Below are 142,696 nucleotides of genomic sequence, written 5' to 3' on the forward strand. Positions count from 1 at the left end.
CTTCATGGACCAGGTAGTTTGCATTGTACTCAAAGGCAGGGAGGAATTTTATGAAGCAGAGGTGAAGGGAGAGTGCTCCAGGTATTAAGGGTGCCCAGCATGAAGACGCTGAGGCAGGAGATGAAGATGGAGGGTCCGTTGGGAAGGAGAGAATTTTGGAAGTGTGATGTTCAGTGAGGCTGGAAAGATGGTGGAGGGGCACATTGTGAAGACAGTTTGGAGCCAAGCTCTAAGGAAGTTTCAAAGCCGAACAGAACTGGTCATATTTCATCCAAAGAGAAACAGAGGAACCACTTCAGCCACTCGATCGAGTTGGGGGAGAAAGGTGGTTGGACATGTGCTCAAGGAAAATTGCTTTGGTGGCAGTGTGGACTGGAGGGGAGAGAGACCTGAGAAGTCTGGGAGATGGATCGGCTGTTGGAGTGATTGAGAAGATGAACGCGACAGCGAAGGCAAGGAAAGGAGAGATGGCAAGATTTGGTAACTGGTTGGAAACATAAGGTGAAGCATGAGGAGCCCAGGGCGATGCCCCAGGACCCAGCTGGAAGCTATGAAGGACAGTGGGGTCTTCAGTAGAAGTGGTCAGTTGTGCTAGAGGGGAAGGAGCACTGGCCTTGGAGCCTGGATCTGAATACAGGCCCTGACACTGACCAGCTTGGTGATCTTACAGGAATCTCTTCATCTTTCTGAACTTACTTCTTCATCTATATAGTGCGTATGCCTACAGTAATACCCACATTCCTCGCCTCACAAGGTTGTGGTGAAGAAAGTATTTTCTAACCCTTAAAGTTCCATATAAATGTAGTTTTCCCTTTTCTTTGATGGTTAAATGTACCTTGCTTTGGGGGGTTTTATTTTGTATACACTGTCTCACCCAAGAGAATGCACTCTCTTTGAAGGTAGATTTTGCTTTTGTCCGTGTTCCCAGCACTTGGCATAAAGATGATGCTTAATAAATGCTTGTTGACGAATTGATCACAAGATCTTAGTCGACCACTTCTTCCCAAGGGGCAGTCCCACGTCACACCTTTATGCTGGGCTGGTGACATTTTGCCAACTCATCTCTTCCCTCTCTTTGGCTGATTGGCTTCTTGGCCACTGGCACAACCGTATCACTTCTTTTTAACCTTCCTTTATCTTCACCCCAAATCTAAAGCATTTTCTTGTTCTTGGGATCATGTTCTCTTCAAATACAATGCTACACTACTGCTTTCCCCTCTTTATCTAGTCTGTTTCTTTTGAACAAAGCAGACCTATCTATAGTAACATTTTAGTCACGGGTTCCACCCTCCCAAACCTCAGTGAGGACAGATTTACTTCTTGGCTTTAAGATCTCTTTAAGATCACCTGTTTTGGGGGGCAGCTAGGTGTCACAGTGGATAGAGCACTGGCCCTGGATTCAGGAGGACCTGAGTTCAAATCCGGCCTCAGAACCTTGACATTTACTAGCTGTGTGACCCTGGGCAAGTCACTTAACCCCAACTGCCTCACAAAAACAAAACACAAAAACAAAGATCACCTGTTTTGGTTATTCAGAATTCATGCATCTGTATATTGACATCTGAAACCAGGGATTTTATTGCTTTCTCCTTGGACACCATTAACCTACAAATTATGGGTTCTTTCTTTTTTTTTTTTTCTGCAGGGCAATGAGGGTTAAGTGACTTGCCTAGGGTCACACAGCTAGTAAGTATCAAGTGTCTGAGGCCGGATTTGAACTCAGGTAGTCCTGAATCCAGGGCCGGTGTTTTATCCACTGCACCACCTAGCTGCCCCTCGGGTTCTTTCTATGAGCATTTTTTATATTTTAACTGTTATTCTCTGTAGTATCTAGCTGGGCAGATATAGGTTAGTTGGGTTCTCCTTCCATCTCCACTGTCAATTTAGAAGCCCTCATTAGATGTACCCCATCCTTAGTCAAGACCCCATTGGCCAACCCTATTATCGATATCATCATTTCCTGGTTTAACCTTGGGGAAAAGGCAGACCATCCTTACCCCCCTGGGAAAAAGATGAAGATGCTTTTCTCCTGGGTTGAAATATTTATTTTAAAAATTGAAAACACACGTACAACATATTATACAAAGAAAGATCTTAATGCTATAATAATCAAAAGTCTTGTTGGAAAGAAACCAAATGCCAGTGGCCACCTGCCCTGGGAAGGTAGGCACTCAGAGTGATAAATCAACTTAATTTACAGGAATACTTCTAATGGACATCCGGGTAAAGGTTAAAAAATAAAAGGAAAAAAAATTCCCATCTCCCCAAAACCAAAATAGATGAGAAAAAGTTATAGGATTGAGACAAAAATTGAGTTATCACCAAGATTTATCTGAACCCCCTCGGTTTGTCCCTGTGAGTAGTAACCAGCTTAATTTAGGGCCTTCAAACCTGAGGTAGTTAAGGGTCACCTGAAAGACATTGGATCTGGACATGTGGATACACTGCTCTCAGCACTGGGCCCAGCGGTAACCAATAGATCTTCTGTATTGCTTTGGCTCCTGGGGTGAAAGGCAGTGTACCACATCAGTGGGTTGGTGGTATTACAGTTGGTTTGGACCTGGGAAATAACGGAAGTCCTCAGCAAATAGCTGGAAAGATTTGCTGGGTTTGTGTGTGAGAGAAAGAATCTGGCAGACCCATAGTGTCATATCATTCTCTGCTACAGGCAGTGCGGGCTTTTGAAGGGTTGGAGATAATAAGGCCAGATAGGCCTCTGCCAATGTGGGGGCCAAAGGTTTAATCAGCAGCAAGGTTTTTCTGTTTGATTTGGAAAGGTCATGGCAACAAAGCATGGTTAAGATCAGGGCAGGGCTTTAGGTGCTGGCCAGGAGGCAAGCGTTTCTCTGGGCTGGGAGCTGGAAAGGCCAGTGGTGACAGGCATGGCCAATGGGGTAGTTCTCCCTCTGAAGCCAAGTGCTCAGTTTGGCAGCTGAAACAATCCCAAGAAGAGAAGCTCAGGTCAATATGTGGCCACTCCCGCTTTGGGCCTAAAGCCACAAGCCTAACTACATGTTTCAGGTTGTACACCTGGGCACAACCATCAGCATATGATCTAATTGAGAAAGTTCATCTTTGCTCAAGAGTTATTGCAGTGCAGAAAAACCGCACATTGCCCCAGAAGAACATACTCTTCCACGTTCTCCTCTTCCCGGGTGCAGACAAACTCTGCAGGTGCTAATGTACAAGCCACCTTCCTCTGCCACTGCCTCACCAGACCAAGGAGTTCCCATGCTAAGAGCACCTCCACACTTACCCATGGCTCATATAGCCTTGTTCAGCTAACCATGTTCAGCAATTTGTTAACAGTCAATGAAGTTCACTCTGCCACAAAAGCTTAGTTATTCCAGTCAAAGGCATCTCTTGTGTGTTCACACTCCATTTTCAGAATGAGCAGCATGCTTGACACTCTGCTCTGGCTGACACCCTTTTGCTTGGGGCTTTTAGAAAATTGTTTTACATTAGCAGGTACTTCCCCCGGTTGGTTGTCATTGCTCGTTCTTGAAGAGGACCACAATGATGTTGGGGTCAAGCATGATACAGTGTGTCCACCTGTGGCCAATCAGACCAATATGAACTTGGAAGGCTCGGCTACAGTTCGGGCCCAAAGAGTCCTCATGAAAATTTGGAGTGATGTTTCTAAATCTGCATATCTCACGTGGTGCTTCCCTAGTATAAATCCAGATGTGCCTGACCCTATAAACTAGCCCCTCCATGTAATCACCACTATTACTCAACATTCATAAGAGCTTTTAAAACAATGTTAGGGAATTTTCAGAGGGATGGCATTCCATCTTTAGGGTGAGCTTTATCCAAAGCTATTCCCTCTGTTGCTTCTGTTAAAAAAGAGCATGAGAGTTGGGACCTGCTACTTTTGAGGAGCACTGACATGAGGACAAGCCCCTTGGTAAACGCCTGACCTGCACACTTGGCCCAGCAACAAAGCGCATGACCTCCTCAAGTCTTTGGAGCGGGAAGATGCCAAGCACAAAAGTAATAATTGTTTGCTTAATTTTCACGGCTGACTCCTCGAACAGAAAATGGCCATTCTGGGTGCAGTGACTGAGTTCCTCATTTTTAAGACATCCCTGCTTTTGAAATGCACAGGGGAACCCCAGAGGGGTCCCTCTGGCTTCTCTCTTCCATTGATTCACAGTGATTGAATAGGATCTCCAAGCTCTACTATGATGGGGCTTAGTATGTTCCTCTGGGCTGGGTCCTAGTGGGAACTTCTTGGCTGCTACTACCAGGATCCAAGAGTCACTTGCATTTTGGGTGAAGGACTCTGCTGGGGTAAAAGTGTTTGCCATTGGCCAGCTCTCTCTGGGTTTGCTAATGTTTGCCACCTCAGCCCATCTCGAGGAGAGAGAAAGCATGGTCAGTGCATGGCTTCTGTTGAAGGAAAGGACAAGGGAATTGGCACGCCGCCATCTCCTTTCCGCTCCACTTTTGGACAGTTACCCAGAGGCTCTGAGGAGCCTCTTTGGTGAGGGGTCCAAAGAGGGTAACCTTGCTGTTTTCTTTCCTGTTCATGAAGATCGTTGGGGGGGAACAGCAGTCAGATGTGGTCACTTCCGACACTGACTGCTCCAAGCATTCTTTAGAGGGTGTTTGCTGCTTGTGGGTGGTTTGTTATACATAGCACGGGTCGATGGAAGATCGACTGGAAGCTACGGACACCAAATATGAGCCTCCCCCTTTTGGGGGGATGGCTTGATTGATTCTCTCTGTCCAAGGCTTCTGGGCTTCTGAATTAGTTGGAAGAGGCCATTATCCATCTTCAGCTCAGGAAGATGGTAAGGCTGATCATTTGGAGAAAGCAGGTGAGGTTCCCTTCATCTCTTCCTCCTCCTCGGTAGCTTGATCAGGTATGGAGGTGGCCAGGGAAGGACCTGCTGCACAGAGCAGTGTTGCTATTCTCCGCATCCCCATTCGAGGAGGGCCACACGGGGTGTATGGAGCCTGATCATGAGGTGTTGCCACGGACCGTGGTTCTCCGAGGACCTGGGCTGGACCCTTCCCTCCCCCTCCTTCTGTGGTCCCCACGTGTGTGGAGGTCAATCCTGGGGCTTGGCTGGGGTCCAGCTGCAGTCACACAAGGCACTCTACCTGCCCCCCCTTTGGAGGAAGCCATCACCACTCGGCAGCTGTCTTCCCTTCCAGGAAGTGCACATGACTGTCCCACGCTCCAGCAGAGGTCAGTGGTGTGGTGGATTGTAGAGCACCAAGGGCAGAGCCTGAGCAGCACCATTAACTGTGTAACCACTGTGGTATTGGGGTCCGTTTGTGTCCTAAGAGCTCCAGAGGGGCTCCCTTGAGCAAAGTTGGCTAGAGCAATTGGATTTCCAAAAACAAAACGAAAAAACCAGCCACCCAAAGAAGCAGCGGGGAATCCGTGAGACTGCCAAGGAGGGGGAAGAACTGCCCTGGCCTTCCCAGTCAGGACTCTCCGGCCATCCTTTTCTCTGTGGACAGATCCAGGAGAGTGTCTCGGCTTGGGATCCACCTCGGATGCTCCCCAGTTTGTGCAAATGATGAAACGGAAAAAACTGAGAAGAAAAGGGAAAGGATACGGATGAAGTCTCTTGCTTGGCCTCTCCCTGCAGTCCCAGCCCCCCCCAACCCTGGGAAAACAAACAAGCTCTAAGAAATGAGTGCGGAGATGAAGTGAGTCGTGTGGCTGAGATGCGTCCAGTGCAGACTCCCTTCCCAGCAGCTCTCCGCTCCCTGGGGGCCCAGATGGCCAGCAAAGGCCTTCCGGCATCTTAAGCGTCGATCAGAAATGAGGGCAGACTCGGCGTGCTTCCCATCAAAGTGCGGGCCTGGGAGTGGGGTAGGGCGGTGACATGACAAGCACATGGATGAGTTACAAGCATTTACAGTCTGATGTCTGGTGGTGGGCTGGCCTCTAGTCCTTCTCTGATGTGGCTTCAGGTAGAGACACCACAGGTTCTAATAAACAAGGAAAAAACCAATCATGAACAACACAGCAGCTGGCATTACTGCAGTGCTTCAAGACTTTCAAAGTGCTTTATTTACAGCGTCCCGTTCAACCCTGTGAGGGAGGGACTGTGGCTCTTATTAACTCTCTTTATAGAAGAGGATGCTAGAGGCCATGCGCTGAACACATATCAGGTGGAATTGGAAGGCAGGTTTGTCCTGACTCCCAGCCCAGAATTCTTTTCTGCTCTATTGTGCTTCTGAAGCTTTCTTAAGCAAATCACATCTGCAGTCATGGAGCCAGGACTGGCATCCAGGCAGAAGAACTGCCTAAGGTCAAGAGGCAGCTCTGGCTCAGTGTGTTTGCAGGCCCCAAACCTAGGCTATTCCAACAGGAACTAACAGTGCCGGGTGTCTTGGCAGCAGCGGCCACACTCACTCCAGGAGGCCCCGAGATTTAAGTGGCAACCACAAGAGTGGCTACCTTAGCTGGCCACGTGCTGGATCCATGACTGCTCTTAATGTGCTCTGACTCCCAGACTGCCACCAACCTGAGCTCTGTAAGCAGATAGCCTGGCTCGGTGGACGTTCCACCCTGGCCCTGCCAAGGCTGTGGCCTGGCTCTGAGAGCTCACGCTCCCCCTGCTTACCGTCCTCCCAGCCCTCGGCCACGCCAGCGAGCTCGTAGTGCTTCTTGCGCAGGTAGCCCAGCTTCTGCCGCTCCTTCTCCAGCTGATTCTCCAGTTCCAGCACTTTCACCTGTGGGGGGGGGGGGAATAAATGGGGCTTTTCTTCATCCCTGACTCAGGAATGGTCTCACTCGGGCTTGGGCTCAGCTTTGCATCCATGCTGTTTGCGGCCCGCTCCCCTCACTTTCCACTTCCAAAATGCCCACTTTCAGCTGCCAACCTCATTCCTCTTCCTCGCCGTAATCCAGCCATTAAAAACACAAACACACACTGAGGCACTGGCCATTTTCACAGGTCTGCAAGAAACTACAAGGCCATCTGGATGATGTCTCATGGCTTACAGATGGGGAAACCGAGGCCCAGGAGGTAAAGGGACTTGCTCGGGGTCACAAAAGCAACCAGGCAGGTCCTCTGGCCCCAAAGCCAACATTCTTCCCACGATGTTTGTCTGTCTCCTTTCTTCATGGCTTCTTCTGGTGTGAGGGCGATGGAGTGGGGATCAGAAGTCCTTCATTACCTGACTGCCCCTCCCTGGGCCTCAGTTTCCTTATTTGTAAAATGAGGTGGCCTGCGAGGCCCTTTCAACTCTAAGTCTCCGATCCTATGATCCCTCACGTTACCATCATCTGTGTCCCAACCAGTGTGAATCTCCCCTAGACACGGTTGCTTGGTGAACCTAAGGAAACCGGAAGTACCTAGTTTTTATTTCTCTGGAAACAACCCTTTGGCCTGCAGGTCAGAGAATGGATCATCCTGAGCCACTTTTTCCTACCCTCTTCCTGTACTTGCTGGGAGCCTAAGCAGCAGCAAAGCTGGTGGTGGCCCTGGCGGCTGCTCCTGTACAGCTGGTCGATCTCTGGCCACGGAATTTGGTGCCAGGCCACTGCCAGCAACGAGCACTTCCAGCATTTGCCTCTGGCTGCTTTGTTGTCATTCAGTCGGTTCAGTCATGTCTGCCTCTTCTTCATATCCCCATTGGGGGTTTTCTTGGCCATTTCCTTCTCTACCTCACTTTACAAATGAAGAAACTGAGGCAAACAGGGTTAGGTGACTTGCCCAGGGTCACCCAGCTAGCAAGTGGCTGAGGCCAGATTTGAACTCAGAAAGATGACTCCTGATTTCAGCACTGGCGCTCTATGCACTATGGTGCCACCTAGCTGCCTCTTGTTGCCTAGTGCTTCTCTAAAATGGTAGAATTGCCCTGGAGAGACACAGAAAGACATGAGAGCAGGACTCTATGGAGATACTTGTATGCACCAACCACAACACAAACTCCCTGGACAAAGCAGGAATGATGGAACTGAGGAACTGAGACTCCAAAGCGACTGATGCCCATTTTTCATTCGCTTCCTTAAACAGATAATTAATTCCTGCCAGGAGTAACAATGTGAAGCCTATTGCTCAACCCTACAGAGAACGGCTCCTGGAGCCCCAGGTTTCCCCAGGTCTCCCCAGGTCACACCTGTCTAGACTCACTGTCTGCCCCTCACTGGGCATCGGTGCCTCCCTCCTCCTAAGCCTGACCACCATCTCTCAGCCCTACTAACATCTGGAAATCAGGTGCCTCCTCTGCCCTTCTCACTGAGAGCCCCTCTCAGCGGCGTCTCCCTGTATAGGAGTGACTTTGGGGAGGGCATCACAGAACAACATGGACGGACGAGACTTGCGATTTGGGCTCCGTACCTGGGAGTCCATCTCTTGACGTTTGATCTGGGTCAGTGTCAGACTGGTGAAGTCCATGTTTTCTGGAATGATGGAAACGAGAAAACCTTGTCACAAAACGTCCCTGGCCGAATCTCTCCACAAGGATGGCCAGTGCCGACACCCTGCTGGGAAGCAACCCAGGGATGATGGAGGCATAGAATGACTGGGAGCAGCCCACGCCAGGACCAACTGGGAACCTGCCCAGGGGCTTCTGTGGGCAACATGGCTTAAGTGATAAGGACTTGGCCTCTGGGTTCAAGTCATGCCTGGTACAGACTGGCTGTGTGACCCTGGGCAAGTCACTTAATCTCCAAGTACCCCAGGCAACTCTCTAAGGGGTATACTCTTGTGAAGCAGGTCTCAATCTGCTTTGGTACAGGAAAGTCTTCCCCTAAACCAATGAAATCACTGGCCCATTTTAAAATAAGGACCAGCAGTGACCGACAATCTATGAAAACTCTGCTTAGTGGCTTGCCACCATGGTGATGAAGCCGCCTGCCTAGCTTGGTGGTCCAACCTGTGGGTGAGACAAATGCAGGCAGGAGAAGATGAACTATTAGAGAAATAAGAGATGATAAGAGAAAGCACAGTTAGGTAAGAACAGGGTCAAGGAGTTTGTTTGTGGAAGAGGAAAGATGAGGAGAGTTGAAAGGCCATGCAGGTAGGGCGGCTCCTTCTGGGAGACTTGGGGAGGCTACCTGTCTCCTCAATCTGCGACTTCCCTGCCATGGTCGATGCCACCACCTGTGCTGTCGCCTGGTTCACCCCCCGAGAGGCCTGCTTCAGCTGGGCCAGGTTGGTGCTGTCCTTGTCAGCTTTCACCTAAGTGGGGCCAAAGCAGGTTCAGATTCACATAGCAGCCAGCCCCAGAGAGGCCGGTCTGGGCAATCTTGCCTTCTGAGGGGACGGGAAAGTCACCAGCCGCTCATCAGAAGCTGCCTTCCACAAGGCTGCTCTTGGCTCGCTTCTTGTTTCTGAAAACCCTTCCTGACCTTGTTTGGGGCCATAGCCTCTCCCAACATCATGACTTGAAACAGCTGACACTACTCCCCAAACTTCTAGCTGTAGAAATCAGCTGCGGGGACAGCAGGTGAGTTATGCAGTAAAATCTCCTGGGGTATCTGGAGCCTGCCGGGCTGTGAGTCTGCAGCAACCAATGAAAAGCAGAACAGAAACACCAGGCGACCAAGCCCAGAGCTGAGCAAAGGATCAGCTCTAAGTAAAGGTGCTGTGGCAAAGCTTGAGCGACGGCGAGCAGCAGCTGGGGTGCCCATGGTGCCTGTGCTGTGGTCAGACAGGGCAGGAAGCTTGCTCTCTGATCCCTGTGCCAAGTGTCCCCCAGTCTAAGTGGGCACATCTAGAACATCCAGGGAGAGACTTCTTCATGCTAGGAGGCAAGAGGCGAGGGCATGGGAGAACCAAGTGGGACTTAGGCTGTGAGCTGGGCAGAGATCGAGACTTCTGGAGAGATGGTGGACATGCCATTAGGCTGTCCTGGGAGCTCTGACTTCTGAGCAACAGGGTGGCTTTGACTTTAGAGACCTGGAAACCTGAATGAATCCCTGCTGGAGCCTGAAGAAAACACTGGTTCTGGAAACCTGGGGAGAAGGTAGTTGTGGCCCACCTGGCCCACCCAAGCATTCCAGTGCCCTGGGGCAGCCTACCTTGGAAGCAGCCACCAGCTGGGCTGTGCTGGCAGCAATTTCATGGGAACACACCATCAGCTCCTCAAACTTCCCTTTCCCTTGGAACACCAGGTCAGCGGCGTCCCTGAGGAGCAGGAAAGACAAATGGGGTCTGTCTCTTACAACTCAGACCCTCCCCCCCAGGCTTGTGGGGTACTGCCTTCATAGCCATAAAGACCGGGTGCAAAAGAAGTGAAAACCCCCCTGACCAACATAACCTCCTATTAGACCACCTGCTCCCTCTCTCATTCGGAGGCTTACCAAGCTCCCTGGCCAAGGGTCTGTTCCCCTAGGCAGGCCAAGCAAAATGCTGAAATGTTCTGGGGTGGCTTCCTGGGGTCTTGGGGCCCTTGAGGACTCTGGGGCTGGCGGCTACTTACACCATGACCGTGGCTCCCCAGCCGACAGCTTTGGAGGCCGAGATCAGGCCTTCTGTCCATCGTGAATTCTTGGCATAGAACTCTTTGGGAGAAGCTGCACCCTGGAGGAGGAGGGTGGGGATGATAACAATAACTATAGTAACAATAATAATGATGATGTTACATAGCTCTGCCATGTGCCAGGCACGGGGCTAAGTGCTTTACAATTATTATCTCACTTGATCCTCACAGCCACCCTGGGAGGGAGATGCTATTATTATCCCTATTTTTCAGTTGAGGAACCTGAGGCAAATGGAGGTGAAGTGACTTGCCCAGGGTCACACAGCTAGTAAGTGTTTGAATTAGATTTGAACTCAGGACTTCTTGAGTCCAGGCCTGGTGCTCTGCCCTAAGGTGCCCCCTAGCTGTCTGCTGAGTGGTGAGAAGAAGCAAACCATTACTTGTTCCCTTAGCAGAGGCAGCAATAAGGTTGGCCAACCTGACCCTGGATGACTTAAAATACAGACAAGCCCTGACTGATATTCATGCCAATCATGCCTAGCAGTGCATAGATCATTTGTTTTGTTTTATTTTTGGGGGGGGGCAGGGCAATGAGGGTTAAGTGACTTGCCCAGGGTCACACGGCAAGTAAGTGTCAAGCATCTGAGGCCAGATTTGAACTCATGTACTCCTGACTCTAGGGCTGGTGCTCTATCCACTGTGCCACCTAGCTGCCCCCGTATGGATCATTTCTAAAAAATTTAGGTTTAAGGGTTTAAGACATATTTTTAGAAGCTGGATTTTAATTTGGGAATGTCCGATATTCTGGGAATTTGGGATGCATCTGCCAAACCATTAAGGAGCAGCTCCAGAGCCTTCTCCCCCCTACTCTGGGACAGCATCGACTCTCAGCTGATGGTAGAGAGACTATTTCAGGCAGAGATGGGGGAGGGGGAGAGGGGAAGTGACAACAGGTAAGCAGAGAAGTCTAGATAGGATGTCCCAAAAGTCTTAGTGCGGGGGCAGCTAGGTGGCACAGTGGATAGAACACTGGCCCTGGATTCAGAAGGACCTGAGTTCAAATCCAGCCTCAGACACTTAACAATTACTAGCTGTGTGACCCTGGGCAAGTCACTTAACCCCAATTGCCTCACCACTCCCCCCCCCCCCCAAAAAAAAAGTCTTAGTGCGCTCACAGGCTTCAATAGCACCGAGATCCTTTGATCCTTTGAAGGGGAAGCATGTGCACTAACAATTTAAGGGGGTCTCTCAGTCAAGTCAGCCAACAGGAGACAGCCCCCAAGTGATGAGCTTTAAAGGGAGCTAGTAATGCCAAGGCATGGGAGACAGCTTGTGCTGAGCCAAGAAGGCAGGCATGCGTGGGGTTTGGAGAGCAGCAGGAAGGGCCCTGGCGTGCAGTCAAGCCGGAGGGGCTGGCCACAGCGGACTGTAAAGGGCTGGGCAGTGTGCGGGTCCTTCTAGATGCAGAGGCTGTAGGGAGCCGCAAAAAGTGCTTCAGAAGAGGACGTGCGCAGTCCGGCTTCTGCTTTTGCCTGTGGTGGAACATGCATTGGAAGGGGCAAAGATGGAGGCAGGGAGGTCACCTCAGAGCTTATTGCAGCAGAGAAGTGAGTAACTGGGAGCAGAGCCAGGGAGCGGAATCGAGGTTTGGCAGGTGACTGAGGGAGGGGCGACAGGCAGCTGAGAAGGACACTGAGGCTCCAACAGAAACAGGGAAATCTGGAGGTGCAATATGGGTGCAGCTGGGGCGTGGGTATGAACCTAATGAGTTCTGCTCTGGACAAGCGGAGGCTGAGATGCCCAAAGGACGTTTAATGCTCAATAGATGAGGTGATGTGGGCTTCATGTTCAGGAGGGAGACTAGGGCTTGACACGGATCTGGGAGTTATCTGTAGAGAGGGGATAGCGGGACTTGTCAGAACTGATGAGATCACTGAGAGAGAGTGAAGGAGGAGAAGAGGACCCAGGACTTAGAGCTTTGGGGGCAGGGCAGGGCAGGGCTGATGATCCTGCCAAGGAGAATGAGAAGGGCAGCGGTCAGTCAGTCAGGGAAGAGAAAGTATCCAGCTAGGGGACAGAGCATCAACAGTGTCTTTGATGGTCTTGCGTTTGGCTGAAGTCTTGGTCCTGTCAAACAGTGACTTGAGGGGCCGGCCTAGCCCCTCACTCACCCGGCCGCTCTCCACGATCTCCCTCTGAAGGTCTTTGGAGGCTACGATGAGAATCTGGATAGCCTGCATTAGGCTGGTACAGGAACCGAGAATCCTGCAAGGCAAAGTCCCACCAATAATTATCCCCTCTGTGGTGACAACCGCTCGTAGACAAAGCCAAGCCCTGAGTGTTTGGGGAGATGGAGAGCAAAGTAAGAACTGGATTCTCCTGGGAGGATTTTGGAGAAAGGCCTCTGAGGAAAAGCTGGGGCATCGAGGCAGCCTGATCATGGGACGTCTCCTAAGATAAAGGTGGGCACTCTGGGTCTGGTCAGCCAGAGGCCACGTTCCCTGTCAGTGGGATATTATTTCTATTTGTTCTCCACTGTAATGCCAACGTCCTAGGGAATCCTCTGTTAACTGCACAGGGAAACGACACAGGCCCAACCCTTACCCGGAAGAGCCTAAAGCGATGCTTCTATGCTTCAGGGCCCTGGAGTCTCTCACTCTTGTTGGCATGGCTGCCGCTGAAACCCCACCAAACTATCTTAATGATCTTCACCAGTCTGTGGCTGAACCCCTCTAAGCGTAGCTAGGCTACTCCTCGGACATGAGACAGCCCATCGTTGGGACCGTGTGTGGATCCTTCCCATCTGCACCTTGCCTGCCCAAGCTGACAGTGGGTGGGACATATTTGGAGAACCCAGGTTCACCTCCACTCCATGATGGAGGAAGCCGGAGAGGACAACAGGAGGGCGTGAACTGAAATCTGCCAACGAGTGTGCAAGGGGTCAGAGCACTAGTCACACTGACCTTTCATTCACCTCCAGTTTGGCCCCCGTGTCTCCAGCTCGGGACTTGTTGAGCATCTCCTGTTAACAAAATGGAAGGGGGTGGGGGTGAGCCTGCGCACGCTCTTCCTGAGCCTCTGTGTCTATCTCTCATAGAGTGGCCAAGGAGAGGCCCTTCCCCAGAGGTGCCGCACCAAGCCTTTGGGAGTGTCAGGAGGAGGATCCCACCCAGCTGTTTGCATAGCTGCTCCCCACAGACAGGAGGCTTCACCCCCTCTGGCATATGAACCGCCACATGCCACTGCCTGTGCCGACAGGGGCAGGCACTGCTGGGGACCAGGCCAAGTGGGCAACCTGAACTTTTCACCAAAGAACTCCTTCATGACCCACATTCAGGCTGCCCCTGGGTGTGCTTTCCCCGGGTCCCATCTGTATACTTGGTGGCCTTGGTCTGGCTGGGGCGCTGGCCCTGTGGCCTCTAGGAATAGCTGAGGTACTTTACTCTAATGGCCAAGGCCCCATGTCTGGATATAGGTTGTAGGGAAATGAGGGCAAGAACTGCCCCTCTGCATCCTGGGCCCAGCCAATAAATGACTCTCACCTCTATCCTGGCTGTGGCCGTTTCAATGGCAGCTGAGGTGGCGGCCATCTCCTTGTCCACCAGATCCCCCAGCTCCTCCTGCCTGATGTCCAGCCCTCTGGGCCTGAGCGCCTAGAACCAAAACACAGAGGCTGAGAAAAGGTCCGGACCCTCCTCGACAGCCCCTGGACTTCTGATACTACTTCTTTTTGTTGTTGTTTTTTTTTTTGGTGAGGCAATTGGGGTTAAGTGACTTGCCCAGGGTCACACAGCTAGTAAGTGTTAAGTGTCTGAAGCCAGATTTGAACTCAGGTCTTCCTGAATCCAGGGCCAGTGCTCTATCTACTGCGCCACCTAGCTGCCCCTCTGATACTTCTTTTTTTTTTTTTTTTGCAGGGCAATGAGGGTTAAGTGACTTGTCCAGGGTCACACAGCTGGTAAGTGTCAAGTATCTGAGGCGGGATTTGAACTCAGGTCCTCCTGAATCCGGGGCCGGTGCTTAATCCACTGTGCCACCTAGTTGCCCTCTCTGATACTTCTTGATGAGGGCCCTGGGACAAGCAAGCTCATATATCCTTGCTCTTATCAGTCACTGACTGGAATGCTGTTCCTGTCCCTGTAACTCCTATGCAGCTTGGCTTATTCCTGCCTTTGGGCCCTTGCATGTGCTACACAGCACTGCCCCCCACAAAGGGAATTGACCCTGTCATCTCATCTGCCTCTGATCCACCCATTAATGTTCACCCCCTTCAAAGGCAGGCTGTCACTTTTTTTTAGGATGAGAGAGACCCAAGCATGCTTGTAGGCAGAGTAAGGAAGGAGTGATGTAAAGAACTGTGAAAAGGTTAGCTATTAGAACAATGATTATTGATATCACTTAAGCGATTCCCCAGCGATCCCATTGCCCAGTAAGGCTGGTGTCACGGAGCGGGAAAGGACCTTTTGTGGGTGCAAAAGGAAGCCCAGGACGTCAAGTTACTTGGCCATGATCACAAAGGCGCTGGGTGTCAGTCTCCCTCCCATCCCACTCTGTCCAGTGAGTTGCCCGCTGTCGTCCCTCCTCTTTCACTTTACTTTCTCCCTGCCTACAGACGTGCCGACCGCCGCCCCATCCTTATCCATCCCTGCTCGCCATGGTCCTGTAACCGTCTTCCTCTTCTTGACCCACTGCTCGAGAAGGCCACGTACAGTCCTGCTTTGGCTGCTTTCCCTCCCACTCTCTCTGTAGCGACTGTAGTCTGGCTTCTGACCTCATCACTCAACCCAAGTGGCTCTTTCCAAAGTTACTAATGATCTCGATCGCCAAATCAGCTGGCCTTTTCTCAGTTCCCATTCTTCTCGACCTCTTGGCCTTTGGCCTTGGCCACTGCCAATAGCCCTCCAGGTTTTTGTGGTACTGCGCTCTCTGCTCTGGCCACTCCTCAGTGTCCTTGATGGATCTTGGTCCAGGCTGAGCCTGCTCCCTGGGGGGTCCTCCGAGGCTCTGTCCTGGGCTCTCTTCTCTCCCTCTATCCCATTTCTCTTGGTGATCCCATCAGCTCTCAGGAGTTCAGTGATCATTTCTATGCTGATTATCCTTAGCCTTAATCTACTTATCCAGCCCCAACCTTTCTCCTGACTTTCAGGAATTGAACTGATGAGCTTTCTGAGTCCAAACCCAATTATCTTCCTAACCCCCTATGATTGTTCAGGCCCCAGTCACCCAGACCCACCACCTGGGCGTCATCTGTGACTCCTCTCTCCTCCCATATCCAATCAGTTGTTGAGTTCTGATGATTCTACCTGTGTAACATCTCTCCTGAATACCCTGCTCTCTCCTCTTACATGGCCACCATCCTGGTGCAGGTCTCTATCACTTCACACCAGGACTATTTTGCAGTTGCTTTCTGGTTAGTCTTTCCCCACTCCAGCACATCTTCCTTTTCTTGTTTTTTTTTTGGTGAGACAATTGGGGTTAACTGACTTGCCCAGGGTCACACTGCTAGTAAGTGTCAAGTGTTTGAGGCCGGATTTGAACTTAGGTACTCCTGATTCCAGGGCCGGTGCTCTATCCACTCTGCCCCCTAGCTGCCCCTATTGCTCCTTTTCTTGACTGCCGAACTTGAAAAGGTTGCCTGACCTCAACAGCCCCTTCTCCCTATCACCTCTTCCATCCCCTGCAATATGAATTTTGTACCATCTGTTCAACTCAAACTCCTGCGCTCTAGAAGGTCATGGGTAACCCCCAGATGGCCTCCAGTGTGGCGGCCTTTCCACTCTGAGAGCAGGCTCTGGCCTTTACACGGGTAGACGGCTGCTCTGTCCCAAGGACACCCTCTCTGGTCACTCCTCCTGTCTCCTCTCCTCCTGACCCTTCCCAGGGGGAGTTCTCCCAATGTCTGTCCCCGGATCCCATCTCTGCATCTTTTCCAGTCTTTCCCTCCATTTTCTCTATCATTCCCATGGTTTCAACCATTGCCTCTTCCCCCGTAACAAACTCCTGACTCTAAATCTCCACTTCTGGTCCCTGTTCTGGGGTCCAGACTCACATCCACCTTGACGTTCTACCAGCGCCCAGTGAGCTCCTTCTCCTGACCTCACTGTTTCTGGCCTTGATGCCACCGTCACCTGAGCTTGGAAGTTCCAACATCTGACTCTTGTCTCTCCCTCCTCTCTCAAGCAGTCCCAGGTCTTGTTGGCTCTGTCTTTGCAGTATCTACTCTGCACACCCCGGCTGGGCTTCACTGCCATCTTGCCCAAGCTAGTATAACAGCTTCCTACAAGTTCTTTCTGACTCTCGTCTTCTTCCCGATCTGCCCTTCAAACTGTGAATCTCTTCTCATAGATTTCCTCCTGCATTCCTCTGATCACTCATCTTCACCGGCTCTTTCCTGCCTCCCTAAATATTTGTTAAATTGAAGTTCACGGGGGCAGCTAGATGGCGCAGTGGATAGAGCACCAGCTCTGGATTCAGGAGTACCCGAGTTCAAATCCGGCCTCAGACACTTAACACTTACTAGCTGTGTGACCCTGGGCAAGTCACTTAACTCCAATTGCCTCACACACACACAAAAAAAAAATTGAAGTTCATGGACCCCTGGACTGGAAGAAGGAATCGTCGCCTCCCTCCCAATGCAGGGGCTGTTCTGTTTTTGTCTCTGCAGCCCTAAAGTCTAGTGCCATGCTCACCACAGGAGCTTAATAAATGCTCCCGAGTGAATGCATGAATGAGCTAATGCAAACCGAGGATGGTCTCAGAGGGGAAATGGCTTTGGAAGGTTGCACAGCCAGACAGTGCCAGAGCCGGGCTTGGGCCCCGGGGGGTTCTGAGTGCCACCACCACTCTGATATGTGGCCTGCTTGTCTCTGATGTCTCCTACCCCAGAGAGTGGAGGAGTCCCTTGAAGACAGCAGTTGTGTCTGACATTTCTTTGGCATTTCCACACTTTCAGCATGTGGGAGATGCTGAATAGATGGAAGCTGGGGTTTGCCCAGAACATCTTCTGGGCATTGGGAGGAGCCCGCCTCAAATACCCCTAAGTCTTGGGCCTGGGCCCTGCTCATTGTAATGGTACCTCGCCAATGGCTGTGATCTTGCTGAGGCAGCTCCTCATCGCCGTGCTGTCTGCATTCTCAAGACAGTCCTCTTCCTTCAGCGTGGACAGATAGAGCAGGGCTTCCCTGCCGTATTCTTTACAGGCATCTGTTAGTGCTATGGATTCAAGGAAACACCATCTTTAGGAAGGGGGGCAAATTACCCTGAATGTGACCAGGCCCAAAGCTGAGTGGGCACCACCTGCCCTTCCCGGCCCAGCCAGTGGTACTTACTCTCTGCAGGCTCCAAGGATGTTGTGAGACAGGTGGCACTGCCCTGGAGGATGGTGTCACTAACCAAGTGAGCCAAGAGGGTCATGGATCTAGCCAGGCCACTGACATCTGGAACGCAAGTTCAGGGTGATCCACTGAACCCTTTCACCCCCTTGAACACCCTCTGAGGCTTCTGCCCACGTCTCACCATTGGAGGAGTTCAGATACTGGTTTTGGGCCTCCTCCACTTGGTCGATGCATTTGGAAACAGAACTCGTCTTGAAAAGGAGGTGATCTGGAAGACAGAAGCCGGGGTAAGGGCATGGCCATGCCCTTATCCCAGGGCAGTCTCCCCTGAGAGTAAAGCCAAGTGACCTTTACCTCCCTTCACTCCCCAAACACCTAGAGCAGGGTGAGTGTCCCTCTGATGCCTTCAGATCCTGGGACCTTGAAGAGATTTCGAGCTATTAGTTCAACTCCCTTCATTTTACAGATAAGGGAACTGAGGCCCACAGAGGTGAAGTGACCTCCCCAAGGTCACACAGATAGGAAGCAGAGGTGGAATTTGAACCCAGGTCTTTCCACTGTAGCACACTACCTCTCTGGTAGTAGCAGTGAAGAGACAAATTGAAGAAAGGTTTTCTGATCCGAGTGGGGCTGGTGGGATTTAGGTGTATTGTCTTGTGCGGCTTCATTAGGCTCACCCCAAACACAGATTTTTGCCTCTTTCCCTACTGCCCACTGGATAAAAGCCAGACTCTTTTACGTAGCATCCCATGCTTGGCTGTATTCCAGCCACCCCAGGTCGTGATGAAATCCTTCCCCTCACAATACAGACTTGGAGAGCTGGAAGGGGCCTCGGTCAGGGCCATCCTGTCCTCTCCACTTTAAACTACCTCACCAGTGCTCCTGCAGCCTCCCCCTGGGCCTCCAAGGAGGGGGGCCCTCTGGACTCTTGAAGCCCTCTGGTCAAGCCCCGCACACAGCTTTTTCATCCCCAGCTGGTATCTTTCTTGCCTTTGCCCAGGCCCTTCACTTCCACTCAGAACACTTCTTCCTCTCCCATAATAATAATATCACCAATAACTAGCACTTACAGAATGCTTTGAGGTTTGCAAAGCGCTATGCATACATGTGACCTCATTGGGCCTCTCTTTGAGGTAGGGATCCTTATTATCCCCTTGTCACAGATAAGAGACCTAAGGCTAGGAGGCAGGTGTCTTATCCAGGGTCATATAGCTAGTAAGCACTTCAGGCCAGAGGGAAACAGGTTTTCCTGACTCCAAGACACACAGTGCCCTAGCCACCATGACACCTGGCTGCCTTCACTCTCATTCAAATCCCACTGAAGGGGGCAGCTAGATGGCACAGTGGTAAAGCACTGGCCCTGGATTCAGGAGTACCTGAGTTCAAATCCAGCCTCAGGCACTTGACACTTACTAGCTGTGTGACCCTGGGCGAGTCACTTAACCCTCATTGCCCTGCAAAAAACAAAACAAAAAACAAAACAAATCCCACTGAAAATTCATTTGGGGGGACAGCCACTCCCAATTGATCTCACCAGTTTACTTCTGTGTTTTGCTTTTTTTTTTTTGGCAAGGCAATTGGGGTTAAGTGACTTGCCTGGGGTCATACAGCTAGTAAGTGTTAAGTGTCTGAGGCTGGATTTGAACTCAGGTCCTCCTGACTCCAGGGCCAGTGCTCTATCTACTGTGCCACCTAGCTGCCCCTGTGTTTTGCATTTTGAAAAGCAAAACTCCCCAGCAAGACTCCTTGTACCAAGAGACTGCTGATATCCCCCTCTCTGTCCCCCAGTACAAAGAATCTCGCTCATCCTCTCCTCCAGGAAGCCTCTCTGGCCCAGCCACACCTGCCTTGGGGTCATGCTACCACTTGGCACTCCCTTGGCATGGACACGTCCACTCTGTGTGAATTCTGAGATGCTCATCATGAAGAAACAGGAAAAGGGACCAGCCCTCTCAACCTGAACCCCAGCTTCCTTCCTCTTCCTTTGGGGTTCCTAGGTAATCGGATTCCTCTGTCTGGGTGGCTACCCTGGGGGGTTTCTGTCCTAGCCTGAGAAGGCCCAGTTTTGTGCACAGGCTTCCAGCAGTAGTGACTGAATCTCTTTCATTGGGATGGGAGCTCCCTGAGAACTGGACCCGCCTTGTGTACCTAAACAATGACCAGAACAGGTGTGCTGTCACCAGGCTGAGGGACGTCCTCAAGCTTGGGGAGAGCCTGTAACCGGGGCAGTGAAGCACCTGCAGAGCCGGCACAGCCGATGAGGACGGGCTCCTCCAGCTGGCTCAGTGCGTCCCTCACCATCTTCTCAGCCTCTTGCCCGCTCTCCAGGAGAAATAACTTCCGCTGGTCCTTCGCAATCTGACGCACCGATTCCTGCCAGTCAATCAGAGACAGGATGTTGTGGACCCCGAGTGAGGGCCTGTGTCCCAAAGGGAGAGGACCATTGGAGCACAGCACCATAGCCCTGGAAATGGGAAGCACCTCAGAAGCCATTGAATTGAGCCCCTTTATTTTACACATAAGGGAAACTGAGGCCCAGAGCAGTGGTGGCAAGATTTGGCTCCAGAGTCAATGTTTCTTCCCCCAGAGCACCAGTGCCTCCCTTTCCTCTGCTCTGCTTTGGTGCTATGCTGTTGGCTGGGCTAGAAAGTTCAGTGCCACCGAGGCTGAGGTCATGGAGCTGGTCCCTATGCACCTGGTGACTTCCACACAGAGAGAAAAACAAATCTCTGCTCTGCAAAAGGTCCCACTGAACGAGCTTCAGATCTCTGGACCACCAATCTCTAGCCACTGCACACGTGCCTCACTGATCATAAGAAAGGCTGGGAGGGTGTCTGGGCTAGGTGACTACAACCCGTCCCCTCCTGCCAAGGATGGAACTCGAAGCACAACCGTGCCCTGTATGAGACGTGGCCTGGGATGGATGGGAGGTAGGTCAGGTCATTCACATGTGTCAGGCTGGCGGAGAGTCGGGGACGGGCCCACAGGAAAGGGCCTGGGGCTATGCCAGAGCCTTGGCCCTGTCCCCCTGCTCCCCTCATGCAGATCCCCCAATTCTGAGCTATGAGGTGGGCCCCACAGTGCTGCTTTCCCCACTTGCCTGCGCACTGGTTAACTCCGACTGTGTTCGCTCCAGTCGGTTCCGGAGGGATGAGATCTCTTCAAACCTCTCGGATGCGATCTTCGCCAGGCTGGCGCGCTCCCTCTCTAGCCCTTCAACCTGCGTGTTCCACTTTGCCTCTGACTACAGAAGAAGCCACGTGGGCAGAGGGAAAACCTCAGCTGCCATTTACACAATGCTTTAAAACAATGTCTGTGATTTCATAGGTAAAGGGAAGCCCCACTGAGTGACCCTCCCTGCAGTTGGAGACCAGCACTGAAGAGTCTTAGGGGAGCATGACCTGGGGCAACTAGAGGGGACATCAGAGCCGGGACTGAGGCCTGACTTCTTTTTCTTTTTTGGTGAAACAATTGGGGTTAAATGACTTGCCCAGGGTCACACAGCTAGTAAGTGTCAAGTGTCTGAGGTTGGATTTGAACTCAGGTTCTCCTGAATCCAGGGCCGGTGCCTTATCCACTGCGCCACCTAGCTGCCCGATGAGGCCTGACTTCTTCACTCAGAGCCTGGCTCTCCACCCACTCCACCCCTCCACCTCTGCACAGAGCAAAGACCATTATCTCCATTTCACAGATCAGGAAACGGAGTCGCAGTGGTCTGAGGTGGGGAGGTTAAGCTGCTCCCTCTTGTAGGACCCCAAATCTGCCCTCCTGGTCCAGGGCACAATAGGTTCTACTTCCTATAACCTGCTATTCCTGTTTCCTGAGGGCACCCAGAAGGGTAAGGTAGCCCAGGTGTGTGTGGGGGGGTGTGGCGGGCAGAAAGCCAACCCGAGGGGGGAATCCACCCAGTGGACAGAGAACCCCTGACTAGAGGACCTTCCTTTTGGGGCACAGCGCCACGGGATTTTAGCCTTCAGTAAGAAGGGGGTAGTGTGGCTGATGGTTTAAATGTCTGACCCAGCTCCCTCAGAAAGGGGTCCTTATCACGGCCAGCAGGCTACAGCGCTTTTGGTTCCGCAAAGCACTTTACACAGACATCTTGTGGGTTCCTAACGTCAGCTCTGGAAGGAGGGCACCACCGTTATCATGTTACATTTGAAAGACAGAGGCTGGGAGGGGAAGGGATCTGTCCGGGGTCACCCTGACTTCTCCCCTCTACCCCCTGGTGCCCAAGGACACAAGGGAAGACTGATGCCCAGAGAGGAGCGTTCCTAATTTCCTCAGGGTAGGGAGCTTGTGGCAAGGACCTTCCTCTCCCAGTGTGGGTCAGTAAGTTCTTGGCCACTTCAGAGTCTTTGAAGGTGCCCTGGGGGGCACTGAGTGAGAGGGTCTTCCTGGCCTGGAGGCGGGCTCAGTTGACTGTGCTACACCACCCAAGAGAGGGGGGAGTCACAAACATCTTATTGTTCTCTTTTGTTTTTACATCATCTCCCCTTCCCAGAGCATCCCTCTGCCCCCCATTGCCAGAGAGCCATCACTTGGAACAAATAATTAAAACCAGAAAAAAACGTTTTGGCAGAGTTAACTGACATGACAAAATGCCTGATGTATGTAGTACTACATTCCCATAGGTTCCCCCAACCTCCCCCTGCCCCATGCTCACATCCCTAAATTGGGAGGTGATCTTTCTTGGGCTTGCCCTAAATCCCCCCCCCGGGGGGGGGAGGGAGGTGCACATGGGACGTGCTCTTTCCTTAATGCCCAACCCTTGGGTCAAGTGACCTCAGCTGTGGCTATGACAAACTAGGCCCCCCCCCCTCCCCCGTGAAGATGGTGCTTCTCCCATCACAGCAGCAGCTGCAGCCCCACCCCCACAATCAGCAGGGAAAGGCTCTGGGAGAGGAGGAAGGTGGAGGGAGGTCATGGTTACCTGGGCAGAGGTTTCCAGGGTGCCTTGGAGGGCTTGGAATTCATGTTTGCTGATGGACAGCTCTTGTTTCAAGGTCTCCAGGACCTCTGTCTGTTCTTGAGTCTGTAGGGCACAGCAAGAGGGTCCCAGAGTGAGTCATGGCAAAGCCCACCCTCTGCAGGGGGAGCTTGGGGGAAGATGGAATCCCCCCAGGTGTCCCATGTCCCTAGGGTGAGCCGGACACAACTGGGGGGGGGAATAGAGGGTGAGCCGGACACAGCTGGGGGGGGGAATAGAGGGTGAGCCGGACACAGCTGGGGGTGGGGGGCTTGGAATCAGGAGTGGCCTTATGCCCCATGCAGGGAGAACCTCCCATTTCCTCATGCCACACACCCAAGACCCCAGTGACCTTTCCACCAACACCCCTGGGACACTGAGCATGAGCATTCGGCCACCTTCCACTATCACTCCTATGGCCAACTGCCTCCTACCCCTGGGTTCTCTCCCTTCTCCCGGCTCTCTTCCCTCCTCATCCTTCCCAACGCCCCCCATTGCCACTGGGCCTTCTGGACTCCTGTTCCAACGAGCTGACTTCCCTGACCCTCGCCCCTTCTGCTCCCTCACTTCCTCCACCCCCTGCCCTTGCTGCAATCTGGCTTCCCTTCGGCAAAACCACTGGCTGTATCTTCACTCACACCAGACAACACAGTGGTGGGGGGGGGGGAGGGGCCGGCCATTCCAGGCTCCCCGTGCTTGGATGGCTCAGTAGCCAAACCTCAAAGTGCTGAATAATTACTGTCATTACTAGGGGACTTGCGGGGCCACATCGGGGCTCCTTCCAACTCTCTAACCATCCAGCTGCCCAGCCCCTTAACCCCCTGACCTTCCCTCCAATCTGGGTGCACACAGGAGAGTCATCCTCTGGAGCACACTGTGAGTGCTCCATCAGTCACACACTTCCTGCCTTTCTTTTTTTCTTTTTTCTTTTGCAGGGCAATGGGGGTTAAGTGACTTGCCCAGCATCACACAGCTAGTAAGGGTCAAGGGTCTGAAGCCAGATTTGAACTCAGGTCCTCCTGAATCCAGGGCCGGTGCTCTATCCACTGTGCCACCCAGCTGCCCCCAATCAGTCCCATACTTCTGCCCTCCTAGTCCCTGTATCCCCAGCGCTCTCTCAGATCACCTCCTCTATTCTGGCTGAACTTCCCTCCCTTCCCAATCTTGACCACTCAGCGAAATGACTCCACTGCCCGCTGTCACCAGCTCTGGACCCTGCCCCCCATTTCCTGTGCCTCTCATCCTTTGCCAAACCCTTGTCCTGCATCACGTTCCCCCCGCCTTCTCCCACTCTACACTAGAGGGCGCTCTGTCAAACCAAGTTGTCCAACATGAATTGGCTTTCACTGCCCCATCTGTCCTTTCTTTCTTCCCAATGGGTTCTTTCTCTTGATCCCCACAAAAGCCGCTTCAAACCTTCGCTTGTCTCCTCAGCCTCCCCGCCACCATCACCTCACCCCCTCTCTCAGCTTTGCTGAGAAAACAGAAGCCATCCGCCACCTCTTCTTTCTTGTCTTCATCCCAACAGTCTGTCCCATTATTTCCCTTCCTGGTCTCCCATAATGTGGCAGCCCTTCCCCGTGCCAAGCCAGCCCCTCTACAGATGCCCTTGGTGTCCTCCCTTCTTCTCCCCCAGAATGTCCCTTCAGTCAGCCCCCCCCCCCACGCTCCCCTCCCCAGCTCTTCCTGGACTGTCTTCAAACATGCCCAAGTCTCCTCATCCTTATACAACCTTCGACAGATGACTTGGGTCCATCCCCGTGTAAGAAAATCACGGGCTTTGCCAACACCCAAAGGCCCCAGCTGGGACTGATTTGGACTGATTGGGTGGGTGAGACCGACTGACTTCGCTGATTAATGTGCTTGAAGCTGACTTGATTGAGACCACACCTGCCTGACTGAAGAGGGCGTGTGCTCAGAGACTGTAGACTTTGACCTCAGCACGGGACCACCCTCAAGTCCAGTGAGTCAATGGACTTGAAGGCTACCAGCCAATTAGCTTGGAGCAGTGTGTAGGCACCACCAGTAGCTTCCGCTCTGGCAGGCACAGGGACTTCCTCTTTTTGGCCTGAGGTAGGCAAAGGCAGCTTTTTCTCCCCTCTCTCCCATACATCCTAGCTAGGCTTTGCTATCTTTCAGAGGCACGTGTTCTCTCTTTACTAATATCTAATATACTTTAATAAATGCTTCATGAAGGGGCAGCTAAGTGGCGCAGTGGATAGAGCACCGGCCCTGGATTCAGGAGGACCTGAGTTCAAATTCAACCTCAGACACTTGACACTTACTAGCTGTGTAACCCTGGGCAAGTCACTTAACCCACACTGCCCCGCAAAAAAAACCCAACAAAATCAAAACAAAACAAAAAAAAAACCAAAATAAATGCTTCATGACCCAAACTGGTACAGTAGCCTCTAATTTCTAAGTAACAAATATATTAGAAACCCCAGCTAATTTTCCCTACACTTGGGACAGTAATATAGGCAACCACCACATTAAATGTTAAACATCACACCGGCCTCAGGCTCTCCCCTGAACTTTGGTGATGTATCACCCACTACCTGTCAGACATCTCAAACTCAACGCGCCCAAATAGAACTTAGTCTCTTTTGCCCAAACCTGCCCCTTTCCTGAAGTTCCCTATTTCAGTCGAGGCCCCACCAGTTTCTTAGGTTCATGATCTCCGTGTCACCCTCCACTCCTCATCCTCATGCCTCTACTGCCAAAGCTCACTCACCACCGTGTCTCTCGTACCCAACTCTTCCCTGCTCCCATGTCCCCACCTTGGTCCAGGCCCTCAGCATCCCTTGCCTAGACTACTGCGGCAGCCTCCTCCTTGGTGTCGGTGCCTCGGCTCTCTACTATACTCCAAGTTATTATCTCCATGGCTGCCAAAATGATGTTCCTCCGCCCAGACCTGACCAAGCCATGCCTCTACTCCTGTCCTGCCTCTGGGGTAAGATGGGAACCCTCTGTGCAGCCTCTAAAACCCTCTGCCCCCTGGCTGCAGCCAGTCTCTCCAGGATGCTGCCGTCTGACCACACTGGCCTTCTGGGCGGGCCTCATGCACAGCACACCTTCTGCAGGATACCCTTTCTCATCCTCCCAACTGCCTGAGCCCTCCCTTCCAACTGCCTGGGATTGATTACACTTATTCATTGATCTCCCCTGCTAGAGTGGGAGCCCCTGGGAAGAGGGAGTTTTCATCCTCTGTCATGTCTCTAGCACCTAGGACGCTGCCTGGCTCACTGGTGGCATGTAATAAATGCTTGCTGCGTGAATCATAGAGAAGTACACCTCAGACAAGGGGCAGCCTGCTCCAAAGCAAAGAGGTGGGAGATGGGAGAAGAGCCCCCAAGCTGGTGCGGCTGGAGCAGAGACGCAAGCACAGGGATGGGAGATAGGAAAAGCAGACGGGAGCCAGGCCGCAGGGCCTTTCAATGCCGGGCTAAGGACTCTGGATCTTATCCTTCATTTCATGGTCTGGTGGATGGACAGAGGCTGGTGTAGGGGGGGGAAATGGAATGAGCTCTGTTTTGTACACATTGGGCTTAAGTCTTCCAGATGATGTTCAGGCAGAACTGGCCCACGGGCAGCTGACTCCGACCCTTGGAGACCCCCCTTCCTCGGATCCCGTCCTCAGAACTCACCTTGCGCTGGGCCTGCTCATTCGAACGATGGAAAGTTTCCTCCAGCTCTTTCTTCTCTCGCTGCAAGTCGGCCTGAGCCTGTCTCATCACGGTCACCTGTTTGGCCACTTCGGCATTCTGTGGAGGACAAGGACCCCCACAGCTCGCTGATGGATCCTTTAGGACCTTTTCCATGCCCTTCCTCCTCAAGTTCCTTCCCCTTGGGAACAGAGGAAGAGTCTGGCCGTGGAGCCTGGGGCAGGAAATCAGGCACAGGTTCACCCTAGAACCTTGGGGAGGAGGACTCCCCAGAAAACGCCATCTTCCTAAAAGACTCAGCTAACCATTATCAGAGGTAACTCATTCACACAGGGCTTGCTTGGTGTCTAAGACAGTAATTAAGGGAGCTGGAAAGTTAGACTTCTGAGGGGCCTCAGCACAGAGGGAGGGAGTTCAGGCCCCCAGTCTATTCCTGCTCTTAGTGGGCAGCAACAATCAGGAGAAGCCTGGCAGCAGGACACAGTCTGGGCCATTCATGTGCCAAGCAGTTCAGAGGACCAGAGAGCGAGAGCTGGAAGGGACCAAGAAGCCAGGCTTCTAGCTCACCCTCCTTGCTTTACAGATCTGGAAACTGAGGCCCAGGGAAGGTCAGTGATGTGACCAAGATCACATACTCAGTAAGGAGCGGGAGAAGGAATTTGAACCCAGATCCTCTGACTCCTGAGTCAGTGTGCACTTTCCACTGCCCCACACTGCCCCGGACTGAAAATGTCCCAGCACTGCTGTTTTGGGCCAGACTGGCCAGAATCCCAGAGGGAAGGGTCGATGTCCTGCCGGAAGCCCCAGGAGCTTTTCTCTACTTTGGTTTTATGAGACAAGCCCTCTCAGAGAGCCAGGCCTGAGGGTCCATCTCAGCCGTGGCAGAGCAGGGCTGGATGACATACCTTCCGCAGCAGGTCAGCATGGTTCTGAACCAGCTCGGAGTACTTCTCCTTCAGCTTGCTGTAACGCTGTTCATTTGTCTGCGCTTTCTCTGTAAGGTGAAAGGCCATGGTGAGGACCTGGGCTAGCTCAGGACCCCTCGCTCTCCTGAAGGAGGGAGGCGCCGGGACCCCTGGCATACAGACCGTCTTCTCACTCCATGTCCTGTCTGCCTCCCCCCAAGAGGCCTGCCTGTGACCCTCGTCCCCCCAGGCTGGTCACTGCCAGCCCAGGACCCCCTGCACTTGGCCAGGGTGTACAAGGCAAACTGGCAGACCACCAGAAGGACCAGGGTTGTCCATCAATTCATTAACTGGGGATGAAAAATCAACGGAGTTTTCTTTAAAAAAATCTACCATCAGGGGCAGCTAGGTGGCGCAGTGGATAAAGCACCAGTCCTGGATTCAGGAGGACCTGAGTTCAAATTTGGCCTCAGATACTTTGACACTTACTAGTTGTGTGACCATAGGCAAGTCACTTAATCCTCATTGCCCCACAAAAAAATAAAATAAAATAAAATAAAAATAAAAATCTACCATCATTTCTCCTGTGAAAATATACTTTGAATAGAAAGAATTATAAGTGGGTATGGTGATTTTGCTTTGAAATGAGAGTTTTCATCTTCCTCTCTTTTCTCTGCCTCGTGCATATGCCCTTGCCTTCCAGGGAGCCCTTCTTTAATGTGGACTTACTGTGTGTGTATCTAGGGTGGGGGATGGGGTTTGCACCTGCTCTGTGGTCTCCTTTGTGTAGGGAACCTATGAGGATGCTCCTTCCCCCAAGGCAGTTACATTTCTGGTCTCAGATCGCCACCTGGGCTCCTGAGAGGGTCAGTGACTTGCCCACAATCACACCGCCAGAAGGGATCAGAGGCTTGGACCCAGATCCTCCTGACTGAAGCTGGCTTACTATGTTCCAGGCCTTGGGTGCCTCTCTGTTTGTTTCTATGACATTTTTTTTTGCAGGGCAATGAAGGTTAAGTGACTTACCCAGGGTCACATAGCTAGTGTCAAGTGTCTGAGGCCAAATTTGAACTCAGGTCCTCCTGAATCCAGGGCCGGTACTTTATCCACTGTGCCACCTCGCTGCCCCTTGTTTCTATGACATTTTAAAAACCATTCTTTTGGTGTCTGCCTTATTGCCCACAATGTTGAGATGCCACCTCCCTGATGGTGGGGCTCTGGGCTTCCATTCTTCTTTTCTCTCCCTCCTCGGCCTTACCCCACGCTCAGACTGAATCTGAGCCCCCAAGTGTTCCCTGGGAATGGGCCCCATCCAGAGCCTCCCTGCCTGACTCTCCTCCTCCCTCCCGGGCCCGGCCCCTTGGTCTCTCGGTCTCTCACTCTCGATCTCCGTGAGACTCCGCTGGGCTTTCTCTGTGTCTTCCCTCCTTTTATTGAGCTCCTCCAGCTCAGCTCGGAGAAATTCACTTTCATCGACCGCCTGCTGCCGCAGGTGCTGCTGCTCAGCCAGCTCTGCCTCGAGCTCGCTGATCCGACCCTTCAGCTGCAGGAACGCCAGGTGTTTCTGGGAGAAGACCTCAGGCTGTGAGAATGGTAACCTTTACTTCTCTACTGTGTCGAACACAGCATGTGAGGAGGGATGGCAGGCCCTTCAGGGGCCAGGGGATGTTCTCCACACTCATCAAATCTACAGTCCCAATGTCTCCCTAAGGAGCCATCTCATGGCAGCCAAGCCTGCCAACACATCTGACAAATAGGGAGCTAGTGCTGATGCCGGTCATTGGACAGTGGGCCAGTGACCAGGACCAGGACTGGGCAAAGAAAGGCTACCTCGGAGCCTCTGGGGTAAGGCCCCCAGAAGCCTTGGGTTTTATAAAAACAGCCACTGTGGCCAGATGTCAAAGATGCTCCCAGTGGTGGAAGGCTGCAGGCCCCTCCCCCCTCCCGATCTTTTCAGTCATGGCGCATTGTGGTTGGGCCATCTGGGCCACGGGCGGTACTGGTCACCAAAAAGCAAGCGCAGTGAGACACTGGGTGAAACATGCAGTCAGGGGACCATCTTATCAGTGGAGCGACAGGATGGTGAGATCCGTCTGGGGCTTTCAAATAACACGTTATCTGATGGGTTAGATAACAACGAAGCTCAAAGGTTCCCAGCATAAAAATCAGAGACCACAGAGCCCAGGTGTAGGAGTCCCAAGTGAGCACCCTCGTACCTCGGCCTTGAGGTTCTCCAGCTCCTTCTTCAGTCCATTGATCTCCCGGTACAGATGATCAATCAAGGTATCCCTGAAAACCGCAGGGCAATTAAGGCTGTGTTTGCATTACCGACTTCCCGATTTCTTTAACTGGGTGTGTACGGGGACTCGTGGGAGGTGGCGCCTGTGGGGCTCGGAAGCCCTTCGGTACCAATCCTTAGGCACAGAATGTGGCCCGAGGTGGGGGCAGCTAGGTGGCGCAGTGGATAAAGCACCGGCCCTGGAGTCAGGAGGACCTGAGTTCAAATCTGGCCTCAGACACTTGACACTTACTAGCTGTATGACCCTGGGCAAGTCACTTAACCCCGTTGCCCGCCCCCCCCCCAAAAAAAAAGAATGTGGCCTGGGGTCTTTTAACATCATGTGATGCTCTGCTGGGGTTGGAAGAGCAAACACTGGAGATGCTGATTTCGAGCTGGAACCCTGGTTCAGACCCTGGCTAGGGCACTTACTGTATGTCTGAGCTTCCCCTGGCACGGAGGCCTCAACCCACATGCTCTGTATTTGGGTTCCAGCTCTGCGACTCGGCCCAAGTCACTTCACCCTTCTGGGCCTCAGTTCTCCAAGCAGTAAAAGGAATAGACTGGACTAATGTCCAAAGTCCTTTCCAACTTTAGTCAAGGAGGCTGCCAGGGCAAACAGTTTGGAGGTCAGGACAGTCTGTCGTTCCTAGCTCCTTCTAAAGAGATGGGGGAGATGCCTGACTGCAGGGTTCAGAAGGCCATAGGTAACCCCTCATGCCTGCCTTCTTTTTTCTTTTTCTTTTTGGTGAGGCAATTGGGGTTAAGTGACTTGCCCAGGGTCACACAGCTAGTAAGTGTCAAGTGTCTGAGGTTGGATTTGAACTCAGGTCCTCCTGCATCCAGGGCTGGTGCTTTATCCACAGTGCCACCTCGCAGCCCCCTCATGCCTACCTTTGACAGGGTCATCCTCCCATTCTGACCCAGGCAGGGGTTTTTCTGTGACTTACTTCTTTTCTCTGCTCCTCATGCCATTTTGATTGTTGAAATTGAAAGGGTCGCTGCTGAATGAGCTGCCGAAGATATCGTCAAACTTGTTGTCAGAGAAGTTCTGTGGTGCCCGGGAGAGGAGAGAAGTGTGGGGTTAGGGACGGGGCCCTGGCTGGGACAAGTGAAGGAAATCACATAGGCCCAGGCAGAAGTCACTCCTCTTGTAAGAGAACGTCACCACAGAAGGCTGGGCAAATCCCCTGGGCTGGCAGAGGCCGGACTTCACTTCAGCCAGTGGACCGCTGAGTAATTCTTTGGGAACCCAGACAGCATAGTAGAATCTACGTAAGACGTGCCCGTCACTGGCGCCGGCTCAGTGAGAAAGCACTTCGGCGGTCTCTCCCTCGGTGCCCTCCTCTTCCCTCCCTTTCCTCTGTCTCCCATCCTAGTCTCTTGGCTCTGAAGCATGAGCACGTCCTATTTTCCCTTTGGGAGCTCCTCACCTGCTGAGAAGTGGCGTCCATTTCCATGAGGTCGTCTTTCTCTAGGACGGGCTCACTGTCTGGGGATGAAGCCTCTGCTGGGATGACCACCACGGGGCTGATGTGTTCCGACAAGGCTGAGGCCCGTAAGAAGTTGGGTGGGTTCTGAAGAGGGGAGACTTGAACTGAAGCACTGTCATGTTCTGGTGCCCTCCCATCCCATCTCACTATGCCCTCAGTGGGGAGAGTCCCCAGACTTCACAGGTCCAAGGGCCAGGGGCAGCCTCACCTCTGGAAGCTGAGGGATCTGGATAAGCCGCTTGAAGTACTGCAAGTTGCTGGAACGGTAGAAGAGATCTTTCAACCTAGCGGGGGAAAGGTACCCAGTGAGCAGGCTGCTTCCTTGCCAGCCCTCCCCATGCTGAAGGGCTGTGCTGTTGATGGGACTCTCTATGTCATTTGTCTTCAATTATGATGCCAATGGGGGCAAGGGTTATTACAATTGGTTCCCTAGCAAAGTAAGTTTCCAGCAGCTCAGAGAATTCCCAAACAGGTGGAGAATCTGACACTTACCTCTGTCTGACTCTGGAATATGCATGGTTTTTCTTTTATAGTTGATTTACCTTTTAAATTATGTCTGGGCTACAGTAGTTTTCAAAAAATGTACTTCCTGAGCACACACCATCTTATAATAGGGGAGGGACATGGAAGCATCTCTGGTGCCAGTGGCAATAATCTGGTTTAAAGAAACACTTGCAGTGTATAGACCATGAGTAGGTGATGGAGAATTGGTTGTATGCTGCTACTTAGGTGAAGAAATACTTAGGATACTATGCTAAGTGCCCTCCACCAGCAGGTGTTACAGATAATCTGAGTGGGAACACCCATACTCCTCATTTATATTCCAATCCTGGGAGGATACTGAGATGAGGGAGACAAATCTCTCCTCTCTATGCCCCTCTCCTACCTTCTATCTTGAACCCAAACTCTTATGACCCAGAAAGGCGAGAGTCCTAGGACCCACAGGCCCTGGGATTTTTAAATGGTAAACCCAGGTCTCAGAGTTCCCATTCTCCTGCTCATCTGGAGCCCAGAATCCTCTCTGGTTCAGCCCCTTTGGACTCTCCAAACTTTTACAATCAATTCTTTTTTGTCTCCAAAAGCATCAAGCCTGATTCCATGTTACCTTCCCTCTTCTCCTTTAACCTCTTTTTTTTTTTTTTGCCGGGCAATAAGGGTTAAGTGACTTGCCCAGGGTCACATAGCTAGTAAGTGCCAAGTGTCGGAGACTGGATTTCAACTCAGGTCCTCCTGAATCCAGGGCTGGTGCTTTATCCACTGGGCCACCTAGCTGCCCACACCTTCCCTCTTCTCAAGGGCAGGGGGAACAAGCCGAACAGCCAAATACTGGGGCAGAGGAAGAGGTCTGTGGGGACACTAGTTTGGAAAGGCTCAGATGCTGGGGGGGGGGGAGGGGCGGGGTTTGATAGAATCAAGTGTCCCCTCCCCTCAGAAATGGAGCCAAGAGCAACGGGCTCTTCCAGTCCCATAAGCTACTAGTAATTAACATTCAAGGAACAGAGCCTCAGGGCTAGGCTCTTCGGACTTAATAAGTCAGTGATGTCTGACTGTTAAATAGGCCATTTGTAGGGTTGTTCAAAGGGGACTGGCAAACCAGGAGGCCGACTTCACCCTGAGCTTGTCCTCCGTTCACTCCCTGAGAAATCCCGTCCTGGGTCTCCAAGCTCTCTGTCGGCTCCATGCTTGGGGCTGGGGCTGATGGGGCTGAGAAGTGCCCGAGTGTGAGGTTAGGACTCTTGGCCAGTCTCCCTGTTGGGCTTCCAGAAAGCTGGCCCTGACTGCCAGGCCTCTGGTTACCCCAGAGGGTAATGAGAGAAGGCCTGGGTCTAAGCAATGGAAGGCTTGCTCTGCTCGTTGGGGAAATTGTGACTCGCTGTCTGATGCTGTTTTGCCTTTCTCTCAATGCTCTGGAGGAACTCGTTGAACCTCAGGGGTTCGACACTGATGCATCTAGCAGTTCCATGAAGGACCCTAAAGATTCTTTAAGCTTCCAAATATCTATCTGTGGCTGGTCCTTGGAATATGTTTCCTGGAGATCATAAAAACTGCCCCTTTGCTCCCCTTATTGAGAGATTGTAGCCCCCCCAAACTTGGAGTGTGTGGAAGGTCCCTCCCACAAGAGAGGCATGTAATCACCAAAGGAGATATGCCTTGTCGTGCAGTTTGCAGAGTGCTGGATTATTCTGATCCCCTTTGTCTCCTTTGATTTTACTGTTGTTGTTCAGTTGTGTATGGCTCTCCCTGATCCCGAGTGGGGTTTTCTTGGCAAAGATACTGGAGTGCTTTGCCATTTCTTTCTACAGTTCATAGGACAGATGAAGAAACTGAGGAAAACAGGGTTAGATCACTTGCCCAGGGTCACACAGCTAGTGTCTGAGGCTGGATTTGAGCTTGGGTCTTCCTGGCACTCTATTCACTGTGCCCCCTAGCTGCCCCGTCTCCCTTGATATATATCTCAGTCTAATTCGCTCTCGTTTGGAGTTCCCTGTTAGTATCCTCTGGTGACAGTTCTTCTTCCAGGCACTTAACCTTCCTCTAAGCGCCCTTGCCCCTAGCTTGCCCATTCCCTGGGAGGCTCTCTTACCCCCATGCCAACCAACCCTTTTTTCCTCTCATCAGTCAAACAGCTTCTGGGTAGACACGTCACTTAATAAATGAGCAACATCCAACCTCCTGGTGAACCCTTCTAGGTTGGATCAGAGGGGGGTGACGGCTTTCTTGGCCTGTGTGGGGGACATGACACTTTTCTGGCCGCTTTCCCCAACTTTTAAAAGAAGAGATTTATTGAAAACTTAATATTAAGCAACAATTTAACTTATTAAACTTGCTTTGGTAACGATTTCGACTTAAATGGGTTTATTTATTTATTTTGGGGGGGCGGGGCAACGAGGGTTAAGTGACTTGCCCAGAGTAGTTAGTGTCAAGTGTCTGAGGCCATAAATGGCCTCAATTTTCAATGTGCAAACTATGGTGAACTTTCCCGTCCCTTCCTCCAAGTCTTCATCCGGCTTCTTTCTCCCCTCATTCTCCATCCCTTTTCCTCTTCCATGGTCATACTTGGTGTGCCCTCGGTTCTCCTGCTTCTGTTTGTCTTTCCCATAATCTCATCAAGGTTTCCTCAGATTTCTTTATATACCTTATACTTGTGGGTCTTGATTGCTGCCCAGCCTTTGATCGTATCACAGAATGTAAGTTCCCTGAGGGCAATGGCTGGTTCATTTTTGTCTTTGTGTCTCTGATGCTTGGCACTGAACAGGTGCCTAATAAAATGCTTGTTAACAGATTGACTGATTATATCAATGCCCCACAATTTATAGAACTATTGCTCTATAGGTTGCTTCTATTTATAAATTCTAATGATATATTTATAAAACTATCTATTTATAAATTCTAATTATAAATAATTCTATGAAAACCTTTGAAGCGATCGTATAGTCATAGCTCTAAAGATGGAAAGGACCCCCGAGACCATCTAGTGCAATTCCTTTATTTATTTGGATGAGAAAACTGAGTCTCAGGAAAATTAGAGTGACTTGACCAGGTAGTCAGCCTCAGAGGCAGGATTAGAACCCAGCTCCTCTGACTGGGGAGCAAGTGCTCTCTGTCCTGAGCCACACTGCCTCCCTCAGAGCATCCATCTCCGGGCTGCGGGCCCTCTCCCTCATCACCCCTTCCTACCCATAGGTGAAAAAGAAAGAGCATTTCAAAACAAAACACCTTCCCAGCATGTTTCTGCTACCGAAAGGTCTGACTGTTTTTGTGACTTTGCTCACTGCCAGGGGGTTCTGCACAAAGATCTCACAAGTTTCTTTTCCTGATGTCTCCCTGTAAAATGTCCCCTTCCCCTCTCCCAGCTCAGAACACAGGCCCTGTCCACGCCTGGCGGCGCAGCCTCAGCCGGCCAAAAGCACCAGGGCACCTACTTTTTTTTTTTTGCCAAGGCAATGGGGGTTAAGTGACTTTCCCAGGGTCACATGGCACCTACTTCTTGAACTGTTCCAGGAAACGATCCCGGTGGCCCTGGAGGGTGTCGGCAGGAAGACCTGGGGGAGAGCAGAAAGAACAAGGCTGAGAGAAGGGAAGGAAGCAGGGGATAATTCTTGTTTTCCACAGCATGGCGGCAGGGCCATTGCTTTCACTAGGGAATCCGGTGCCACGGGGCAGCCCTGGCTCCCCTCCCCTCCCCTCCAGTCCAGCTTCAGTCATCGAGGAGCCCCAGGCCGAGCAGGAGGCCCTGTACGAGTGTACCTCAGGGGTCAGAGGGAGCAGGAAGCCCGAAGGACATCAGAGCTTGGGGGGGCCCGACTGTCCTCGGGAAGCCTCCCATGCCCAGCTCTCTGGGGCGGATTGTGGCATTCAGGCCAGAAGGGCCTTTCCCAGTCACCCAGCCCAACCTCCTCCCTCTCCAGAAGAGGAGCCTGGCCCGGGGCGGTGCACAAAGCCATCCTCAGGGCCTGGAATTCTAAATCCAGGGCTCTTCCCCTTTCCCACTCTGCCCTTCATCCTGAGCTGGGCACGCTAGAGCCCAAACTGTGCGGCAAGAATCGGGGGCGTGGCATCTGACACAGGCTTCATGTGCCCTTTGAAATGCCCCCGTGGCGAGGCTTTTCCAGCAAAGCCTCACTGGAACCTGAGAGGACTCGGACATCTTGCTGAACTGTGATCCTCCAGTGAGGAGGATGGAGAAGCCTGGGGCTAGCAGGCCTGGGTTCGAGTCCCTCCCGCCTCTGCCCCATCTGCATTCTACATTTCTTGGCTTCAGCGCCCTCCTCTACAAAACAACAGGGTTGAGCTAATGATCTCTGGGGTCACTCTGAAGGCTTACAACTCTATGGATTTAAGTATTTCAGATGTGGCCAGCAGCCCAGCAGGCCCTTTGAACAAATACAATTCATTACCCCCATCATCCCACAAACAGAGATAGATGAATCCCGGGCTAAGCCGGGCCTATTGAGTGGCTCAGGCACGGTCCAGAAGCTGCTGAATGACGGGTGAAGCTGGGGACCGACTCTGAGCCCCTGTCCCTCCTCACTTCCTCCTATGGCCCAGGACCAATTCTCTTGAGCATTCCCATAGAGAGGTGCCTTTGCAAACTCCCCTTCTTTTCCAGGCCACAGCCTCGTGCCCAGAATGCTCAACTTCACCCAATGCCGAATTCCTAGCACTAGCAGGCCTTGAAAGACCCCCTTCTCTGGGAGGCTTCCGGAGCTGACAGAGAAGAGCTGCTCCCCCTTCCCTCGTCCTCACTTGGAATCACTTTGACCCTCCCTGACCTCAACCAGAATTTTGTGCTGATGCTTTCTTTTTGCTCCTAAAATATACCCTGGTTGTGTCTGTGGCTTAACGCTTCCTGCCCGTTTAGATCCCAGCTTGCTGTTTCCATTCTGTTCTCCCTTGGCAGGAGAGATGTTTATGAAAGGGGTTGTCTGAAGTCATGCCTGGCTATGATCTGTGTCCCTAGTAAGAGTGAACCAAAGCACAGAGTAAGTGCTCCCTGGTCCTGCCAATGACGTGAGGCTGGAGGGTAAGAAGGAAGAGAGTGTCCCTGGGGGGAGTCATGCCCCACCCCAAAGGGCTGCTGGACACATGATGTCACTGCCTTGGGGCTCCAGAACCCCCAGGGCCTCCTTGGGCTTGGCCTCCCTACCAGGTCTCACCCTTGAGGTATCAGGTATTCCAGAGGTGACTGCGGAGACACTAATGGGGTGACTTGGACTGACCCCTAGAGATGCTCTTTGGGGAAGAGGGAACAAGGGGCAAGCCTGCTGTGGAGGCAGTGGGAGGCACTGGGCACAGCCTCCCCTCTAGAGATAGCCCCGGGCCTCCCTCTGGACGATGCTGATGGGGAGAGAGAGAACCAGGCCCAGTGGGGGCTGGGCCTGGGCTGGTGGGACTCACAGGAGTGCAGTTTGAAGAGCAGCTTGACGGTGTAATCGTACAGGTGACTGCAGTCCAGAATCACCTGGATCAGCGGGGCCAGGCGGCACTGTCCTGCTGCCGTCACCGACACGGAGCGAGACATGTCCAAGGAACTGAACACTGGGAAGGAAGGAGAGGCATGAGGGGCAGGGAGACCGAGGGGCCCAGGCTTCCTGATGGGGAGTCTGCTCCCACAGACGGGAGGTATCCGTGGGGGCGTCACCAGTGGCCCCTGTGGGCAGATACGCAGGGAGAGGAGAGACCCGTGGACCTTCCCCTTGGGAGGAAGAAGTCTCCTGCCCTCAGAGAAGCCCCCATCCGACGGGGAGACACAGCAACAGAGAAAACCATTGACCCCCGGCCACCTTAGATTCCAACACCGTGGGCTGGAGCCAGAACCTGCTCAGTCTCCCTGGCCTGGCGTGTCCCACCATCAGTCAGTCAGTCAGCAAGCATCGGTTAGGTACCTACTGTGGCCAGGCACATGTTGGGTGTTGGAGATCCAGAGACAAAAACACAACAGTCGCTGCCCTCCAGGAACTTACATTTTCTAATGTAACAAAATGCTCAAGTGCAATTAAGACCAACAAGTGTAAAAAACATCCGCAGTTACCATGCAGAGGTCGCAGGCTCGTTAAGATCTGAGGTCTGTCCTCTTTTCTAATTCCCCGTCTTCCTCCCAAGGACCCTCAAGATTTTGGAGTTGTTTTCAACTCTCAAATTTCGTTTCTTTTTTTTTTTTTTTTTAGTGAGGCAATTGGGGTTAAGTGACTTGCCCAGGGTCACACAGCTAGTAAGTGTTAAGTGTCTGAGGCCGGATTTGAACTCAGGTCCTCCTGACTCCAGGGCCGGTACTCTATCCACTGCGCCACCTAGCTGCCCCTTTCGTTTCTTTTTTACGTGGCAAAGACTTTTTTTTTTTGGCTAGTTAAGTTGGTCTCTAGGTTCTTTTGGATTTTCCATCATGGACTTCTTATTCTCATTTGGACTTCTCACTTCCATGGTTAAATTATCCTAAGAAGTAAGTAGTGGTATTCTGTGTCAATGTCTATTTTTTTTTTTCTTTTTCCTATTTGGGGGCATAAATAGCTTACTGAATGAGTTAGTTCTTTTAATTACATGTTATATGATCTCATTTTATTTATTTATTAATTTTTTTGGGCAGGGCAATGAGAGTTAAGTGACTTGCCCAAGGTCACACAACTAGTAAGTGTCAAGTGTCTGAGGCCAGACTTGAACTCAGGGCCGATGCTTTATCCACTGCTCCACCCAGCTGCCCCCAATCTCATTTTGATTTTGATTTTTACCTTTGCTTGTTGTTAGCAAAGATCTGCCCAAAGAGTTAATTGGGTACAACATCAAAAGACTTAGAAGAGGTGTTCTTAATGTTTGGTGTGTGTCCTGGATCAGCAGAACCCTTTAATGAATCCTATGGACCCATTCTCAGAATCATGATTTTTTTAAAAATTCAGAATTGAAGAATTAGTAAATTTCAGTAAGAGGTTAGTGAAAATGAAGATACAATTTTTTCCTATTCAAATTCACAAACCTCTTAACACCTTACACACGCACCCTTGGGAGTTGGTCCGTGGAGCCCAGGTTAAGACTCCCTTTTGTATAAAGAAGGCTTCTGGCAGGTTGGGCAGAGGATTTATGGGAGGATGGGGGGAAAAATCTCACAGGACCAGCAAGCATGGATGGCTTGCAAGCTGTACTGTTGCAAGGAATACCCATGTTAATTAGACAGCGGAGATGAGATGAGCCTCTCTTTGCATAGCTAGGCTGGTCTCAAAGGCACGTTCCACCACTGGCCCCAGACCCAAAGCCTTGAGTGTGGCAGAGGGCCTAGCACAGCCCTGAAGAAGCCAAGGCCACTGCCCTGCCTGGATGAAGCATCAGACAAGGATGCATATTGATTTTTTTCATGTTCATTTCTCATGTCCCCAAACAGGTTGGAAGTTCTTTGAGAGAAAAGACTTCAGTAGTGCCTTGTACTATCTGCCACATAGCACTGTCGTACCCCCATGGGCATTCACTGAGCATTTGTGGATTCACTGATTCAAAGACACACGGGACAGAAACCTGGATGGACAAGGCACTTTACAGAATGGCCCAGTGGGGTGAAAATGGCCATGGCCCAGATTTCTTGGGAGGTTAGGCGTGACTGGCTTAACCGTGATGAGAGGACAGCCCAGGAAAGAAATTCTCCATCCTCAAGAATCTTTTGGCTCGACCTTGGGCTTCCTGTTCCAAAATCAGCTACATAGGCTCGAAAATTGAGATGCTTCAACCTAGAAAGCTAGAAGGGAGCCCTCTGGGGTCCTTGGTAGGGGCATTCACAAAATAGGAGGGGGGCAGCTAGGTGGCGCAGTGGATAGAGCACCAGCCCTGGATTCAGGAGTACCTGAGTTCAAATCCGGCCTTAGACACTTAACACTTACTAGCTGTGTGACCCTGAGCAAGTCACTTAACCCCAATTGCCTCACTAAAAAAAAAAAAAAGAAAAAAGTATATTCCCAGTGCTTCACACAGCCTGGCATATAGTAAGTGCTTAATAAATGCGTACACACTCTCTCATTGGGCAGCAGGCGTCTAGTCGCTTTTCCTGAGCGGTTCAAATTCATTATTTGATCAGAACTAAATTCCCAGAACATCAAACACATCCACATGGGAAGTAAGTACAAAAACAAGCTCCAAAGCAAAATGTAAATGGATTTTGAATTTTAAGTGTAAATGGATTTTAAGCGATCTATTAGGGGACATGAGAGACAACTGCACTGAATGGGAGTGTTTGTGGATTTCTTTCTCGAGGGCCTGCCGAGTCTTTTTCACGTGGGGATCCTCTGATCTATTATGTGGGGAGCCCCAAGCTTTGACCCACTTCTGAAACAAATCCAGAAGGGCTGGAAATAGTACTTCTGTTCCAAGTGAACTTCTTTGACATTTTCGCAGGATTCTGCTAAATAAAGGGTAGCTAACTGAGTTCCTCCAGGCATCTGATGTCTGGTGTTTTTCTCTCACATCCTGCACTGAAGTGACAGGCCAAGGTTTGAGGAAGATTTTGCCACTTTCTAGGTCAGAGGAAGGTATGAGGTCAGGGTGGGTCACTGGCCTCATAATGCATTTCATGTCTGGAACACGCTCCCTCCCTCCAGCTGCCTCTGAGAACCCCTCATTTCCAGAACCATCTTCTCTCCGGAGCCTCTCCTGATCTCTCCAGCTGTCGGGGCCCCCAAATCACCTTGTACTTATTTTTTCTACCCATACACACACATACACTCCTGATGTGAAGTCCTTGTTGAGGGTGGGGGCTACTTCATTTTCCTATTTGTGTCTCTGGGGCCCCCACGGTGCCTGACGCACAGCAGGCATTTGATAGATTCCTGCTGATAGACTGAGCAGACCACAAGGGACCCGAGAGGTCACTGGGTCTCTCATCCATTGTGAGAATGCCCTCTGCTTGAGAACCGGCCCCTCCCAAGTGCCTCCAGGGGCTGGGATCTCTACTTCACAGAAGTGGCTGGCTCCAGCTCCATCGGGAGAGGTGTCTGGTTGTTGGAAAGTTCTTCCTTATGTTGCCACTCCTTGAGGGGAGAAGAGGAAATGTAAAGGAAGCTGAGGCTTCCTTCCTAGAGCAAGATGGGGAAGTGCCGAGAGGCCCCAAGAAATGAGGCCTCGGTGGCTTTGGTGAGTCACTGACCCCGGCGTCAGAAGAGCCACGGCATTGTTCCCCCACTTCTCCAGTGACTGGAAATGCCGTGAGGATGGGGACTGCTTCCTTTGGGTCTGTGTCTGCCCCATACGGTGCTGGCCCTTAATAAACGGCAGCGGGCTGATGCGATTGTATCTCCTCTGCACCTATTTTGTACGCGCCCATTCGTGTACACACTGTTTCCCAAGTTAGGCCGTTAACTTCTTAAGGGCAGGAGAGCTTCCCTTTTGCTTTAGCGTTTAGGGCGGCACCTGGTGCAAAGGGACTAACAAGTGCTTGTCGTCTGACCTGTGATTGATGACCTGGGTGCCAACGCTTGATAGAGCTTTTATGAAAGACTGTGCTGGGCACTGGCCAAGCACCAGGGATTCAAATACAACAAGACGGGGCGGCTGGGTGGTGCAGTGGATAGAGCACCGGCCCTGGAGTCAGGAGGACCTGAGTTCAAATCCGGCCTCAGACACTTAACACTTACTGGCTGTGTGACCCTGGGCAAGTCACTCAACCCCAATTGCCTCACTAAAAAATCAAAATCAAAACCAAAAAAACCCTCCAAAACCAAATACAACAAGATGGTGCCTCAAGGAGTTTACATTCCAGTGGAAGCTATAACACATAAAGGGGAGCTGGGAGGGGTGACATACTTGCTGTGCCCAGAGTGACACAAAGGACTATGCCATAGGAACTGCTGAGACTGGTCATGGCCTCCCAGGAACAAATGTGATTAGAGCCATCGTGACACCGGGAACGGGGGGCAGAGAAAACCAGGATGAGCTTGGTCTTTCTGCTCAGCCGTGACCATCAGGGTACCCTGGGACCCAGTCCTCATTCTGTGGGCTTTGAGCACTGGCCAAGCCTACTTTTTCTTCAGGGTTTCAGGGAGAAGAGACGATGGGATGGATACTCTTTCTTTGGAGTCCTGTTGGACAGTGGAGCTGGTGTGGGCACAGGCCTGGGAGCTGGCTGTTGCCCCTGTGGCTTGGACAGAATGGACGCAAAGGAGACTCACCGGTTTGAAAAAGGTTCAGCTCACACTCCAAATAGTCGAACATCTCTACTGTCAGCTGGAAACTGGACCAGAGAGAAAACAGGGGGCGGGTTGTACCCCTGGTTGTAGCCACAAGGGCCAGTCTCTTTCTTGCCTTCCCCCGCCCTGCTCCCTGTGTCTGCCTGTTCCCTTGGAACAGAAGCTGCTGCCCTCCTTACGCCCTGCAGTGAGATCTGAATAGAAGGGGTAAGGGTGAGCAGGGAAGAAAGCGTGGCAGAGGGAGATTTTCTGAGGGAAGTCCCTGCAGCGAGTGTGATCCCACGGGCAACGTTTCAGCCATAAGGGCTGGTCCTACTGCCACTTCCCTTGCCACCCTCTCTCGCTCTCTCAGGGTCCCAGGCAGAGCGGGCACTCACAAGCACATAGCCAGCCCGTATCAGGAGGAGACAGGAGCTCAGGGAGGGAGGGAGAGCCACTTACAAGTTGTTGACATCACTTTCTCCTGCATCATCCAGCTGTCGGTCACTCATCTGAAGGTTGCCTGGGAATCGGGGGTTCTGGAAGGGAGAAAGCCGGAGCAGAGGATCAGCTAAGCTTCCTTCCTGAGCGGGGGCTCAGCTTCGTCAACGTGGGGCTGGGCAGTAGAGTGGTTATGTCTGCCGGGCACTATCACGATGCCCCCTGCCCTTTCTCAGGGTCTGTGAAGGGTGGGGCTTGGTCCTCAGGTGGGTGCCCACATTTCTTTGGGTACATTCACCAAGAAGAATGTCCAATTGCTATTATTAGAGGTAAACGTTCTTTTCCATTGCCCGGCCCCAGAAGAGAGCTGGACCCTTAATGACCTGCTCCACATTCATCTGGCTCTTTCCAAGGTCACGAAACCATGTGAGAAAATGAAACCATGATATAAAGCTAGTGAGTATGTTCAACTCCCCCATGTCTGTCCTGAGGGAGGAGAGCAGAGGATTGTGGGTACCCAAGGCAGCTGATTAAGGCAGCTTGGTGGTAAAGTGGACTTGTAATTAAGAAGACATGAATTCTAATTCTGTCTCAGAAACTTCCTAGCTGCGTGACCCAGGGCAAGTCACTTCACCCGCTCTGCCTCAGTCTCTTCATCTTCAAAATGGGGATAACAGTCGCATGTCCTTCCCAGCTTTGTTGTGAGGATCAAATGAGATATTCGCAGACCTTAAAGCACTCTATAAATGTTAGTGATTGTTGGTTACTGCCTTTTTTTTTTTTTTTGGTGAGGCAATTGGGGTTAAGTGACTTGCTCAGTGTCACACAGCTAGTAAGTGTCTGAAGTTGGATTTGAACTCATATCCTCCTGAATCCAGGGCCTGTGCTTTTTGCACTGCACCACCTAGCTGCCCCTTGTTGGTTACTGTCTAATCGAGGACTGGCTTTCCCCACTGCCCTCCTGATGGTGGGATCTGGGCTTAGGCAATGGAAAAATAATTTTCAAGTTAACCTCCCAGAACATAATTAGGAAAGGCATGGTGTTGTGGGAAGGGTCATATGCTGCACTTCCTAAAAGAAATAATTTTGGGATGACTCATTGTCTAGTGCTACCTGTAGCAGGGCTCTCTCGATAACTTTCATGAACAAAATGAATTAATTTTTAAGTAATTGAACTAATTTTCATGAATGTGGCTAGGTGATTTCGGAGGGGAGAAAGGCGGATAGAGGGACAGCCTCAGAGTCAGGAAGACCTGCCCCTGACCTGTCCTAACTGTCTGACCCCTGGCGGGCCAGGAGGTTTACACTCCTGGTGCCTCAGGCAGCTGGAAGCCTGTTACACGTCCAGCAGTTGCTGATCTGTGCAGGGCACAGGGAGTTCCCCAACAGGGAGCTCTCTCTGTCCATGGAGTCAGAGGTCCATTTCCCTACTGCTTTCCAAAGAATGGAGGGAGCAGGGATTCTTGGGAAAATAATTTTCAAAATGATCTTAACAAGCCCAACAGAAACAAAGGAAAAGCTTCCTTTCCTTGATAGCTATGTGGTCGAAACCATTCCCAACGGGTACTTGAACAAACTAGCACTCATGCCTCACCTCCGTTTCCTGCTGACCTTTGTTCCCTTTGACTGTGCCTGAAGAATTGGGGCAGGGGGCGCTACTGAGCCTCTGGCTGCTTCTGGGACCTGTGTTCTGTCTTCTCCCCTTGCTTTGGTACATCCTATCTTGGGTGAATGTTCCCTCACCATGAAGTAGGTCCTTTCTTGATTTGTTTTTGTGGTATAACAAAACCACTATGAATATTTTGGTACAAATGAGTCTTTTTTACCCTTTTAACTCTATCTCTGGGGCCCATCTACCTGAGTGGTGGGATCAGTGGGTCAGGGGATATGATTAGTGTTGCATTACTGTATATTGCCAGACTGCTCTCTCTAAAAGATCAAGCCAATTTACAATTCCAGCAACAATGTAATAGTGTATGTGGGAACAGGGATGCCTAACTCCATTCCAGGGCCAACAACAGAAGGTAAGGTGGGCACAAAGGTAGCCTCGGCTGACATTCTCTAACAGAACATGAGCAGCCAATGGTCAGACAGTGCGGTCATGACCAGCTTCCCACGGCCCTAAGAGGTAAAAGCTGCCTCTCCCTGCTGAGCCTCTTCCATCCCAGTTCTTCCTGTACATTGCCCAGTTTGTGCTATTGGGGGGGGGGGGGTCTTCTTTCTAAGTCACAAAGCGATTGCAGAGACTCCCCCTGGGAGGGAAGCCTAGAGAGCCGCCCCCCCCCCCAAAAGCCCGGTCTGGATGGCAGGCGATACTGAAGAACAGAAGTTGATAGGGAGGGTCGCTGGATGCCTACGGGAAAGAGCAAGAAAGGGTGAGGCTCACCTTGATGTGGTACTCCATCTTGGTTCTCAGCAATCGGAGGTAGATGCTGCAGAGCTGTCCGTAACCCTCACTCAGGTGACCCTGCGGGAGAATGGAGAGAAAGGTTTGGCCCAAGAGGAAACACCTCCTAGCCAGAGGGATACAAGGGTGAGTGTGTCTGAGAAAGGAAGACCGTGGAAGCCATTGATCCAGCCCCTTCATTTACAGATGGGGAAGCTGAGGCCCGGGGAGGGGAAGGGCCCTGCTCAGGGCCACCCAGCTGGTTAGCACCAGAGGTAAGACTGGAACCCAGCTCCTCTGGCTCCAATCGGAGCTCTATCTTCTGTACCTAGGTGCCAACTTCAGGGCCTTCCTCAGGGTGGCCATAACCTGGACATATACATCAGAGAGAGAAAGGGGTCTTGGTTTCTGGATGCATGAAGTCATTCTGAAAAGAATGTCAGGAGAATGTGAATTATCTTCTAAAGCAGAGTGTCCGGGCCTAGGCCGCGAAGGTCAGAGGTCAGTCTTGGCCTAGAGAAGGCGCTTCACCAAGTCCCCTGTTGAGCTCAAGTGGCTCCCCTCCTAGAAGAGCCAGGTTTGATTTCCTCTGGACCCTGCTTGGCCCTGAGCACTGACCCTGAAATGGGCCAGGGTTGGGAGAGAGTCCAGGAAAGTAAGCCAGAAGAACAAGCCAAGGGCCAAGGTGGCCTGAGCTGCGGACTGATGCCCGGGGAGTCCTGAGTGACAAGGGGGTGAACAGGGGAAGAAAGAGGCACTCCGGCCCTCGTGCGGCCGACTTGTCCAAGGCTCTCCCCGTGCCTGGCACTGTGATGGAGCATAAGGGACACTGACAAATGGGAAGCAGGCCCTGTCCTCAAGGAGCTCCCACCCTCTCAGCACATAAGTAAGTGTGTGCCTCATGAAGAGGAGGAGGTAAGCTGGCAGAGGAGAGAGGCCAGGTCAGGACAGACTCCATGGAATCCTCACTACGACAACCCTAAGAGCTCGTCCGGTCTCTGCTTGGAGACCTCCCGTGGCAGGCCCCTCCACTTTGAGGAAGAGTATCCTCATATGGAGCCACAGTGGGCCACTGGGCAAACTCTATGACTCTTCCCAGGCCCGCCTCCGGGAGGACACAGCAGAGCCCTTCCAATTTTAGGCCAGCCATCACATCCTTCCTGGGCTGAACTCATCCAATTCTTTCCCTGCTACCCACACGGCACGGTCTCTAAGTACCAGGGCTAGGATTCAACCCCAGGTATCCCTGTTCCCAAGATGCAGAAGGCAAGTTGTAGTATGTGGCCAATATAGGAATGTGCTTTGCTTCACAATGTCTAGTGGTTACAAGGCTTTTAGTTCCCCCATTCCCCCCCATTCCCAGTCCTTTTTTCTAGTAGGGAAGAGATGGGAAGGAAAGAAAAGAAATACTTGTTAACTGAAGATACATGTACCTGTGTGTATATATGTGCACACACATATATACATATACACATACATACATACATACATACATACAAGGAGAGAGAAATAAAAAGAAGACACCCAGCCCAAAGATCATCTCCAAACTCACCCACATCCTGCTCATGTCGCTTAATTCATTTTTGTATCTCAGGGAGTCTTTCAAGACCTGGGAAGAAGAAGGGAAGTGACTCTGTGCAGTTAAGAAGGCAGGCAGTGTTTTGGGAGGGAGAGGAAGGGATGTGGATACCCAGAGCTGGACCGGACACCCGGGGAAGAGGACACCCAGCAGCCCTCGCTGGGGACAAAAAGGGCAGTCGGTCCCCAGTGAAGACGGCGCAGGCACCAGGGATGGGGGGGGGCAGGGTAAGGTCTGACAGCCAGGGGAGCTACCACCCCCTCCTGCCCCCGGGCCCTGTACCCAGCGACTTACGTTGGGGTGCCCATCACGGAGAAGTTTATGGAACACGTGGCAAAACTTCCAGCAGAGCACGGCATTGCTGGAGAGGGGCAGACGGTTTACGACGGACCAGAAGGTCTGCGCTCCTTTCTCATGGTGGGTTCCCAGGATGCACGGTGAGGGGGATGTTAAGGAAAATATGAGCCCACATCCTTGGCACAGGCAGGGAGGGTCTTGGGGTCTTCTGTCTACTTTGTGGGTGTGAAGGGGCCTGGTTACACCACAGCCCTCCATCAGGACACCAGGCTCCCCGTTACTTACATTCCAAATGACTCCTTTGGGCCCCATCCACGGGAGGCCTTTTATTCGCTCCCTTTGATTCCTGCTTTCTGGCCACGTCCAGGGCAGCCACGGTTACCTAGAACGTCTTGCTTTCCTATCAATCCAATGGGCCCTTGATGCCTCAGTTCTTGCACAGAACCTTCCTACATTGAGGTCAGCAGAACTTACAACGTCTGTCACCTATCTGCACAGGGGACACCTGTGGCTTCTCCCTATGCTCCCTTTCAACAAGTATTTCCAAGGCTGGCTATGTCCTGCTGCCCTGATCCTGCAAATGGATACAATGATGTCACTATGACTGCTCCTTCTTACCCGGTACCCATTTGGTGTGTCTGCTCTAGGCTAGAACCCCTTAGAAAGCAAGGGTCAGGTCTAGCCAATGGTCTTTGAAGCACAGAATTAGGTAATTGATAAAGGCCTTTGGATGCTGTGGCTGCTGCTGCTGATCCCAGCTGAAAGTATTCAAATCTTTGCATGGGGAGGGACAGCAGAATCACTAATTTAGAAATAACATAATCCAGGCCTTTCATTTTAGAGACAAGGCCCAGAAAAGCTAGATTAAGCCTCTTGCTCAAGGTTATTTAGGGAGAAATTAGCACAGCTGGTAGGCAGAGTCACGCCTCTGAGTCCAGACCCAACGTCCTTGCTGCTATGTGGCCCAGGAGGGCTCACCCAAGCATGCGGGCTGTTCCCTGTGGTCTCCTGTCACAGAAGGTCTCTCCCTCACTCAGGTCACCTCCCCTGAATCCTGTTTCCAGGTGTCCAGTGCATGCCAGAAAACACAGGCCCCCAAGGAGAATGCTTCTTTAGGAGCAGACAAGGGCGGGACCTGGCTGGGATGTTCTCTGACAAACACAGAGCAGTTAACCAAGTCCTTGACTTCATTTCATGATCAACAGCAGAGGAGACAGTGAGGGAGATGGCTCTTCTGGGTCTGACCTCTGACCAGTAAGGAGGAAAAGGCTGCAGAATGTCCCCTTCCATGAGGATCTACCAATGGTATGGAGGGACTCCCATAGACTGCCACCATCCTCAGCCTCCCCAGGAGCAGGTATTACAGGGGAGCGCCACTTCAAGCAGCTTATGAACTTGTTTTAGAAGATATTCTGGTGGGGCAGCTAGGTGGCACAGTGGATAAAGCACTGGCCCTGGATTCAGGAGTACCTGAGTTCAAATCTGGCCTCAGAAACTTGACACTTACTAGCTGTGTGACCCTGGGCAAGTCACCTAACCCTCACTGCTCCGCCAAAAAAAAAAAAAAGTGGTGTTAGATGGCTGTGAGCCATAGGAAACTCAAAGGGCTGAAGGACTGAAGATGACCATTACCCAGGGGTCAATGGGGAGAGGCGTGGGTGGGAGGGGATAGAATGTAGAGTATCACCCCCTCCCCAATTATGAGGATCCAATGAGATCATATTTGTAAAGCACTTTGCAAACCTGAAAGCGCTTTATAAATGCTAGTTTTTATTATGATGCAGTATACAGGACACCATCAAAGAAATGTTGGAATGAAACAGAAGATGGGCTATTCCTGTGGGCCTGAGAACAGGGATCCTCATGGCTTGGTCTGGGTGAGAAAGAGCCCTTCTGCGGTAGGAAACCGCAGGGGAAGAGGACTGGTCTGGCACATGGTGCATCAGTAAGGGATAACTGACGGGCAGCCCTTGTGACAGACCGGTATAGAATGTGAGGAAACTTTCCACCATGTTGGGTGGCCTCCCCACCACCATGAGGACACAGCGGGAAGACGTGGTCAAGTTGCATGGGCTGGATGGGCATGGATGGGTTGAGATCTGCTTCTTGGAGAGAATGCCCACATCAGTGAGAGCCCAGGTCCACTTGTGTATCTGAAAGTCACGTGGATGATGAATTAAATTTGTGCTGGTTGGCCTGAGAGGACACAAGTGCTACCCATGGGTGACAGAGCCAGCTTTAGGCTCATTGTAAGGAAACCATTTCTAAGAATCCAAGTTGTCCCACAGTGGAACGGGCCAGCTCGGGTGGCTGAAAAAGCTGGAGGGCACCTGGGTAGGGGGTTGGGGGGCATCCTAGTCCAGTACAGGCTGCACCAGACAGCCTAGGCTGTTCCTTCCAGCTCATTTTTTCCTGACTTAGCCAGGTCTGATCCCAGGGCTGGGGCCTATTGGACTCCTTCCCGCCTGGTGGGGCCTGGGTGAGCTCAGAACAGCAACAGGGACATCATAAACTGCCAGAATTGTCCCAGCCCCAGTCTTACTCTTGCCTGTCCCCACCCTTCTGTTCTGTTCTCCCCTGGAGGCCCCTTCTGTCTCCTGAACCTGGCCCCAACAAAGAGTTTTAGCCTCTTTGGCAACTTCCTTTTGTTTACTCAGGGCTACTGGTGTCAGCTTCTCTCCTGAGTTGTACCCTGCGGACATGCACCCAAGGCTTCAGCCTGCCAGGGATGCTGGCTACTGGGCCACATGGACGCTGACGGGCATTCCCTGGACCTGTCAACCTGATAGGAGCCTCTGCCTGCTCCCACTCCAGCCTGGCTCGTGGGCTCCTATCTGGGGGTCTTCTCCCCCTTTCTGGGGCTGCTGTACTACCTCCTGGATCCCCCAACAAGCTCCCACCAGCCATTCTGAGTGACTGGAGACCAGCCTTTCTGAACCTGAAGCACCCACTGGGCTGTCCCTCCTAGGCCTACAAGGCAGAGCCTTCAAGGGAGCCATGAGCTATTGGCTGTGCCAAGTGTGAAGCCTGGTCCAACCTCAGGACAAAGGCAGGGGGGAGACCTCACCCATGGCCAGGGGCTGGGCACGTCTTCCCGGCCCTCGATGGAACTCAGTGGGAAGTTCCTGGATAGTCAGGGATAGAGTGGGAAGGTAAATGGCAGGAGCACCCCCAGGGTCATCTGTAAGCTGTGGCAGGGAGTCAGCCTAGAACCTCTAAGGTTCCTTTCTAGATCTAACCTCCTCCATGAGCCTAGAATCTACTCATACCCCACACGCATGCGCTTTAATCATGACAAGTGCTCGCTCCCCCTCATAGCCCCCAGGCTGGGGATCTCCAGGCAGAAGTGACACCCCCCACCTCATAGCCTTCTAAACCTGGCATGGGATTGGCAGGCAGAAAACCCCTCTCCTGCCTCACCTACCCCCCACACACAGATAGGGGAATATCCAGGCTGAAGACCCCTCCCCCCCTCACAGCCCCCCACACGGACAGGGGAATATCCAGGCTGAAGACCCCTCCCCCCCTCACAACCCCCCACACAGACAGGGGAATATCCAGGCTGAAGACCCCTCCCCCACCTCATAGCCTCCCAAACTGGGCAGGGGATCTCCAGGCTGAAGGCTCCTCCCCCACCGCACAGCCCCCCAAACTGTGCAGGGGCTACCTCCAGGCAGGAGGCCCCCCCCCAAGTGGACCCCTGCAGAGTCCCATCCATCCGGGCACTGTCCAAAAGGATATTCCTGGCATGTTTTTCCTTCACGGCCACTTCCTGGGTATTAATAGCTTTATTGATGCTGACCGTCTGAAACCAAAGGGAAGAAGGGGGATGCGATGAGGCAGGCAGAGTGGTCTCGGGTTCCCAGACCCCCCATCGCCTGGCCCCCTCCCAACCCCCCCCCCCGCCCCCGGGAGCTGTGGGAGGAGGGGAGGGACGAGGGGGCTGGGCTCCCGGGCCAGCTGGCTTCCCCGCCTGCTGGCCTTTACTGCCGGCCCCTTGTTATCCTCAGCTGCTGCCCCGGGGCTGCCACTCATTCACTGGGCGCAACAACACGGCAATTAAAAAAGGCCACAGAGAGAAGCTTTTCATTCTCCAGGGAAACATTATTTCTCTGGGGGCAGAAGGAAGAGGCAGGAAGGGCGGGAGGCCGGGCTGCTCCCCCCTTCCCCGGGTCCCCGCCTCCGCCGCTCATCTGGGGCAAGCAAACACGAGCCAGTCCGGCCGGCGGGCCAGCCCCTCCCTCGGAGCAAGCCGCCGCTTCCAGGAAGCCTCCCCTGATCACCCATCACCTTCGGCTGCGCCCCCTCCATCCCATCGCTTTGTAAAAACCGAGTCCGAACAGAACACATTTAATACCCCTATCCCTTACATTCTGTCCCCTCCTGACTGACCACATCATATGGAATCATGCGGAGGCCATCCAGCCCAACACTCCCATTTTACAGATGAGCAAACTGTGGCCCGCAGCGGCTGGCCCAGCTCACAATATCCTTGATGGGCTCGGCCTCGCCTTGGTTTCTCGGCCCTCTTTCCTATCCCTGGCCCCTCCCTGTCAGCCCCTCTTGGTGGCTCAGAAGCATCCATTCCATAGCTCAGCCCCAGGCGTTCCCCAGCCATGGCTGACCCAGAGACTCTTCAGTTGGCGCCTGTGACTTTGTAGTAGTGCTTACTTGGGGACACACAGGTTGTTTTTTTTTTTTTTAGTACAGCCTTACACAGTGAACGCCCAGAAATGAAATCTATGCCTCAATGGGATATGGTCAGTATTATGACTATTAAGTGTATTGAAAGCTGGCTTCAGAATCAGGGAGACCTGGGTTCAAATCCTACCTCTGACATATACTGGTTGTGTGACCGTGGGCAAGTCACTTAACTGTTTGCCTCAGTTTCCTCCTCTGTAAAATGATTTGGAAAAGTAGATGATAAACCACTCCAGGATCTTTGCCAAGAAAACCCCAAACTGGGTCAGGGAGAGTCAGACTGACTGAACAACAACAAACCGGTGATGTAACAGTGGGCCTGGAGCCTTGCCAATAAGACACCGTGTTGCTTTGGATTTTTTTGTGCCACTTTGATTGACATAAATTGGGACCTCAGACTTGTTTTGCTTTAAATTGCTTTGATTTCTTGGGTGGCCAAACAGTTTTGGAGGTGATAATTTACAATTTGTTTTCCCCTTTTGTAAATTGATCTCTAGCCAGGTGATGCAGTAGATAAAGTGCCTCACCAGGGGTCAGGAAGATATGAGTTCAAATTTGACCTCAGACACTTACTAGCTGTGTGACCCTGGGCAAGTTACTTAAGCCAAGTCAGGTCAGTAAGCATTTATGAAACACTTACTATATGCCAGTGCCCAGCACCATGCCTAGTACATAGTGGTGCTTAATAAATGCTCTTCAGGGGGCAGCTAGATAGCCCAGTGGATAAAGCACCGGCCCTGGATGCAGGAGATCCTGAGTTCAAATCCATCCTCAAACACTTGACACTTACTAGCTGTGTGAACCTGGGCAAGTCACTTAACCCTCATTGACCCACTAAAAAAAAAATGCTCATCAATTTCCAAAGCATTGTATATAACCTCTTTGTGCCTCAGTTTCCTCATCTGTAAAATGGGGATAATGAAAGCATTGACCTCACAGGGTTGTTGTGAGGATCAAATGAGATAATATTTGTAAAGTGCTTTATGAATCTCAAAGAGCCATTTAAATTCGAGCTCTTTCTTGTTAATAGACAACGATTTATTCTGCCATTCCCCAGTCACTGGACATGAAAGCTGCTTGGAGTAGTCTTTTTGGACAGCTTTGGATGCTTTTGCTCATGTGAGCCCATTTCCCCTTTAGGAATGTGCTTAGGACACATTGACAGCCTGGCTTGCTGGATCAAAGGACATGACCAGTCTGTGTCTCTTCTTCTGTCCCGCCAGACTGTTCCTGCACCAACCTGGAGTGGCCCAGTGTCGGTGGATGGAAGGGCCTGTCTCCTGCAGTCCTGCCATTATTGGATTTCATCCCTTTTTTCAAAGGGGCCCCTTTGGTGCTTTCCTGACTCTCCCTGCCCACAAAGGTCTCTCATTTCTTCGGAGTCTGTTCCAAACACTTGAACACTTGGCATCTCAGTCCCTTCTCCCCAAAGAGATTCATTACGGTCCTCCAGGGCAGAAGGGGTGAATCCCCATGGTGTGCTGATTGGCTGGTCCATGCTCCACCTTCAGGCCCCGCTGCTGCCCCCCAAACCAAGGCAAAGACTAAGTTCTAAGGGTGTTCTGGACCAGCCTGTGAGGGGACGACTCTGGTGGTCCCCCAGCTGATTCTCTTGCCTCAGATCAATTGGGGCTAGAGAAGCCCCCCCCCCCCGCCAGGACTTGCTGTTCCCAGGGTTTTATTGGAGTTGTGGAGGCACTGAGACCATACACACTGTTTTCCCTAAAAGAGCAGTATTGTGCACCACTTCCTGATCCAGCCCTTCTGTACCAGGCTGGTTCCGGAGGGCCAATTATCAGCAGCCACACACAGGAAGGACGTCTTTCTCTCAGGCACCCCTCCTACTCCCATCCTCTTCCCCCTTGAGGCAGCCTAGACGGGGCTGCAGCCAGAGGGGGAAAAATCACCCCACTGTTTTCCTATGGGAAGCAGGGCATGGGCCCTGCCCACTCAGTGCCAGCTGGGCTCTACCCAGTCACGAACACAGCTCCTGGCCAGGGCCCAACGCTGGGGCTGCCTCATGCATGCCCAGGGCCAGGCTGGCTCATTAAGACTTCAGGGCATGGGGTGAGCAGAGGGGAAACAGCCGGGGATAGAGGCTATAATAGGGCCTTATGCAGGGGTCACGTCAGTCCTGAGGACCCACAAGTAGTTTAGCAAAGATTACTGGCAGGTCTACACAAGAAAGGGAGAAGACAGAGATAAAGAAGGAAGTGGAGGGGGAAGCAAGGAGAGAGTGAGACAGGGACAGAGATAGATAGGGGGCAGAGAAAGAGACACACACAGATGGAGAGGGAGAGAGGGAGTCAGAGAGAAAGAGAGAAAAGAGAAAGGGGAGACAGAGGAGAGGTGAGGAGAGAGAGGAGAGAAAAAGAGAGGACTTTGAATTTGGAGTCAGAACACACTGCGGGAGAGCTATCTACTGTTCCTAGGCCTCGGTTTCCCTTCTGGTAAAATGAATGGGTTTTATGACTTCCCTGTCCTTTCCTAACACTGTATGACTCCATGCCCTTCCAAGTTCCACCCCAACATGACTCTGCCTTATTAGAATTAGTGGTTCACAGAGTCTGCAAATGATCTCTTTCCTTTGAGAGAGTCTCAGCTTCATTCACTCATCCATCCATCCATCCATCCATCCATCCATCCATCCATCCATCCATCCATCCATCCATCCATCCATCCATCCATCTCCCAATCATTTAACAAGCATTTATTAAGCTCCTACTGTATGGCAGGTACTATGGATACAAATAAAATGTGTACAGACAATGAATAAGCCTAAATTTTGAGGCACTTCCATCCTACCTGGGGATGTACTGACAGGTACCTCCACCCACCCACCCCATACCTTTACTGAAGGTCTATTATGAACAAGACATGAAATTGAGTTGACGCAGTCCTTGTCCCCACGGAGCTTAGAGTCGAGAAGGGGGGATGGCAGGTGCATGGTTAATGCTAAAATAAAGTAGGGTGTCAAGATCCTGCGCCCTCTCACTCTCCCACCTCCCTGCAGCACCAGCTCTGTCCCCCTGCCTCTGAGGGGCTGGGGGCACCTCTGCGCCAACAGCAGAGTTGGGAGCCCTCAGGATCTTCACGGTGAGACGCCAAATTTGGGAGAAGAGCCGATTCTGGACCTCTTGGCCCTTCCAACCCCCACGCAGGTTGCTGCCCCCTTTGGTGCCTTCCTCCAGAACCAGCCTCCTCAGAGCCACAGAGGAAGTGACAGTTCCATCAGACAACTCCCCTTCCCCAGGGACTTGGCCTTCCTGGGCTGCTATGCAGTGTGCCGGAGGGAAATGCTCCAGGGGCACTTGGCTGGGTATCTCAGAGGAGATGCTGTCTAGACAGTCCCCCCCCCCCAGCCCTTCCAGCCAGCCCCTAATGGGTACTTGTTGAGTGGTGGGGGGCGTGGCACGGCGCCATCTGTGCAAGGCATCTGGGCTGGTGAGTCTGAACATGCTGCAAGTGAGCATCGAATTTCCCTTCCTAACCCATCAATCTTTCTCAACTTCCTCCTGACCACCCTCTTGCTTCAGCAGGTCTTCAAAGGCATGACTGCCTTCCATGATGCCCAGGGACCAACACCGGCTTTGCGTTACATCCAGTCTTTTCTAGGAAGAGCAGGAAGCAGGATAGGGATGCCAGGCTACAGGCACTGAACCGCTCTGCACTGCAGCTTCCTGACCTGGCAGGTGCCTTCCAGGTCTCTCTATGATCCTATAATCTCCTCTACGATGTCTTCGGACAAGGACCACGTTCTGTGTCTTCGTAGGCCTACCCAGCGAGGTGCCCTATGCAGGACAGAATCTGAGAAACATTTGTGCCACGGCCTGCTCTGCCCAAGCACACGCCCCTGGCATCCTCAGGCTCTGCCCTTCCCACTCTTAGCCTGACCGCTTGTCACTTCGTGCTCAAGTGACTGTCCTCCCTGCTTGAGCCTCTCTCTGTGGGAGTCCACTCTGGGTAATGGCAAAGACTGCCTTTTCCAAACACGGCTCTGATTATCCCTGATTGGGGAACCCTCAGTTCCTCCTTGGGGCCTCCCGCTCTGGGGTAGAGGATCAGTGATTTCCCTGGTGTGGGGTTCTGCTGATGAGGACACCCTCCCAAGCAGCTGCAACTTCCTGCCTCGGGGCACTGAGAGATTACATGAGCTGCCTAGGCTCACACAGTGCGTAAGTGCCAGAGCCAGACCTGGGATCCCCACCTCCCTGATGCCCTATGGACTCTGCCTCTCACTGCCTACCGTGTGAAACCTGACTCCCCAGCGCTGTCTTTTCTCTCTCAGGCCAGACATAGTGTGCCGTGGGAAAAGAAAGCCTGCATTTGGGGTCCTTAGGGCCGATCCTTGACTCTGTGATTCACTGACATGGTAGAGTGGATACAGAGCCAAAGGCTCTGGGTTCAATTTCTACCACTGATTCTCATATGTGTTACTGTGACCCTATTCCCCAGCCTTAAAAAATGGTGGACTTGGCCTGGGCAACATCTAAGGTTCTGTCCACTTCACGGTCTATGGTCCTACTTGTGTGACCGTGGGCCGGTCCCTTCCAGGACCTTAGCCTCCTGATCTGTGAAGGGAGGGGGTGGACCAGAGATTCTAGTCCTACTTCACCATTCCCTACCTGCCACTAGCTGCCATTGGCTCCCTACATGTCAGCACCACATCCACCACTGGATTCTGACTCTGAAAACCTGTGTTCAAACCAGGCCTTTGAGTCTGACTGACTTTTAGAACCCGGACAATCTATTTTACCTCTCCAGACCTCAGGCACCTCATATGTAAAAGGAGGCTGCTGGACTAGCCTAGGCGGCCTCTGACATCCCTTTCTATTCTAAATCTAGTACAGCTAGGTGGTGCCATGGATAGAGCATCTGGCCTAGTCTCAGGAGGATCTGAGTTCAAATTCTGCCTCAGATACTCACAAGTTGGATGACCCATGGCAAGTCACTTAACTTCTCTTTGCCTCAGTTTCTTCATCTGTGAAATGGGGATAATAATAAAAGCCTCTACCTCTCAGGGTTGCTGTAAGGATTAAATGAGATGGTAATTGTAAAGTGATTAGCATAGTGCCTGGCACAGAGTAGGTCCTATGTAAATGTGAGCTGTCAGCCATTATTGTTAAATCTACGATCCTCACGGGATGTTTCAAGGATCTGGAGGTCAGTCAATAACACATGCTAAAATTCATTCACTTTGACATGACTACTCATTTTAATAAATTAATGTTAAGTAATATTGAATAAAAAAGGCACAGGGAACTCTGTGTGTGTGTGTGTGTGTGTGTATGTGTGTGCAGCTTAGAGGAGACACAGAGGGAGGGAAGGAGACAGAGAACCAGCAGCTAAAATGTTCCCAGATGAAAAGGAATCAAGTCTCCCTAAGTACCTTCTGAAATCAAAATGGGAAGTGGGACTTGATTTACAGGCAACTTTATTATTTTTTTAAAAAATCTTTTTAATTATTTATTTATTTTTGTGGGGGCAATGGGGGTTAAGTGACTTGCCCAGGGTCACACAGCTAGTAAGTGTCAAGTGTCTGAGGCTGGATTTGAACTTAGGTACTCCTGAATCCAGGGCCGGTGCTTTATCCACTGTGCTACCTAGCTGCCCCCAGACAACTTTTTGGAAAGTGATTTCTGCCCACTGAAACAGATCCTGAGGACATCCTGGATCCTGGAACACTTGGGGATCCTTGGTAGGCAGCCTTGAGCATGAAGAGATGGCATGACCAACTAATGATGCCAGGGCATCTTCCAGGCAGGCCCATGGAAGAACAACTGGAGGCCCTTAGATGATACCATTCTTTAGCTTGGTTAAGACTAGAAATCCAGAAAGGACAGACCCAGAGTTGGATCAGCTCAGCCAGGCCAGGATGGTCCCTGTGTAGCTAAGGCTGCCTCCCCAAACCACCGGATCTCTGAGTTGGGGTACCTCAGATGGCACATGGATGGAAACCTTCATACAACATTCCCCTCCGGTCAGCCCCTAGTCTTTGCTTGGAGATATCTAGTGAGATGACACCCACTGCCCGCCAGGACAAGCCACTGCCCTGCTGGACAGTGTTAATCATTAGGAAAATCTTTACATGGAGCCTAAATCTGTGTATCTATAATTTCTACCCACTGCTCCTGGTTCTGCCCTCCAGGGCCAAGCAGAACAGGGGGAGACCTCTTTCACATGAAATACTCTGAAGACATTTCCCGCCCTGGACACACTCCTTCCAATCCCAAGCTGTCCTAGGGATAGAGCTCACTCCATCTACTCAGTCTGGGTAGCAAACTGAGCTAAACCCTGCCAGGCAGAGGGCTCATGACACCTCTTTTTCTAAGGCATCAGCAGAAGGGGCAACATCCTGGGCTAGGGCAGTGTCCAGAGATTCTTGAACCTGGGCAAAGCCCATTTGTCCAGATCCCAGTCCAGCCCCTCTGCAGGGCCCAGGGACAGAATCACAGACTGTGGTTCAGAGGCAGAAGGAATCAGGAATGAATTTGGTGCAATTAATAAATGTAATGGAATGTTCTTATGCCATAAAAAATGATGAGTGTGAGGAATTCAGGGAAGTGTCGGAAGATTTCTATGAACTGATACTAAGTGATGTAAGCAGAAGGAGAAAATAATCTGACTCAATGACTACAGAACGCAAACAAAGAGCATGAACAGGAAGCCCAACTGGGAGTAATTAAAAAAACCAGAGAAGCTCCTGGGGGAGCCGATTATACAAATATCTCCTGCCCCAGAGCAGAGAGAAGGGGGACAAGCAGGACACATAGGATCTTAGCTCTGGAGATGGAAGGAACCTCGGGGGCCAATAGTCCACCCCACCTTCATTTTATGGATGAGGGAGATTAAATGACTCCTCAGATGGGATTGCTTGTATTACATGTTTTGTGCTGAATTTTTTCCCCTTTGTTACAAGAAGGGTTCAATTTGGAAGGGGCTATCGATTTGTTTCTTTCAAAAATAACCTTGATGTAAAACAAAACCAAAAAAATCAATATTTTTTTTAAAGAAAGAAGAAAACCCCAAAAATGTTACTGGAAAACCAATAATGAAACACACACCCTCCTCACAGCATCCAGGTAGTAAGTGGGTACTAGGAAGGTACATTGTGCATACACTCTCGGACGCAGTCACTGGGCTGGATATCTTTTGTTTAACTGCTTTTCTTGATCAAAAGGGAGGGTTTGATTCTCAAGGGGAAGGACAAATATTTCCAGAAGTAACTGTGATGTCAAAACACCCCCCCCCACAATAATACACACAAAAAGAAAGAGAAATTATCTGGTTAAGTCTCTCTTTGAATAGAGGACATGGAAGCCCCCCAAGATGCCTCTAGCTCAAGGCCACATGCCAAGGCAGTGACAGGGCCCAGCTCAGGCCCTCCCTTCTATCCTGACCCCTGGTAAGCTTCTGAGCTCTGCTTTACCCCACTCTCCGTTCCAATGGGAAGGGCAGAGAAGTCAGAGGCTGAAGGCTCAGCTTCACATCTTAGCTCTGGCCTTGGGCAAGTCACATGATTGGCTTTCTTAGTCTTGGTTTCCTCTTTATAAAATGAGATCATAGTTACATTACCTACTTCTTAGGAGTGATGCCCCTTTAACTGACCATCGTGTGCAGGGGCTGGCAAAATGTAGAGAAGGCACAGTCTATCAAGTGAATGGGGTGGCCTGGGGGCACAGTGGAGAGAGCGCCGGCCCTGGAGTCTGGAAGGCAGCTCTTCTCGCAGTTAAATCTGGCCCTTAGACACTTACCAGCTGTGTGACCCTGGGCAAGTCGCTGAACCCTGTTTGACTCAGTTTCCTCATCTGTCAAATGAGCTGGAGAAGGAAATGGCCAACCACGCCAGCGTCTTTGCCAAGAAAACCCCAAACAGGGTCATAAAGAGTTGGAAACAAATAAAAAACAGCTAAACAACAAAATCAAGTAAATGTTGCTAACTGCCTGGGCATTTTCTTGAGCTCTTGGGAGGCAGGAGCTCTGCGGGGTATTGCCTCATGGGGTCATAGCTTTTGGCCCTCAGAGACCTGGAAGGCCAGTTTTTTATTTTACAGATAAGTAAACTGAGGCCCCCAGATGGATGCTGATGCCAAAGGTCACACAACAGCAAGGTTAGGATTAGAATCCAAGCCTCAGGGTCAGAGTTAAATGAAGATGCTGAGGCCAGAGAGGGAAAGTGATTTGCTCCATGGGGGGGGAGGGGGGCAGTAGTAAGTGACTAGTGTGGGATTTGAACCCACATCCTGTGGATCTACATCCAACACTCTTCCTATTGGAGCCAAAGGTTCCCAGGGTCGTGGCCCTGAGTGGTCACTCAGTGGACAGGAATGGCTGAACTAGTTTTCTGAAGAGTGGCCGCTCCTGGGGCTCCTCAGCAGCATCTACCACCTGTGACCACAGCCCTAGGCCGGATGTGATGACACTTTCAGAAATGACTAAGGTCAACACTCGCACTTCTGCTTCCTGAGCAGACTCTTTCCCCTGGGGGAGGGAAAGAAAAGGGCCCCAGGAGGGTTGGAAGGCAAAGAAGCTGAGGAAGGAAGAGTGTGTGTGATTGTGGGAGTGTGTATGTGTGAGTGTGAAACTCCCCGTAGCTTTGGTGTGTAGGGTGGAAAGGTAGGTCATGGGAAGTGACTGATGGGCATCCCGGCCATTCCACAAGATTTCCCACCATGATCACTCACTTTTCCTTCCTCTTACCATAGAGGAAGAACTATCCATACCCCCTCATTTCACAGACGGTAGTTAACTGATTGGCCAAAGGACACACAAGTTGGTAGGATTTGAACGTGGTTCCTCTGACTCAATTCCATTTACCTTTCCACTGCAACATGCCATCTCTCCTCCATAAACCTAAACCCTACCTGGCCCAGGTCCCATGCTCTCCTGCCTCATGGCAGTCCCTTCTTCTAATCAAGCAGCCCTCCTAAGGGTCACACACTACATCAGATGCTATGCAGACAAATCTAAAGAAGGACATTAACCCTCTCTCCCAATGAGCTTCCCTTCTAACGGGGAGTCAACAAGGGCATAGATGTATGCAGCATCAACGTAGGGAGATGAAGGACACAGATATCGCCACACACCAAGTTGTTCAGTATTGGGTAGTTTGGGAGGGAGGGATGGAGGGCACCAGCAGCTGAGACTTGTCCTTTTCCAGGGAATGACTGACTTCCATAGTGCCGGTCTCTGAGCTATCCTAGTGCAAGGCACCTGTGAGCGGCGGGGACACACACACACACACACACACACACACACACACACACACACACACACACACACACTCTCTCTCTCTCTCTCACACATATGCACAGACAGCGATCTGCTGCTTAAGTCACAGAATGGCTTTTGGGGTGGGGGCAAGGGGGTCAGCAGTCCTGCTGATCACCTCTCCTGATTACTAGGGTTAGCGTGACCAAGGACCTCTCCCAAGGAGTCCCTTCCATTCTCCCAGCAAGAGGCCAGGCTGCACGTCCTGTTCCCTGGGAGGTGCTCAGTCCAGCCAGCAGGGCTGCCCTCAATTGCTGTTGAGTGCCCACGCATGTACACGACAGAATTATTTTACTTTCTCTCTGGGTAAGGGTAGGACTGGCCCCCCTGGGGTGCCACGCCCATTGACATAGTCAGGACAAGGAGGACAGGCTTCAGTGAGCATTGGGCTCCATCCCCTCCAAAGGCCTTCCCAACATGAGGCTTCTCTGAGATCCCCCACTGGAAGCAGTTTGGAGTCTGAGACTTCCTGCCAACATCCTTCTGAGCCTGTGCCAACGACTGACCCTTGGAAGGCCGGTCCCCAAGGGCATCTTTATGGGGATCCAATGAGATAATGGTCGTGAAAGTGCTTTGTAAGCTTTCGAGCACCAGGCATTAGTGTTACCTTGCCCTTCATCGGATGCTCCTGTGGTCAATGAAGCTGAACGTTATGGACGGAAACTGACCAACTTAGGGCCACTTCTCCCCTGCACTTTTCCTGGTACCACCTTCCGGTACTCCCAGATTCAACACCACAGACGGTACATGGAGAGGGAGTTAGTTGGGGCCAGGGAGAAAGCTGTGTGCTGCCTATCCTTTCCAAAGAGATCATGCCAGAGTACTACAGCAGAGACAGATCTTAATATTACCCCATCAATAAGGTCCATAGCTATTGGCCCCAAGCAAAGAGGCCCAACTGACCCAATCAGAGATATCCTGCCTCTAAATAAGTGAATTCTCAGCTCATTTCCCCCCTAAGCCATGATTAGGTTATAGGATCACACTTAGAAAAAACCTTAGAAGCCACTTAGTCTAACCCCTTCATTTTATTTTTTAAATTTTTTTGCAGGGCAATGAGGGTTAAGTGACTTACCCAGGGTCACACAGCTAGTAAGTGTTAAGTGTCTGAGGCCAGATTTGAACTCAGGTTCTCCTGAATCCAGGGCCAGTGCTTTATCTACTGTACCACCTAGCTGCCCCTCCCATCATTTCATAGATGAAGAAATGAAAGGCTAGAGAGGAAGTGACGTGCTCAATTAGGCACTAAATGTCAATGGTGGGATTTGAACTCAGGTCCTCTAAAGTCATGGCTTCCTTCCATTATATGAGGCTATTTCCCTCTACCTAGTTGTACCTGTATGTAAGAAAGAGGAACTTCCTGGTGACTGTGGCCATTGAAAATAAGGTGGGTGTGCTTTCTAGAGCTGGATTTTAGACCAGCTAAGTATATCAAAGGCTTGCACAGCTTAGTTAAAGAAGCAGATTGCTGGGCTCCTGTCCTGGTTCTACTGAAAGTGCTTCAATGAGTCTTTCTCTTCCCCAATTACCCCTTCCCCACCTTCCCACCTCCACTTCACCTGCATTCCACTATCAGCTAAGCAAATCTACCTGCTTACCCATTCATCTATCCACCTATCCCTCCATGCATCCATGAGTCCATCCACCCACCCACCTATCCCTCCATGCATCCATGAGTCCATCCACCCACCCACCTATCCCTCCATCCATCCATTCATCCATCCATCCATCCACCCATCCATCCATCTACTCATTCATCCATCCATCCATCCATCCACCCACACACCCATCCATCCATTCATCCATCCGTCTGTCCGTCTGTCCGTCCGTCCGTCCATCCATCCATCCATCCGTCCACCCACCCATCCACCCATCCATCCACCCATCCATCCACCCACACACCCATCCATCCATCCATCCATCCGTCCACCCACCCATCCACCCATCCATCCACCCATCCGTCCACCCATCCATCCATCCGTCCACCCACCCATCCATCCATGTGATCTGCCCTTACTCTTGCCTGTGGGCCACATAAAATGCTTCTCCCTCAGACCAGAAGGCCCTTCAATCCTGTTAACAGGATTCTGAAATGAGTCTAATTCTCCCCCAGCTACCCACTGAGGTCCCTCCCACCCCCTGCTCTTGGGGAAGCCCGTGAATCTGGCTGTGGGTCAAAATCCCCTACAAATCCAGATTCTCATTGGAGCAGCAGAGAAAGAGAATAAAAGGACATGCAGTTGGAGAGCACCCGCCTCACAGGCCATCGGGGACAATTTCCTCCCATCCTTCATTTGACAGATGAGGCAGTTGGGTCCTAGAGAAAGTGTCTTAGCCTCAGAGAATCATAGATGGAGAAGTGGGACCTCAAAGGCCTGAGGAGACTGAGCTCCAGACTTGCCCAAAGTCACACAAGTAGTGTCTGTCAATGGCAGGATTTGAACCCAGGTCCTCTGATTCCAAAGTCTGGGCCTTTCCCCAGAGATTGCTATCTATCTTGGGCTACTTCTGCACAGGAGATGGAGTTCTCTTGTCCGGGCTGGGGCCAGCCTCCAGGAGAGCAGGTGCTCTGGTCCTGTCATCTACCATCTAGGACTGGGATTATTCCATTTCTGGGGAGAAGGACACAGGTGGGGAGGAAATAATTGCTAGCTGGCTCTCACCCTAAGGCAAGTTTCCCTGAGATAAAATCCAATTTTGCTTATTTGTGACTCCCGTCACTCACTGCTCCTGGTTCTGCCATCTGGGGTCATTTAAAGACCCCATACACATTGGAGGGCATTGACCACTGTGGGCCCCTCCTAAGCCTTGTTTGATTTCTGGCTTGTTCCTGATCTCTAGACACACTTCATCTCATCCACATGGTGCTCAGAACTGTGAACACATGGTCCCAATGCAGTCCGACTGGGGATAATCCCTTGCCTGGTTCTGGACACTCTGGATGACAGAAGCATCAACATGACCCAAGATCATACCAACATTTTTGTCTGCCGAGAGCCCATGGGTCTTTCCCACAAACTACTGTCTAGCAACACCATAGCTCTCAGATGCTACCTGATCCAACCCTTTCCTGGCTCAGAGAGGGAAACAAAGGCTGAGGAAGGAGGAATGACTTTCCCAAGGTCACCTAGGTGGCAAGTGAAAGTGTGGGCAAAGATCTGAGTTCAGGTTTGGTGACTAAGTTCAGTCACTACACAGAAACAGTCCAACTTCTCTGGAATATAGTAAGAAATTACTCACAAAACTCATTAAATTGTATATAACCTTTGACTCAGTGATATTGCTACTAAGCATATCACTTTACCCCCAAGAAGGTCAAAGACAATGGATAGGGCTCACTTGGCACATCATCTCCCTATTAGACTGGGAGCTCCTTGAGGGCAGGAACTGTCTTTGGTCTCTCTTTGTATACCCAAAGCGTAGCCCAGTACCCAATACATAATAGGCGCTTAATAAATGTTGATTAATGCTTATAAAAACACTCAAATCATTGCTATTTGTGGTAGCAAAGAATGAATGGCTAAACAAATTGTGGTATGTAAATGAAATGAAACGGAGTACTATTAGTCATAAGAAATGACGAACATGAAAAAAATCAGAGAAACTGAGGAAAACTTAAATGAACTGATCTATGCAGAGCCAGAAGAATCAGACCACAATAATAGAAAAAAAAAGCAATACTGGGGCAGCTAGATGGCGCAGTGGATAGAGCACCGGCCCTGGAGTCAGGAGTACCTGAGTTCAAATCCGGCCTCAGACACTTAACACGTACTAGCTGTGTGACCCTGGGCAAGTCACTTAACCCCAATTGCCTCACCAAAAAAAAAAAAAAAAAAGCAATACTGAATGACAGCAGAACACCGATCGCTGCAGAGACCAGTTGTGACTTCAGAAAACTGATGGTGAAATGTCTACTGCCTCTTGGCAGGAAGGTGGTAAACAGAACCCGGCAAATGTCAGACATGGCCAGTGTGGCCATTTGTTTTCTTAATAGGATTTCTTTGTTACAAGAGAGAGGGTTTTTGGTTTTTAAAGGGGTGTGTGGAATCAATGGGAAATGCCAATGATGTAAAAAAGGAGTCAATCTCTCTCACACACACACACACACACACACACACCCCAAAGTGTAACGAGTGAATGATCACATCTCAAAGTTGGAAGGAACCTTTTTTTTTGGGGGGGGGGCAGGGCAATGAGGGTTAAGTGACTTGCCCAGGGTCACACAGTTAGTTAAGTGTCAAGTGCCTGAGGCTGGATTTGAACTCAGGTCCTCCTGAATCCAAGGCCAGTACTTTATCCACTGTGCCACCTAGCTGCCCCCTGGAAGGAACCTTATTAGATATCCAACCCAACTTCTCTCCCAATGAAGGAGCCCCCCATCTCTATAGCATCCTTAGAGATCTAAATCCACCTGATGCTTTCATACTTCCAGTGTCAAGGAGCTCACTACTTTACAATGCAGCCCATTTCATTTTTAGGTAGCTTGAGTTATTGCAAAGCTCTTTCTATTGGGTCAAGGTCAGCCTCCCAGTTGTTGTAACCCTACAACCTTGCTCTCTGGAGCAACAATGAATATTGCTAATTATCCATCCATCCATCCCCAAGAGTTGTCAACTTGGAAGAGGAGGAGAGGGCATGCTCTCCTCTGGGCTCCAAGCTAAGAGATTATCAGCTGTGCCTTGGGCTGCCAGCTCATCTTCCGCCAGCTTCCTGAGAACATCCTTAGGACAGTTCTAGTAGTAGGCAGTAAGGTGAGGATTTCAGCCTGTTCCCACATGACTCACATTTTTTTTCCCCCTGGGAGGCTGCCATAGCTCGGAGATTACGAGTACTTGGCATCCATTAAAAATATTGTTCTTAAGTTTTTAGAGATATCTGAGTCACTGTGGACAACGAGGGGATGTGTAATGGGGGCTGGATTCAGGGAAACTGATTGGCTGAGTTAAGTGATTTGCCCAAAGTTATACAATTACAGGTGGTCAGACCAGGGCTTAAACTCGGGTCTTTTGATGCTGGGGTTGGCACTCTTTCCAATACACTGGTGTATTTTCTTTAATGTCATCATTCAATGGGAGGTAGACATGTTCTAAGTGGCTCTGGAGTTAAAGGACTTGGGTTCAAATCCCACCTTGGAACCTCACCAACTCTGTAACCTTGGGCAAATAACTTGATCTCTCTGGGTCTGTTCTGTTATCTGTAAAGTGAGGAGGGGGAGAAGATGGCTCCCCTTTTAGCTCAAATGCCATCATCTTATGAGCTGAAATGTCTTCTCCTCACTCCTGTAACCTCCCAGTCACTTGAGGTTTAGGGAATCAAAGAGGTTCCCTTGAGACCACCCTTTAAATCACAATTCACAACCACCACTGCCACAATGGTTCCCGATGACTCTCTACCGTCCTTGAACCTGGATGCACAACCTGGGAGCCAACCTTTCTCCTTAATGAAATTCGGGTTGGCTTACATCTCTATCTTGTCTCCCTTTTTAGAACATGAGGTCTTTGTGGGCAGAAACCACGTCTGTTTTAATCCTGTGGCCCACATAAAAAAGACCAGTGATGCCAGGGCATGGTGATATCACAGGCTAATCAATAATTCAGCAGGCCTACCAGATGGTGAGACTATTGTCCCCGGCCATTTGTACCCTGATGCAAGAAGAGGACCAGCCTTGGGAAAACTGGTCCACGCTTTGGATGGAACCGGCCAATCAGAAGGCAGCTTTTCATGGTTCCCTGGGGCTTTTCTAGAGCAGAGGGGCTGGTGGGAGAGGAATTTGGCTGCCTTCGCTTCCTATCACATTCATCAGGAGTTGGGTTGAGCTCCACCAAGGATGCTGTCCAAAATGCTGGCACTTGGGGGAGGATTTTTTTGGGGGGGTTCCTCCTCTGCTTGAGGGAACACACTCAGCTATGGCTGCAGTAGTAGACTAAGGCTGCTGGACAGGGATGAGGATAGTGGGGTCTGCGTCTAAAGAAGGATGATGGGGGGGACACTCCTCGAATTGGGGAGGGTTTCAGGAAGAGGCTGACAGCACCCCAGTGAGCATGCCTGGATGGGGAAGGTTTTCTTGCTTCAGGCTTTATGTGCTCTTTACAAACAGCTTGGGATGACAGATTCCAGGCTGGGCTCCTGACAGCTGAATAATTGATGAGCATATGATATCACCTTTGTCTGGGCCCCAAACTATAGGGCTGCTCCACAAGGGGTGGGAGACCCTACGAATGAAATCCTTGGAGAATGCACCTGCCTCTCTCCCCAAGATAAAGCAGGGAAAGAGGAAATAAAGATGAGAGGAATCCAGCCCCGCCTCTGCCGCCCCACCCAGTAAGGGTCAAGTCACTTAGACCTTCAGTGGAGCTGGGGCTGAGGCGGAGCTAAGTGGTACTTTCAGGAGCCCTGGTGTGGTTCTGTTTAGGGCCTCAGTTTCCTAGACTGTAAAGTGAGCGAGGTGCACTGGAGGTCCCCTGAGAACCTCTCCCGGTCCAGATCTCTTATCCCAAGATGCTGCCGCTGTCCCGGCCTGTTGCCCCCTCTGTAAAAGGAGGGGGTTGGGCTAGGTCCTCTCCAACTCTAAATCCAGAATCCTAAGGTCTCCACGGGGAGGCCGGCGTTGCTTCTTGAGGCTCACCCCTTACCCGGGCCCTCCGTGGCCTCTGGGACTTGATCCTTCTGCTAGACTAAGTTTGCTGCATCAGGGCCGACCCGAGCCTGGTCCCGGGAACCTTGTCCCCTGTGTCTGTCCCACATTCCCAGGACCTGAAGTGTCTGCCAAAAAGCCGGGCCAGCCTCCCTGGGCGGTGTTGGAGGCGTCCCTGTCTCTGCGCCTCTGCCTTCCCTGTCACCCCAGTCTACGAGGCCCCCTCTCCATCTCTCCTCACTCTCCAGGAAGGCCTCCAGGATTGCTCCTGCTTGCCCTTGGGCTGCCATCCCACACACGGTGTCCCTGCTTGTGTTTTTCTTTAGACTTTAGATTTGGGGGCTGTGACCAGGGCAGAGACTCTTCTCTGCTTCCTCATCTTCCCCTTATGGCAGGTATTAACTGAATAATGGCAATTAATAAAGGGACAATGAATAAAGCCACAGAGTGGCTCCCGTGCCACCCCCATCTGTTGGCTGGACACTTGCCAGTCATTTGTCTGGGGGATGGGATCCAGAGGCCATGAAAGCAGCAGGTGCCCGACGTATGCCCCTCATGCCCAGGGAAAGGGGAACCTGATGCCTGGCAGTTTCTCAGGGGCCTCTTTTCTGAGGCTGAGAGCATTCTAACTATCCTCAAAGGCCTGGGGGGGTCCTTCTTCATGCTGTTTTTCCCCATAGGCCCCTGGGGAACGAAGGTAAGAACAGTCACCCCTATCTGCCAGCTCATGCCTGGCCAGGGCATCTCACCTGCCACTGTGCCAGGCAGATGACAGCCAGCTAAGGGTCCACAGAGACTTAGGTCTGGCCCTTCCCCCCTGAATAGCTCGTTATTGGCCACTCTGTCCTCACCCCCTCCCCTTTCTAGCACCACCCCCCTTCCTATTCCCGCAGGTGTGTGTGTGTGGGGGGGGGGATAGGGATCATCTGCCCCTTAGGACAATGGGCAGGGGCCCGCCCCCTACTCTGCAGTTTTCTAAGGCAGGGAGGGGGAGGGCAAAGGAAGCCAAAGAGCAAGTGGGCTAAGCCCCCGTAACCTGATCCGACAGAAATTTGCCTGGACTGTTCCCTGGTGATCACTGCCCAGCCCTGCCCTGGAATACTGACCTTCCTAGGAAGCCGGATTTAATCCTGGCCAAAAATATCTGAGACAGCAATACCTCCCTGAAAGCACACCCCAACCCCCACTACTGGGTGCCAGGGGGTATAAACAATCCTACTGTGTCTCTGGGGGCCAACGAAAAGGCCAAGCACTGTGGCCAGCCGAGTCCTCACCGGTCCCCATCCAGGCTGGTCCGTGGACTGCAGAGGCGCCCAGTCCAGGACTCCACCCCACCTGGAGGGGATTGATCAGTCAATCAACAGGCATCCCTAAAGTGTCTGCAATGTGGCATGGGCTAGGGGGACAAAAGCAGCTTCCCTCTCACCCAGGGCATCTGAAATGGGAGCAAGGCAGGACCCCTGGCTGAATGTCGCACCCACACTGAGATAGCCCAGGAGCACATATGGCAAATTAGCTTTCTGCTGCGGCGGGTGGGAGGGAGGGGTGCCTGAGCACTTCCGAAGGGCCCGGAATCAATTAACAACCGTACTGAACACCTGCTCTGCACTCAAAGGTGTTCTGAGGAGGGCAGAGCGGCGAATACTTGGGTACCTGGACCTGAGGGGAAGTGTATCTCTCCGGAGGTGATCTGAATTCCTGCAGGGGCTGGAAGTGGAAGAAGATGAGGGACCCAGCAGGTCCTCAGGCTGCTCTAGGCAGGGCTTGGACGAGCGTGCCCATACTTAGTTCTCTCAGCGATGTCTGCCCTCCCTCCCTCTCCATGCCCTCGGTCTGCCCCCCCGGCCCCTCCCTCTAGCCTTGGTCTTTCCAAGTTTAGAGCTTCTAGCCTTCCCTGTTCTATGGCTACGCTAACGGGGTGCCTCCACCTTGTGCTCTCTGCCCATGCACCTGAAGCAGGTGTGTTGGGCCCAGGGAGAGCTGAGTTTCGCCCCAACCTTCCAAACCTGTTAGGCTTTACTCATAGCTACAGGACAGTCAGACGGCTTGGTTGGGAATCTCCATTTCCCTGGGCAGCCCTGGAGCGATCCCCCCTATGGCGGAGGAGAGGATCCTACCTGGGCTGTACCCTGGGGCATCCCTTTCCTTAAGATCCAGAGATTTTCTTCAGTAGACTAGGAAGCAGCCGGGAGACCCCGCTTCCTTCCCACCTCCCCTCTGCCTCCCCAGTTCCACTTTCTCTTCCCTCCCACATGCTGGGAGCTGGGGCCCCAGAGAGGCAGGGATCAACAATAAAGAAACTTTCATTGATCACAGGAGGGAGCTCCAGAATGGGGGGGCTGGGAAGTGAGGGGAAGGGGGGGTCAGTGGCTGGAGCACCTCGGCTCACTTACCATCTTGCTCACATCCATGACCGAGTCTGGAGCCGGGAGGCGGACCAGATTCCTGCTTCCCCCAAAGCTGCTACTCCTGGTTAATTGGGTGCTGGCAGTGCCATGTTAGCGGGCAGAGGGGCAGGGAGAGCCTGCCGTGGAGTTCGGCGCTCCCATGGAGCTGGGCAAAGCAGCAGGACCCAGGCCGGACTGGCAGAACGGCAGGGGAGGGCAACGGGGGTGGAGGGAGGGGGGAGATTAAAAAGCCGCGAGCTGCAGCAGCACACAGAAAGGGGGGGGGGCGGCAGGATGGGGAAGGGAAGGATGGAGTGGGGAGGAGGGGGCCCTTGGCAGCTCCGGAAAGCAGTCCCCCCCACGCCTGCCCCCCACCTGAGAGAGGAAATCCAGAAATCAGCTGAATGGAGAGGCCAAGAGCCACCCTGGGAGGGCCGGGGAGGAGAGGGAGAGGGAAGAAGAAATCTTCAGATCCCAATGGCTGCAGCGGGCTGGTGCACCCAAGCCGCCAGCAGCAGCAGCAGCAGCAGCAGCAGCGGCAGAGCCAGAAGTGTGTGATTTGAATAACAAAAGGTCTCTTCTCCCCAAGGATGGGGCAGCTATAGAGAGAGGAGCCAGTGGTGGGAGAGCCCAGCCCAGGCAGCCAGAGCCTGTGTGTGTGTGTGTGTGTGTGTGTGTGTGTGTGTGTGTGTGAGAGAGAGAGAGAGAGAGAGAGAGAGAGAGAGAGAGAGAGAGAGAGAGTGTGTGTGTGTGTATGTGTGTGTGTGTGTGTGAGAGAGTGAGAGAGAGAGTGTGTGGCAGGCAGGGGGGGAGAGGGGGGAAGGGAAAGGGGAAGGGGAAGGGGGAAAGGGAGGGGAGCAGGCTGACAATCAGTCTGACTCAGGAAGTGGAGGCAGGGCTAGCTGAAATAGGGGAAGGGGATGGCTCTGAGATGTCCCCCCAACACCATCACCAGGGCCCCCAGATCGCTGCAGGGGGGGAGGGCGGGACGGTCCCCTGGGCCCTTCCTGACCTGGGCTGGGCTGGACAATGAATGAATTCACAACTAGGCTTTTTCTGGGAGGTGAAGTCAGTGCTGCCTGAGAGGAAGTGAGACAAGTGTTGCCCTCCCCCCTCCCCCCATAGCGTGCTAGGGAAAACCACTGAGGCCATCAGGCGGTCAGTGTGAGGCTGCCCATGACTGGAAACGAGCGGCCAAGAGCACTGGCCGGGGAGCCGGAGCACCTGGGGCCGGCTGCTCTCTCTGTCACTTCCTGTGACCCTGGCAAAGTCACTGCACCTCTCAGCCTCAGTTTCCCAATCTGTAAAATGAGAGGGTAGGGCTACATGGTCTCTGAGGTCCCTTCTAGTCCTGAAGCGATAACACCACCATCATTTAATCAATGAGCACACATTAAGTGATTACTGTGTGCAAACACTGGAGTTCCCAAGACAAAAGCAAGAGTCTGTCCTCAGAGAACTTCTAATCTACTGGGGAGAGAAAAAGTGTGTGTATACACGTGTACACGCACTCACACATACATATGCCCTTGAAGATGCCTCTCAAAGCCTCCAACACAGCAGTCGAGGCTTGGCCTGCTCTTGCAGTAGGGAGGGCATGTGGCAGAGAGGGGCCCCGGAGGCCACACTGCCTCGGGGCCGGGGGCTGGGATGGAGGTCCAGGCAACTGGAGGGGAGGACTCTTCCCCTGTCCCATCCAGGCTGGGTCCCAGCAGCACAGGGACACACCTGCTTTCTATCTGGGTGCCCCAGCTTTTACCAATGCTTCCAAATCAAGTGGGTCGGTAGAACTTAAATCTGAGGTTACACTGGCACGGCCGCCCAGTCTGCCTCAAGGGGAGAAGACCCTATGCCTCTAATAGCAAATCCCTTGCCTTGTAGCCCTAGGCAGGACTGGGAAAATCAATCAGATGGTGTAAATTGTATGGCTGAAATGCCTGGGTGGCATCGGGGAGTCCTGGGAACCATACCCAAGGGTTCAGGAGAGCCCTTGAAGTCAGGACTTCGGCCTCCAGAGGGGGCTTACTACATCCCCAGGCCACTGCTGTGCCCATATCCCAGCATCCTCTCTTAACTCCCTGCCCCTTGCCTTAGGATCACAGGGTCAGAGAGTGACAATGGAAAGAGGTCTCTAAGTCTATCTCACCAACCTGCTCAATTTACCAAAGAAGAAACTGAGGCCTACAGAGCTGAAATGACTTGGCCAGTGTCACAGGGGATAAATGATAGGATTCAAACCCAGATCTCCCGATGACACACTCAGAGCTGTTTCCCACCATACCACATTCCCTCTCAATTTGGAGCCCCTTTTTGTTCTCCCCATTCATCCCAGCCTACCCTTGAAAAGGTCCTAAAGACCAGGTAGATGAATGAAGACTTTTCATTTCACTTTTGCCTTGGCATCCCCATTGATATACACACAGGAAGAGTTTAATAAATGCTTAATTGAGGGATCAAACTTCAGCACTCTCCTTTGTGCCCTACCCAGGCCTAAGGTGCACACAGCAGGTGTTTAATGCATGCTTGGTGAATTGAATTGAACAGCACCAAGTGGCAAAGGCCTGGGACCCAGGAGTCTAAGTTCTCTCTCCCTGTCCACCCCCAACAGAAATGCAAACAAACGGCTGAAGTCAACCCAAAGAGGGAAAGTTTTAGACTGGACTCAGGAGCCGGGGCCTCTATTCTTGGCTCTGACCTCAGCAGGTCCTTCCCCTTGGCTCCGGGTTCCCATCAAATGGGGGAAATAATACACAGAAAGCCCCTCCCCCCTGCCTGGGGAGAGATTTTCCTTCCACCCTCCATGGGCCGAGGAGCTTTGAGGGAGTCACTCCTCAGGATATTTTCACTTGGCTCCCCCCATGGCTAGCCTTCACTCCCTCCTTGCTTGAGGCCCAAGTCTGCTTGAGCAGCAGGGGACAGCAGACCATGAAGGACCGGAGAGTTTGCTGCAAATCCAAGCATCCCCCAACCTAACATCTGGAAACAGAGCCTGCGTTCAATCGACCCACAAGCATTTGTAAACATCTCCCAAACATGACAGATCAGAGAGCCTTATGGGGCAGCAGCTGCCTGTTCACAGGATCGCCGAATTTCAGGGCTGAGATGGAGCTCCGAGCCCCCTGCCCCAACACACCTGCTAAAGGAACCACCAGCTAGGACGTGGACGAGCGAATGCTGAGGCTCGCCTGGCAGCCCTCCAAGGGAGGGGTGCCCACGCCACTTCTGGACACTTTGAATGGTCCAGTTTACCTGACATGGAGCCACAGGGGCCTCTTCATAATGCTGACCTGCTTCTGGAACCCTGCAGAACAAGACCAACCGCCCACCCGATGCTGGAAGACCACTCTCTGTCCCAATGGAGGCTTCTTTCCTCTAGACTGACCCTGCCCAGTTCCCTCCAACAAGAAGGTATCAAAAGATTAAAAGCTCGGGGCAGCTAGGTGGCGCAGTGGATAAAGCACCGGCCCTGGAGTCAGGAGTACCTGGGTTCAAATCTGGCCTCAGACACTTAACACTTACTAGCTGTGTGACCCTGGGCAAGTCACTTAACCCCAATTGCCTCATTAAAAAACAACAACAACAAAAAACAAAACAAAACAAAAGATTAAAAGCTCACTCAGGATCACAGACCTAGAGCTGAAAGAGACCCCAGAGGCCAAATAGACATACATACATATATTGGGGTAGTGGTGGTAAAGCTTCATGGTCTGAAGAAAATGGCATAGGGTGAGTCCAACCCACACCCCCCAAAGAACCCCTAGTACAACTCCTATTATAGCTAAGGTTTTCAAGATAGCCTCAAGAGAGGCAGTATGGAACAGTGGTTAGGGAGCTGGTCTCAAGAACAAGCCAGGAACAAGTTTACTGCCCCCCCACCCCCACCCCCACGCTGGGGTTATTATTCCCCAGCTGGGGAAGCCCCCTGTCTGGTTCCCCTCTGAGTCTCAGTCTAGCTACCAGTGGCCCCAGGGACTCTCCTGATCACAGGGAAGGCACAACTTTGGACCAAGATGGTGGAACCCGTTATGGAGGGAGGTGGGAAGGCAGTTAAGCTCTCCATGTAGAAATGTGTGTGGCTGGGCAGCTGGGTGGTGCAGTGGATAGAGCACCGGCCCTGGAGTCAGGAGTACCTGAGTTCAAATCCAGCCTTAGACACTTGACACTTACTAGCTGTGTGACTCTGGGCAAGTCACTTAACCCTCATTGCCCTGAAAAAAAAAAAAGAAATGAGTGTGGCTTTGGGTAAGTCTCTTCTCTGCCTGGGCCTATACTCTGTATCATCTCCACTTCACTGGGTCCTAGGCACCTCTATCTAGGGCTGGAAGGACCCTAGAGGTCACCTAGCTCAACCCCTTCCTTTTATACAGATGGGAGACCAAGGTCCAAGGAGTTGAATTCAATTCCGCATTTATCAAGTGCTTTTCATCTATAGGGCCTTGTGCCAGGCAGTGAAGCCTAAAGTCTTTGCAGGCCCAGGAGCCTAAGATCTAAAGACAGCGAGGTGCCATAGAATGAGGAATGGTCTTGGAGTCAGAGGGCATGGGTTCAAACCCCACCTTTGCCTCCTACTTCCTGTATGACTGTGGACAAGTCATTTTCCTTCCCTGAGCCTTGGTCTTCTCCTGAGTAAAATAAATAAAAGGGCTGGCCCAGATGCTTCTGAGGTCTCTCCCAGCTCTAGACTAAGTTGCTGTGGAGCAGTAGATTCAGCTCAGAGCTGGTTGTGGCCACCATAGCTGCCTCTTGGCTATGCTCCCCTTTTCAGGGTTCACCTGGATCCTCAGGGGGAGGAAAGTATGAGGAATCACACTCCCCTCCTGCTGGCAATGACCCCTCCCAGCCCCTGTCCTAAATAAACCCAAATCCCAGGGATGCCATAGTTTGTAGGAGGCTGGGGAGACTTAGAGGGGGTCTCCAGCTCTCAACATAGAGGAAATGACGAGAGGAAGTGTCCTTTGGCTTTTTATTCCTGTCCCAGCTTAGCCATAAACACCCCCCCAGTGCTCCCCTAGCCACCAGCTCCTCATTCCCTGGCATCAGGCATCAGTCTGGGCCTTCCCCCGCAGGGGCACGGTCATTGTGTACAAGCAGTGGTGGAAGGATTATTAAAGAAATAAGTCCCTGGGTCATGACGGTCTGGGATAAGCACACTCAGCAGGGTATGTGTGCAGGGTGTATGCATACATGTGTGTGCATGTGTGTGATACTTAGGGCTTCCTTCCCTCCAAGCTCTTAAACTGCAACCACTCCAGAGGGTGTTGAGCTATCAGCTGGGGTGCCTGGGACCCTGGGCACTGCCCATCCCCTCCTACTCTGCTTTAAGTAGATTCCAAACACCAAAGCTTTGGCTAATGCAAATATAAGGAAATGCAGGCCTCCTTCATGATATCAGTTACACACATACATACAAATATACCTTCTGATAAAATGTAAGCTTCTTGAGGGCAGGGCGGGTAGGGAATTTTTTTTGTTTTTCTTTTTGTCATTCATAGATCACAGAGCTGCTGGGGCCTCAGAGGTCCCAAAGGAATCTCTCTCAGAGAATCTGAAGCCCTCTCTTATCCTGGGGGTAAATCTTCCTTACTGGAAACCTTTCTTGGGAGCCAGACTGATGGACACAGAAAGTCTGTCCAAATTAGGGACAGGCCTGAAGAACAGACCGTCTTAAAGGAGGACATTTTTGTGATTTTCAAGCACACAGGATAATGAGACTTAGACACAAACAGTGTGATCTAGTAGAGGAGCTCAGGGGACTTAGCAGTAAGAAAGTAATTAGTGAATAATTTAGTGAGTAAGACAGAATGACTGGTGCCTGATCTGACAAATGTATCATGGAAAATGTATTTCTTGAAACTACCTCTGTAGAACTTGAAAAGTTTATTCCTCTAAGTAATTTTAATTTTTGTCTTGAGATCTTATTTATATTATAGTTATTTAATATAATAATAGAATTTTATTCTATTTTTATTTATTTATTTAATAAATATTTATATATTTATTATATCTTTTTTTTATAGATAAGATAAAAGTGAACCATAGCACTCCTGAATGAAAAATTCCCAAAGACTGCAAATGGTGCATGTCGAATATGAAGAAATGCGATTTCACAAGAAAAAAAAAAATCCCAGGAAGAAGGAAAGGACCTCGGAAGCATTTGGTTTAGCCCAACTCCCTTATTTTACATCAGAAGAAACAGAGAATTGGGGCGGCTAGGTGGTGCAGTGGATAGAGCACCAGCCCTGGATTCAGGAGGACCTGAGTTCAAATCCGGCCTCAGACACTTACACTTACTAGCTGTGTGACCCTGGGCAAGTCACTTAACCCCCATTGCCCTGCCAAGAAGAAGAGGAGAAGGAAAAGGAAAAGGAGAAGGAGAAGGAGAAGGGTCTTGTACAGGTCACAAGGGTAACAAGCGGCCTAGGGGAGGAGCTGGGGGGGCCAGGGCTAAAGTGTGGAAGAAGGGGGTGCCACATCTGCTGGATCCAGTGGGGACTCCTTGAGTGGCGCTTCAGAAACAGCGGCAGCCTCCTCTTCTAAGGCTGTGAGGCTACTCTCATTTACACACGGTCCAGCCCAGCAGTTGCCATGCCTAGGCACTGGCAGTGCCCCCTGCCTGTAAGGCCCTCCCTCCTCACCTCTGCCCTATAGCATCTCTAGCTTCTCCTGCATAAGAGGCCTACTGGCTAGTGCCTTCCCACCCAATTCCTCTGTAATCATGGGGTGGGGCAGGACTTATGATTTTTGGTATAGAGAACCCTGGAGGAGGCAACCCCTCAAATCTCATCCTGCAACTAGTATTTACACTGTAAACATCTTATGTATATTTGCATGTTATCTCCCCCCCATTGGAATGTGAGTCCCCTGAGGACAGGGACTATTTTTTGCCTTTCTTTGTATCTAGAATACCTAGTCTTTTTTTTTTTTGGTGGGGCAATGGGGGTTAAGTGACTTGCCCAGGGTCACACAGCTAGTAAGTGTTAAGTGTCTGAGGCCGGGTTTGAACTCAGGTACTCCTGAATCCAGGGCCGGTGCTTTAACCACTGCACCATCTAGCTGCCCCTAGAATACCTAGTCTTAAAGACAAGCAGTGAGAGTGTAAGTGACTGGCCCAGGGTCACACAGCCAGGAGGACTCTGATCCTGCCCCAGAGTAGGAATCCCTTCCAAAAAGTCGGGATTGGTCCCCATCTAGCTCATCCAGAAGACCGCCAAGATGGAGACTCTCTAGCTAATGGAGCCCTGAGGATTCCACCGTATAAAAGCTGCCTCTGAAGACAACTCTCATGTCCCTGAGTCTTCTTCAGGCTAAATATCTCCGGCTCCTTCAGAAGACCCTCATGTGTCATGACCCCTCAACCTTCATCATCCTGGTCACTCTCCTCTGGGTGTTCTCCATTTTTGCTGAAGACGGGGCAGCCTGAATCGAACACAGTGCTCTAGGTGTGACCTGACAGAGGCAGGTGGCAGAGGACAAGAAGACTATTGCTCCTTTGTCCTTGACAGTCTACGGTCGCAGTGGCTTTTGGGTTGTCACATTCAACCACCGAGTCATATGGAGTTTCCAATCTGTGCAACTTCTGAATGGGAATGGCGAAGAATATATGTGTTTTTCAGCACCACAAGGACTGCTAACAAAAACTGACCTGGAGAAACTGCAAATTAATGTAAAAAAAGCAGAAATCCCAAACACACCCATGGCAGATCATAGCACAATAAACACAGTAATTAATTCTGGAGATTTGCATTCCATGGAAGGGTGGGTGACCCTTGGGAGCCCTGTTACCCGGGGGAGTGTTCAGTGCTCTATCAATAGGGAGCCAGCTCTTTTTTCTGTGGCCAGCTAGGACATGCAATTAATCAAAGCACAGCCCTGGGCACTGCTCCATGGCATCTTGCTCATCTCACCTCATTCCCCTGCCCCAGGGTGCACTGGGGCCATCTTGCAAAAGCAGGGTTGGCTGAGAGAAGGATCAGAAAAAAGAGTTTCAGTGCTTCAGGACGATATTCCTGCTACCAAGCAAAAGACTTTGAGGGAACATTTCAGTGAGGGTGGATTAGGAGGCTGTCCCCAGGGGGCAGGAAATGGGCTTTCATAGTCAAAGGAACTCTAGGAAGAGGAAACTCCCTCTACTGAGGCAGGTAGGTGCTGTCTCTGCTATTTACAGTCTCAGGGAGGTGTCTAGAGCCTAGAGTTGGGTGACTTATCCAGGATCACACTGCTTCTATGTGTCAGCAGCAGGACTTCCTGGCTCCTGGTCTGGCTCTCCAGGGCGGCCTTTTATAGGCTCATCCACTTGGGGCCGGAAGGGACCTCTGAGGCCACTAGTCCAACCCTCCCCCACTTCACGGATAAGGAAGCTGAAGTTCACAGAGATTAGTGATTTGTCCAGAGTCACAGGGGTGACTGAGGCAGGATTTGAACCCAGGTCTGGTGGTTCCAAATCTACCATTCTCTTCACTGTGCTTTGCTGCCTATGCTTACGGAAGTTCTCCTCTAAACCAGCTTCCTTCCACACCCACGTCCACTTTTCTCTCCCTCTCCCCAGATGAATGCCCCGGCCCAGCGAACACATCCCTCCTGTCTGTGTGGTGACCAGTCAGAGCCCTGGGTCTCGTGGATGGGATGGAAGATTCCATCTGTCTCATTGCTCATCTGGAGATCGGGGGCTCACAGGACTTAGAGCAGAAAGGGACCTTGGACATCATCTCATAAAGTTATCTTATTAGAAGGGGAAACTGAGGAACTGTCAGGGAGATTGTAAGGGTCAGAGCCAAGATCACAGCCCAGGCCCTCTGTCTGCTGGGGCACTGCCCCCCCCCCCCCGCCCCAGCTTGCTGTGGTCTCTCCCCTGGGCTAGCCTCCATGGGCAGGGGGAGTGGATCCCCTAACTTTGATGTGAATTATGTTCCCCACTGCATTGTGCTCTCTAGAATCAGAGCCTTTCAGAGCTGCATGAAATGACTCACCCAAAGTCACACCCCCAGCTCTTGGAAGAGAGGACCAGGAGAAGATCTGAGTTCTCTGCTTCCAACACTGAAGCGGTGTGACCTTGAGCGAGTCACTCATCTCTCTGGGCCTCAGTCTCCTCGTCTGTAAAATGAGGAGATTGGACTAGGAGCCCTCTGAGGCCCCTCCCGGCTGCAGAGCTGGGGGCCTGTGGCCCAGCCCTTCTCACTTCTGAGCTTGCACTCTTTTCCTGGCCTCTCCCAGCCTGTCCCCGCCACTGCTTCGGTCCTTCTCCCTCCCAGCTGGAGTGCGTGTGTGACAGAATAGACTGGTTCTCTCTACTCTGGGTAATGGAGGAGCTGAATGTCCTTTGTGCCTAAGGCAAAGAGTGGCTACCTGCACAGGTAGAGGGGGCTTCCTTGGCCAATGAAACTAGAGGCCCCGGGCCCAGTTCCCTGGGGACACACGGGACTGGTCCTTCAGAAAAGTGTCTGGGCTATTACTAAGTCCGGGCGGAACGGGGCTCCCCAGGCCACTTTTGCTTTGCCTCTTGTGTACAGCCAGGAATACCCCAGCCCCGGGGCTTTAGTCTACAGCAAAGGCCAATCACCACATCTTCTGTCTGTCTTCTTAATCTGTACATAGAGTAAGATAAACTGTCCTTCAGCCTCCCTCCCTCCTCTGACCGGCCTGTTGCACAGACTCACGCGGCTGGCCATGTGGTGGTCACCTTGGACCGTGCGCCAGAGAGGGAGCAAGATAGGTCTCCTGAAAGGCCTGAGTGCTACTGTGAAAAGAGATCCTGGGTTCAAATCCTGCCTTGAACACCGGCTAGGTCTGTAAACTTGGGACGGCTGGCTTCACCCCTGGGCCTCCGTTTTCTCATTCGTAAAATAGAGGGGTTGGACCAGCCAGCCTCTGGGGACCCCTCCCTCCTTGCTCCAGAGCTTACAGCCTATGAATCTCAGAGTTGGATGGGGTCCCCCAAAAGGACGGTTCAGTCCTCGCTGGGAAGCAAAGTTCCATATGGGAAGAACACTGGCCCGAGGTCAAGCCCACCTTTGGTCCCCTCTGGGCCTTGGCTTCTGTAAAATCGAGGGTTTCTGAGATCCCTTCCAACTCTGATTGTATGATCCCAATTTACTCAGCTCTCTGAGCCTCAGTTTCCTGATCTGTAAAACGATGACCTTTGATGGCCCTTCCGGTTGAGCCGCAGGACCAAGGTGGCCTTGGCTAAGTCCCTTTACTCCTCCGGCCAGCTCACTCACCGGTAAAGTGAGGGTTGGGGGGGATGACTCTTCCAGCCCTAAAATCGAATTCTCATTTGAGTTCCAATCCAAAGGGACTGGTCCCGGGGGAGTCTCCAGGTCCTGCCATCGTCCCAAAATAAAGAGACATGGGATGAGCCCATACAGCAATAGCCCGAGGTGGGGGCGATGGGGGTGGGCGGACAGCACAGATGTCCCAGCAGCTGTTCTCAGGCCCAGGAACAGGCCACAGAGTGGCCAAAACTGTCTGGGCACGGGGGCCTCAGAATTCTCTGCTTGTCCCTCTGAGGAGGCTTGGTTGGTGAAGAGCAGGTGAGATGATCCCAGGGGCCCATCCGTCCCTTGTCATGGGACCTTCCTGTCTGTGGTTAATGATGGCGGGGGTTGGGGGGGGGGGGCAGGATGGGGAAAGAGGAGGGGACAGCATTGCCCTAAGTCCCCCGGAATCTGTCCGCCTTCCTTTACAGAGACAAGTGTGAGCTAATGGAAAAAGCCTGAGGCCTGGAAGCAGGAACCAGGAACCAGGCATTGAACCTTAACTCTGCCAATAACCAGCAGTGTCACTTAATAAAATAATAATAATGATAACTGACATTCCCAGAGTTCTTTAACGTTTACAACTCACTTTATATACATCATCTCTTTCAATCCTCACAAAAGCCTTGGGAAATAAGTGCTTTGGGTGGAATTACTCTCATATTATCAATGAGGAAAGTGAGGCTCAGGGAGTTGCCCAGGGCCACACATTTAGTAAGTGTCTAAGGCAGGATTTGAACCCAGGTCTTCTTGATTCTAGGCCCAGTGCTCTATCCACTACAGCGTGCTAAAAGCTCTTTACCTCCTCTCTGGGCCTCAGTCTTTCCATTTGTAAGATGGGCATAATAATGCCAGCTGCCTAACTGACAAGGGTCCCAGGAAGATTGAATGGGGTCAAAGATGTGACAGCATTTTGAATTAGGCTGTCTCATTGCAGTGGAGGGTCATCTGAACTTGGAGGAGACAGTGGCCAGATCCCTTACTCTCTCTGGGCCCCGATCTTCTCCTCTGCAGGAGGAGGGATTAGGTGGGCTGGCCTCTGAACTTCCCTCCTGCTCTAGAGTCTGCGGCGTCTATACGTAAGGGACAAGGGACGACGGCTCATTCGATAACCATTTGCCTACAACCCGGTCGGCGCCGTGTGGGACATGGAGAGAGACGCAAAGACCCAGGACCCCTCGGGTCTCTCGGTCTCTTTGGGGCCACCTGGGTTTTTTCTCTTAACAAAGCTGTGCCTGATGATGCCTGGTGGCTCCCATCTCACAGATGAGGAACCTGAGGCTTGTCTCGGGCAGAGCTGGAATAAATGTGGAGGCCCACGAGGTGCCAAAGCACACTGGGTGAGGGCTGAGGAGGGTCTGGCTGGGGCGGTCAGTGGTGGTGGTGGTGGGGGCGGGCGGGCAGAGGAGCATCACAAGATCACAGGCTCTTGGACCTGGAGCCGGATGGGACCTTTGAGGTTGGAGAGTCCAGTCCCCTTGTTTGGCCGATAAGGAAACTGAGGTCCAGAGACAATAATGGATCTGCCCAAGGTCATTCACTGGAAAATGGTCCTAGAGTGGGGCATGCCTCAGAGACGCCTAAGTGGAAACCAAGGCCAAAGGAAACAAAACGACGTTGGGCATAGTTCAAGGTCACAGACAGAATTTGAACTCAGGTTCTCGGACACCTTTAAAAGCTTCAGAGAAGGGGCAGCTAGGTGGCGCAGTGGATAAAACACAGGCCCTGGATTCAGGACCTGAGTTCAAATGCGGCCTCAGACACTTGACACTTACTGGCTGTGTGACCCTGGGCAAGTCACTTAATCCTCATTGCCCTGCCAAAAAAAAAAAAAAAAAGGATCAGGGAGGAGCTGGGCCCTCAGGGACAGAGAGAGGACTTTTCAGGCAGAGGGGATGGGTGTGGAAGCTTGGGAAGCATGGGGAAAATGAGGAGAACGGTGAGAAGGAGTCCAGTCTGGCTGGCGTGTGGCCATGTGGGCAAGAAAGCTGGAGTCAGCCCTGCTGAGGCTGAGAGTCCCCGCAGAGGCCTATGTGACCCCTAGAGAGGGGGCTGTCAAAGGTGACTCTAAGGCTGTCACTCCCTTCCACCCCCAGCCCCAAGGCCTGCGGGCCCAGAGGCTCCTGGGAACTCCCTCCATGGGGGGGGGGGGGCTTGCCAATGACAGAGATTTTAGGCCTGGGTGGGGGTAGAGGCGGGAGGGGGGGAGGGGGAGAGAGAGTCCAAAACCCAGAAAAGATCCCAGGCTATAATTATCGATCTTCCGCTATTTTTAGGCGCATGTTCACCCACACAGTCCTTCTGAGAGTCACAACACTGGTTTGTGAGCAGAGTGAGCTGCTCAGACAGTCTGAGTGTGAAGTGACCGACTCAGTGAGCCTTTCTGAGGCCTCAGAGAGAAGACCCTACCCTCCCAAAGCTTACACCCTACCGGGAAACCCGACAAGTACAGAGACAAGGAGACCCCAAACAGATCAGTGAATAGTTACAAACGAGGAGCACTACAAGGGGAGAGGTAGGAGAGGCCTCTGGCAGGAGGCCGTCCTTGAAGGCATTCTAAGAGGTGGAGCCCACCACTTCACGGCAGAAATGAAGAGACTTGTTCCAAGTCCCTTAGCGGCAGAGAACCAGAATCCATGTGGGGCTTTCTGGGCCACATTTAGGACCTCCATTTCAGAAGAAGCTTAATGGCAGGGGGGGAGGCTAGAGGAAAAGAGACTCGGGGGTGGTGGTGGGGGGCTGGGAACCAGGAGAACTGGGCCTGACACTAGTTCAAGGCCTCAGGGCTACCCAGTGGGGAGCTCAGCCTAGACTGACTCCAGTGAGCAATCGCCCTGCAGGGGTTGGGTGGGATGGGGGGTCCTGAGCATGTGTCCCTGGCCTGGCCTCCACCTCCTTCGAGGGGGGCGTCCTGCTGGCCACTGGCTGCCCAGCCCAGGAGAGGAAGACCATTCAGCAGGCGAGATGCGGCTGGGATTGAGATAAGGGCACCCTGGGTCCCGCCCAGGAGCTGACCCAGGCAGGAAGGAATTAAAAGAATGTGAAAGGAAGGAGGAAGCTGCTTTTGGCCCACTTGGGTGTGTGGAAAAAAACCCCAAACAAAACACATCTGGAAAGCCAGTTAAGGAGATGATATGATAAAGGTCAAATAGCTTGTGGACCAGACTGAAATTGGCCAGAGCCCAAGCGGCGTTGGCCACTTAAAGGAGGAGCTGCCAGGCCAAGCAGCCTCCTGCCAGGGTCCTTTGTGACCCAGAGGTGGAGGGGGGTGGTACGGCCCTGGCTGATGTCCAACTATTGGCAGGGATCAGAGGGTCCTGGCTCCAGAGCTGAACGGGACCCCCTCACTTTTATCAATGAGGAAATGAAGGCCCAGGGAAGTCGAGCCAGAGTCTCTCGGAGGTAGGACCTGGGTCTTTGTGTCCAGTGCTCTACCTGACGCACTACCCTGCCTCTGGGAAGCGAAGGGTCCAGTCATCTATGGCCCTGGAGGCCTGAATAGCACCCTCCATAGTCCCTTGTCTGAATACTGGGGCATCAGCCATTCATTCAACAATCATCAAGTGCCGGTTTGTGTAGGGGTCTGTGCTAGGAGACAGAACTAAGACAAAGGTGGAATAAAGACGGCAGGAGCACTTCACGTATGCTGTGAGCTCACAGGGCCTGCAGAAACCTTCGGACCCACAGAATCTGTGTGGGCCGGCGCCATCATGACCACGGAGCCCCCGTGCTCAGTAGCCTCTTCAAAGTGGCAGTTCTGGCTTTGTAGGCAGGGCCCTCTTGGGGGCGGGGGTAGTGGGAGGAGGGGGAGGAGCACGGCCGGTGCTCCCCTGCGCCATGGCGTGGCCTGGCTCAAGGAAGGAGGGAAGTGAGCATCCCCCTGCTCCCTATGAATACAGCCTCTTGCAGGTAACCCTGGTATAGGCCAGAAGCCTCTGTTCTCCCAGCCAGTCCCTCCCTCTCTCTGAGCTAAGGGAAGAAAGTCATCCAAAGCACAGGCCCCCTGAGGCCCATCCAAAGCAATTTCCCAACATTCAGTGAGGAGGAGAGAGAGGCCGAGTGTTCATGTTCCTCAAGCCCGGCTGGCTTGATTCTTCTGAGTCCGACGTTCGCTAAGTCGGGAAACCACGAAATAAATCAGCGAGCAAAACCGTGCTCCAGCCTGGCCCCCGACGTTGGTGCCCCGCAGCCCAGCAGCCCAGCCCCACTGGTCCTCAGCATCCCCAACCCCAACCCTGCAGACCTGGCCAGAAGTCGAGCCAGCCTGCCAACCCTTAGGTACCCTCAGCACAGTACCCTCAGCACAGTGCCCTCAGGACAGTGCCAGATTTGGTTTTGTCAGAGAGGATGCAGTTCACTGGGGAGCGATGTTGGAAGAATATTTGGAGACCTGACCAGCCTGACCGCTGAGGGCTTTGGAAGCATCTGGGCGAGGCAGGTGGCAGCCATTAGAGAGAGGAAGGACCCATCAGGAGGGAGGTGAAGTGGGGTAGAGGAGCGGGGAGGGCCTGGAGGCACAGAGCCCAGCAAGGAGGCAGCTGCCATAATCTCGGTGTGAAGTGCTGAGTGCCGGAAAGCTCAGCAAGGACCATGGGAAGGCTTTGCTAAAGGACTTCAGAGAAGAGAAGGGCAGTAGATACCAGGATGCTAGAGGAGATGAAAGGGGGAATCCCAGGAGCACAGCTCAGATGGAGACTGAGGCCGCGAGGTTGAGTGATTTGGCCAAGGCCACGCGTACTAAGTTGTAGAGACAGGATTTGAACTCACCTCCCCTGACTACAGATGCAGCCCTTTCCCCACACTGTCCCCAGGGGGCGGAGTCAAGACTCAGCTGCACCTTTTCAAACCTAGCACACTGAATGGCTGGTGATACCTGCCCCCCCCCCTCCCCATGATCTGTCTCCAGAAGGAAATAGATCTCATCAAACATCTGCTCAGTGAAAAATGGAGAGCCGGTACTGTCCTGCCAGGAGTCGGGCAATCAGCCAGAATGCTAATGACACCCAACATACAGGGGAGCAGTGACTAAGGGCCCAGAGTGAGGCCCAAGGGGTCCCTGTGGACTGGAGGAGACACAGAAAGCTCATGGAGGGAGGCGAGGGGAGCCTAGGTAGGGGGGGGCAAGGTGCGGGGGGGAGGTCCCAGAGGTTGGCAGGGGGAAAAGCAGCTGAAGGAAATAAACATTTTTCCAACCAACGGCTGTTCCCAGGCGCACACAGGGTCATGCCAAGCAGGGGAGTCCCGGGGTGGCTCTTCAGCCAAATGTTTGAGGGAGAGAGGCGAGGTCTGCCACTTCTCTCCATCCTGTCCTGAAGCAAACACTGGTTGGATCTTTCTTCCAGGCTGGAGAGGACACAGCTTGCAAAGGCTTCCCTGACTGGCTTCCAAACGAGCCGACATCTGGCCGAGGGATTGAGGCCGAGATGGAGGGCTGGGAGTCCTAAAGGAAGCTGGGAAGGGGATCCTCAGAGACAACATTCTAGGCTGGCCAGAGAGGAGCGGACTGTGGGGCCCAGCTCAGCCCTCAAGTGCCGAGAAGCGCACACCTGTTGGAGTCATTTGCCCCCGGCACGAGGCACTGGTGGAGGCGCATGGTGAAGGAGGGTCCAGGGAAAAGATCTGGGGGGTGGGGGAAAACACAGGGGGTCCAATTGGAAGACTCTGAAGGGAGCTTCCAGAGCCTGTGGAACAGACTCAACAGCCTGAAGGCCAAGAAAACATGGGACCCATCAGCCTACGAACCGGGCGAACATTTCTGGAAATGTGGTGCCCACCTACTATACCCTGTTCCCTACACACACACACACACACACACACACACACACACACACACACACACACACACACACACACACACACACACACGTGCACACATACAGACATGCATGTACCCACACACTCACACTTGCATGCGCGCGCACACACACACCAGGTTGTGAAGGGGAGGTGGGCAGAGAATGGGCACTAAATGGACATAGGGGGCAATGTGGCATAATGGAAACAATCTTAGCTGTGGGATCAGAGGTCTTGGGTTCAAGTTCCAGGTGGTGGAACCCCAGTGGTCACACGGGCCTTCACACCATCCTCATCCTCAAAGGCTGGCTGGGCACTCACCAGGCACAGACTTAACTCTGGCCATATCATGAGCCTTCTGGTTCTCAGGTTTCTGCTCTGTAAATTGTCCTCTGAGATTTAGGGTCCTCCAGATGGGAGGAAAGAGGGACTGGATCCAATCACATTTGGTCGAGTGATTAGAAGCATTCATTCTCACTCCCTGGGCAGCTAAAGTTGGTGCTCCCAGGGGAAAATAACAGGAGTTGGGCTAACAACTAGGTAGCATAGTGGATAGAGTGCCAGGCCTAGAGTCAGGAAGACCCAAGTTCAAATCCGGCCTCAGACACTTACTGGCTGTGCATCCCTGGCCAAGTCACTTTGCCCTGTTTGCCTCAGTTTCCTCACCTGTCAAATGAGCTGAAGAAAGAAATGGCAAACTGATCAAATATGCTTGCCAAGAAAACCTCAAATGGGGTCACAAAGAGTTGGACACGACTGAACAACTACTGAAAGGGCTGTTTGGCATCAAGGGGGGAAATTATTGAGCTTTTAATGATGATACAATCATTTCCGATGCAAAGTCTTCTTTGCTCTGCATATCAGAGCTCTGGACCCCAGGCTGGCCTCCTATCTCAAGATTCCTTCACCGAGTAGAGGGTTTGTTGTCATTTTCTTTTTAAACCAAATATCTCACTGGGAAATACAAGAAAAAAGGGAAGAGGCTCATGGGGTAAAACTGGAAATGCTTTTAAAAAGTCAGTGGGTTCAAGTCCAGCCCCAGGTTGGCCCTGGGGCCCGTGGGATTCCTTGCAACTCTGAGATCCGATGAATGTTCTGTCTGTGTCATGACTTAGCGGTTCATGAAATCTGGCTGGACTAATTATGGTGATAAATGACTGCTCCTCATCTTCTCATCCCAGAGGTCAATTCCCTGATGAAATTCTCCTCACAGGCAGCCCTGTATGCTCAGGAGCTCCCACAACCTGGAAGTGGCTTTTCTCCTTGGGTCAATCACATGGTGCACGGAAAGATGGAGGAGTTTGGGGTCAGAATCCCAGGGTTCGAATCCCACTTACTAGCTGGGTGGCCGGAGGCACATCACTGCATCTTCCGGGTCTCAGCTGCCTCAACCACAAAGCAGGAAGGTTGGACTAGATGATGCCCAAGGTCCTTCCCAAGGACTAGTGACTTATTCAAGTTGAATCTGACTTATTAACGTTTTCTCCTTCACTTTCTTACATCTAGACAGCCAACAAAACAATAATAAACCAAGCTCTAATTTGTCATGCCTGTGGCTTCTCAAAGGTGAACATTTAACAACCAGCTCTCCTTTCTGTGAGCTGGCTCCAGCACTGCCCCTGCATCCAACTCTAGATCCAGGCTGCATCCTGGTTATTTCTTCCATCTTCTTTTCTTGTCTGCTGCAGAACCCCCAGGAGCACTGGACCTTTTTATCTATCTTGCTTCAGAACCCTCCCCAGAGGCTTTATCTTTTTTTTTTTTTTGCGGGGCAATGAGGGTTAAGTGACTTGCCCAGGGTCGCACAGCTAGTAAGTGTTAAGTGTCTGAGGTGGGATTTGAACTCAGGTCCTCCTGAATCCATGGCCAGTACTTTATTCACTGTGCCACCTAGCTGCCCCTCGGGCTTTATCTTAAACTCTGGACTGTTGTTCTGGAGTCTGAGTTGTCCCAATTGGTGTGGGGGCTACATGGCCACATCCGAGAGATCCCAGTGATGCTTCAGAGTCTAACCTGACCACATTCCTCCCATCTTCTCTGTTACTGGCATCTCTGGCCCACTGGACCTTTGCCGGGGTCCTGCTGCTGCCTCTGGGCAGCTAGACAGATAAAGCATTGGCCCTGGATTCAGGAGGACCTGAGTTCAAATCTGGCCTCAGACACTTGACACTTACTAGCAGTGTGATCCCGGGCAAGTCACTTAACCTCAACTGCCTCAAACATCTGGGGCCATCTCTAGTCATCCTGATGTATATCTTGCTACTGGACCCAGATGGCTCTGGAGGAGAGAGTGAGGTTGGTGACCTTGCACAACCCTCCCTCACTTAAATCCAGTTCACTGCAATTCATGACATCAGCCTTCAAAATTCCTTAAGTGTGAGGTTTCATATTTTAAAAGATGAATTAGGGCACTCATATCAAAAGGTCCCAACTTCTGAAAGAATGAATTTGACTAAAAATTAGGAATATTTGTATAAAGATATATCCTAAAATCAATTAGAAATGATTTGATATTGCAGGTTACCCTAACTATTGCTCCTCCTCCGTAGATAAACACTCCCCCAGTACAACTGAGGCTCAAGGAGGACCTAGTTCTCTCCCAGCCATCCAGTAAAGCAGCCCAATGTCCCTTTGTTTAGGTGAATAAAAAACCGGATTCATAAATCTTTATAAAAAGGAGCAGATTTAGACAGCAGTGGTACAAACAGATTAGCAAACCAAGCGTGCAATTTGCGTCTAGACTCCTAGCTTCCTGCTCCAGTGGATAAGTAGATTGTGGTGACATGACAAGATGCCGGCTGAGTTAATCACTCCCCTCTCTTGGTTTCCAGAGCCTGCCTTCCACAGACAGGCTCCCCCGGGCCTTGTCCAATTGTTTTTAGTCCAGAACTGTGATTTCACTGATGTAGGGAACTCTTGATGAGGAAACACCCAATACCAATGCAGGTCAGTACCTGCTTCTAGCTTAAGAATCTTAGAGATTGCCTGAAGTAGTCAGAGGCTGCTGGTGGCTCAGTGGATAGAGTGCTGGACCTGGAGTCAGGAAGACCCGAGTTCACATTTGACCTCAGACTCATACTAGCTGTGTGACTCTAGGCAAGTCACAACCTCTGCTTGCCTCAGTTTTCTCATCTGTGAAATGGGGATGATAATAGCACCGACCTCCCAGGGTAGTTGGGAGGACCAAATGAGACAATATTGGTAAAGCGCTTCCTGAAAGGGCTATATAAAGGCTAGCTATTTACCACTACTGTTGATATTGGTGTCCAGGGCCCCACTACCAGTATGTGGCAGAAGCAGCACTTGACCCCCCTGAGTCCAAGGCCAGCTCATAAGCAGTGCTCCAAGCTGCCCCTCAGTCTTCCTCACTCTCCCACTTGATCAGAAGGCAGGATCCCCGAGGTCATCGTCCACCCTGTCAGATGGCTCACTCCCAGAGACAGGCACATGCTCCGGTTATCTCCCACCTTTCCCCAACATCCTCCGTTCTTCCCAGACCTGTGTCCTCACTGAATCCCTGTGACTGAATGCCTCTGGACTGTTAATTTGGGGCTGCTTTGATGGTTAGGACTCATTCTTATATTTGTTCTCTCTCTGCCTCTCCCAGCGTGGGGGCCAAGCAGAAGGAGCTCCTCCTAACAGATGTTGACCTTCCTGACACTTGAAGGCAGCTATCATGGCCTGCCCTGACTCCTTTCTTTTCTCACACCTGCCTCTTCCCACTGAGCCTCACCTTGGTGGAGACTCTTTGGTCATTCCTTGGGTCCTCTCCCCAACACTCTCCATGCTTCTCATGCCCCTGCTAAAAAGCAACACCCAGACCTGTACACTCTATGCCAGGTGTGTCTGACCACCACAGAGCACTGGGGGCTGACGATGATGGTGGCCTCCCTCACCCTGCACGTTCAATAGTCTGGTCTCAGGTCAAATCATCCCCTTGGGGAGTCACATCACACCATTCTCAAATGTCTACAAGCAGTCTTTTTTTTTTTTAAATAAGATTTAGAGTTCCAAATTTTTCTCCCTCCCCCCCTCTCTTTCCTCCCCCCTCCACAAGATCGCAATCAGGTTATATATGTACAATCCACAAGTGTTCTTTTTTTTTTTTTGGTGAGGCAATTGGGGTTAAGTGACTTGCCCAGGGTCACACAGCTAGTAAGTGTTAAGTGTCTGAGGCCAGATTTGAACTCAGGTACTCCTGACTCCAGGGCCAGTACTCTATCTACTTCGCCATCTAGCTGCCCCACACAAGTGTTCTTTTTACCAGTTCTTTCTATAGGGGTGGATAGTAAGCTTCCTCATTAGTTCCTTGGGATTGTCTTGGATCATTGCACTGCTGAGAGTAGTTAAGTCATTCACAATTCCTCCTTGAACAATACTGCTGTCACTACGCACAATGTCCTCTCAGCTCTGCTCACTTCACTATACATCGATGTTCATTAGTCTTTCAAGGTTTTTCAGGGATCATCCTGTTTGTCATTTCCTGTAGCACAAGTCCATTCCATTACAATCATATAACACAGCTTTTCCCATCATTCCTCAATTGATGGACATTCCTTCAATTCTCAATTCTTAGCCTCCACTAAGAGTTGCTATAAATATATTTTTGTACAATTTTTCCCCCTTTTCTCTTTTTCATGATTACTATTGTTAACTGTTTCCCTTCCATCCTATTCTCTTTCCCATGATATTTATTCTATTATCCATCTTCTTTCATCCTATCACTCTTTTTTTTTTTTTTTAAGTGAGGCAATTGGGGTTAAGTGACTTGCCCAGGGTCACACAGCTAGTAAGTGTTAAGTGTCTGAGATCGCATTTGAACTCAGGTACTCCTGACTCCAGGGCTGGTGCTCTATCCACTGTGCCACCTAGCTGCCCCCTATCACTCTTCAAAAGGGAACATCACACCATTCTCACATGTGCAAGTCTTCAAAGAGCCCCAAGACAGCTGCCTGGTCATACCCTCCAACTCATACGGTTCATTTCCAATCCAAAGTGTGGGATTTTACATTTATCCCCTTTCAATTTCATTTTGTTTGACTTTGCTTAGCCCACTGAGGTGCTGTTGGATCCTAATGCTGTCCTTTGATTCGCTGCTAGCACCTTGTGTGGTATAAAGAGGGCTGAGGGTTCTACCTCGGACACTTACAAGCCAAAAGGCCCCAAGCAGGTTGCTTGACCCTTTTTGAGCCTCAGTTTCTTTATGTGAAAAATGGGGATAAGAACAATACTTATCTCACCGGGCTATCGTAATGATGGGAGCTGGCCCAGGGACAGAAAATATTGGGGTCAAGTTCTGCTTCTGACCCATATAGGCCAGGTAACTCTGAGAAGGCCTTTGAGACCCTTAATACCACTAAGTGGGGCATCTAGGTGGCACTGTACTGGATAGAGCATGGGGCCTGGAATCAGGAAGACTCGTCCTCATGAGTTCAAAGTCCATTTTGTACACGGTGTGACCCTGGGCAAGTCACTTCACTCCGCCTCAGTTTCCTCATCCACCAGATGAGCTGGAGAAGGAAATGGCAAACACTCTAGTATCTTTGCCAAGAAAAACCTCAAATGGGGTCATGAAGAGTTGGACATGACTGAAAAACAACTGAAAAAAAAACCCATTCAATTGTATATAAGGTGCCCATCTGAATTGGTGGAGGCTGTTTCTTCACTGGGAGGTCCCCACCGAGCTGAAATCACAAATCCAGTCCAAAGATGAGCTCTCATGTGAGTGGCTTCATCTAACAATGTTGGGTAGAGTGCTGTAAAAAATGATGAGCAAGATGCTCTCAGAAAAACCTGGAAAGACTAACATGAACTGATGCAAAGTGAAATGAGCAGAACCTTGTATGTGGTAACAGGAATACTGTGTGAAGATCAACTGTGAATGACTTAGCTGTTTTTGGCATACAATGATCCAAAACCCTGAAGAACTTATGATGAAAAATGCTATTCACCTCCAGAGAAAGAACTGATAGAATCTGATTACAGATTGAAGATTTTTTACTTTCTTTTTCTCGTTATTTTTTGTGTGTGTCCGTTTTCTTTTGCAACATGACTAATATGGGAAAAAAAATGTTGGGTAAAGTAGGGCCAAGGACTAAGCCCTGTGACATGCCACTAGAGATTTGGCTCTAGGATGACACGAATGTATTCATCAGTGCCTAGCAGAGGAGGGAGGGGGGAAGAGAGAGACACCACGGGGATAAAGCACCATGCCTGGAGTCAGGGAGACGTAAGTTCAAATCCAGCCTCAGACACTTACTAGCTGGGGGGTGACATTCCACCTCTGTGCCTCAGTTTACTCAACTGTAAGATGGAGATAATAGCACCTACCTCCCAGGGCTGTCATGAGGATCAAATGAGATATTTATAAACTGCTCTGCAAACCCTAAAGCCCTATGTGAATACTGGCTATTCTTTTCATCACGTTCTATTAATAATAAACTCTTTAGTCATTTTATACAAGAATGTCTCATCACCCCAACAACGGTAGAAAGTCTCCCAGGACATGGAACATATTTTCTACTTCTTTTGTCAAAGAATCGAGCCCGGGGCTGGGCACGTCTGAGGACACGAGAAGTGATTTCTGTGGTGAATGTTCACACTGAGAGCAATGAGTGTCTTCCCCAGGCCTGCTATAGGAGTGAGGGGTAGGAGAGAAGAGAGGATAGGGCACTGTGGAAAGGAGAGGCCCTGGTGAAGGCAGACTAGATCCAGGGCCTGAGGAGTCCAGCAGCGGGCTGACCACAGCACCTTTGGCAGGGGTCTTCAAGGCTGCTCTGACCATCAGGAAGGCCCTTCCACATGAAAGGAGAAGCCAGGATACTGGCCAAAGGAGGGCCAGGAGGGGAGGAGGCCAGAGGTTAATGAGAGGTCTGCTCAATGCCAGCCAGATGAAGTCTTGCAGGAAACAAAGCCCCACCTGTTCAGGTCCTGCACGCCAGGCCTTGTTTCCCTCTTAACAGGACCCGCCTCAAAGCATCCTGGGGTCCTGGCCCCAGGCCTGAACCAAGCTCAGGCCAGCTGCCTCTGTGCTGTCTGGTCCTCTCAAGCTGCTGGCCCGGTGGGATCCAGAGTTCCTTGGCTTCCCTTGGGAAGCCAGGAGTGGACTTTCTAGTCCCCAGGCCATGCCCCTCCTCCCCAGGGTGCTTAAAGAGCAGATTGATGGCGACGGCTGCCCTGGGTTTTGCGAGGTCAAGCTGGCCAGGTCTGTGAAGCGGTTACGGCTCAAATCTCTTTACCAAGCAAATGCATCAAGCCTCCTGCTGACCATCTGAGCAGATGGCTTCTTCAGAGGCCTTGGCAGGCAGGCCAGCTCCCAGAAGCCCCAGGCTGAGACCCTGGAATTCCACCCCCCCCAACCTGGCTGGTCCCAAAGATCCCCCCAGCTGGATCATCCTGACACAAGCAAGCAGCATCCTGGGCGCTCTGTCCAAAGGGGCCTTTTTCATCCTCTCTGCATGCAGAAATCAGAGCCACTGAGATGTGGGAAGAGCTTGGGCTCTGGAGGAGCTGGGTTCAAATCCCACCTCTCAGGCTTACTTACTACCTGTGTGAGTCCCTTCACCTCCTGAGCTTCAGTGCATAGAGAACAAACAAAGCCCTCTGGATAATTCTGGGGGAGAGGCTGGGAACTCCTAGTGAAGACATTGCTTCCACCCATGCAGATGGGCGGCTGTTTGTAGGTCATGGTCTGGGAGAGTCGCTTGGGGCAGAGGTAAAGTGACATGCCCAGGGTCACACAGCCAGTAAGTGCTGGGGGCAGGATATGGACCCAGATCTCCCCCACTCTGACTCTGGCTCTCTCTCCATCGGGCCCTGATGCTTGCCAAGAGCACTTGCTCTGGAATCCAAGTTCAAGTACTACAGCTGACATGAACCGCCTGTGTGACCTTGGGCAAGTCACTTCACTCCCCCATTCTCAGTGTTCTGGTCTATAAGATGAGGTCAGCCTAGACGGCCACTGGGGCCCCTTTCTGCTCCAGATCAGTAATCCTATAAGCTTCTGAGAAAAAACCCGGGGAATTGGGGTTATAGGAGGGGTTCTCGCTGTAAATGAAAGGCTGCTTACACGGAGAATGGGGTTAAGCAATTTTCCCTTCCCCCAAAGGCAGAAGGACCAAAAGTCAGCGCAAGCCACCCGGCTATTGTTGGCAAGGCAGGGGCAGCCACACGGTCTTGTCGCCGGGACGGAGGGTGAGGTGGGCGTCAGCTTCTCCAGAGGCTGGTTTCTCCTTGGCGGACAAGCATTTGTGTGGAAGGACTCATGGAAGACACACTGGGGAAAAGCAGGGGGCTGTTCCTACAGAGGCTGCATCAAAGAATGTCTGGGGAGCATCACTGGGGAGCGAAAGATGGGATCGGGCATGGGGAGATGAAGAAAAGCGGAGCCACAGATGACAGCACCCCGGCGGATCAGCTGGATTTCCACGCTCAGGGTTCTGTGGGCTGTGGGCAGTTAGGCTCCTGCCCCTGTGTGTTGCTGTGAGGAGGCCTGTCTAGGCTCTGGTGGTTGGCCTGGACCGGGGGCAGGGTCTGGCCTGTGGCCCTCCTCCTGATGGTGGGAATCTGGTACTTCCTGTTGGAAGAGGTGTTTTGGCTGGGGAGGTGGACAGAAGACTCAAAGTCCCCATACATTGCCTGAGAGATTAAGGCAAAGGTTTGACACATTTACCCCTTGCATTAGAGAGGCTCCCGATGTTACCACCATCTGGTAGTGAAACAGGAGCAGGTTTCCAGGGTCCATGGATGCATCTAGTTCTTGCCCTCCAGGTATTGTCTGGGACTTGGGTGGTGATCTACCATAGTGAATGTATGAACAGCTTTAGGGGGCAGCTAGGTGGTATAGTGGATAAAGCACTGGCCCAGATTCAAGAGGACCTGAGTTCAAGTCCAGTCTTCAGACACTTGACACTTGCTAGCTATGTGACTTTGGGCAAGTCACTTAACCCTCATTGCCCCACAAAAAACAAAAACAGAAAAACAAAACAAAAAAATATCTATCCTAAGGCAAACAGTTTTAGCAGACTCTGAAAGTATGGTTTTACAGGAAGGGGGCTTCTAACTCTCACCTGCCCAGAAAGGGTTATGAGCAATAAGAAATGGGAAAAAATGAAGGTGGGAAAAATGGTTTGTGTGAACCTCAAACGGGATCATGTGTGTGTGTGTGTGTGTGTGTGTGTGTGTGTGTGTGTGTGTGTGTGTGGTTTTTTTTATAGGGCAATGAGGGTTAAGTGACTTGTCCAGGGTCACACAGCTAGTACTCAAATGGGATCATGAAGAGTCACACAATTGAAAAATGATGTGACTAAAGCTGGTGAAGTAGAATTCAGAAGCAACCAACCAACAAGCATTTATTACAGCACCTACAATGTGGCAGATACCGTCCTAAGGGTTGGGATATTAGTACCAAGGTTGGAACAACTCCTACTCTCAAGGAACTTACATTCTATCTACATAGATAGAATGAATTGTAGAGAATGTAGAGAATGAATTTTTAGAAACAGAAGGCCGTTTGGGAAGGAGAATAGCGGGCACTTCATGGAGAAGATGGTGAACCTTGAAGGACAGCTAGTAAAAAGACGTGGAGGTGAGGCAGCTAGGGGGCACAGTGGATAGAGCACCGGCCCTGGAGTCAGGAGGACCTGAGTTCAAATCTGGCCTCAGACACACTTACTAGCTGTGTGACCCTGGGCAAGTCACTTAACCCCAATTGCCTCACAAAAAAAAAAAAAAAAAAGGCTTGGAGGTGGGAGATGGAGGGGTGTGAGTGAAGAACAGAGATAAGGCCAGTTTGGCTGGGCCCTAGGGCATGAGGAAGATTGGAATGTATAATGAGACTGGAACATAGGTTGGAGCCAGGATTGAAGGGCTACAAATGCCCAGCAGAGGAATTTGTATTTGATCCTGAAGGAATTAGGAAGCAGGGCAGTGGCGTGGCCAGGAGAGGGAAGAGATAGTAGTTAGAAGGTTATGGTGACTGCCCAGAAAGGTGTTTGTGAGAAACAGAGAGTGGGGGATGTGTATGAGAGATGTGGAAGGAAACACCTGGCAACGGATAGGGAGAGGGAGGGGTCCTGGATGGTACCATGGTCACAAACCTGTGCCCTCAAAAGGAAGAGAGGTGCAGAAGAGGACTAGATTTGGGAGGAAAGAGGTCTTCTGGACAGGTTGGGACAGAGGAGCTCAAGTCACCAGGTTCCTGGAAGAACCAGCAAATGTGACTGCCCGGCCACTGTCCTTGATCTTAAGATTGTAGGGAGGCAGAGAGGGGATGCGGGCTTGGAGAAGGGCAACTGTAGAGTTTCAGAAAAGGGAAGAAAGAAGAGTCTTCACATTAGAGGCCAGTGAGCTCGACTTCTGTTTCCAGAAAAATTCTGGACTGTATTGTGAGAAGGATGGTTAGTAAACATCTAGAGAAGGAAGTGGTGATCACAAAGAGCCAGCATAGCTTCATCAAGAACAGGTCTCAACAACTATTATCCTAGCACTTTATAGCTAGCAGTTGTATAGAGCTTTATAGCTATCGTTGAGTCTTCTGTAGCTAGCAGTTCTATAGTACTCTATAGCTAACACTGTATGTTTTAGAGCGAGCAGTTCTATAGTGCTTTATAGCTAGCACTGAGTGTTTTCTAGCTAGCAGTTTTAGAGGGCTTTGTCACTAGCATTTAGTGTTTTATGTTATTGTTATTGGGCAGCTAGGCAGCCCAGTGGATAGAGTTCTGGCCCTGAGTTCAAATCTAACCCCAGACATTTACTTGCTGTGTGACCCTGGTCAAGACATTTCACTCTGTTTGTCTCAGTTTCCTCATCTATAAAATGAGCTCGAGAAGGAAATGGCAAACCACTACAGTATCTTTGCCCAGAAAACCCCAAATGAGGTCACAGAGGGTAGGACTAACCAATACAACAACTGCTAGTGTTTAATGTTTTATAGCTAGCAGTTACATAAGAGCTTTAAGGTTTGCAAAGCACCTTACACATACTATCTCATTTAATCCTTATTACAGCCCTGTGGGGTAGGTGCTATTGTTATCCCAACTTTACAGACATGGAAAGTGAGGCAGACAGGGCTATAGTGACTGGTTTAGGGCCTAAGGCAGAATCTGAACTCAGATCTTCCCATCTCCAATTCTAGCAATCTTTCTGCTAAGCTGCCACTCCAGACTAAGTAATTCAGGGGAATGCTGTGGATAGAGTATACTTGATTTAGTAACCCAACTGATAAAGTTTTAATTCTATTTTTTTGGGATGAGATGAAGAGATATAAGTCAGATGCAAGTATAATTCAGATGCCTTTAGAAGTGTTTGGACTCAAAGAGTGGTTATTCATGGCTTAATGTCACCGTGGAAGGTCTTTAGTGGAGTCCCAGGTATCTCTGCTAGGTCCTCTGTTGGTTAGTATTTTCACTAATGATTTTTTTTTTTTTTTTTGGTGAGGCAATTGGGGTTAAGTGACTTGCCCAGAGTCACACAGCTAGTAAGTGTCAAGTGTCTGAGGCCAGATTTGAACTTGGGTCCTCCTGACTCCAGGGTCGGTGCTCTATCCACTGCGCCACCTAGCTGTCCCTTCACTAATGATTTTAAGACAATGCTTGATAGCCTGCTTATCAAACTTGAAGATGGCCCAAAGCTAATAGAGAAATGAATCAAAATGGCCTATGATAGGGCTAAGATCCAAAGAGTCTTTGGCAAGTTAGAACAGTGGACAGTTAAGAAGGCAAAATTTAACCGGGATAAATGTGGTCTTACATACTTGGGTTAAAAAAAAAAATCAACTTTGGCAATGTTAAGAGGCAACAAAATTCAGGTCAACTCTAATAGGGAATGTAGGTTTCAGACAATTAAAGTTCAAGCACTTTTTCTATGAACAAAGGATAAACTACAAAAATGGAAAGTGACAGGTACTGTCAGCTGTGTATCAGGCGATTTTGTTTAACTGTTTTTTTGTGGGTAGGTCCTATGGAGAGTTGTTTCTTAGGAAGTAACATGTGTCAAAACACTATATTAATTTGAAAATTGTTTTTAGAAATGTAAAAAAGTTCTTAAAGGCCACTTTAGAAGTACAAGGTAGAGGGGCAGCTAGGTGGCGCAGTGGATAAAGTACCAGCCCTGGATTCAGGAGGACCTGAGTTCAAATCTGGCTTCAGATACTTGGCACTTACTAGCTGTGTGACCCTGGGCAAGTCACTTAACCCCAATTGCCTCACCAACCCCCCCCCCCACAAAAGAAGTACAAAATAGAGGAGGCATAGCTAGAGGGCAAGCAGCCCAGTACAGTGGAGTGCAGGATCTGGGTTCAAATCCTGCCTCTGATTCTACCTGTGTAACCATGGGCAAGCCACTTGACCTTCTAGGGAGTTGGTCTCCAGGGTCTCTGGGGTCCCTTCTGGCTCTTGCTCTAGCATCCTGTGACAAGCTGGCTGTTAAGGGACTCTTCCAGCTCTCATTTGAAGGTCCCTTTACTGAGGGGTCACACCCAGACACAGCCACATTCCACAGAGCCCTGGAATGGGATGGAGACATTACTAGGGCTAGCGGGGTTTGGCCATCAGGGACTTCAAATATAGTGTGAGCTGGACCAGGAACCCCCAGAGCTCTTCTGATGAGCAAAAAATCTGAGTGGTCAGAACAAACTGGTCAAATGTTGGGAAGTGCGTTCTAAGTATAGCACAGCCAGGCTTTCTTCTTGGCTAGCCAAGCTGGAGGGAGAGCAAATTCATTAGGCCTCCCTACAGCCAGAAAGGCCTCTGCAGGGCGCTGCTGAGCTGCCCTGGGCGGGAGATCTCACCCCCTTCATTAGGGTGTCTGACATGGGAAGCTGTGGGTACATGAGCCATCCTGAAGCCCAGCAGGGGCAGGATCGTGGACTTGCCCCAGCAGGGCCGTCAGAAAGCACCAACGGTTCATGCCAAAGGAGGAATGTCACTGGAAGCTAAGTCATACTACGAAGGTCTGTCTGGGAAAAACAGAAGCAGAAGAAGCTCTGGGCTCCTGACCACCAGAAAAGGACCCTGAGAAGTACCTCAGTGTGGGCGGGAGCTTGGCACTGCCCGCCGCCCTCCAGTGGGCCCTGACCATGCTCTTTCATATCATCTATCATATCACAGTCGCCAGGCCTCGTCTGCACAGGCATCCTGCCATCCCAGTCCCCTCCTCCTTTGTGCCTCTTGCTCCGGAACAATATTTAAATCAATATTTAAATTGCCATCAATTTCCTTGTGACTTCTAGCACAAAGTTCCATGTCCTGGCAGCCGTCTGGTCTACTAGAATGTAAGCTCCCGGAGGACATTCTATTGGCCTGCCAAGCACTGCCAGGTGGTGAGAGATGGCCGGCCTTCACGTCAAGATGGCCTGGGTTTGAATGCCGCCCTGCGGCAAACCACATGACCATTCTATGTCTCAATTTTCTCACCAATGAAATGGAAAGATTGGGCTGTGAGACCTGGGAGCCCCCTGCCAGCTTCAAGTCCTCCCATGGGCTGTGTGACCCTGGGCAAGTCACTTATCCCTGCAAGGCCCCAGCTAACTCCCTAAGACTCTAAGGTGCAGAGCATGTCCTTAACAGGTAACTCCCCAATGAAACCATAGCCTGGAGGCTCTAGTAATCCTGCTGATTGAAGGATTAACTCTGGGAATCGCCCAGAGCACCCAGAGCAGAGGCAGCTGCTCCACTGAACATGCCTGGCCGGAATCTGTGGAGTGCAGCCCCAATATGGCACCTCCGTGAAATCTCTGCAGATAACCACGGGGGCAACATCAGTGTAGACGGCGCCAGAGATCGCCTTGGATGGCGGCTGGAGGGGGAGCCCAGCTCCTTATCAGCCAGAACCCTCTGCAGGAGAGGCCAATTTGGGGGGGTGGGCAAGACTCTCACCTCTGCTCTTCACCTGGAACCTATGACAATGTGATGAAGCAAGTGGGGGGACAAGGAGGTCCCCAGCATTACAGTCTCTCATTGGGCAACTGGCTGTGCTCCCCAGGAAGGAAGGGGGTATGAGGCCGGGGCCAGGGTGCCTGGAATTCCTCTATATTTAGGCCCATTCACTGGAACTGTGCTGATGGATGGCAACCCTGAGCACAATTTTCCAGGCCTGCCAGGGTTCACTCTCCAGGTCAGGGAGATATTTTAAAAACACGACAAGAAAGGATTACCAAGAAAGGACTGGGGGACAAGCAGCCCTCCGGAGGACCGTGTGCCAAGAGTTGTTCTGAGGTCAGTGAAAGTCCCGAGAAGTGAGTAAGCCGTCCGGGAAGGAGCGGCCCTCTGGTGGGAAAGCCACATCCATGCTAGCAGGCCACGGCACTGCCCCCATCCACCCCTCCGTCCCCAGGGTCCCAGCACCACCCTGGGCTGCCCGGGCTCCCTTTCCAGAAAGCCAACTCCTTTCCCACCCCTTCTCTTCTCAGACATAGCATCATCAACACGCTTCCTTAAATATCTCCTCAGGAAGACTATATTTAGTAGCTATTTGGCCCTTCAAACGGGCTGATTTCCTGTGGTAACAAAGTTCTTAGCAACAGTGGAAAAGGCCGGCGGGATCCTGAGGCACTGACAAAAAAAACAACACCTCACCCCAAAAAAGCCTATTTCAAGGAGCTGGAGAAGGGCTAATTGCCTTTTCAGGGGAGACCGACCCGCCTGGCACCAAGGTTGAGATTCAGCTGGGGCGGGGGCGGGGGGGGGGGGGGAGGGGGAGAGAAAGCTGCCATACTGCTTAGTCAGATTCCTCAGCTTCAAGGCCAGCAGGCAGGTTGGTACAGGATGGCGAGTCGGGGTGGCAGTCTGAACTCCAACCTTATTAACTAACAAAGACGCTTTCAGGGAGGCAGGAGCGTGATCCATCCATTGGTTCATGTGTCAAATACTGGAGGGGGGGGCCTTCTGGGTGCCCTGGAGGCCACAAAGTCAGTCTAGTACCATGAAAAGAAGGCTGGATTTGGAGACAGAAGGTGTGGATTCGAGTCCTGACTCCATGTGCATGAGGTGCAGGACCTTGAGCAAGTCACCTCTGCCCTGTCTGGACTTCAGATTGTTCATCCCTAAAATGGGAAGCTGGTGCTAGATTTCAGTTCCATCAGACATCGGTGAAGCATTCGACCAGGTGTCTCAGGCTCCCCCGGGGGACAAACAAAAGGGTGCAGGAAGGCCTAGATGACAGGATAGTTAGGGGGACTTGGGCCTAGAGGAATGACTGGCCCCAAAGAGTAGCCGCTAACCCGAAGTGAGATTATCCGCCCATAGGCACCAGTGAGTAGTCATTGTAGTGATGAGAGCGAACATTTCTGTAGCACTTACCACAAACGCCAGGCACCTGCTAAATGCTTATTATCTCACATGATCCTCACAACCACCCTGGCAGGAGGGTGCTATTATTATCCCCATTTGACAGATGAGGAACCCGAGGCAAACAAGGATCAAGTGACTTGCCCAGGGTCACACAGCTAGTCAGTGTCTGAGGTCTTCCTGACTCCAGGCCTGGCGCTCTATCTACTGTGCCACCTGGCTGCAACATTTGTCCTTTGGTCTAGAAATAGGCACCCAGGTGGTGCAGTGAAGAGAGTGCCGGCCCTGGAGTCAGGAAGACTCCTCTTTTTGGCCTTAGACACCCAGTAGCTGTGTGACCCTGGGCAAGTCACTTCACCCTGTTTGCCTCAGCGTCCTCATCTGTCAAATGAGAAGGAGAAGGAAATGGCGAACCACTCCAGTATCTCTGCCAAGAAAACCCCAAACGGGGTCACAAAGAGTCGGACACGACGGAACAATAACTAGAAATGGGCCTTTGGTTGGAGATGTGGACAAATGCACAGTTAATCCTCTTGTCTCAGAGCATCCATCATTTACTGTTCTTTTGCCACAGGACCTTTTGCCACCTAGAACCAGGGTGCCCACCCCCCCCACCTCCGCCATCCCGACCCTGAGTCGGCTCAAGCTAGCCATGAACGTTGCGGCTCCACTGACATAACTCGCCTCTTCTTTCCGACTCCCAGAACGTGTCGTCCCTGCCCCGCTGGTGACGCCAATGCTTCTGCATCCATTCTGCTTTCTATATGCCCGATATCTGCCCGTCAGTCTATCTGTCTGAGGGTATGAGGTCCCGGCAGGCTGGCACCGGGTCTAGCGAGTTCTCTGTGGAGCACCCCGTGCCTGGCAGATACAAGGTAAGATCCTGAGGAGCGGGATCCAGGGTGACCTTTGGGGAGTTAAGTCACCTCTCTGAGGCGGTTTCCTTTTCTGTAAATAAGGGGATGGAATTAACGACCACCAGCCTGCACTATGACCCTATCTGCCTAACAACAACAACCTGGCACTTAATGAATGCCTTGGCTGGTGGTGTGAGGAGCTGCTATCCTGGAAGGTGGAACAGGGACACCTTCCTAGCCTGAACCTATTCACTCTCAAGTCTGAGGTCATGTGCTACGAGATGCAGGCTGTGGTTACCAGGAGATCAACACTCCAAGGACGGTCGGTCCAGGGAGGCTCTGCTGGCTGTTTTCGGATTCAGAATTAGGATGATAAGGGTGAGAGCTGGAAGTCAGCTCCATGAAGAGCCCTGGGTGTGGGATCATGGGCAAAAGATCTCATTGCATAGAAGCCATCCTGGCCCTCATCCAGGGAACATAGAGTGTACTGGGCTCCTCCCTGGTTACTCACTTTTAACACGGTCTACAGGCAGCGCCAGGTGGATGGCAGACAGACAGTCAGTCAGTCAGTCAGTCATCAATGTGATTTCAGGGGCCACTACTTGCAGAGTACTCTGAGCCTGTATAAATTGAAGGTCGGCCAAGGTTCTCACACAGAGTCTGGCTGGGGACACAGATTAAAGGCCCCCAACAACCACCTCAGGTGGCAGATTTCCCACCTCGGCTGGGATGTTAAAACAAAAATCATCGAGTCACCAAGTTAGAGCATTGGGATCCACCTCACTACCCAACTTGTACCCAAAAATAGAATCCTTGCTGCAGCCTACGTGGCAAGTGGCCAGCTAACCACTACTTGAAGCCCCTTGGTAGGAGGTAGGAGCGCCCGGGCAGCCCAGGGCCATGTCTGGACGGCTCTTGTTGCCCCTTCCTCCTGACCTCAAACCTAAGCTCTCCTTTCTGCCAGGCCGGTGCATTGCTATTCCACCAGGGCCAAGGAGAATCAATGGATTCCTCTTCCACAATTCAGACTTTCCGTTCCTCGAAGAAGCCAGCTTGTTCTCCCTACAACAGGTCCTCTTCCTTCAGCTGCTGCCCCTCTGGCATGGATTCAAGGCCCCTGACCATCCTGGGGGCCTCCTCTGGACATTCTCCAGCTTATCAATGCCTCTCCAAAGCGAACACACAGAATGGAGCACAATCCTCCCGGCGTGGGACCATCGCCTCCTCGTTCCTGGAAGCCCTGCCTCACCCTCTGCATCCCAACAAGGCATTATGAGCACATCATGCTGCTGCAACACAGTGTTTACTGCAGCCTCTAGGCTGTTTGCAGGCTGTTTCATGACGTCAGCCCCCACCGAGAGGGGCACTGTCAAATTGTATGGCTGTCCCCCAAGACATCAACCTCAAAGCCCAGGGAGGGCTATTTATAGTTATTATTATAACAATAACTCCCATCTATGGAGTTCTTGGAAGTTTCTGAGCATGTTTTCCATAACCAAGCACTAGTATTACCCTTATTTTGCCAATGAGGGCAAAGAAACTCAGGGGACTAGAGTGAGCTGCCCAGTGTCCCCCAGCTGGCATCAAAGCTGGTATGTGAGCGCACACTGAGGCTCTCTCCTCCATTCTCCACAATGCCCTGCACATCTGAGGTCCATGGAAACCTTTACAAAATGCTCATCTTTTAGCCTGTGCAGCCCTGGACAGCCCTGAGTTCCCCCAACTCTGTGAAGTCACACACGCTACTATTCAGTCTGTTTCTCCCTCTCAAGCTCCAAAAGGTCTTGCCCCTCCCCCGCCTTGCCTGTTTTAGTTTTCTGGGACTTGATGGCATCGAGGGGTAGGCACTGACACGTGTGTGATGGAAGGCCTCAGACTACAGGACAAAGCCTGGCTAAGGGAAGTTGACCCCTCTTGCAGCCGCCCACTCTGCTTTGGACCGGCTCTCATTTCAAGTGTGCTTCTTTCCCTCTGAACCCACTGCTCCTACCGCCTTCTGGGCCAAACAGAACCAGGCCAATCCTCCTCCCAAACGTCGGGCCTTCAAAAGCTCAACAGGCTAAATGTCTGCACTTCCTGCCAGTGACTCTCATGAGCTGTGGACCCCAGGCCTGAAGTCTGACAGAGGCAAACTCAGAGCCATGTTTTAAAGGCAGGAGTGGCCTGTGGTGGTAGAGAGAGCCCCAGGCACCAAGGTAGAAGGTGTGGGTTTGAGACGCCACTCCCCAAGGGATTGGCCCTGTGATCTCGGGTAAGTTGCCTCTCTGGGCCTCTGTGCCCTCATCTGTACAACGGGGATAAGCCTATGTCCACTTCATACCTCATGGGGTTATTGATGCGGCATGTCTGTGTCACCATCGAGTGCTCTGTAAAACATGAGCTAGCATTGTCATTAAAGAAAAGATTTCAGAGCTCATCTAGTCCGACCCTCTGATTTTACAGAGGAAGGGAAGGCCAGATAATGGGGAAAAGGTGGGAAAAGAAAAGAAGGAATAGGGGCAGCTAGGTGGCACAGTGGATAAAGCACCGGCCCTGGATTCAGAAGGATCTGAGTTCAAATTCAGCCTCAGACATTTGACACTTACTAGCAGTGTGACCCTGGGCAAGTCACTTAACCCTCACTGCCCTGCAAAAAACAAACAAAACAAAACAAAACAAAACAAAAGAAGGAATGAGTGAATAAATGAAGGAGGATACCCTCCCTTCTTTAGAGGAAGCCCATGGAAATCTCAGTGCACAGAGCTCCAGGTCTAGAGTCAGGAAGACTCATCTTCATGAGTTCAAATCTGGCCTCACTAGCTGTGTGACCATGAGCAAGTCACTTCACCCTGTTTGCCTCAGTTTCTTCATGTATAATAAGAGCTGGAGCAGGAAATGGTCAAGCACTCCAGGATCTTTGCCAAGAAAACCCCGAATGGGGTCAAGAAGAGTCGGACACAACTGAAAACTGAATGAACAAGAAGAACTAGACCTGGGTTCGAATGTTGTTTCAGTAAGTTACTAGATGTGTGACCTTGGGTCAAGTCAACCTCTCAGTTCGAGTTTCCCCACCTCCTTCCCAGGGTCGTTCTGAGGCTCAAAAGAGACAACATGTAAAACCTCTGCAAACCTCAGTGAATACTGAGTGCTTCCCGGGTGCCAGGCCCTAGGAAAGGCCCCTAGGTTAGAGTTAGGAGAATATAGGAAAAAAGGCCACATGGAAAGGCAAGATGAGAGGGACTAAGTGAGTCGTATGTGGCTGTTCACCACAGGATTAACCTGGCCGAAATGAGGGCACCACGCAGGGGAATGATGAGAGAAGATGAATCTATACTATGAAGCAGACACAGGAAAGACAAAGGAAAAGAGCCCCTCTCCTCAAGGAGCTTACTCTAGGGGACGCATTCCATCCTTTGGGGAGAAATCGGGCATTTGCTACCCACTGTGGGGATGAGGAGTGGCTAGAAGCTTCGGTGGAGGTGGCAACTCAGCAGAACGGTAAAGGAAGGAAGGCTATGCTGAGACAGGGGTGGTGCATCCATCTACAGGAGAGGGGCTAGCAGTCCCCGGGGGGAGGGGACGGAGGGTAAGCACTTGGAATGAGACTGGAAAAGCATCTCAGGTCAAGGATGTAAGAGGCCTACAAGGCCTGGCGGACCAGGGTTTGTCCCTAGAGCAGGGGAGCTTAACCTAGACCCCAGTGGGTCTCTATGGATAGATGTTAGGGGAGTTTGTGAACTGGATGGAAAAAAATACAATCTATATTTCAATATCATTGTTTTAAAAATAATAATAATCCTAGGCATTTAATTCTTTGCATTAAAAAAATGCTTCAGAGAAGGGGTCCATAGACCTCACCGGGGGCTAGAGGGATCTTAAGATTTCAAATGGATCTTTTGGGAAAACTCCATTGAAACCAGAAGCCAGGACCATGCTGGCCAAAGCCTTAGCACAGTCCAGCCTGGCTCTCAGCAGGCCAGCTTTCCAGATCCAAAGAAAAACCCCAATTTTCCTTCTACTCAGCTAAGCCTACACCATTAACACACGTTGGAGCTCCTTTTCTAGCAGGAACCCCCAGACTGTATCCAACAGTCAGACCACACTCTGGGGAGCCTGAGGTCCCCAGACAGCAGAGCAGGAAAACAGGAAGCAGCCTCCACAGACACCCGCCCTGGGAGGGTGGAGCTGACACGTTCATTCTCCCAGGTGGGCAGCCAGCCAGGGTGCCTGTCACTTGGAGTGATGGGAAGCTGGCTGGGGGTGGGGGGCGGAGTTGGGGGTGAATGAAGAGCTGTTACAAAACAAAACCCCACTTGGGCATGGGAGGGTGGGGTGAGGGTGCCCAAGAGCCCTGGACTTGGAGTCAGACCTGGCCTGAAATCCCAGCTCAGACACTTACCAGCTGGGTGACCCTGAACAAGCCCCCAAATAGGGATAATGATAAGCAGATATGCCATCTACCTCCCAAGGTAGTTCTGATGAGGGCATGCATGTAAAGGGATTTGGATTTTATTACTGCCCAGAGTCAAGGACTCTGGTTTTTCAGCAGCAATTAGCTTTAAGGTTGCAAAGGTTTTTTATAAATATCATCCTATTTTATCCATACCACAATCCTGGGGGGTAGGCTCAATTATTCCCATTTTGTAGGTGAGGAAACTGAGATAGGCAGCAATTAAGTGACTTGTCCAGGGTCACACAGCCAATTAAGTGTCTAAGGCCAGATTTAAACTAGGGATGTACTGGTAAATATTTAACAAGAAGCAGCCTTTAAAGTTTAATCTGCATCATTAACATTTTACCCACCACTTCCTTAAGTCTATAGATGTCATGCCACAGTAAAACTTCTGAATGCCCTCCCTAGCAAAAAGAACCCAATCCAATTAAAATGTAATTAGGAAATGTTTAACAAATTCATAACAATGCAAAACAGATAATGGTAATTTGTGGTTTTCTAACTTAGTGTGTGCAGATAATCCATCAAACAATTAAATCAATCCCTGATTTGTGGCACTTGCTGATTTCTGAGATGGAATTTAACTATAGGCTCACTGGCTCCACCCATTGAGCCACTTACAAGGCATGGGTCCAAAGCCCAGTGCAGCTGGCTGTGCAACCTTGGACAGGTTACTTAAAAACTCTGGGCCTCCATATCCTCTGTCAGAAGATGGTTCAGTTGTGCTTTGTGGTCCTTTGTTCCCAGGATGCCTTCAGAGTAGAGGATCAGGCCGATCCCCAAATGATGCTGAATTGATTAATCTGTATCCATGATAAATTCTGTCCCCTTCCCCAAACAGGATGTAGGGTCTTCAAAGACAGAGACAATATTGGGGGGGGGGGTTGTCTTCTGTATCTGCAGATATAGTACCTTACACATAGTAGATGCTTTAACAAATACTCCTTGACAGTGGATAGAGCACCGGCCCTGGATTCAGGAGGACCTGAGTTCAAATCCGACTTCAGACACTTAACATTTACTAGCAGTGTGACCCTGGGCAAGTCACTTAACCCCAACTGCCTCACCAAAAACAAATACTCCTTGAATTGAAGATTTCATTTCTTTATCCCTTCTAAGAAATGCAAAATTCTGCCAAAGTATCAGCTTTCTTATCAAGTATTCAGGCCCATCCCAATCTGCTGGAGGCCTGCTGTAGGCTCCCTTGGGAATGTCTGACATGACATATGATTAACCTTAAATCTCTCTTGGAAAAACAAAGTGACCTTAAATGGAAATCCATTTTTCTGTATCCTTGGTTTTCTTAAAGAAGGAAGGCATTTAGGAGGACCTGAGTTCAAATCCTGCCTCAGACACTTGGCACTTACTAGCTGTGTGACCCTAGGCAAGTCACTTAACCCCCATTGCCTGCAAAATTAAAAAAAAAATTCTCAGTAAGAAGGAATGCACCTGGGGAAGCTAGGTGGTACAGTGGACAGAGCACCAGCCCTGGAGTCAGGAGGACCTGAGTTCAAATTTGGCCTCAGACACTTAACACTTACTAGCTGTGTGACCCTGGGCAAGTCACTTAACCCCAATTGCCTCACTAAAAAAATAAAATTTAAAAAAAATTTTAAAAAGAAGGAATGCACCTGTGATAATTATTCCTGTGCCAATAATTAAATAGCAATGAAGAAGCCTTCCCTGGGAAACTCAGATGACATAAGCTTTTTCATGACTATGTATTGAGAAAAAAAAAGTTAAATATGAGAGAGAGACAGAGAGAGATGGAATCAGAGACAGACAGAGGCCAGCTCAGGTGTTACTTCCTACCTCAAGTCTTTCTGGATCTTGCTCGTCCAATCAGTGCTCTCTCCCTCTTTTTCTGAATTTACTTTGTTGCTAGTTAACAGATCCTTGGCTCAGATGTTGTATACCTCCCCCCCCCCCCAGCCCATGGATCTTGGAATCTCTGAGGGTGTGGAAATTTATTTTGATTTGGGGACCCTACCTTTAGGCTGAGATTAGAAAGCCTTAGGCCCTCAGGGTCTCTTCCCCTCCCCCTCAGCTTCAGCTGAGTCAAAAAGCCCCATAGGCTGTACAAGACGCCAGGTCAGACAGCTGGGGGGAAAAAGATGCTGGGCTCTGGCGTAGCCTGTGCTGAGGCATGAGATGCTTGAGCGTGCCACCCCCCCCCCCCCAGCCACAGCCCTGGCTGGAGGATTAGCTTGGTCTGTGGGGGTGCAAAAAGCCCCGAGATTTGAGTGGAGATAAGAAAAGTATATATAGACCTGGGAGTTAGACAGCAAGGGGGGTTCGGACAAGGACGGGAGAGAGAGGCTGAGAAGAGGTCAAGTGGCGGCTGATGAGATTAGAAAGGAGAGATGGGGGACGAGACGAACAGCAACGCAGGACCAGGAGCAAAGGCGGCAGAAGACAGACTGAACAGGAGGCAGTGGAGAGCACAGAAGCGTTATAGGTTGGAGAAAGTGAAGATTAAGAGGAGTTAGAATAAAGTACCTGATCGCCCTGAGGCGAGAGGCAGCTAAGGCCCTTATTGTATTCAAAAAGTTCGAAGAGCAGCAGGTGGGAAAGAGACTGAAGGAAAGCAGTCAGGTTGTACATTTTATTTCCCTGTATTCTTAATTTTAAATAGTATCTCATAAATAAACTCTGCTTCGATTATTTAGTTAAGAGGCTTCTTAATCCTGTGCTTATCAATTTTGGGAGTGGAGCCATGTGGTGGAACTTTACAAGCAGCCCACATTAAATTAATGAAGTCAGATAGCGAAATATTCAAAAGTCCCCAGATAAGTCACCCACAGTTTAGCCCCCCAAATTAGCCCTAGTCATTTAAAAATATTTTTACAAGGGCAAGGTCTAGTTCTTTTGGGCTTTTCCATCCCCAGCCCAGCCCAACACCCTGTAAATGGTGGGCAATTGTCAAATGCTTGTTCCATGCTATAATTATTTTGACCAGGCTTGGTCAGAAATAGAGATAGGACAATGCCTTCCTGTCTTCTTTGCCGAGGTAGGGGACTACAGGAGCGGAACACTACATACACTGGTGGAGGTGTTAGTTGGTTTTGCTGAATTGCTTTTTACTCCCACTTTCTCTTTTCTTCTTAGACAAAGGGATCCCTCTCTGAATAAGGGATGGGGATGGATCAGGACATGAAGGGCGCAAAAGACAACACAATTTTAAAAAGTTTGTTCAACTGACTTGTGACCAGGATATTTTAACATTTTTTGTTTTATGGACCCTGTTGGACTCCATTGATGCACAATCAAAGGAAATACTTAGCTTAAGTTAGTGTTCAACGAAAATAATGTTTCCCCCATCTCCTCCCCATGTATAGACGGCCTGCAATCTCTCCTCAAGACCCTAAAGATTCTAGGGTGAGAACCCCTGAACGCCACGGTCTCAAAGCTTCCTTCCACTTCATTTTGTGTGTGTGTGTGTGTGGGGGGGGTGGCAATGGAGGTTAAGTGACTTGCTCAGGGTCACACAGCTAGTAAGTGTCAAGTGTCTGAGGCCATATTTGAACTCAGGTCCTCCTGAATCCAGGGCTGGTGCTCTTCCTTCCACTTCAAAAACCAATTCTATGACCCGGGAATTCCCACTCTGCTGGTCTAGATACCAAGCCTGCTCTGGCTTTGGACCAAGCTGCCTCCAACATGGTTTTGAGGTTCTCCTCCCTCTCACCCCCTTAGTTCCCCTTTATCAGGACTCAGATCTCACTCCAAGCTCGGGGCATTGGCAAACTTTTCACAAAGCGATTTGGGCTCCAAAAAGCCCCAGGGGCTTAATTTCTTCTTTTGACACCCCCTACTCCCACCCCAGGGCTTTTCTAGACCAGCAACATACTAGAAAGGGTGTGGGGTTTTCGGGGTCGCCTCCTTACAATTCCACTTTTTTACAATAGAGGAAGCCAAGGCCCTGGGGATAGCAGAAGAGGAACTGGAGACACCTGTGCTTTGGACAAGATTCTGTGGCCAGCATTGAGCACCTCTCCCCTCATTCCCCAACCTCCCAAAGCTCAGGTTGGGGAGGGGCTATTTAGCTTCCCGGTTTAACCTAACCATTCTGGCTAACACTAATTCCAAACTTTGAGTGTGGTCAAAGCCCTTTACATTTCAGCAACCTGGGACAAAGCCCCCACTGCCCCACCTCAGTGACTGCTTTAGGGATGGTTGATTAATGACTGAGTGTTTAGAATCCAAGTCTCTCCATCCAGTCCACCTCAGCACTCCAGGGCATGCTCTTCTCCCAGCCTCCACTCTATCACTGCCCCTCCCTAGCATCCAAAGGCTTTTGAAATGCTTCTTAGGCTCACAGAAAGTAGAGATGGTGGGGCCAGAGAGCTCTCTCTTTGTAGAGGTGAGGAAGATAACACTCAGAAACGGCAAGTGACTGGGCCAAGGTCACACGAGTGGATAAGTAGGAACCCTCCTTTGACTCTCAATTCAGTGTTATTTTCACTGCAAGTTTATCTTCATTATAGGCTGATAAGGGCAAAATGACAATAATTTGATTTCTAGGAATTAGAATTTACATAAGTCCCAGAGTGGATTTACTAAGACACTATGGTGCTGCAATCTTGTTGTATTGGCACAGTGAGTATCCAGAGGAAAGGAAAAGGAAGGAAATTGAGTCATAGGATTCTAAAGGATTCGGGGGGGGGGGGCAAATAGAGGTGAAATACACATTTAAGTGTGTCTGCTGGGTGAGTAATGAATGAGCATTTCTTAAGTGGCTACCATGTTCTGTGCACTATGTCAGGCAGTGTGAAAGCAGACACAAAACCGATACAGTCCCTACCTCCCGAGCAGCCTACACAGTAATAGGAGAAAAAATATACAATGAACAAATGGATGAAAAATGACTTATTAAGCACTTACTATATCTAAGTGCTGGAGATACAGACAAGACAGTCTCTGCTCTCAAGAAGTTCACACTCTTCATACCGGGAAATGGGGAGCAGGGGGACGACAATTTGATATGGGGGAGTCCCAGGGTTGGCAAGAGCACCGAGTCATGCATTTTGCCCATAAGCCATGGGCCCATCAATGGTTACCGTTCTCAAAGCAGGCGGTGAAAGAGGGGTGAGGAGGGAGCACGTGGACAAGGCAGCAGAGCACCTGACCAAAGGTTGAGGTGGATGCATGTGAAGTAAGGTCCTGCAGGCAAGATTACACTTGCTCACTCATCAATCACGTCCACTCAGCTCCAAGGGCAAAGGTCCCAAACTAAGAGCACGAACTCTCGAAGGCATGGAGAGATCTGACAGAAGTGATCTGGAGGGTGTTGGTTGTTCCAGGCTAGGAGGGCTGTCACATGCCAGGAGGCTGACATTACCATCCATAGGACCAGGGGGCTAGGTACTTTCTGCAGCTAACTTTCAAATTGGGCCCTGATGAGCTCATCCTTTCATTTGATAACGAAGTTTTCAGGAAAAGAGGACTTCCAGAACCTCAGTGGCTTTAACTCTGTTCCATGCCTCAAGTAATGCTTGGCTTGACTACATTTAAATATGTAAACATGGGATCAAGGACAGCTAGGTGGTGCAGTGGATGGGGGAGGGGTGCAGGGTCTGGAGTCAGGAAGACTCATCTTTTTAGATGCAGATCTGGCCTCAGACACTTCCTGGTTATGTGACCCTGGACAAGTCACTTCACCCTGTTTGCCTCAGTTTCCTCATCTGTAAAAATGTGCTGGAGAAGGAAATGGCCAACCTTGCCTGTATCTTTACCAAGAAAACCCCCAATGGGATCAGTAAGAGTCAGACAGGACTGAAACGATTGCACAAATGACGTGACATGAACCACAGAGGCAATGGTCAGAGGACTCTGCCCTCTTCCTCTTCACAGATCTCAGATCCCCACAGCAACAGCTTACATCACACAGAAGACCACACATATCTCTTGGTTTGTCTCTCATAACTCAAGACCAGGCTCGACCACTCTTATGTCATGGAAACCAAATCTGAGAAGGAAAGGCCGGGAGATGGGTGGGCAGGTAGGTTATACGCCAGCATCACTAAATAAGAGAGACTGCTCAGAAGGTGTCTGCATTTGGGTAGCTGCCATCAAGGGAAGGGGCTGTGGTGCTGCAATTAGGGCCAAGCCAATCAACCGGTTGGGCTTTTCCCAGAGGGAGGCTCAGTGTATTTTGTTGTTGTTTTTTAAAGTGTGATGTTCCTTTAAATTCAACCTTTATTAAGTGCCTACTATTTGCCAGTCACGCCACAATATGGCACAGCTTCCAAGAAATTGGGAGATGGTCCTACTCTGTTCTGCCCTGGTCAGACCTCATCTGAGGGACTGGGAGCATTCCCGAGAGGCACGGCTTAGGAAGGATGGTGACAAAGAAGAGACTGTGCAGAGGATGGCAACCAGGGTGGAGAAGGGCCCTGCGTCCCTGGGGACATCTAGTCCAGAGAAGAAGAGTAGGATTTAGGGAAGGGGAAGGACAAGGTCGCTGGCTGCGCAGACTCTAAAGGCTGCCAGGGAGGAGGTTGAGCCCTGCTCGTCTGGGCCCCAGACACAGGATGAGGGACCAGGGTGGAAGCTACAAAGAGGCCGATGGAGGCTGCATGTCAGGAGAAAGCTCTTCTTCGAGCTGAAGAGCTGAGGTGGCACTCTGCATTTCGTGTGGGGACAAGGCATTTTTATTTCTTGTAAAAGGGAAGAGTCAGACCACAGACACAGCCTTCATCCAAGTAGAGCATAGCTGAAGGACACAGCCCAAAGTTGGGAGAATGATGGAGGTGATGGAACTGAGAGCTCAATTAGGCTGCAAAGCAGTCAGTGAGGCTCAGTGCCCATGGGGGGTGGACAGGGCGATGGGATTGTCCTTTGCTGTCATGTGGGACCCTTGAAAGGCACGCCAGAAGAGACCCGGCCTTCAACCCTGCTTCCTCCCAGAGTGGAAGAGGCTGCTTCTAGAGGCGTGGGGCGGGGGGGGGGGGTGCTCCTCCTTGGAGGGCTTCACACAGTGGCTAGAAAAGGGCTTGTGGACCACCAGGTTAAGAACAACTAGCAGTTGCTGGGAGGAGTTTGGAGTTTGGTCCCCTCCGGGCTCCAGATTCCCCAAACCCCACCCCAGTCACCCTTCCTGAGGTCATCCATCATCACCCCCGGCTCTGAACCCCACCCTTTCCTCTGCTCTCAGCTGGAGAAACTGACGCGTCTGCATCCAAAGACACAAACTCCCCCCAAAAGACCCAGACAAAACCAACCGTGAGAGAAGGAACCAAAATGAGAAAGGACAAGCAGACCTCAGGCTCTCAGCCTGATTTATTTTGAGTCTGTCCACCACATTTCTCAAGCCCCTGTGGCAGAGAAATCCCCCTGGGTAGGGTTTTTGTTTTTATTACATTTTGGAATAACTGGCTTCCCTCGTAATCCTCCGGGTTTGATTTTATGCATTTAAAAACCCGAGTCTGGGGGCAGCTAGATGGCGCAGTGGTTAAAGCACCGGCCCTGAATTCAGGAGTACCTCAGTTCAAATCCGGCCTCAGACACTTGACACTTACTAGCTGTGTGACCCTGGGCAAGTCACTTAACCCCCATTGCCTGCAAAAAAACAAAAAAACAAAAACAAAACAAAACAAAAAAAACCCGAGTCTGAAGAGCCTCTTCTTTGTCAGACTGTGGCCAAAGGTAGAGAACCTCTGGGGCCCAGTGGTATTGCAGAGACCCCTGGGTCTTAGTTTCTCAATCTATAATATGGGAATACTCTCTTTAGGGCAGTCGTGTGGTGGACAAAGGGCCTTCCTTGGAGTCAGGGAGACCTGGGTTCAAATGCTGCCTCTGACATGGGCTGGCTATGTCATCCTGAGGAGCCATCCAAACCTCTCACGAAAACTAAGTTACAGAGGGGAGCTGATCAGCATTGCAGAAGGGTGTTTCCACACTTGGGAGAGTCCCCAGAGATGAAATCACAGCTTCAGATTCTCCCCCTCCCCCAATCCCTTCACATTCTCTCATAGGGATGTCCAAAAGACCAAGCAAGATAATGTGTGAAAATAAAACGCCTTGGAACTTATTAAAAACTATACAAAGGGGGGGGGGGGGGCAGCTAGGTGGCACAGTGGATAGCGCACCGGCCCTGGAGTCAGGAGTACCTGAGTTCAAATCCGGCCTCAGACACTTAATACTTACTAGCTGTGTGACCCTGGGCAAGTCACTTAACCCCAATTGCCTCACTAAAAAAAAAAACAAAAAAAAAACTATACAAAGGGGTGGCCATCCCAAATAGCCTTTGAAACCCCTGCCAGCTCTAAATCTATGGTCCTATGGAATGGAAGGGTTCGAGGTTGGTGGTGTTTTTATTAAAATCACCCCACCTTGGTGCCACAGGGTACACGATGCTTTTTTTCTTCTTATCTTTAATTATAACTCCCATTTGGAACAAACTGAAAAGTTTGCGAAATGTTTTCATACTTTAGATCATAACAAGAAGTATGTGGTATTATTAATGTCCATTTTACTAATGGAGAAACTGAGGCAAGAGGGCAAGCCATTTGCCCAGAACCACACAGCTACTAAGTGTCTGAGGTGGGATTTGAATCCAGGGTTTCTTGATTTTATCTGCCTGGCACACAGTAGGCACTTGATATATGCATTGGCTTTGGGGTCAGGGAACCCAAGACTGAATCCCACCTCCACTCCTTCCTCTGCAAGATGAGAGACTTGGAATGGATGGTTTCTAGGGGCTTGGACCTTTGGTCCTGGTGGGGAACGGGCTGGCTTTGGAGGTAGAGGACCTGAGTTCAGATGGTGCCCTTGTCACATCCTCACCCTGTGATCTTGGACATCACTTTGTCTCTTGGGATCCCATTTCCTCATCTGTACAGTGAGGGCCTCAGGTAGATGACCTCTAAAGTCAGGACCCTGTGAGAAGAAGGCCAAATTTGGTGATCTAATGTCCCTTCCAATTCCAAAGGCTACGAGCTTGTGAGCCTCTTCCCCCAGAAGCCAACCATGCCGTGAAGAGGCAGCAGGAGAAACTGATGTGCCAAAGGCCGCACCAAAGACAATCCCCCAAAGTAAGCTGGGAAAATTGGTGCTGGGGGGATTCTGGAGCAGGTCAGCCATTGTCCAGCTCACAGGCTTCCTGTAGCTCTCGCCGCCTAGTGAGTAGGAAGAAGTGCAGAATTGCTCTAGCTTTCCCTTCATCCAATCAACAAACATTTAGAGAGTGTTAGGAAGACAAGGACAAAAGCAAGCAATTCCTGCCTTCTGGGAGCTTGCACTGACTTCCCGAGGCCTCAGTGTACCCATCTGTGATAGCCCCAGAGGCCATGAGGGTTAAGTGACTTGCCAAGGGTCACACAGCTATTAAGTGTCAAGTGTTTGCGGTCAGATTTGAACTCAGGTCCTCCTGAATCCAAGGCAGTTGCTTTCTCCACTGTGCCACCTAGCTGCCCCCTCCAGAGGCCCTTTCTAGTTCTAGGGCATTTGACCCAGTGATCCATCATTAATTATAGAGATGCAAGGAGAAAAACTGACACCATGCACGGCCCATTTAAAGATCAAGAATGATCTTAAGACTACAGAAACACATTATTGCACGAAAATCGACAAGCATATATTAAGTGCCTACTGTGTTCTAAGCACCTTGCTAGGGATTGTAAATGCAAAAGTAAAAACAAAATAATTCCTGCCTCTGGGGCACATAACCAACTAGCAAGAGAGGGGTAACAATCTGACAGTCCCCCATGTCAGCCTGGGGCTTTTGTCTGTTCTGAAAAAATTCACCAAGGTCCTTGTTGGTAAATGCTGGCCTGGACTGTCAGGCGAATGACCCCTGCTGTGACACAGGGAGGGAGACACCCCACATTTTGGGGGTGATTTAGGATCAGAGGCTTTGGATTTCCTCCCATGCCTGAGGTGCCCTCCCTCTTCCCCTCTCCCTTCCTGGTCTTGGGAAGAGAAGCAGTAAGTAGCAGCGACTCCTCACTGGTTGGGAAATCCCAGGAGGTCAGAGATGGTGGCCATTCCCCAGAGCCCAGGGCTAAGCACAGACTGGGCCTGTCATTTGGCTGCTCTAAGGTTGGCATGGCTGCAGAAATGGCCCGGGAGGGAGCTGGGCAGAGCTCTCAAGATGGGAGGGACTCCGGAGGTCATGAGGCCGACCTTGTCATGAAACAGGGTCTGAATCCCGCCTCAGATGCTTTTGAGCTGAGGGACCCTGGGCCAGTGACTCCAGCCGTCTGAACTTTCTTTCCGTTGCTCTCGCTGCCTCTCCAAAGACCGGAGAGCTGGGTCCCAGCAAACCAAACCTCCCCCACGCTCTGGCTGCACCTCCCCTCTCCCCCTACTATGGTTACACACAGCTAGGAAGAATTTGAGCCAGAACCTGAGGTCAGATCTCTCCCAAATGGAACCAGCATAGTTAGGGCTGGATGGGACCTTAGTCTGATCCCCTGACTTTATAGATGAGCTGAGGCCCAGAGAGGAAGGGGCCTGCCCAGCGTTGTTGGATCAAATATTGAGAGCTAAAACACACCTACTAAGTGTCTGAGGCTGATAGGAAGCCAGGGCTCTGCCCACTCACTACCCCCCAATTCTCTCCATCAGCCCCTTCTCTGAGCTATATCTGGGCCCCTTTTTCACAAGCAATCACCCACTGCAGACAAAGCTCACTGAGGGCAGGGACAGTGCCGTTTTCAGCTTGATAACCCAACCAGCCAATGGAATAAGTGTTTGCTGAAGTGAAAGAGGCTACTTTTGTTTTTCAAACAATTTCACTTTTGACAGGCTTATGTTGGTTTGCCTTGAGTTAAAGGGACCGGTAGATACCTAGGGCTTAGCCACCATGCTCAGGACTGGGAAGGGGCCCAGTTGCTTCAGCCTGCTGCTTTTGGGTCTGGTGAAAACCCAACATCTTCGGGAAGACCCCAGGATCTAGACTATAAATCCAGAAAACATGGGTTCAAATCCAGCCTTGGATATCTACTCGTTGTGTTCCGGCTTTAAATTTATGACCCTATGTCCAAATCCCTTCCCCTGGCTAGGTCTCAGTCACTTCATCTGTAAAATGGGGGGAGGGAGAGGGTTCCTTCCAGCTTACCCTAAGTTCTACCCAAACTGATAGCTTTCTGGTCCTGCCTATTGACAGCCTGATTGTCGCTAAGTTCGGGGCCCTCCTCCCAACCCTCTATCTTTATTATCACAGTCAAACATTCCAAATGCTCCCCTGCCCGCTCCCTACACACATGCATGGCTATGTGGGCATGGGACAACTGACGGATACTCACTCCCCCTGCATACCTCCTCCCACCAAAGTGGCGCCAGGTCAAATGCAGACAGTCGCTGGCCAGCCAGCGGGCCCCAGGCTGGGAGGTTACAAAGCCCTGGCCTCACCCAGCCTAGCTCAGTTGGGCCGTCCCTAGATGGCTCCAAGACATACCGCACCTGGCTCAGAAAAGTTTTCACAGACCTAATTTCCATCAGCTCAGGGGGTTAGCTAGCATCTTTGGTGTATTTCTCCAGTTTGTTCCAGATTCTACTCAGCTGAAACCTCAGAATGAATTTTTCCCGGTTTTGAAATTGTCTTTATTTATTTATCCAGTTCATGGGGGCGGGCTGGGGGTAAGGAGAGAACCCAAACCCAAAACAACCAAACGAAAATATTTGCAAGCCTCCAAACATGAAAGCAACTCCTCTCCATTCCAGCCACAACAGGGAACAATTTCCAAAGGCTCTCAGGGGCCTCGGACTCAGAAGAGAGGCAGAGAGAAGGCTCATCTCCAAACTCTCAGCCTCACATTCCAGATTGAGAGATAAACCCCCTTCACTCCAACTGGGCCCATGGGCTTGGTGGTAATCACTCACTTCCTCTCTGGAGAAGGAAGGCATTGCGCAAGGAGGCCAGACTTCTGGGACTGGATCACACAGTGTGTGCCAAGCGGTGCCAGGGATGGCATGGGCCGAACGCTTTCTCCTTCTTAACGTTTCGCTCCAAAAGAACTTCAACCTGGTCTTGGCTCACTTTCCCCCTCTAGCCCAGGGGTTCTAAATGTCAGTGAAAACTTGGCCGTGGGATTTCCCCCTCAAATACTGTGATAACTATTTCAATATCCTTGGTTTCCTCTATAGTCCTATGTATTTTTTTGTGCATTTAAAAACATTTTTTTTCTGAGACAGGGATTCATAATCTTCACTCTGCTGCCCAAGAAAAGTCCATGACACAGAGTTAAGAACTCCTGCTCTAGCCTGAAATCCATTTGTTCTCTTCCCACTTTTTATATGGTTTTAAGCCAGAAAGGGACCAACATTTGCAAAGTCCTTTGGCGAGGGTCTGGGGGTGGGGGAACATAGGAGGTAATGTGTCCCAGGAGGGGGATCAGAGGAAGGGACCTCAGAGACTCCCTGGTCCAACCGCCCTCACTTTATCAAGGAGGGAAACTGAGGCCCAGGGAGAGTAGTTGATTTGCCCAAGGTCACACGGGAAATGTGTAAGGCTGAGTTGGGATGTGAACACACAACTTCTAGCTCCAGAGCCAGCATTTTTGGCCACTTAGCCCCTGCAATGCCTTGAAAATAACACTAGTCATTAATATATCCATGCTGAGGACCAAAAACAACAGCACGTCCTTGGCATGTGGATTTCGCCAGAGGGAGGAAGAAATCAGTTCACAGGAGTGTTTGTCAGTTCTACTTGTCTCTGCCTCCCCTGTGCCAAGGGCAGGGTTTGGTGACCAATCAATCCATTCAATAAACATTTATTAAACATCTCCTATGTGCTAGGTGCAGTGCTAAGGGCTGGGGATACAAAAAGAGGCACAAGATAGTCCCTGCCCTCAAGGATCTTACAGTCTGATGGGGAAGACAACCAAGAAACAAAGATGCACAAAGTCTACAGCATAAATAGGAGATAATGATCAGAGGGGAAGGCACTGGAATTTACAGGAAGCTGTAGGAGCTGGGATTTTAGTTGGGACAACAGGATGTCAAGGAGTGGGGGAGGAAGAGTGTTCCAGGCCGGGGGAGCTCTCAATAAATGCATTTACAGATAATAAAATCATGAACAAGCAATGAATATGATCTTGGTTGATGACTCTGGCACATTCCCTTGGTAAGGCTGGTGGCCACTGCTGGGCAAGACAAACATAGGCAGCCTTCTGGTTGGGTCCATGCATGCCAGGGGCCAAGGGAATCAAAGCATAATCTCAGAGCTCTGTGATCCACCAATCGGCTCCTGTGCCAAGCCCCCCAATCTTCCTGGCACTCTCCCACTCATTGCTAGTCCAAAACACCTCTTTTCCCTGTTTTCTTCTTTACTATATCCCTTGCACTTAGTAAGCACTGCCTGGCACATAGTAGGTGCTCAATAAATGTTTATTTATTTATTTTTAAAATTTGCACGGCAGTGAGGGTTAAGTGACTTGCCCAGGGTCACACAGCTAGTAAATGTCAAGTGTCTGAGGCCGGATTTGAACTCAGGCCCTCCTGAATCTAGGGCTAGTGCTTTATCCACTGCGCCACCTAGCTGCCCTTAATAAATGTTTATTGATTGATTTTCATTCCACAGGTCTCATCCCCTTTTTGTCGGAGGCAGTGTGGTACAGTGGAAGGTCATGGAGTTTGGAGTAGGAAGTCCTGGGTTCAAATCTCAACTTTGGTACTCCTACCCTTGTGAGGTTGGCCCAGTCATTTAAATTCCCTGGGCCTCAGCTTCCCTGTCTGTAAACTAAGGGGGTCCTTTCCAGCTCTAAATGTATAAGCCTAAGGAGCAGCTAGCTGGATGGTGCAGTGGCTAGTGTTGCACTTGGACTCAGCAAGACCGGAGCTCAAATCCTTCCTTAGACGGTTATTAGTTATGTGATCCTTAACTTATCTTTGTCCTCAGTTTCCCCCTCAGAGATGGGGAAATAATAATAGCAGTTACCCCACAGAGTTGTTGTAAGGATCAAATCAGATTAAGTTCTTACAAACCTCAGAGGGCTACATAAATGCTATTGGCCAAGAAGGCCCGAGTCAATCGTTCCTTTTCCACCCCTGGGAAGCAACCCCGAAGAGGTAGCTGCTCACTCCTTTCCCCATCACCGCTTTCCGTCTCCTCCCTAGTGACGGAGCACTGGACTTATACTTGAGCCACCCTTTCTCACTACAACCCTTCTGCAAGCGTCACCAAATGCACAGATGAGGAAACTGAGGCTCACAGACTCAGTGGGCTTCACGTCTGAAAGGGTTCGGAGCCTGGCGACTGGACCTCCCAGCAATGAGCTCTCTTTGCCCCAAGCCCCAGCTCCCTAACTGACTTTATCCCGTGCTCGCCCCGCTTCCTTTGGCTAAGGCTTTCGGGGAGCAGCCCCATCGGGCGACCTTACTGAGTGATGCTCTCCTGCCCAGCCAAGGCAGCCTGCCGGGTCTGCCGCTCTCCTGGGGGGCTCCTTTGCTCAGGAGCTGGCCAACCTCCTTCGACCTCCCCTGGGATCATCTAAGAAATGCTTCCTCCCCAAGTCGCTGACCCCGGCGTTTCAGATTTCCCCTCCGGATCCATTTAGATTTCCCCACCTTCACCGATTCCCCCGGGATCTCTACAGATCCCCTCCCACAAGATTCCCACTAACTCCATGGGATCCCCGATGTCTCCGCCAAGCATCCTTTCCAAACTTTTCTAATTCCTCCACCCCCCCCCCCCAGCTCCCCAAAGATCTTCAGGGATCTCCTCTCGTGATCCCCCCGGAACGCTCTCGCACCACAGTACTCCACCGCACTCCAAGACCCCCGGGATCGCCGCTCAGGATCCCTTTGCCCTCACCCGACCTCCTCGGACCCTCTCCGGATCCTCCTCCATCCCTCCAGCCCCGCCCGGGATCGATCCCCGGGGATCCTCGGCGGCCTCACCTGGCTCCGCTCGAAGCTCTCCCGCTCCGCCGCCTCGGGTCCCGCACCCGCCCCACGCCGGCTCAGCACCTTGGGTAGAGGGTTGGGCACCTGCTTCATGGAGCTGGCTACCCGGTCCATGGTGCCCCGGATACCCGCCGACACAGCCGACACCGCCGCCGCCGCCGCCGCTGCCCCGGGATCCCCGCGCCCCGCCCCTTGTGCCTCTCGCCGCTGGGATCCGGCGCCAGAGGGCCCGTTGAGCTCACTCATTGGTCGCGGGGCCCGTCAGTCTCGTCCTCCGTCCCGCCTACAAGCTTTAAGCCCCTCCCCTTCTGAGAGAGGCTTTCCCCCCGCCGTCTCCCGCCCCTGAGCCACTTTCATTATGATTGGTCGGTTTCGGCATGGGGGCGGAGCATCAATGGTCCCGAGGAATGCCAGTCACCCGAAGCTTGTCGATTGAGCTCGGGCAGGGGCTGGACAAGGGAGTGAGAGCGGGAGGAGCCAGGCCAAGAGCCGGGGCTCCTCCCCAGCTCCGCCCCAGCCCCAGGCCCTCCAGGAGCCCGTTATCTCTCCGAGTTTGCTGCACGTGGGCTGCTCGCGCACCCCGCCTTTTTTGGGTGGGAGTGGGGGGACAGGAAAGGAATGTAATCCCAAAGGAACAGATAGGATGGCATGCACATACCGTGGGCACCTTCTTACGAAGGGCATTCCAGGTCGGTGAGGGCAAGGAACCAGCCTCCACCCCCATTTTACAACAAAGGGAAACTGAGGCCTTGGGCGGTGAAGCGACTTGTATAACTAAAGTCACACGCCAGGACGCAGCAGAAGTGGAGGCTGATCCCGGCCAGCTCCTCGGCCACACTGTGTAGCCCTGAGACCTGAAACAAAAATCATCAATCTCTGACAAGATGCTTGCAAACTTGGAAGGTTCAGATTGCTGGTCCGGTTTGTGAGCCTACATCTTCACTTAAAGGAACTATATTTACTGAAGCCACCATAGACCAGAATGGAGGTTCCAAGAATCGTAAATTACTCCGAGAGCAGGTGTGAGAAGAAGGCAGGGCTGGGAAGAGGCAAATATTACTCTCAGGAATGAGGCGAGTTGGTACTTGTTTTGTTTTGTGAGGCAATTGGGGTTAAGTGACTTGCCCAGGGTCACACAGCTAGTAAGTGTTAAGTGTCTGAGGCCGGATTTGAACTCAGGTCCTCCTGACTCCGGGGCCGGTGCTTTATCCACCTAGCTTCCCCGCGAGTTGGTACTTGGATGCTGTTAACTCTTCCCTGCAGTTCTCTATTCCCCCCCATCCCCCACAAAATTTTCATGTCCGCCAGCTCACTCAGGGACCACTTGTTCTCTTTCATCCAAGGACAGCTCGGCTTTAGGACATGAAAGCTTGCTCCCCGACTGAGAAACCTCGAAAATCATTCCCGGAATGTTGTGTCATGTGACCTGGCTTCCCACAGTTGGTCTAAAGACGTCCTATCCCCATATCCTTGGAGACCAGTTTCTTTTCTGGGAGAGCATCTTGCACGTGAGGGGATCAGGCAGGTCCCAGTATTCTCACATCATGACTGTTTATTATTCAGGCTGGGTCTGAAGTTCCCTTGGGTCTGAGTTGGATCTTGTAGAACTTTTCCTCAAAAGGCCACTTGCTGAACCCCAATCCTGACCTATTCATTCCAGAACTTCCTGTGAGTAAAGAAGCCATGGCTACTGTTCAGTCAGTAAGGAACAGATAAGGTGCAAAGTGGGATTTGTTTTAGACAAAGTGCTTCTGAACATAGCCCTGCTTCTTTTTCAATAATCTTTCTTTCCATTCTGATTCCTCTGTCCAGCTAACCTGGCCTTCTTGTTCCTCACACACCATTCCTCATCTCCTGTCTCCTTGCCTTTCCACAGGCTGTCCCTCCCTGGCTTGGAATGTGCTCCTCACTTGCATCTCCTCTTTATAATTTCTAGCTTTCTTCAAAACTCTGCTCAAACACCTGGGTCTGCAAGAAGCCTTCCCTGATCCTGTGCCCCCCAGCTGCTAGTACCTGCCTCCCGATTACTTTTTTTTTTTTGCTTCGGGGCAATGGGGGTTAAGTGACTTGCCCAGGGTCACACAGCTAATAAGTGTCAAGTGTCTGAGGCCAGATTTGAACTCAGGTACTTCCAAATCCAGGGCTGGTGCTTTATCCACTCCGCCACCTAGCCACCCTCTCTGATTACTCTTTAATTTTGCATATACTTTATGGAATAGGGGGACTGGATTTGAATCCAGTGCTTATGAGTACATTCAACATGTTTGACTGATGCCATTCCCACATAGATGCTGGAGCAGAGATTGGTTCCAGTCTGCCAGCTGATTGGTTGGGGGAAGAGGAGTCTTTCTGATAGGCCTTGGAACTGTATCTCAGGGTGCTTGAAAAGCACAACCACGTGCTTCAAGTTACTAGTAATTAGAGAAATGCAAATTAAAACAACTCTGAGGTACCACCTCACGCTTAAGGAAAATGACAAATGCTAAAGAGAATGTGTTTGTGTGTGTGTGTGTGTAGATGCATTGTTGGTGGAGTTGTGAAGTGGTTAAACCATTGTGGAGAACAATTTGGAATCACATCCAAAGGGTTATAAAACTGTGCATACCCTTTGACCCAGCAATACCACTAGTAGGTCTGTATGGCAAAGAGATAAAAGAAAAAGGAGGGACAGCTAGGTGGCGCAGTGGATAGAACACCGGCCCTGGAGTCAGGAGGACCTGAGTTCAAATCTGGCCTCAGACACTTGACACTTACTAGCTGTGTGACCCTGGGCAAGTCACTTAACCCCAATTGCCTCACCAAAAAAAAAGGAAAAGGACCCACAGGTACAAAAATATTTATAGCAGCTTTTTTTTTTTGTGGTGGCAAAGAATTGGAAATTGAGGGAATGGCCATCCATTGGGGAAGGCTGAACAAATTGTGGTACATGATTGTGATGGAGTACTATTATGCTGTAAGAAATAAAGAAGGAGATGGTCTCAGAAAAACCTGGGAAGACATATATGAACTGATACAAAATGCAGTGAGCAGAACCAGGAGAACATTGCACACAATAACAGCAAATGTGAAAGACTCAGCCAACCTCATCCATATAATGATCCATGACAATTCCAAAGGATTTATGATTTTTAAAAAATGCTATCCACCTCCAGAGAGAACTGACAAACTGTGAGTGCAGATTGAAACATATCCCCTCCCCCCCCCCCACATACACAAAAAGAAACCACATCAAAACCAAAAATAGCCAAAGTTGAGTTGGTCCTCATTGCTACCTAAGGCTGTATTCAAATGACAGGGCAAGGACTAAGGATAGTATTTTGTTAAGCCCCCGTCCAAAGATTCTCTACCATACCATGCCAAGTGACACATGAAATGAGAGCAAAAAGCATTTAATTGAAATAGACCAGCAAGGTAAATAACAGGGAATCATCACCCCATCTGCCAATAGTCACTGTCTTCTACAGATTGTCACTAGTGGGAGAGGGACTATTTCTCCTTGGAGAATTCATGAACCTAAAATTGTACTCTGACTCCCAAATGGAATGCTTCTCACAGCAATCTGGGCTCAGTCTTTCAGCAATATGTTGTACCTCACTATTACTCACTGTGCCCTCCGTTGTTCTTCTGTCATCCCTGCCCCCAACTTGACTACTTGCTGTTTTACATTAAGTTATTGTGTCGTCCCGTCCCCCACCCCGGCCAAGCAGGACTTCTTCTCTGAACTGCTGCTATCTAATGGAACGGTCTCCAGCTTCTGGGGCTTCCTCTTTCTCAAAGGAAGTGTTATTTATTTATTTGTTGTGTCGTCCGTCCCCCCCCCCCCCAGCAATGAGGGTTAAGTGACTTGCCCAAGGTCACACAGCTAGTGTCCTTGTCAGGATTTGAACTCAGGTCCGCCTGAATTCAGGGCCAGTACTTCATCCACTGCACCACCTAGCTACCCCCCAAATGAAGTGGTATTAATCTTTTGTGAGCTCCTTCTAAATCAAATAAACCCAGTGCTAATCAGGAACTTTTCAGCCTTTTTGTTAGTCAGGCACACAGATACACATAGCCAGCCAGTAGAGGACTGCCAAGTCAAAGCCTTTTGTTTTTTTCACAACCTCGCCCTGCCTCGTTGGAAATCCCCCCTGGCCTTGTGATATTTAGGCGGGGGTGAGTAAATATATTTCAACTGCCATTGTGTCTCTGGCATCTAGTGCCAGAGCCACTCAGGCTGCCCTCAAAGAGGGACCTTGAAACACTAGAGCTGCTCACTTTTCCCAGAATCTCTAAAGCAACCGCTCAAGGCAATATCATCCTCACCTGACCTTAAAGGTAAACGTGTCAATCACTATACAAATAGTGGGCTAGCTTAGGCTTGTGAAGAATACAGAGATGTCTATGGTCTTTGCTGACAGGGAGATGATGTCATGTGGAATGGAAAGGACGCTGGATTTAGAGTCAGAGAATCCCATCTATTAATTCTCTGTTTTTGGATGTTGTTTAACATCTCTGGGCCTCATTTCTAACATCTCTAAAATGATCGGGTAAGGGGGCAGCTAGGTGGCGCAGTGGATAGAGCACCGGCCCTGGAATCAGGAGGACCTGAGTTCAAATCCGGCCTCAGACACTTAACACTTACTAGCTGTGTGACCCTGGGCAAGTCACTTAACCCCTATTGCCTCACTAAAAAAAAAAAAAATAAATAAAATAAAATAAAATGATGGGGTAGGACTTAAGGAGCCCCAATGTCCCCTCTGTTTCTAAATCTATGATCCAATGGTCCCAGTTGGCGGGACGAGACTGACATACATGAAAAAAATAACTAATACTTTAATGCAGGACATGAGGAGCTGTCCTTTGCATTTGAAAAACTTTTTAAAAAATAATTGAGGGGGCAGCTAGGTGGCACAGTGGATAGAGTACTGGCTCTGGAGTCAGGAGGACCTGAGTTCAAATCCAGTCTCAGATACTTGACACTTACTATCTGTGTGATCCTGGGCAAGTCACAACTCCTATTGCTCACCAAAAATAAATAAATAAATAAATAAAATAAAAAATCATTGAGGAATGAAAGAGTTTATTTGTTTTCTGTCACAGAGCTTTTAGGCATCAATGAGTAGATGGGGTAGGGGATTTGGGGCCAGGAGGGCCATCCCAGAGCCGCTGAAGGCTGCTCGTCCTGTCTATGAGAAAGGCTGTCCTTGGGCACATTTCTAGCCTTTTTTGAGGCATTGCATCAGCACTGACTGTTGTGTTCTTTGGAGCTTGACAGAATGATCCAACAGGACACATCTTGGTTTTCAGAAGTCCTAGATCCAGCTCCTAGAAGAGATGAAGTCCCTCCTGGTTCTAAATTCACGAACCTCTCTTGGAATCTTGACGAAGAAGCAAAGGCCTGGCCTGTGACATACATAGGGTTACAACCAAGTAACACACCAGTCCAAAGCCTTGGGAACTTCAGCTAAGCTGGCAAGACTGGGAGAGCGGCCATCTCTCCAGACAGCTGAATCAGCAGGCAGCATCTCCTGGTCCCCATGGAACTGCATTATGGTTAATGTGTTTGCTGGATGCCTATCTGCTCCCTGGGGGAGGAAGGCATAATGGGTCCTGCAAATAATGGATTAATAATAGAAAAGAGGATAACATCAAGCAGAGTAGGGAGGTGGGTGGGGGAGGGAGGACAAATGGATGCTGATGGAAACAGCTGTACCCAAGCCAGTGCCTAATGCCCCTGCCCCAGCTACCCAGGTACTATAAGAGGGCAGAAACTAGGAATTCTGGCTTGAGGGCAAATTCAAATAAGTGATCATGATGATAGGATTCCTATATCACTTTAAAGTTTGAAAAGTATTTTTCGTGCATTATCTCATTTGATCTTCATTATAACAACCCTGCGAAATAGGTGCTGTTACTATTCCCATTTAGCAGGTGGGATAGCTGAGGCCACTGGCAGTGGAATGACTCGCTTAGGGTTACACAGCTCATAAGGTTTCTGAGGTAGAATTTGAACTCAGGTCTTCCTGTCTCCAACATACCCTCCACTGTTTCACCTAGCTGCATCTAGGATAGAGATTGGGTGGAGCACTGAAGACAAGAGACCACTCCTCCTGTGCCAGGGAGAAAGGCTAGGGCATGGTGGTGGGACTTTGATAGCAGAAGGTCAGAAGAGGGGTGAGATCCTCCAAGCACCAGTGCCCAGGACAAAAGCACTCATGGTCCCCTCCTATGTGTGGCTCTGCTCATCACCGAGGCAGGTGGGGGAGTCCTGGGAAAGTCCTGGACTCTTCTTGGAATCAACCTCAGGCACACAATTTCAGATTCAGTCACAGAAGGTTCAAACTGCCAGGACCCTAAGGGATCAACCAGTCCTGTTTATACTCAAAAACATCTTAATGTCTGTCACGTCATAGAGAAGAGGATGCAGTTAGTGACAATTCTCCTGTCTTTGACATTTACTGCCTGGGTGAGCTCTACCTCATGGGGCCTCAGTTTCCTCATCTGTAAAATGAGGGGCTTGGACTAGCTGGCCTCCCAGGTTTTCCTCAGCCTTGGATCCATGATTCTGTGACCTCGGGAAGGAATCCTCTTTTGGTCCCTACTTTCCTGGGTCACAAATGAGTGACTTGCTTAGTGCTGCTCTTTTGGGCTGGGCTGGTTATGTCTTGGGCTTTTTGAACCTTGTTCGTGTTGTGGACTAGACTGTGGACCCCTTATTAGAATAATGTTCTCAAAAGCATAAAGGAGGATACATGGGATTACAAGGGAAACCAATTGTATTTCTGTCTTATTCAATGTCATGGACCCCTTGAAATCTACCCACAGGTCCCTTGTGGGGGGATGAACTCCAGGTTAAGAACCCTTCTCTACAATCAAGAATTTCTTGGGGCAGCTAGGTGGCACAGTGAATAAAGCACCAGCCCTGTATTCAGGGGGACCTGAGTTCAAATGTGGCCTCAGACACTTGACATTTACTAGCTTGTGACCCTGGGCAAGTCACTTAACCCTCATTGCCCCACAGAAAAAACAAAAACAAAAACAAAAAACACACACACAAACACCCCCCCCCCCAAAGAATTCCTTAGTGATCCATCAAAGAACATTTATTAGTTGCCTACTATATACCAGGCACAGGACTAAATTCTTTGAATACAAAGACAAAAATAAAATAGTCCCTGCCCTCAAGGTGGTTACATTCTCACAAGAGAGACAGGATGTATCAGAATGATTGTATCTAGTTTATAAGCTGGATAAATACAAAGTTAGTTTGATGGGGGAGGCATTAGTAGCAATGAGAATTGGGGAGGACCTCATGCAGGAGGTAGCACCTGAGTTGAACTCTGAAGGAATTCAGGGACTCTAGGAGGTGGAGGCAGGGGTGGGATCGTAAATGTTTAACAACTGGCTTTCTGGGGGTGGGTGGGAGATATACACCTGACGCACTAATTTTTTTTTTTTGGTGAGGCAATTGGGGTTAAGTGACTTGCCCAGGGTCACACAGCTAGTACGTGTCAAGTGTCTGAGGCTGGATTTGAACTCAGGTCCTCCTGAATCCAGGGCAGGTGCTCCGTCCACTGTACCACCTAGCTGCCCCACCTGCCCCACTTTTTCTTTCTTTCTTTCTTTCTTTCTTTCTTTCTTTCTTTCTTTCTTTCTTTCTTTCTTTCTTTCTTTCTTTCTTTCTTTTTTTTGCAGGGCAATGAGGGTTAAGTGACTTGCCCAGGGTCACACAGCTAGTTAAATGTCAAGTGTCTGAAGCTGGATTTGAACTCAGGTCCTCCTGAATCCAAGGCCAGTGCTTTATCCACTGTGCCACCTAGCTGCTCCCAGCTGACCCACTTTTGTTTTTTGGGGTTTTTTTTTTCCAGTAAGGCAATTGGGGTTAAGTGACTTGCCCAGGGTCACACAGCTAGTAAGTGCCAAGTGTCTGAGGCCGGATTTGAACTCAGGAACTCCTGACTCCAGGGCCAGTGCTTTATCCACTGTGCCACCTAGCTGCTCCCAGCTGCCCCACTTTTAAGCTGCCCCACTTTTAATCAACATTATTAACATTTCTCTCCATCATTTTCTTAAGTCTTTAGTCATTCTAAATGAAATAGACAACACATCAAAAACTGGGTCCATACAAGTTATATACAGAATTGATGGAAGGAGATTTCAGAGGATGAGACAAAAATGAAGCAGTCCCTGCCCATAAGGAGTTTACATTCTTAAAAAACACTTATTGGTATCCTGCTTTTACATTACTTTTATTTCCCTCTTTCTCCCTTTCCCTTCCTTCTTCCCCTACTTAGAGAGCTATTTCTTCTAGCAAAGAAAAGAGAGTCTGACCGTGTATGCACTATGCCATGCCCATAGTGCCCTACCTCTTCTATGGAGGGAGGGAGGTGTGTTTTCTCATCAAGGAGCTAGCATTCTACTGGATATGGAGGTGACCCCCCTTTCCCCTTTAGCTTCTTAAAGGCTGTGTCAGCAGCACACTAATTTGGGGTGATGAGGGTGGTGGAGAGTCCTGCCAAGCTTTGTGCATGGAGCCATTGATAGACACTGCACTCTCTGGGAGTCAGCTCATTGCCTGAAGATTGGCCATTGGGTGACCCATGGTGACCCATGAAATAGGAAAAAATCCAAAATGGTGCTGAGTCCTGTGTAGCCCCTTCCATTTCCAATAATGGTGGTGAGACCACAGAAAATAGGGAAAGAGGACCCTAAGGAGCAGACAGTTTATAGACCAACTCCAAACACCAACTGAACTCTTGGGATTCCATGTGTGAGACCTTCCACTGACAAGCTATCAGAAGAAATAAATAGCAACCCTATGGACCTTTTTGCTATAAGTAAAACCAGAAGTTATAAAGAAACCGCAGCTCACTGGAAAGATGAACCATAGATTTAGAGTTGGAAGGGACCTCAAAGGTCATTTGGTCCTGCTCTCTGACTTTACAGATGAGGAAACTGAGGCACAGAGAAATTAAGTGACTGGTTGGTCAAAGTCACATGGAAGGCAGCTCAGAGACAACCTAGTTCACCCCCTTCATTTTACAGATGGGGAAACTAAGTCCTACAGAGGTGAAGAGTCCTAACACTGCCAGAGTTGGTATTCAAACCGACTGTAAGCGCAATGCTTGTGCCCCAGCCCTCCCAAGCCTCTGCTTCACAGTGCGTCTAAATGATGACTAAAGAGGTCGGAAGAATCACCTTCATCTTGCAACTAAAGGCAATAGGAAACATTTTCTGTCATCCTTAGTTCCTCGCGCAATGCTCAGGATATGGATAAACAAACAAACAAACAAAAGAATGGTGGCTTATACAAGATCGGGGGAAGGGGACGAAGATCTTGATGATAATAGTTCAGATTTATATAGGGCTTCTATGTTTGCTGAGTGTTTTACTCGCATTTACACACATGGGTCATCATGACAAGCCTGTGAGGCAGGTGCTATCATTATCATCCCCATTTTACAGATGAGGGCACTAAAGTTCAGAAAAGTGATCTGCTCACGTCATACAGTCAACAAATGCGTAACTCGAATAGTGCTGACCTGAGCAGCCTGAGTTGTCGATGTCCTCTTAACCTGGGCTCCCTTTGAGTGCACACCTGAGGGGGCAGCTTTACTAGCGACTCACTCCCTTTTTCCTTGTGGTGGGCATGACTTTCCTTTCAAGTCCGTCTGGGCTGTGTGACTGCCTTTCCATGCAAAGGGGGAATAGCTGCAGCCTTATTTAATCGCCTCCATGGATGCCATCTTGCTTATGCCAGAAACATCTGGATTAGTCCTGAGGACTAGCTCTCCTTTCCTCTCCCCTCCCCTCCTCTCCTCTCCCCTCCTCTTCCTCTTCCTCCTCCTCCTCTCCCTCTCTCCCTCTTCCTCTCCCTCTCTATTCTCTCCTCCTCCTCTTCCTCCTCCTCCCTCTCTGTGTGTCTCCCTGTCTCTCTGTCTTTCCCTCCCACACTCCCTCCCTCTCTCTCCTCTCTTCTTTCCTCTTCCTTCTCTTTTTCCTTCTCTCTGTGTCTCTCTGTGACCTTGTCTCTGTCTCTCTTTCTGTCTCTCTCTGTTTCTGTCTCTGTCTCTTTCTTTCTCTGTGTCTCTTTCTGTCTCTCTCTCTCTCTCTCTCTCATTACATGGACAGTTGTAGAACCCCTAGTCAATTTGCATAGGTAAAATCCAGATTGGATTTACAAAATCCAAGTAATTGAAATCTCTGAGGATCATAGAATTACAGCAGGAAGGAATCTTCAAGGCTAAGTCCAACTTGCCCTATTTTATAGATGAGGAGACTGAGGCACAGAAAGGTTGGATGACTTGCCCTGGATCCCATAGTAACTATCTTTGGTAGGATTTGAATCCATACCTGGACTTTAAGTCTTTCCCAATCTCCCCTAGATTGTAGAGGATCTTACCATTTTGTGTGTGTGTGTGTGTGTGTGTGTCTTGGATCCCTTTAGTAGTCTGGTAAAGCCTGTGGACTGGACCCATTCTTTGAATGATGGTTTTGGATGAATCAGATACGTAGTAAACTAATGAAATACAGTTACTAAAATATAAAAAAAAAGCCCCAAATTTACAGACCCTCATTAAGGAACTGCTACTGTATACATTTAAATAAGTAGAAATAGCATAGCTTCAGTAACCATCCGGTTTTAATATAATGTCACACACAAAACCGGTAAAGCCAACAATCCTGCTTAAAGAGAAGATAGGTCAGCTGAGTCTGCTGCCACAAGGGGGTGTTTGCTCCTCTCACCCTATTTTCTGTCAGGACAGCTAAAAGTACAAAGTGGGTGAAGGTAGATCCTAGGAGTATGGGACCCACTCTACATGTTAATTGTTTTGCTTTACTGTATTTCTTTGTCTTAAGAGAATATTCTGCTGGGGACTAGGAAAGTAATCATTAGGTTTTTTAAAAGCATCAATAAAACAGGGACAATTAAAAATTAAGTTAAAAACAATCAGAAGGCTTTGGGCATATTGAGCACTAAATAACATCATTAAAAATGAAACTGATAACATCTTAATGGATAAGAAGGGATGAATGACTAGTGTGCCTGTGAGGACCTTCTTCCTTTCCATTTCTTCATCTTCCTCATTATTCCTAAAGCTAGGCACTATCTTTTGCAACAAACATTTATTTTATTTTTTCCAGTTACATGTAAGGGTAGTTTTCAACATTCATTTTCATAAGATTTAGAGTTCCAATTTTTTCTCCCTCCCTCCCTTTCCTCCCCCTTCCACAAGACAGCAACCAATCTGGTATAGGTGATATGTGTTCAATGCACAAGTGCTCTTTTTATCAGTTCTTTCTATGGGAGTGGATAGTCCCTTGGGATTGTCTTAGATCATTGTATTGCTGAGAGCAGTTAAGCCATTCACAATTGCTCATTGAACAATACTGCTGTCACTATGCACAATGTCCTCCCAGTTCTGCTCATTTTACTATACATCAGTTCATATGAGTCTTTCCTGGTTTTTCTGGGATCATCCTGTTTGTCATTTCCTATAGCACAGTACCATTCTACTACAATCATATAGTACCCCAGCTTCTTCAGTCATTCCTCAACTGATGGATAGTCCCTTGATTCCCAATTCTTAGCCACCACCAAGAGTTGCTATAAATATTTTTTGTACAATTTTCCCCTTTTCTCTTTTTCATGATTATTATTGTTAACTGTTTCCCTCTTTCCTATTCCCTTCCCCAGGATATTTACTCTATTATCTATCTTCTTTCACCCCATCCCTTTTCAAAAGGGATTTGCTTCTGTCTGTCCCCTCCCCCAATCTGCCCTCCCTTCTTTTGCCCCTTTCTCTTTATCCCCTTCTCCTCCTATTTTCCTGCAGGGTCACATAGATTACTCCTCCCAATTGAGTGTGTATGTTATTCCCTCCTTGAGCCAATTCTGATGAGTGTTAGGCTCATTTACTGCCCAGATTAAATAGGTTACTCCACCCAGTTTGGGTGTGTGTGTTAATCCCTCCTTGAGCCTCCCAACTCTGATGAGATTAAGGTCTTTGAACATATTCTTTTTTTTTTTTTTTTTTTGCAGGGCAATGGAGGTTAAGTGACTTGCCCAGGGTCACACAACTAACAAGTGTCAAGTGTCTGAGGCCCGGTTTGAACTCAGGTCCTCCCGAATCCAGGGCCAGTGCTTTATCTGCTGCGCCACCTAGCTTCCCACTTTAAACCTATTCTTATGAATGTAAAGTTCATTTACTGCCCTGCTCCTCCATCTCTTCCCCCACTCCATAAGCCCTTTCCTGTTTCTTTCATGAGGGATTTTTTCAGAGGCTACCTCTGCCCTTCCCCCTCCCCCAGTGCATTCCTCTCACCTCTCAATTTTACCCTAAAGATGTCATCAGGGGGCAGCTAGGTGACACAGTGGACAAAGCATCCACCCTGGACCCAGGGGGACCCCAGCCAAAACCCGGCCTTAGACACAAGACAGTTACCCACTGTATGACCCCAGGTATGTCCCCCAACTCCAATTTTTTATGGTTCTCTAGGTTCTTGTATTTGAAAGTCAAATTTTCCATTTAGTTCAGGTCTTTTCATAACGAATACCTGAAAGTCCTCTTTTTTTTGTTGAAGTCCCATTTTTCCTCTTAAAGATTATATTCAGTTTTGCTGGATACATGATTCTTGGTTGTAATCACAATTACTTTGCTCTCTGGAATATAATATTCCATGCCCTCTGGTCCTTTAATGTAGAAGCTGCTAGATCTTGTGCTATCCTGACTGGAGCTCCACAGTACTTGAATTCCTTTTTTTCTAGCTGCTTGCAATATTTTCTCCTTGAACTGGGAACTCTGGAATTTGGCTATAATATTCCTGGAGTTTTCCTTTTGGGATCTCTTTCAGGAGGTGATTGGTAGATTCTTTTTCTTTTTTCTTTTTTTGGTAGATTCTTTCACTGTCTATTTTACCTTCTTCTTCTAGAATATCAGGGCAGTTTTCCCTGACAATTGCTTGGAAGATGATGTCTAAGCTCTTTCCTTGATCATGGTTTTCAGGTAGACCAATAATTTTCAAATGATCTCTCCTGGCTCTATTTTCCAGGTCAGCAGTTTTTCCAAGAAGATATTTCACATTACCCTCTATTATTTTTAAAAATTTATTTGGATTTGCTTTATTGTGTCTTGGTATCTCATAAAGTCACTAGCTTCCATTTGTTCAATCCTAATTCTTAAGCAATTATTTTCATCAGAGAGCTTTTCCATTTGGCTTTTTAAGCTCTGACTTTTTTCTCATGTCTTTCCTGCAACACCCTCATTTCTCTTTCCATTTTTTCCTCTACCTCTCTAACTTTATCTTCAAAGTCCTTTTTGAGAGCATCTATGGCCTGAGACCAATTCATATTTTTCTTGGAAGCTTTAGATATAGGGGTCCTGATATTGCCATCCTCCTTAGAGGGTGCACCTTCATCTTCCTTGTCACTAAAGAAACTTTCTATGGTCCTTTCCTTTCTCTGTCTGTTCATCTTGCCTTGCTTTTACTTGACTTTTAGCTCCTTAAAGTGGGGGACTGTTTCCAGGCTGCACTTATTTGAAGCTTCAGGAGGTCCCAGATGATATGATTTAAGGAGGAGCAGGTTCTTCACTCACCTGACCTGTTCCCTGGTTCATAGATGACCCCGCCCAACTTGCTAATCAACTAGTTTTGTGTTCTGTGGTTGTCCCTGTGCCCCTCCCGCACCTGGACCACTGCTACTCAAGCCTACCTCCTGCTTCCCAGCAGGGGTGAAAAACCCAAGTTCTGTCTCAGCACCAGAAGAGACCCTTGTAATTTCCCCCTTGCCAAGGGCTCATCCCTCTCACCAGATTGTGAGCTTAGTTCCAGACAACACTGGCACTGCAGCTGATTCAGAGGCTCTGGGGGGGTCTCTTTTTCTGGTGAGGCCTTCCTGGGACTGGATCTGTGTCAGCGTGACTGTGGGGTTGGGCTCTACCCCTGTCTCAGGCCAGCAGCTCCTTCCTTCTGACCTTCCAAGCTGTCCTTGGTTGGAAAATGATCTCAGCACATTCTCCTGTGGATTTTGCTGCTCCAGGAATTGTTCTGTGGCATTATTTGGATGTTTTTTGGAGTGATCATGTAATGAATTCAAGAGCTCACTGCCTTTCCTCCACCATCTCTTGGCTCTGCCCCAGAAGTCCATTAGGGACTATCTTTTACCTTGTTTGTATTCCCAGCACTTAACATAGTGCTTGGCACATAGTAAATCTTTAATAAATATTTACTGACTGACTGACAACTGTGTGGCATCCTTTGTAGGTATTTAGCTAGAAGGAGGAACAGAACAGGTAAGGATAACCTAGGATTAAAGATAACCAGGGCATGAATATTGTTGTTTGTCCTTCATTCTTTTTTTTTTTTTTTGTGGGGCAATGGGGTTAAGTGACTTGCCCAGGGTTGGTCACACAGCTAGTAAGTGTCAAGTGTCTGAGGCTGGATTTGAACTCAGGTACTCCTGAATCCAGGGCCAGTGCTCTATCCACTGCGCCACCTAGCTGCCCCTGTCCTTCATTCTTGAAGAGGACCATGACATTGGGGTGATGTCATGACTTGTAGTGAATTTGATTTAAGCAAGGGAGGGCTGTGCAAAGTCACCAGCTTCACTCTCTCTTCCAGAGCCATCTGGGTCCAATGGCAAGATATACATCAGAATGATTGGAGATGGCCCCAGATATTTGAGGCAATCAGGGTTAAGTGACTTGTCCAGGGTCACACAGCTAGTAAGTGTCAAGTGTTTGAGGTCAGATTTGAACCCATGTCCTCCTGACTCCAGGGCCAGTGCTCTAACGACTGTACCACCTAGCTTCCCCAACCGGGGTATAAATAGTGGTAGGACAAAGAAGTAAGGGATTCAAAGGTGGAAGATGGCACATGGTTATAGTGATCCATTATGGGGTAAAGAAGGGAGGGAAGTAAGCCCAGAGCAGGCATCATAGGATGGAGACTAAGAGCTAGAAGGATCTCACAGGTTATCTAGTCTAATCCACTCATTTTACAGAGGAGGAAACTGAGGCCCAGGGAGATTCAAAGACTTTCCTAAGGTAGAGTCAGGATTCAAACCCAGGCTATCTGACTCCCCCTTACATTTGGGTGTTCCCCAAGGCTCTGTCCTGGGTCCTCATCTTCTCTCTAGATACTCTCAGTAGAAGTCCTTTAGTTCTCATGCATCTAATGATCATCTCTATACATAGCTCCCCAATCCACATAGCTAAGGCTGCACCACCCTTTCTACATCTGTCAAAATAATCTACCAGAGGTACATTCTCAGTATATTATTCCTCTGCTCAAAATCCATAATAGCTTCTTTTTGTTCCTAGGATAGGGAACTCATGGTGTAGACCTGAAGTTCTGGGGTTTACAGACAGGATTCAATTTGGGAGCTTTTAACAAAAAACCCTTTGGGGGTGAATTCCAAGTTCAGTGTTTCCCCTGGAAACCTCATCATTTATTTCATGCCCATGGCTCTGTCTATTCCAACAGTTTCCCTTTCTCCCAGCTCTCATGCAAATGATCTTGGACTAATAATACATTCAGCTAAGAAGAAACATTATTTCATCTGTCAGAAAATGCAAGACACAAAAGACTCATTCAGAGAAAGCCTTCAAGCAAAGCTTGGAGGAGAAGGTCTTGGGTAGATTGTAGTAGAAATTGTTTTGAGTTGGGATGGACTAAACAGTTTTTAATGTTGCAATTCCATGACCATAGATACTCAAGGCAAGTCTCCTTTCCTTTCTGGCAGGCCTCTCTGTTTTCCATGGGCCTATGAGGTGGAACTTCCCAAGAGTTGAGTCTTTCCCAATCTCCTCTGCCCCTCTCCTAAAAGGGGAAGCACTTGATGTTGCTGGAGAATAATCCTTTTCTGTAAGAAAGTTGAGCTTCATTTAGGGACTTATATAATCCTCCTGCTTTATTTTAGTAACCCTGGGGTGCTCCACCTTTAACAAGAAAGTGTGGGTTGGAGATAGAGAATAGAGTAAATGGAATCTTTTAAGAGGATAGCCAGGGGACAGCTAGGTGGTGCAGTGGATAAAGCACCGACCTTTGATTCAGGAGGACCTGAGTTCAAATCCGGCCTCAGACACTTGACACTTACTAGCTGTGTGACCAGGGGCAAATCACTTAACCCTCATTGCCCTACAAAAACAACAACAACAACAAACCCCAAACAAACAAACAAACAAAAGAAAGATGCAAGTCAAAACAGTTCTGGAATACTACCTCATACCTATTGGATTGGATAATAGCACAGCAGAGGAAAATGATAAATGTAGGGGATATTGGGAAAATGAGACATTAATGCACTGTTGGTGGATTTGTAAACTGATTCAAACATTTTGTAGAGTGATTTGGAACTATGGTCAAAGGGCTATAAAACCATGTATACTCTTTGACCTAGTAATACCACTACTAGGTCACTGTCCAAAAAAATATAAAAACCAAAAAGTTAAAGGACCTATATGTAGAAAAAAAAATTTATGGCAGCCCTTTTCTGGTGCAAAGAATTTGAAGTTGAGGAGATGCCCATCAATTGAGAAATGGGATGAAACTATGATGGAACATTATTGTGCTGTAAGAAATGATGGGCAGGGTGTGTTTGGAAAAACCTGAAAAGACTTATATGAGCTGATGCAAAGTGAAATGTACTGTATACAGAGTAACAGCGATATTGTAAGATGATCAGATATGAATGACTTAGCTATTCTTAGCAACACAATGATCCAAGACAACTCTGAAGGACTTAGGAAAAATGTGATCTGTCTCCAGAGAAAGAACCGATGGTGTCTGGATACAGATTGAAGCATACTTTTTTTTTTTTTTTGGTTAGGCAATTGGGGTTAAGTGACTTGCCCAGGGTCACACAGCTAGTAAGTGTTAAGTGTCTGAGGCCGGATTTGACTCCAGGGCCGGTGCTCTATCCACTGTGCCACCTAGCTGCCCTGAAGCATACTTTTAAAAGTTTCTTTTTCTTAAGTTTTTTTAAAATCTGTTTTCTTTCACAACCTGACTAATATGGAAATTTTTTGCATGACTACACATGTATAACTTATATTGAATTGCTTGAGTTCTTGAGGGGGTGGTGGGGAGGGAAGGAGGAAGAGAACTTGGAACATAATGTTTTAAAGATGGATGATAAAAATTGTTTTTTACATGTAATTGGGGAAACAATAAAATTCTAAATAACTACTTTAAAAAGTGTGTGGGGGGGTCTGTAGAATATCAGTCTCCTTTCTGTAGACCTGCATAGTCCATATAATTTATAGTGCTAACAAATACAAAAATCCAGGTTTGTTCCTCCACATGCTGGCCTTGCCGCTTCTCAGTCTGCTCAGTCTAGGAATTCATTGTTGTTGATGGCCTTTTATTCTAGCCACAGACTGCTTGGTCCAGGAATTTTCCCATGTGTCCAGGAACTTCTCTGTTTCTTCATCACTATTGTAATGTCTCTGAGCCTCATTATGTACTCCTGAAAGTTCAGACTTAACCTTGGAATTCCTTGTTATTACATCACAGCCTTTGTTCACTTCCTTCTCTGGAGTCAGATGGTTCCTCTTATACTGAGAACATGCAGTTCCCTGATACACAGGGTTTCCCAGAGTTGTCACATGACTGTGTGGGCTCTGACCAGTTTCTCTGAGAGTCTCAGCACTGGTTCTTTCTATACCTCTATCTATATCTTTGTTCTCTATTTTTTAAAGGCTTGATTTAAGGATCTATCTCAGGTTATGACTAGTCATACATGACTCAGTTATCCTCAAATGTGGAGTGTATGTTAAACCTTATATAGGGAAACAACATCAATGCCAGAAAAAACCCCAAACCCTCTTCTTTGAATTTTGACTACATTATGAAGCATTCCATTTGACTCTTTTTTTTTTTTGCAGGGCAATGAGGGTTAAGTGACTTGCCCAGGGTCACACAGCTAGCAAGTGTCAAGTGTCTGAGGTCAAATTTGAACTCAGGTCCTCCTGACTCCAGTGCTCTATCCACTGCACCACCTAGCTGCCCTCCATTTGACTCTTTTTTTTTTTTTGTGGGGCAATGAGGGTTAAGTGACTTGCCCAGGGTCACACAGCTAGTAAGTGTCAAATGTCTGAGGCTGGATTTGAACTCAGGTACTCCTGAATCCAAGGCTGGTGCTTTATCCACTGCGCCACCTAGCTGCCCCTTAAATACATACTTGTTTACTTGGATCAAAATAAATTTCCAAATACAGGAACAGCTTCAGAATCAGTGGTCTATGAGTAGAGCCAAAGGTAACCCCCCACCTCTGGCCAAATAACAGCTTCAGCCTCATCCTGGTAACACTGAAAAATGAGAAATTGATCAAAGAGAAGATATGGATTCTGCTTATCACTATTAAAGGGGAAATTTAACCAACAGAAAACAGTTGGCATAACAAAGTTGGTATATTAGAGGTACCTAAAGAGGCCAGAAATCCCACCAGAGAACACCCACTTGATCTCCTTGGTCTCCTTGCCAATCTAATATGGCGGCTGAGGGTGAAAACAGGTAAAAGTACAAGCTCATTTGCAAAGTATCATCCTGGAAGTATCAAGTGTCAAGGGGAGATTACAAAAAGATCCCAAAATAGGGGAAAACAGCAGGAGAAGATGAGTATGCAGAAAGCTTGGCATGAAACTCAACTAATCCAAATGATCCCAAAAGGAATTAAAGATGAAGTTGGAAGGACATGCACAAATAGATGCTAAGTGGTTCAACTTGGTCATGTTTTCATTGAGATCTCATTACCCTTTATGGTGAAGTTTCCATATTTGGACAGTCACATCTTTGCACTCAATGTGCTGTTGAAATGACACTTAGGAAAATAAAGTCAGGAAAAACAGCTGGGTTTATGCTGGGGCTAACAATTTTAAATTCATTTAGAAATTAATTGTCTTTTAAGCATTTTAATTGTTATCCCTTTGCTCTTGCATCACATGAGTATATATACATGAAATATATATTTTGTATTCAGCCATTTCAGTCATGTTTGACTCTCTGTGACCCCCATCTGGGGGTTCTTGGCAAAGAGACTGGAATGCTTTGCATTCAGAGCATTTCCTTCTCCAGCTCATTTTATATTGAGGAACTAAGGCAAACAGGGTTAAGTGACTTGGCCAAGGTCATGCAGCTAGAAGGTGTCTGAGGCCAGACTGGTACTCAGGAAGATGAATTTTCCTGACTCCAGGAAGGCACTCTATCCACTGTACCATCTAGCTGCCGTACCTATATCTATAACTGTTATGTGTATGTGCATATATGTGTATATGTCTATATACACATTTATATACATATACATATAAACCTACTTAGGAATATATATATATATATAGATATAAAATACATAGGAATATGTATAGATAACTAGAAATCTAGATGCATGCACACACATACACAATACACACACAGTAAATACATATAACATATGTACATACATACACACATACATATCCCTCCAACCTCCTCTACCCAGATTGTCATCCCCTGTAACAAAGAATAAGAAACACAGAAAAAGATGCAGGAAAACAAAACTAACCAGCTAATCGACTCCTTCTGACCATGTATCCAATGTTCTGCACCCATAGTCACCCACCTCTACAAAGAAGAGGAAGAGGTAAATTTTAAAAAAGTAATAAACATTTTTATTTATAGTTTTGAGTTCCAGTTTTTATCCTCTTTCCCTTCCCTGAGGCAGTAAGCAATCAGATATGGGTTATACATGTATGATTATGTAAAACATTACCATATTAATCATTTTGTACAAGAAAACTTGAATAAAGGAAAAAAATGAAAGTGAAAAATAGCATGCTTCAGTCTATGTTCAATCAATATCAGTTCTCTCTTTAGAGGTGGATAGTATGTTTCACCAATAGTCCTTTGGGATTGTCTTGGATCATTGTATTGTTGAGAATAGTTGTCATTCCCAGTTCTTTGTCAAACAATATTGCTGTCTCTGTATACAATGTTCTCTTGTTTCTACTCACTTCACTATACATCAGTTCATACAAGTCGTCCCAAGCCTTTTCGAAATCATCCTGCTTGTCATTTCTTATAGCACAATAATATTCCATCACCATCATATACCACAGCTTGTTTAGCCATTCCCTGATTGATGGGCATTCCTTTGATTTCCAATTCTTAGCCACCACAAAAAAGAGCTGCTAGAAATATTTTTGTACAAATAGGTCTTTTTCTCTTTATGAGAATGTTCTGTGTTTGTATATGGGTAGCCAGCTTTCACAGATGATTTTCTGCTGTCTAATATCTATATCTCTATATAGATATAATTAAAATCAATGGTGCCTTTTGTTTTTATATAATAATAGCTAGTATTTATATAGCTCTTTGAAGTTTGCAAGTGCTTTATATGTTATCTCATATTATCCTTACAACAGCCTTATTGGGGTAATCCTGTTTTACATATGACAAAATTGAGGCTGAGAGAGGTTAATTGGCTTGCCCAGAGTCACATAGCTAGCAAATTTCAGAGGCAGAATTTGAACTCAGGTCTTAGTGGCTCCAAGTCCATCATAGTCATTTTTGGAAATTACCCCTCTTGCTCCCTTCCTGAATCTTCACTTGTAACAAAGAAAAATAATGAAAGAGAAATACTCAATAAAAGACTTTATCTGACAAGGTATATACCATTCTGCCTTTGTAGTCTCCCTGGCTCTCTGGTGAGAGGAGACAAGTATGTTTCCCTCTGTGTTCTGTAGGACCACTATTGGCTTGGTTTGGTTGGCTTCCTTTTAGACATCTTTTGATTTCCTTTGCTTTCCCAACTTGATGAAATCTTTATTTTTCTTTTGCTGATTTCTGTCATTGCAGTCATTGTGTCTATTGTTCTGGGTTTTTTCTTTCCTGATTTCACTCCAGTAGATACCTTCTTTACTGTGCCTGCATTGCCCACAGGTGTAGAGAATATGGTATCTACTCTATATTTAATTATTTGATTATAATCCTTCTATCACCAAGTATTTTAAATCACCTACTATATCAGTCTCTCCAAGCGAAATGTAGCCATGACACAAGTGTATACACACTTGTGACTCTTGAATTGCTTCAGTAGCTGGAGCACCCCAAAATGGAAGCCATTTTCCACAAACCAACAGGCCAACTGGCTGTAACTTTATTATTCATTAATCAACAGACTGTATGTATAATTTTGACCACAAGGTGGCATGCTACTACTAGCTCCAGAAAGAAGCCAAAGCAAGGATGTTGTCTTTTGTCCTTTGGTCTTGAAGAGGACCATGTCTACAGGAGGTGATGCATGACTTGCAATGAGTTGGATTTAAGTGAGGGAGGGCAGTGCAAGGTCACAACCCCATTCTGTCCTCCAGAACCATCCGGATCCAGTGGCAAGATAAATGTCAGGACCACTGTTTAAGGTATTTAGGATTAAATGACTTGCCCAGGATCACACAGCTAAGCTAGTAAGTGTCTGAGGTGAGATTTGAACTCAGGCCCTTTTGACTCCAGTGCCAGTGCTCTATCCACTGCACCACCTAGTTGCCCCCTGCAGAAAGAAACCAGGATTTAGGTGAAATTGACACATATGTTTTATTGCCCTTGCAGGTAGCTTCACCTGGGCAAGTGCTGGACAAAAAGAAACTTGCTGACCGGGTTCTGAATCAATCTAAGGCATGATGCTAAATAAAGTTCGGGATTTTTTGGGGGGGTGGTGAGGCAATGGGGATTAAGTGACTTGCCCAGGGTCACACAGCTAGTAAGTGTCAAGTGTCTGAGGCCAGATTTGAACTCAGGTACTCCTGAATCCAGGGCCAGTGCTTTAACCACTGCGCCACCTAGCTGATCCAAGTTCAGGATTATTAAAGTATGAAAATCTCTGTGATTTGTCCCCATCCCACTA

The 142,696-nt window shown here is 50.0% G+C and overlaps 1 protein-coding gene across 3 annotated transcripts; it reads right to left on the reverse strand.

Moving 5' to 3' along the window:
• Nucleotides 1–2,034: 2,034 nt before the first annotated feature.
• HIP1 (huntingtin interacting protein 1) lies at nt 2,035–120,996 on the reverse strand. Of its 3 annotated transcripts, XM_044002557.1 has the most exons (32): nt 120,829–120,996; nt 50,121–50,184; nt 46,377–46,519; nt 46,056–46,112; nt 44,504–44,584; nt 42,139–42,215; nt 41,680–41,741; nt 36,938–37,078; nt 35,025–35,082; nt 31,248–31,323; nt 30,980–31,123; nt 30,497–30,597; nt 29,485–29,557; nt 28,649–28,832; nt 27,269–27,357; nt 26,346–26,462; nt 22,663–22,764; nt 20,833–20,976; nt 19,970–20,105; nt 17,914–18,000; nt 17,727–17,834; nt 17,474–17,610; nt 13,941–14,051; nt 13,362–13,420; nt 12,570–12,663; nt 10,399–10,499; nt 9,998–10,103; nt 9,032–9,155; nt 8,313–8,374; nt 6,591–6,699; nt 5,881–5,952; nt 2,035–5,549 (listed from the first exon to the last, which is right to left on the reverse strand). In XM_044002557.1, the coding sequence occupies exons 1-31, from the start codon at nt 120,946–120,948 to the stop codon at nt 5,909–5,911; spliced, it is 3,111 nt and encodes a 1,036-aa protein (XP_043858492.1). In that variant the 5' UTR covers nt 120,949–120,996; the 3' UTR covers nt 2,035–5,549; nt 5,881–5,908. The 3 variants fall into 3 exon arrangements, with proteins under 3 accessions (XP_043858492.1, XP_043858491.1, XP_043858493.1); XM_044002556.1 differs by having other exon boundaries at nt 2,035–5,952; XM_044002558.1 differs by lacking the exon at nt 120,829–120,996 and adding an exon at nt 69,378–69,662 and having other exon boundaries at nt 2,035–5,952.
• Between the last annotated feature and the right edge of the window lie 21,700 nt (nt 120,997–142,696).

This window comes from Dromiciops gliroides, chromosome 4 (assembly GCF_019393635.1).
Source record: "Dromiciops gliroides isolate mDroGli1 chromosome 4, mDroGli1.pri, whole genome shotgun sequence".
Lineage (NCBI taxonomy): Eukaryota > Metazoa > Chordata > Mammalia > Microbiotheria > Microbiotheriidae > Dromiciops > Dromiciops gliroides.

Bases quoted from the DNA above. Each gene is read 5' to 3' on its own strand.
- HIP1 (XM_044002557.1), bottom strand. From the start codon at position 120,948: ATGGACCGGGTAGCCAGCTCCATGAAGCAGGTGCCCAACCCTCTACCC. The intron at 27,358-28,648 runs GTGAGAGACCGA...TTCACCTTACAG, and splicing joins GAGTCTCACGGAGATCGAGA to AGAAAGCGCAGACAAATGAA. The intron at 10,104-10,398 runs GTAAGTAGCCGC...CCTGCTCCTCAG, and splicing joins TGGGGAGCCACGGTCATGGT to GGACGCCGCTGACCTGGTGT.